At 39.7% G+C, this 144,179-nt stretch overlaps 2 protein-coding genes and 2 pseudogenes across 3 annotated transcripts; 2 read left to right on the plus strand and 2 right to left on the minus strand.

The window, feature by feature from the left end:
- Nucleotides 1–20,922: 20,922 nt before the first annotated feature.
- On the minus strand, nucleotides 20,923–80,279 carry ZNF81 (zinc finger protein 81). 2 transcript variants are annotated; one of them, XM_022563830.2, is made up of 4 exons: nucleotides 79,933–80,279; nucleotides 50,227–50,353; nucleotides 42,954–43,049; nucleotides 20,923–23,806 (listed from the first exon to the last, which is right to left on the minus strand). In XM_022563830.2, the coding sequence occupies exons 1-4, from the start codon at nucleotides 80,002–80,004 to the stop codon at nucleotides 22,098–22,100; spliced, it is 2,004 nt and encodes a 667-aa protein (XP_022419538.1). In that variant the 5' UTR covers nucleotides 80,005–80,279; the 3' UTR covers nucleotides 20,923–22,097. The 2 variants fall into 2 exon arrangements, with proteins under 2 accessions (XP_022419538.1, XP_089761110.1); XM_089904984.1 differs by lacking the exon at nucleotides 79,933–80,279 and adding an exon at nucleotides 46,567–46,630 and having other exon boundaries at nucleotides 50,227–50,317.
- A 2,306-nt stretch (nucleotides 80,280–82,585) lies between these two features.
- LOC111169532 (ribosomal biogenesis factor-like) lies at nucleotides 82,586–83,664 on the plus strand (annotated as a pseudogene).
- A 30,801-nt stretch (nucleotides 83,665–114,465) lies between these two features.
- Nucleotides 114,466–120,152, minus strand: LOC149744330 (CXXC-type zinc finger protein 1-like). Its single transcript, XM_089904992.1, has 8 exons — nucleotides 117,962–120,152; nucleotides 117,672–117,835; nucleotides 117,084–117,291; nucleotides 116,872–116,982; nucleotides 116,498–116,547; nucleotides 116,186–116,282; nucleotides 115,080–115,232; nucleotides 114,466–114,982 (listed from the first exon to the last, which is right to left on the minus strand). The coding sequence occupies exons 1-8, from the start codon at nucleotides 118,151–118,153 to the stop codon at nucleotides 114,836–114,838; spliced, it is 1,122 nt and encodes a 373-aa protein (XP_089761118.1). The 5' UTR covers nucleotides 118,154–120,152; the 3' UTR covers nucleotides 114,466–114,835.
- A 16,816-nt stretch (nucleotides 120,153–136,968) lies between these two features.
- Nucleotides 136,969–139,971, plus strand: LOC149744331 (U3 small nucleolar RNA-associated protein 25 homolog pseudogene; annotated as a pseudogene).
- Nucleotides 139,972–144,179: the final 4,208 nt, after the last annotated feature.

The raw sequence follows: 144,179 nt of genomic DNA on the forward strand, positions 1-144,179 counted from the left end.
CTGTATGGATGACCATATTTGTGGCCCTCACCCTATTGTGGTTTTTCACTGAGGCCATCTCTGTGGTGGAATCAAGCTTAGTAGATGCAAACTATTACATTGAGAATGGATAAACAGCAAGGTCTTACTGTATAGCACAGGGAACTATATTCAATATCCTGTGATACACCATAATGGAAAAGAATATGAAAAAGAATGTATATATGTATAACTGAATCACTTTGCTGTATAGCAGAAATTAACATGACATTGTACATCAACTATACTTCAATAAAATTAAAAAACAAAAGAAACATTTCATCCTCCTGCTGGTAGAGAATATTCCTGGGGTTTCAGGCCCATCAAAGTTCACCCTTAAGTGGGATGGGGATGGGCAGTCAGATCTGCCATTTCAGGTTGATCTTGGACTCCTGCTTCCTGGGGCCCAGATGGCAGTCTGATGTGATGGGCCATGTGTGTAAGCAGAGGTGAGTGAGGCAGGGACGCAGAGGGGAAGGGGTGGAAATCTCCAGCAATAGATGTGAATAGCAAAGTGGATCTGGGGGTCATCATTGATAAGAAAGTAGTAGTTAGAGAAGAAATGTGTCTTTGTGGCATTTTACAGCTGCTGTATGAATTTAGGAGAAATAGTATTTCCTGTTAACTTGCAATTGTCTTTATCTGTACCTGTTATGCAGTGCTGCCTTTTTCTTTCTCACTCTGAGCTGATTTTCACTCTTTCTGTCCCAGAGAAGTTTTTACTCTTCACTACCCCTTTTGGCCAAGGGCAGGTGACTTCAACTATAGAATATTATTCTGGAAAATTCACATCTTCACCATTGTCTGGGTTACATTGATCTAAAGATGGTTTGGAGAACGTAATCTGTAGTTGGACAAATGTCCATTCTTCACATTCCTTCAAAAGCACCTTAGTGTTGCATCATCAGAAAGGACAGTGGCTGCACAGTAGCATTTAGGACTCTGGAGGTCCCACATTTAAACAGTGTAACACGAACACTAGGGGAATGATTATACTAATATTGTGTAGTACACTCCTAAGTCAAGAGCCAAGTTTACCCAAGTAAAGGAAAAGAGCAGATCCCATTCCTAATCTGAAGAGTATGCAGAAGCAGATATTGGTGGACTAGCAAAAATATCAGATACATTGATTTGCTTGTTTGTTTCTCTGATATTTTTAGTAATGTTAAAGATCCCAGAGAACCTATTGGAATATAGGTACAACATTCTTCCACCTTGAGAGGCCAATATTATATCTAGAGTGGCTGTATGCTCAACCACTGCTTGTCTGATTTCATGAACCTCTCCTGCAAGGAGTTCTATAGCCTTAGTGACCTTGTCTAGTTTTCCTGCTGTTCTCTGAACAATAGTATATAGAATTTCAACCAATTTTCTGGCCTCTTACGAAGTGTGGAAAGAAGAGACTTGGTGACAGAAAAAGGCAGTCCAAAATTCCTCTTGAGTAAAGTCTTTGGACTCAAATCAAGGCCCAGTCTCTCTCCTGGAATCAAATTATCTAAAGACTTCTTTCTCTGAAAAGGAAACTTATTGAAGCAAAAGAAACTCTGGGTGATATTAGGGGCTCTTTTGAAGGTAGGCATTAATTTACCAAGATAACAGATGCTGTGCAATTTGCAGTCAATAGTCAGTAGGCATTTATGTCACAAATCCAATACAGTTCTGTCAGGGGCCACCAACTGATCTGTCTTTGGTCAAGATAACCCCTATGGGGTTGTCAAATGGTATTGTAATGTTTTGCAGCATTTGACAAGAGTGGTCCCATGCCAAGCGTTGACAATTTTAGTAATAGAGACTATTGAGTAGATCTAAGTCAAAAGAACTGGGGCTGCACCTATATTATATGCTTTTTGGTAAGTTGTGTATATGTAAGACAGCCTCATTGCTGTGGCTAGGACATATGGATCAATGGAACATAATAGAGAACCCAGAAATAAACCCACACACCTACAGTCAGTCTTCGACAAAGGAGACAAGAATATACAGTGGAGAAAAGACAGTCTCTTCAGCAAGTAGTGTTGGGAAAGCCGGGCAGCTGCACATAAATCAGTGAAGTCAGAATGCTCCCTCACGCCATATACAAAAATAAACTCAAAATGGCTTAAAGACTTAAATATAAGACATGACACCATAAAACTCCTAGAAGAGAAAATAGGCAAAACATTCTCTGACATAAATCGTAGCAATATTTTCTTAGGTCAGTCTCCCAAGGCAAAAGAAATCAACAAAAATAAACAAATGGGACCTAATCAAACTTATAAGATCTTGCACATCAAAGGAAACCATAAACAAAATGAAAAGACAACCTATGGACTGGGAGAAAATATTTTGCAAACAATGCTATCTTTAAAAAAATTTTAAATATAGTGATTCACATTTTTAAAGGTTATGCTCCATTTATAGTTATTATTAAATATTGGCTATATTCCCTGTGTTGTACAATACATCCTTGTAGCTTATTTTATACCTAATAGTTTGTACCTCTTCATCCCCTACCCCTATATTGCCCCTCCTCAGATCTGTACTATTTTTATTTTGCACTTATAACATCACGGTATGAGAGTGACTGTGTTCCCACTCATCAGCCTTTTTTTTTTTGCCATTGTCATAGGTAAAGGATAATAACTCGATGTGGTTTAAATATGTTTGAGTTATCTATAGCTGAGTAACAAATTATTCACAATTTAGTGGCTTAAAACAGCAAATAGTTATTATATCACAGTTTCTGTGGGCAATGAATCTGGGATTGGCACAGCTGGGTGCTTCTGACTCAAGATCTCTCAAGAGGGTGCAGTCAGGATGTCACCTTGGGATACAGTCATCTGAAGGATCCACTTTTAAGCTAATTCACATGGCTGCTGGACTGAGGGCCTCAGTTCCTTGTGGGCTGATGGACTATGGACCTCAGTCTGCCACACCACATGGGCCTCACAATAGGGCTGCTCAAAATATGGAATTTTTTTTTGCCAGTGTAAGTTATCCAAGATAGAGAGAGTGCCCAACATAGAAGCCACAGTCTTTTCATATTGGAAGTGATATCCCATCACTTTTGCTGTATTCTCGTTAGAAGTGAATCAATACATCTAGCCTCACTCAGGGGGAAGGGATTACACAAGGGAGTGAACAGAAAGTGGCTATCGTTGGGGCCATTTAGAAGCTGACTACCACAATACATATTGGTCTACCTAGTGCTGGTGAAGATGCGGAGCAACTGGAACTCCCATAAATTCCTGGTGGAAGTGTGAAATGGTATAACTACCTTGGAAAACAGTTCAACAGTTTCTTATAAAGCATATACTTACTATATGACAAACAGTTCTAAATTCTACATCTAAGATGTTTTTGATCATGATCATTCAACTTTTATTTAGCCATTTATGCTGAAATAAGTTTAGACACAGAAAAGTTGAAAAAATAGCACAAAGTTCTTATATTCCCTTTTTCCACTTTCTTCTCATGTTAACATAACCATGATATAATTATGAAAACTAAAAACTAACATTAGAACAATATGATTAACTGACCTACAGACTTTATTCATCAGATTTTACCAGTTTTTCCACTAATGTCCTTTTTTAGTTCCAGAATCCAATCCAAGATACCACATGGCATTTAGTTTTCATGTCTTTTTAGCCTCCTCCAATCTGTGGAAGTCCCTTAGTCTTTTCTTGTCTTTCATGACCTTGACACTTTTAAAGAGTACTAATCAGTTATTTTGTAGAATGTTCCTCAATCTGAGTTTGTCTTGTGTTTTCTTATTATTAGGTCGAAGTTACACATTTTTGACAAGAGTACTACAGAAGTGATATACCCTTCCCAGGGCTATATATCAGGGGGCACATAATGTCTATGTTATTTCCTGGTGATGTTAAACCTTTTTTTTCAAATTTCATAGCTTGTATATCTATTTAGCTCTTATGAAAACAGTGGAAACACTGCACAAAATGAACTCAACTGTTTTTATTTCCCTTCTTGATACATGCACATTCTCTACCTTAGGCTTACTGACGAGCAAGGAAGGACTGAAAGGAAGAGGAATTCTATGTTGCCTGATCTTTCTTTCCTTTTATATCATTCTCAGTGTAAAGAGCTGGCTCACACAAGGAAGTAATACAAGTGAAAAAGGACATGCCAGAGTTCTTTGGGGTTTTGAGTTTCTTAGAACGCTATTGCAAGCTTTGTTCATTCAGAGCAAGTTCTGGTTCAAATGGAAAGTGTGGCCTCTTGGGTAGGGTTTCCAGAGTTAGCAAATAAAAATAGACAAATCCGGATCTCAGATAAACAACAAATCATTTCTTAGTATAAGTTTGTCCCAAGTATTTCATAGGACATATCATATCTTGGGGCTGTCAGTGCCCCCTTCTTCCTCAGTCATAGATGTAAGATTACTTTTTTAAAAATTGTGGCAAAATACATGTAACATAAAATTTACCATGTTAATCCCCCACTTTTTTGGCCATGCTGTGCGCTTGAGGGATCTTAGTTCCTGGACTGGGGATTGAACCTGCACCCTCAGCAGTGAAAGCACAGAGTCCTAACCACTGGACTGCGAGGAAATTCCCAATATTAACCCAATTTTTTTTGCCAGTCTGCCTGCTTTTATTTTTTATTTTATTTTTTTATTGGAGTATAGTTGCTTTAAACTGCTGTGTCAGTTTCTGCTGTACAGCCAATATTAGCCCATTTTTAAGCATACAGTTCAGTGGCATTAACTACATTCATATTCTTGTGCCACCATGGTGATGTTAACCTTGATTGGTTAACCCAGTGGTGTCTGCCAGGTTTCTCCACTCTAATTTTACTATTTTCCCTTTGTAATTAACAAATATCTTGGGAAAAATATGTTGAGACTATGCAAATACATTGTTTCCTATCAAATTTTCACCTACTAATTTTAGCACCCGTGGATGGATCTTGTCTGCAACATTTTTTATGTGGTGTTCTAAAAAAATAGTGCTTTTATACTCCCCTCATTCCTTTTGCCTTTATTAATTAGAATTATTCTGTAAGTAAGAGTTGTCCCTTTCCCCCATCTATTTATTTATTTATATCAACTTGTACTCCTATTTATTTTATTCTATGGGTTATAATCTAATAATATGGTTATTTATCTTCTGTCTCAAATTGTTCCACCTTTGGCCATTGCAAGCAGACTCAGGTTGGCTATGGTGCCCTTTTGGTATGCCCGCATCTTTTTTTTTTTTTTTTTTTTGAGTACTTCCTTACTTGCTGGAACTACAAGTTGCTCCACCTCATTTTGTATTTTCCCTGCCCCAGTTCAACTATTTCAAGGAGCTCTGGTTCCTTTTATTAGAAAATGATATTTAGAAACCTAGATCTGGTTGCTGTGTATGCTCATTGGTACTCATTGGGTTATTATTTCTTCTAGGCCCTCTTAGCTAACTTGGAGGCTTGGAAATACAGTGAGCCCTCCATATCTGTGGGTTCTGCATTGGCAGATACAGAGGGCCAACTGTAAGGGACCTGAGCATCCTCAGATTTTGGTACCTGCAGGAGTCCTGTAAGCAATCCCCATGGTTACCCAGGGAGGACTGTATATGAATGTATATTAACTCAAGCTACACACATTTTCTTTTTCTTCTTCCCTCCCTCCCTCTCTCCCTCCCTTCCTCCTTTCCTCCTTCCCTCCCCCCATTTCCTTCCTTCCTTCCTTCCTTCCTTCCTCATTCCTCCTTTATCCTTCCTCCTTCCCTTCCTCTCTCTCTCTCAGAAATTTTTTGGCATTTAGTATATTCACAATGTTGAGCAACCATCACCACTATCTAGTTCCACGATATTTTTGTCACCTCAAAAAGAAACCTCCTGGGGCTTCTCCGGTGGGTCAGTGGTTAAGAATCCGCCTGCCAATGCAGGGGACATGGGTTTGAGCCTTGGTCTGGGAAGATCCCACATGCTGCGGAGTAACTAAGCCCGTGCGCCACAACTACTGAGCCTGTGCTCTAGAGCCGGCGAGCCACAACTACTGAAGCCCGCGCCTAGAGCCTATGCTCTGCAACAAGAGAAGCCACCACAATGGGAAGCCCGCCCACCACAATGAAGGGTAGCCCACACTCGCCACAACTAGAGAAAGCCTGCATGCAGCAACAAAGACCCAATGCAGCCAAAAATAAATTTAAAAAATTTTTTTTAATTTCTTAAAAAAAAAAAGGTCCTACTCATTAAGAATCACCCCTCATCCCACTCTCCCACAACCCCTGGCAACCACTACCACTTTCTGTTTCTACAGATATGCCTGTTATGGATAGTTCCTTTAAATGGAATCATACAATATGTGGCGTTTTGTGTCTGTCTTCTTTCGCTTAGCGTAATGTTTTCAAAGATTATCCATGTTGTGGCATGAATCTATGCTTCATTCCTTTTTATGGCTGAATAATATTCCATTTTATGGATATACCATGTTTTGTTTATCCATTCATCAGCTGATGGACACTTGGGTTGTTTCCACCTTTTGGCTATTGTGAATAGTGCTTCTGTGAATGTTCATGTACAAGTTTTTGTTTGAACACTTGTTTTCAACTATTTTGGGTATATACCTAGAAGTGGAATTGATGGGTCATTTGGTAATTCTACGTTTAACTTATTGAGGAACTGCCAAACTATTTTCCACAGAGGTGGTACCATATTATATTCCCAAAAGCAATTCATGAAAGTTCCAATTTCTCCATACCCTTGCCAACATTTCAGAAAACATAACTTCTTTCAGAAAAAAGAGGAGGGAACACTTCCCAACTCATTTTATTAGGCAGCATTACCCAAATACTAAAACCAGAAAATGATATGACAGAAAAAAACTGAAGACCAATATCCTTCATGAACATGACACAAAAATCTTCATTAAAATATTAGTTATATGTATAAATATATTTTATATATTTATATTTATAAAGATATAAAAATATACAATTTATAAAAGATTTATAAAAATATACAATTTATAAAAGAGATGCATATACACATATGTATATGTATACACGTACATACAAACACATATGTATTTCACATATCACAACAATGAGGGGTTCATGCCAGGAGTGCAAGGCTGTTTCAACATTTGAAAATCATTTTCATTCACCATATTAATGGACTAAATAAGACAAGCCATATAATCATCTCAGTAGATGCAGAGAAAGCATTTGATAAATACCCACTTATGATAAAAACTCAAAGCAAATTAAGAACAAAATGGAAATTCCTTAACCTAATAAATGGAATCTACAAAAACCCTACAATTTACATCATACTGAATGGTGAGAAATTGCATGCTGTCGTTCTAAGATTAGAAACAAGACAAGTATGTCTTCTCTGATCACTCCTATTCAATATTCTGCTGGAAGTCCTAGACAGTGCTATATTAGATAAGAAAAGGAAATAAAAGACATTCAGATTGGAGAGAAAGAAAGAAAACTCTATTTTCAGACAACATTATTGTCTATGTAGATAAAAATTTAAAGTCTAGAGAAAAGCTTCTAGAACTAGCAAGTTTGGCAAGATTTCAGGATACACTGTCAAATATACGAGTCAATTATATCCTACATACCAGCTATGAACAATTGGAATTTGAAATTTAAAAATATAACACGTTAAAAAAACACAAAAAACAAAAATATAACACACATAATATGACCACAAAGACAAACTAATTAGGTATATATCTAACAAAATATGTATAGGATCTGTATACTGAAAAAAACATCAATGAAAGAAATAAAATATCATGTAAATAAATGGAAAGATAGGCCATGCTCATGGATTGTAAGACCCAATAAAATTAAAATGCCAATTCTTCCCCAATTTGATCTATAGATGCAATGTAATTCCAATTAAATTCCCAACAAGCATTTTAAAGTTATTTTTTAGCTAATTCTGCAGTCAAATGCTCTACCCCTGAGCTATACCCCACCACCCTTGACAAGCTAATTCTAAAATTGTTATGGTAAAATAGAGGAGCAAGAATAGCTAAAACAATTATGAAAAAACAAAATTGGAGGATTTGCACTACCCAATTTCAAGACTCACTGTAGAGCTACAGTTATCAAGACAATGTGGTAATGACAAAAATCCAGAAACACAGATCAGTGGAACTGAATAGAGAATAGGGAACCCCAAAATTGGCCCACAGAAATGGAGTTAACTGTTTTTCTTTCCTGTCAAGATAAAGAAGTGCAAATAAGCAAGGGCTGGGAGAAGGCTAAAGGAACCCCGTAGTACTGGGTTCAAGTCAGGAATATCAGCATGAACTCATGTTTCTTTTAAAACATATACAGATAGATAGCTAAAGAAATAAAAATAAATATGTGTATAAATGGGTAGGATACATACATGTATTTCCTAGCTCTTTGACACTCCTAGCAGTGACACACCAGTAGCAATAAACATACATAATGCTGAGAGCTTGGTTTCTAAAGGCCACTTTCCAACAAAAGAAACCAGATCTCCTTGGAGAAATTAATAGCTGATTCTAGGTCTGGATCAGGGAAATTACAAGATGAGCCTGGACTTTCTTATAGTTCCAGTAAGTAAGGAAGTACCCTCCTCCACGATAAAATGATGGGGGCATGTTAAAGGGACTCAGGAGGCAAGCTGAAAGACCTAACAATGGCCAAACCTATAACAATTTGTGCCACATAATACATAATGTAGTACTGGATTATAATACAAAGAATAGAAAAGACAAATATTCCTTATAGAGGAATGCCAGTTAATAAATGTAGAAGCAATGAGGGAAAGAAAATCACTGTTAGAACAAAACAAGAGCCATTGATGAACACTAAAATCAATGGATGAAACTTTAAGGAGAAACAGATATTTGCACAACCTCAAAATATTTCCCTTGTGGTAGTTTTAACATATGACTACAAACTCTTTGATGCCCCTCCGTCCAGAAGGTAGAGCTTAATCGCCCTTTCCTTCAGTATGAGGACTTTTGAGTCAGTGAAGAGTATAGAAAGAGGAAAAACAGTAACTTTACAACAGAGAAACTTGGGAGACACCACCATAACAAAGTGACCAAGGTTAATGTCACTTAGTAATATCACTTAGTAATAAGTCACGTTCATATAATCTGTCCCCTGAAATAATGCAATAAGAAGGGCACATAATCTCTGTGATATCCATCCCCCAAATCCATAACCTCAATATGTTCATGATAAAACATCAGACAAATGCAAATTGAGGAACATTTCTACAAGACTACTTATCATGTCTACAAGACTAATCTTCAAAAGTGTCAAGATCATGAAAGATAAAGACCAAAGAAGCTGTCACAGGTTGGAGGAGACTGAGGAAACATGACAACTCAAAGCAATGTGATAAACTGCATTGGATCCTGGAACAGAAAAAAGGTTGGTGTTCAGTAAAGGATAAACCTTGCCCAAAGAAAGACTTGGCCCCTTGACCCAGCTCCTAGGAGGTAACCTCTAAGCCCTTGGAGTGTCCTGCCTGATAAGAGTGTCTGTTACCTGGGAGCCTGGAGCCATGCTGGGTAGTCTATGCCAAGGTAAGGGTTTTGAGCCATGTGGTATCAGTTCAGCCTCTGGAAGGGCTGGAGACTATAAGTGTGTGTGATGGGAAAATACATACTTGCTAAAACGGATCAAAAGAAAAAAAGAAGTGGCTATTAATATAAGAATTTTACCATGATAGAGTCATTTCATAATGAAAAAAGGGCGTACTCAACAAATGGACATAACAGTCCTAAATGCTGTATACCTAATAACAGAGCTTCAAAATAGATAAAGCATCAACTGTATAACTGAAAGGAGAAATAGAAGCACAATGTTAGTTGGAGATCTCAATACCTCTCCCTCAATAACTGATAGAATGGACATAAAATCAGTAAGGCTACAGAAGACTTGAATCATACTATCAAAGATCTTAATTCATATTTATAGATCATGCCACATAACGAGAAAAATACATTCTTTACAAGTGTGCATAAAACTTTTGCCAAGATAGACCATATTCTGTACCGTAACAGAAGTCTCAATTAATTTATAAGTATTCAAGTCATACAAAGTATATTCTCTGATCACAATGGAATCAAATTATAAATCATAACAGAAAGTGGAAAATTCTAAAATATCTGGATACTGTAACACACATCTAAATAACACACGGGACAAAGAAGACATCCCAAGGTAAGTTAGGAAGTATTTTGAACTGAATGAATATGTAAAGACAACATATCAGTATATATTAGATGCTACTAAATGAGTGCTTAAAGGGTTATTTATGTCACTAAAGCTTTATACTACAAAAGAAGAAACGTCTCAAATTAGTGACTCAGCTTCAACCATAAGAAACTAGAAAAAGAAGAGCAAATTTAACTCAAAGTAAGCAGAGGAAGGAAATAATAAGGGAACATAAATAAAATTGAAGACAGAAAAACAATAGAGAAAAATCAATCACACCAAAAGCTGGATATTTGAGAAAAATCAGTAAAATTGATAAATCTCTAGCCAAACTGCCCAGAAGAAAAATGAGACACAAATTACTAATATCAAGAATGGGAGAAGGGAACATCACTTCAGATCCTCCAGATTTTATTAAAAGGATAAAAAAGGAATATGATGAACAACATTTTGCTCCTAAATTAGACAACTTATGTGAAATAGACAAATTCTTTGAAAAATACAAACTACTAAAGCTCAGTGAAGAAAATGATAACCTGAATAGCCTTATAACTGTTAAATTGAATTTTTAGTTAAAAACTTTTTAAAAAAATGAGACATAATTGACATTTAACGTTGTGTAAGTTTAAGGTGTACAACCTGTTGATTTGATACACTTATATACTGGAGCATGATTACCACCATAGCATTAGCTAATACCCCTATGATGTCACATAATTATCATTTCTTTTTGTGGTGAGAACATTAAAGATCCAGTCTCTTAGCAACTTTCAAGTATATAATACAGTATTGTTCACTATAGTCACAATGCCATTCATTAGCTCCCCAGAACTTATTCATCTTCTAACTGCAAGTTTGTACCCTTTAACATCTCCCCATTGCCTCACCCCTCCCAGTTCCTTGTAAACACCATTTTGTTCTCTGTTTCTATGAGTTTGGTTTTCTAAGATTCCACATATAAGTGATATCGTACAGTACTTGTCTTTCTCTGTCTGACTTCCTCACTTAGCATAATGCTATTAAGGTCCATCCATGTTGTCACAAATGGCAGGATTTTCTTCTTTTTCATGAATAATATTCCATGAAATATACACCACATCTTTTATAAAAGAATACCAGTGCCAGATGGCTTCACTGGCAAATTCTACCAAACATTAAAGGAAGACATAACACCATTTCTACACCAAACCTTCCAGGGGAGGGACCACTTCCCAACTCATTCTATGAAGTCAGCATTATCCTGATACCAAAAGCAGACAAAGAAAATATAAGAAAACTAAAAACCAACATCCTAAATAAGAATACATGCAAAAATTCCTAACAAAAACTTTAGCAAATTGAGTCCAGTGATATATAAAAATGATAATACATCATGACTAAGAGGGGTTTAATTCCAGAAATGCTAGATTTATTTAACTATCAAAAATCAATATAATCAATGTAATTTGACAGATTAACAAATTAAAAAAGAAAAGCTATATGATTGTCTCAATAGCTGGAGAAAAAACATTTGACAAAATCCAACATCTCTTCTTGATAAAAACTATCAACAAATTAGTAATAGAGGTAACTTCCTCAACCTGATAAAGAGCATATATGAAAAACCCACAGCTAACATACTCAAAGGTGAAAGACTAAATATTTTCTTCCTAAGATCAAGAAAAAGGCAAAGATATCCACTCTGATCACTTCTATTCAACATTGTACTGTAGCCAGTACCATAAGACAAGAAAATAAATAAAAGGCACCTATAATGGAAAGGAAGAAGCAAAACTACCATTTCTCACAGATGACATGATTGTCTATGTAGAAAAGCTTAACAGGATCAACAATAGCTACTAGAACTAATAAGTGAGCTTAGCAAGGTTATGGGATACAAGATCAACATGTGAAAGTCAATTGTATTTCTCTATCCTAGCAAAAAACTATTGGAAATTTTAAAATAATTAATACCATTTAAAATAATATAGGCATATGAAATACTTAGGGATAAATTTGACAAAATGTATAAAACTTGCGTACTAAAAACAACAAAACACTTCTGAGAGAAATGAAAAAAGACCTAAATAAATGGAAATATATACCCTGTTCATGGATCTGAAAACTCAATATTATTAAAATGTCAATTATTTCCAAATAGATCTATAGATTCAATTCAATCCCAATCAAAACCCAAGCAGGCCTTTTATAGTAACCAACAAGCTGATTCTAAAATTCATATGGAAATTTAAAAGACCTAGAATAGCCAAAACAATTGTGGAAAAGAAAAGTAAAGTTGGAGGACTTTACACTATCTGACTTCGACTTATTATGAAACTACAGTAATCACTAATGCTAGAGTAATACAGAAGTTACAACAATGCCAACAGTGGTACTGGCAGTAAGATAGACAAATGGAAAAACAGAACTGAAGTACTTCCAGAAATACAACCAATCAACTGACTTTTTTACAGAAATGACACGGCAAGTCAATCGAGGGAGGATAATTTTTTTTAAACAAATGGTTCTTGAACAATTGGACAGCCATATGCAAAACAAAGTGAACCTAAACCGTTTCTTAGACCATATACAAAATTAAATCAAAATGGATAGCAGGACTAAATGTAAGAACCAATATTATAAAATGTCTAGAAGAAAGCTTAGGATAAAGTCTTAGTGACCCTGAGTTTTGCAAAAATTTCTTAACCATGACTCAAAAAGCATGAACTATAAGGAACGTATAAATGAACTGGACTTATTAAAATTAAAAACTTTTGCTCTTCTGTTATTCAAATGAAAAGGCAAACTTGGGAGAAAATGTTTGCAAAATATATATATCCAACAAAGGACTTATATCTAGGATATATAAAGAACTCTTACAACTGGGCAAAATATTTGAAAAGATATATCAACCAAGATGATATATAGATTGTAAATAAGCACAGATGATCTATAGCATTAGTTATTAGGAAAGTGTAAGTTAAAACCACAGTGAGACACCACATGACTCCCACAAAAATGGCTAAAATTAAAAGGAATAATAATTCCTAGTGAGGGCAAAGATGTGAAGCAAATGGAACACTTATATGCTGCTGGTGGAAATGTAAAATGGTACAGCACTTTGGAAAACAGTTTGCAAATTTCTTAAATAGCTAAATATACACTCAGTGTATGACCAAACTATTCAATCCTAGGTATTCACACAAGAGAAATGAAAGCTACATCCACACAAAGACTTGTATTCAAATGTTCATATCAGTTTTATTTGTAATAGCCAAAAACTAGAAACAACACAGATTTCTATCAACACGTGAATGGATAAACAAATTTGGTACATCTATACAATGAAATACCATTTAGCAGTAAAAAGTAATTACTATAGATACATGTAACAACTAAAACGAATCACAAAATAATTATGCTGAATGAAAGAAGCAAAACAAAACAAGAATGCCTACAGTACAATTCCATTTATATAAAATTGTAGAAAATTCAAACTAATTTATAGTGAGAAAAAACAGATCAGTGGTTGCCTGTGGATGGGGGGAAGGGTGTGGGGAGGGAGGGTTGGATGACAAACGGGCATAAGGAAACTTTTATGGGTAATGGATATGTTATTTTTATTGTAGTGATGGTTTTAAAGGTACATACATATGTCAAAACTCATCAAATTGTACACTTTAAACAAGTTCCATTTACTATATGTTATTATACCTCAATAAAGTTGTAAAATATATTTTGGAGACAATGAGAGAAATTTGAAAATGGACTGGATATATCGTATTAGATATCATATGAGAATTAGATTGATAATGATGATCTAGTTATGGGGGAGAATGTCCTTATTTTTAGGATATGGATGCTCAAATATTTGAGTGTAATGTTATAATGTCTATAACTTACCATCAATTATTCAGGAAAAAATTTACATATACATTGTTGAATCTAGATGAAAGTTGTATGTGTGTTCATTGTACTGTTCTTTCAGTACTTCTACATGATTGAAAATTGACATAATTAAAACGTGGGGAAAACACAATATTGTTATATTGATTTATTGCCCATCCTCGTCTTAGGAAGAGAGACATTACCTTTATTGTCCTAGAATGTAAGTAAATCTTCTCTGGGAATGTCTCCAGGGAGGGAGACATTCTCTATCTTTACTGTTCTGGAATGTAAATAAACCTGAGCACACTGGCTGTTAATGTCTAGACATTAAGAATTCATGGAGAATTATCTCTGAACAGGAGGCTAGAGCCAATCACAAACAACCAAAAAGAATAATGAAACGAATGTATGAAACGAATGTATGAAACGAATGTAGAGTGGTAAGAAATGGACGGAGAATATGACAAAGACACATTACATATGCATACTTGATGTCCCTGAAGAAGAGAAGAGATGGACCAGATAAAAAAGTTAAACAAAATAAAACTTCCCTGAAATAAAAGGCTTGAATCATGATTGGAACAGCTAACTATAACCCAGTTAAAATTAGCTCACAAAAATCAAGACTAAGGCATATGCTTCTAAAGATCCTTAACTTCCAGCATAAAAAAAGAATCACGTGGCAGAAACATACAAGAAAAATATCAGGTTAATCTAAGACTTCTCAATGGTACCACTCAATTTTAGAAGAGCAATGCTTACCAAGTTCTCAGGAAAAGAAAGTGTAACTTTAACAATCAGGGTTCAATCAGGGAAGTGGATTCATTATGAGTATTATGGAATAAGGAATTTTTATATGAATTAGATCATGCACAATTGTGGGAGTAGCTGGGGAAGTAAAGGTATGGAAGGGGAAGCTGGAAGATTAGAGAAGTCACTAAACCAGCCCTTTTGAAACACTGGCATGGGTGGATAAGTCAGTGCTTGCAAGAAAATCTGAGAAGCCAGGCACATCCAGCTGCTTAAGTGAGACTGTGAAAGGGGAGCTGATGGAGAAATATATGAAGAGCTGTTGCCTTTGTGGGTTGCAGCTAGGCATCTGGTGGCAGGCCTGGGGCCGCTGTAGGTAAGCAGGGCTGGGAGATAGAAAGGGCTGAATACAGAGTGGAAGAGAGTGAGGAAAAATTAAGACCTTCCGGGTATCTCTGCATCTGTCCTTCCCTGTATCTAATCTCAAACTTTTGGAGTAATGACTGTTCCTTCACTTTGACCTCCCGAATCTCATGCAATTTCTACTTTTGGCCGACTCTAACCTGGAGTCACACAGGATTCTTGAAAACACATTTCTCAGCATAACCCAGACAACAGTAGAACAATACAGCCCAATAACCTAATTTTGTTTTCTACTGGAAAAGTTTTGTGGTGAAGTAACACCACCTGAGTTCAGAAACTCCTTCAAATTTGCTCAATTGTTTTCCTTAGTTAAATTCACTTCTAAAATAACACTCACCAAAGTTAATAATGACCTCCCTGTCACAAAATCCAAGCACCGGTTTTCTTTCCTCATGTGAATTGACCTCTAGTGTGGACAGTTCCTCCACTGAAACACTCCTTGGAAACACTCTGTTCTCTGTGAACCCCTTGCTCACCTGGTATGTTTTCACCTCTCCAGCTGTTCCTTCCCATTATCCTCTGTAGATGAATCTTTCTTGGCCTGGTCCTCAAATGCTGATAGCACAAGCCTTGGTCCTCGGCCTGCTTTCCCTGTCACTCTAAACATTTTCTTTAGGTAGTTGGATGAGACTAAGATACCACACACAAGCTCTCAAATCCTGCCCAAGCATAGAGAATGGTAGGGGGGACTTGGCAGGCTCAGGAAGTGGCGTGTATCTAGTATTCATCAAGAACTTCTCCCCACACATAGTTCTAAGTGCTTTACACAGATAAGTGCATCAACTTCTTGTTATGAGTAATTGTGTACCCCCCAAAGATATGTTGAAGTCCTAACCTCCAGTACCTCAGAATGTGACCTTACTTGAAAACAGAGTCTTTACAGAAGTAATCAAGTTAAAATGAGGCCAGTAGGGTGGGCCTAATCCAATATGACTGGTATTCTTATTTAAAAAAAAGGGAAAATTAGACAGAGACAGACTAGCAGAAGGAACACGATGTGAAGACGCACGGGAAGAAAATGGCTGTATGACTGGAGTGATGTATCCACAAGCCAAGGAATGACTGAGACTACCAAAAACTACGTGAGAGGCACAAAACAATTCCTTCTCTAGTGCCTTCAGAGGGAGTGTGGCCCCGCTGACACCTTAATTTCAGACTTCCGCCCTCACAATACATTTCTGTTGTTTTAAGCCACTCAGTTTGTGGTACTTTATTACAGCAGCCCTAGGAAGTTTATACACATCTCATGTCAAATCTATGAGATAGGTACTACTGTGAACATCCATCCTTTACAGCTGAAGAAATCAGGACAGAGAGGTTAACTAACCTGTCCAAGGTCACATAGCTAGTAACTGGTAGAGCCAGGATTGAAACCCTAGCTGACTGGTTCCTGAGCCTATCTACCCAACCACTATGCAAATTGCCTCAATATTTTGAACAGCATTGCTCCTAAGTTGAAAAGGGGGTGTATAAATAAATCTTAATATGCAAATGGTTGAATAAATTATTGCATATCCACCCCATGAACTATCATGCAATCAGTCAAAAGCGTTATTGTTGAGTAATAAAGCAAGCAGAGATAGTTGTGTGACATGATCCCATATTTGAAAATCAAGGAAGAAAACAATCCTTATACAGCTTCTGTCTGATTATAAGCATGTAACATAAGTATATCTATATACAATTATGAGCACAGATTAAAACATGAAAATGTTCATAGTGGTTAATTAGTACTGGTTATCTGTTGGAGATAAATAGTGGAGGAGGAAATTCAGTAAATAATAAATGTATTAGCTTTTTCTCGGTAATAAGCCACCCAAAACTTAGTGGCTTAAAACAATCAACATTTTAATCCACGATTCTGTGAGTCGTCTGGGATGGGTGGGGTGGATGGCAGAGCTTTTCTAGTCTAGGCCAGTGTATTACTATTGTAATCTATTACTATCTAACAAATTACCCTAAAATTCAGCAGCTTAAAACAACATCTATTATTTCACGGTTTCTGTGGGTCAGGAATTCAGGTGAGGCTCAGAAGGGTGCCTTTGGCTGAAGGTCTCTCATAAGGTTGCAGTCAAGCTGTAAGCTGAGGCTATGGTCTTATGAGAAGGCTAGACTGGAAAAATATGCTCCAAAACTCACTCATGTGGGTCTTCCCACAGGGCTGCCTCATGCTTCCCCTAGAGTAAGCCCTCTGAGAGTGACAGCATCCAAGATGGAAGCCCCCATCTTTCTGTAACCTAATCTTGGACGTGACATCCCATTACCTCTGCCTCATTCTATTCACTAGAACCAAGTCACTAATCCAGCCCAAACTCAAGGGAACAGAATTACACAAGGGTGTACATACCAGGAGGTAGGGATAATTCAAGGTCATCTCAGAGGCTGCCGACCACAGTAGGCTTGACCATGGCTAGATGGATAGAATGGCTTCATTCACACATCTGGCAGATGAAGTATGGTTGGTCTAGGGCACCTCAACTGGGATGGCTCATCTCTGCTCCATCACTGCTCCGTAAGGTCTCTAATCCTCTGATAGCATAATCCAGGCTTTTTCACGCTTGGGCTCAGGATTTCAAAGAGCAGCAAGAGTGGGCAAACCTCAGTGTGCAAGTATTTCTCAAGCCTCTGCTTGTGTCATATTTGCTAATGTCCTACTGGCCAAAGAAGTGGCCAAATCCAGTTTCAAGGGCTGGAGAAATGGACTCTACCTCTTGGGTGAAGTGGCAAAGTCATATTGAAAGGTGGCATATATTCTGATGGTAGTGGCTAAAGGAGACCATCCAGACTTCTGGATTCTGGCTAGAATGTAGACACCTGAAAAGAGCTCCTATTCTTATAATTAGAAAAAATTCAGGTAATCTACAAAATCATAACTTTTCTTGAACTCATCATAGAGCAACCAACTAGCTTGATATATAAGACAAATGCCTCAAAGGAGACAGGAAGTTATCACTGGTCACCTATGGCAGAGCAGGAAGGAAGATGGGCCTACCACACCAGCAGTAAGAACTCAGCAAGAATTTTAAATAAATTTCTAAAGGCTGAGTGTGGGATAGTGTGAGAATATAGGACCTCTGAGAGCTGGAGACCTAGGGGTAGTTAGCCCCCATTTGCAGGTTCTTCTCCACAGACCTCCACTGGGTGCTCACAAGAAACACTGGGGATAGGGTGGGATTGGAGAAAGCCTCTCTCAGTGGTGTAGGCCTGCAAGGGGACAGCTGCTGATACAGAAATGGCACAAAGCCCCAATGGGGCCCTATTCCCCTACAAAATGAAAGCCTTAAGCCACTGGGGGAAGTGCAGCAAACCTTGTTGCCCACAGGACATAGGTGAAGATCCACTGTGGCTAGAGGAAAGGAAAAGGGAAAAAACCTTCCACTCACAGAGGAAGGGCAGGAAACCATCCTAGGCCCAGACCATTTAAGGCTTTATACTAATGGGGAGGGCAGGATCACCCTCCAAGACCTAGGGATACAGGGCCTGCCTAAGACTGAGGCTGGCCCAGGACAACTCCTGTCCCCCCACTCATCAGGTCACCAAGACCCAGGTAATAATAGAAGTCTACTACTAAGGGAGAAGCAAGAGCATAGAGAGGGAGTCTCTCTGAGATGCAGGCACATAGGAAACACCTAAAGGCAAGGGTGGTTCAGGAATATTGAGAAAAATTATCTGGAAAACCAGTGCCTACTCTAAGCACAAGGTAACACTAGAGAAATTTGAAGTCATTGACACACTGTAGGTAAAGAGAGCAACAAAACCTAAGCCCAGCCTAAATCCTGACTAGATGGACTCAATTCCCCTATGCTAATGACCTATAAGGAAAGCAGCCATTATCTACTCCCGGGAATAAATATTTACCTTAGTTTCTACTCTCCTACATACAACATTGGACATTCAGCCAAAAATTACATGCAAAACAGCAAGAGAAAACAATCCACTGTCAAGAGACAAAGCAATCAACAGATCCAGACTCAGTTGATCCAGTTGTTGGAACTGTCAAACAGGGAATTTAAAATAACAATGATTAATTAATATGTTAAAGAGGGTAGTGGAAAATGTAAACAACAGGTATGAACAGATGGGGAATTTCAGCAGAGAGAATGGAAATACTAGAAATGAAAAGAAAACATAACTGAGATGAAGAATGCCTTCAATGGGTTCATCAGTGGATCTAACAGAGCCAGGGTAGGGGTTAAAAATCAGTGAACTTGAAGATAGGTTAATAGAAATTATCCCAACTGAAACACAAAGCAAAATAATGACTGAAAACAGGCATACATATAAGGATAGAAATTTGTAGCATTTTCTGTCTAACAGTCTCTCTTCTGGTCATAAATTATTTACATTATCATACCATGCAAAATATGTTCACCTCCATTCCAAGACCTCTAAACGTTTATCCCAAATTATAGCATCAGGCTCAAATCTAAGACCTTAAGTCTTCTGCATCAGGTTCAGATATGGCTGAGGCTCCTTGGGTGCAGTTTCTCAGTTTCTTGATCCAGAGACCTGTGAGTTAAATGACAAGTTATATGACCACCCCCCCAACCCAACACACACACACACACACACACACATAAATATAAATACAATAATGAGATAGGGACAGGATAACTGCAACAGATACTCCCATTCAAAAAGGGGAGGAACAAGAGGCACATATGTCACTGTTCCATAATAATTCTGAAATCCCAGAGAGCAAATATTGTCAGGTATCCCTGCCCCAGGGGCAAATAATGTTTCTTGCTTAGGTCACAGTTCTACCTGGGAATGGCTTCCCAGTCCATTTTAGTACATCGTTCTTGGGTCTTCTGAGACAGCCTTCTTTTCCCACAAGAAATGGCCCATGTTTGCAGCTGAGTAACTTTCTCAGCTTGCTTCCTGTTCACAGAAGTTAGAGAGGGGAGTCCAGAGGCCACTTTTCATTTTGGACTGTTTCAGTCCCTTTAAGTCCAACCTGGAGGTAGTTTTGCTAGTAAAACTCTATTAAAAATGTTACAAGTTTCTATGAATCTGGTTTGTATTTACTCCATGTCCCAAATGCGACATCAACAATTCTTTTTACCCTCCCTACTTTGAGCAGTGTGTCAGGCTACTGGGAAAATGTTGTGAAGTTTTAAGAAGCTGTTTGACTTAGCTGAGAGAGTCTCCTAAACTCCAACTTAAATATTTCACACATTTTAACAAAGGGTCTTAGAGCCACATCTACGATTTGATCTCTACCCTTGGGCCATTTTTTCACCTTGAGAATATTTTGGTGGCTGGAGAGACTGGAGATGTGAAGCAGTTATTTTCAACCCAGCCAAGTCCTGGCTTTTCTGTTATTTCTTCTGAATTCTGCTCACAAATGGAACAGTTATTTGCTTAGTTCATACTTTTCTTTCTGTATCTTATCACATGCAGCTAAAAGAAGCAAACTGATAATTCCAACATTCTGTTGGAAATCCCTTTAGCCAGATCCACAAGTTCATTTGGTACATTCTCTATCTTTCCACAGAGGATGGTGACTGTTTTGCTATTTCTTTCCCTTACTAAACAACACAGACTCCCATCTTTTCCAGCCTTTCTTAACAGTTTTCCTCATTGTTTTTCCAGTCTCTGCCTGCTGCCCAGGCCCAAAGCTAATGTCACGTCTTATGTTTTGAAACAATATCCCCAGTAGGCGTACACTTTTAGGTATTACTTAGCATTTGCTGTGCAACAGACTACCCCAAACTTAGTAGCTTAAAACAATAATCATTTTATTTATCTCATAATTCTCCAGGTTGGCTGGGATAACTGGTGTGGCTCTTCTGGTGTGGGCTGGCGTGGCTGGGGCTGCAGGTTGATGAAAGCCTCACTCCCATGTCTGGCATTTGGTCTAAGGGGCTTCAGCTGGCCTGGTTCATCTCTGTTCCATGTGGCTTCTCATCCCTCAGTAATCTGAGTTTCTTCACATGAAGGTCTTGGAATTCCAAAGAGCAGCAAGAGAGGGTAAGACTCGAGGCAGGCTTTACACACTTCCCCAGCATCTTCTTGAATCTCTTTGTTAATGTACATTGGCCAAAACAAGTCACATGGCCAAGCTCAGAGTCAAGGAGTAGAGAGAGAGCTCCACCTCTTAATAAGAAAAACAACAGAGTAATATTACAAAGGGGGGTGCATAAAAGGATAGGAGAGATCTGTGGCTATTTTGCATTGTACCACAATGAAGGAAGATAAAAATACGATGTCATGGAAACCAGTATGAATGATAGGATTATATGTATGTATTCGTGTAAAATTATATCAGCAGATGTGTGTATATATAAAACCATAATGACTTTAAAACTGTGGATTCACATGAGCAAAATATTCAATAGGAAACATATTTGATAGACATAATTACATTAAATCCAAAAAAAAATTTCAATTCAATTATTCCTCCCATTGTGCAATGTGTTCTGCTGCAAATACTCTACAGAACTGAGAGCAGGTCTACACATTAAATATATCATTTTGTTGTCCTACCTTTTGTTTTGTTGCCACTTTAAATTGCTTAATATAACACAGTAAACAGTCATTTATATAATTTTGCATACTCCATCTATAAAGAATTTGATAATAACTTGCCTTATATAATACTTTGTACAGGAAGGCTTTTCCTAATGCCTCAAACTGACAGCATTTTCCCTGGTATGAATTCTATTATATTTTGTGAGGCTGTGAAAATATGGAAGTTCCCCTTCATTCAGTGCATTCTTAGAGGGTCTCTTCCGAATAATTTTTCTCCTCTCAGGTGAAACAGCCTGATGAATTCTTTTTATTATACAATGTATTCATATATGATCGGTCTTGGTTGAATTTTATAATACACACTTAGACCTGATTTCTGTGATAAGGTTTTCTCATTTTCAAGAAACAGGGTTACTTTCATGTATGAATATTGCGATGCATACTCAGAACTGATTTCTGAGTGAAGCCCTTTCCACAGTCACTACATTTATAGGGTTTCTCTCCAGTATGAATTGTCTGGTGTTTATTGAAATTTGACCTGTCAGTGAAGGCTTTCCCACATTCTGCACATATATATGGTTTCTCTCCTGTGTGAATTCGCTGATGTACTTTGAGATGTGGTTTCTTGGAGAAGGATTTCTCACAGTCAGAACATTTGTAAGGCTTCTCTGTAGTATGGATTCTCTGATGTGTAATTAACTCTGACTTCTGGATGAAGGCCCTCCCACAATCAGCACAGACATAGGGTTTCTCTCCAGTATGAATTGTCTGGTGTTTATTGAAATTTGACCTGTCTGTGAAGGCTTTTCCACATTCTGCACATATATAAGACTTCTCTCCAGTATGAGATTTCTGGTGAGTATTGAGATTTGACCTGTTGGTAAAGGCCTTCCCACAGTTAGTGCATATATAGGGTTTCTCTCCTGTGTGAATTCGCTTATGCATCTGGAGTTGTGACTTAGAAGGGAAAGATTTCCCACAGTCACTGCATTCATAAGGCTTCTCTCCAGTATGAATTCTTTGATGTGCAATCAAGTGTGCCTTTTGGATGAAGGCCTGCCCACATTCAGTACATATGTAGGATCTCTCTCCTGTATGAATTCTCTGATGCATTCTGAGCGTTGATTTTTGGGTAAAGGCTTTCCCACACTCACTGCACTTGTGGTGTCTCTCTCCAGTATGAATTTTCTGATGTACATTGAGGGCTGAGTTGAGGGAGAAGCCTTTCCCACATTCACTGCATTCATAAAGTTTTTCTCCAGTATGGGTTGTCTGATGCCTAAGTAGAGATGACACTTGGAAAAATGATTTTCCACATTCACTACATTTATAGGGTTTTTCTCTAGTATGAATTTTCTCATGCATAATTAATTCTGAATTTTGGATGAACGCCTTCCCACACTCAGAACATATATATAGTTTTTCATCTCTATGAACTCTCAAATATATACTGAGTAGTGGCTTCTGTGTAAAAACATTCACACATTTGCTAAGTTCATGAGGTTTTTCCATAGTATGAATTCTCTGAGGTGCAAAGAGGTGTGACCTCTGGGTGAAGATCTTCCCAAGTTCAGTACACATATTTGCTTTCTCCCCAACAGGAAATTTCAGATTGTGACTGAGTGCTTGTTTGAGGCTGAAGACTTTTCCACATGGATTGCTGTCACAGAATTTCACTCCTGTATGTGTATCTTCATGGTTAGTATAAGAAGAGCTCTGGGTGAAAACTTCACCGTGTCCAATAATTTTATCAAAGTTCTTTGTTGCATTGTTTTTATTATGAATAGGTACATCTAAATTATACTTTAAACTCTTTCCAAATGAGTCACGTTTATGGGATCTTTTCTGTGAAGGAATACGATTTGGGCCTGGATGAACAAATTTTCCACTGTCTTTATATCCATAATCCCATTCTGTATTCAATATTTTCTTATTGATGAAAGCAGCATGACTCAGAGGTTTGTTCTGTTTTTCCTGATAGCTTTTTATCTGTTCAGCACCGTGCCACAGTTCTTCTAAAATGGAATACAATGAATCATCTCTTGTATCTTCACCCTCCATTTCACTATGAAATGAAACTTTTCCAGAAATTCTTTTTTGTGAGGTCTTAATCCCAAACTTTTCATCTAAAAAGAGAATGAAAAAGTAAAATTGACACAAAGAATAGATGGCAGAAGATTAAAAGGTACACATAAATTAATCCAAATTGAACACAGGGAAACCAGTAAATTTGATGATGATGATGACAATGACAGAAAATACATATATAGCACTTATTATGTGCCAAGCTCTTATATGACATGATGTTCCAGGCATTGTTCTAAGAAATATATATATATGAACTCATTTAATCCTTTCAAAAGCCCTATGAGGTATTTTGTATTATTATTCACCATTGTAGATAAGGAAAGTGAAGTTCAGAATAATTTTATATATATATATATATATATATATATATATATTCAGTATTGGAGATTGGAGTTCAGCTAAGCAATCTAGCTCTATTTTGGTAGGGGATATCAAGTAGGGTGAAGTGAAGATTAAACAGACAAGGGTTTAAAGGGGAAATTTCTGTGGAGAGCCTAGGCTTGAAGGGGTGACTCAGAGTCTAAGTCCTCATTAGCTTGGCTTGAAGGGGTGACTCAGAGTCTAAGTCCTCATTAGCTTTCAATTCTAAATCCTCACTTATCTCACTGATTCTTGCTTATTAGCAACAATATCAAATTAAGCTGATAAAAAAACAGTTAAATTTGCTAAGAGAGTAGATCCTAAAAGTTCTCATCACAAGGAAAAATTTTTTCTTTCTCTTTTTTGTATCTATATGATATGGATGTTAACTAAATTTACTGTGGCAATCATTTCACAATATATATATGTCCAGTCATTATGCTGTACACTTTAAATTTATACAATGCTGTATGTCAATTATATCTCAATAAAACTGAAAAAATTAATTTATTCATGCCTATAGGAAAAATATTGTGATCACAGCCATCCTGACCTATACAAACAATAAATGTATGTCTATACTCCAACTCTCCATCCAGGTGTTATTGTTTTCTTGAAACAAAAATTATATATATTTAACAAGAAGTACAAAATCAGAGAGATGACAAACCAACTGTGGTAGACTGAAAGCTGCCCACTAGAATCTGTTTCATCATTCTTTTGCAATAACAGAGTAGTAGCCAGGCATATGGCTGCCTAGTCATATAACATTTCTCAACCTCCTTTGAAAATTGGTGTGGCCATGTGACAATGTTCTAAACAGAACGTGAGAGAAAAAAACGGGTGCTACCTTCAAACCAGAGCATTGAAACAGTAGGCATGTTTTCTCTATACCTTCTTCTACCCTCTTGCTTACTAAAACCTGGACTTGACAGCAACATGGATTCAAACATGCAGATGCCACAAAGAATCCAAGAGACAGTGGAGTTGAGTAGTGGAAGGAACCTGGATTCATAAATAAGCAGGAGCAACTAGGTTTTCCAATGGCCTGTGATATTAGAGACTTTATATAAGAGAGAAATAAAATTCTGTATTTAAGTCACTGTATCTAATGCTCTCTTTACTACTGTGAATTATCTTTAACACAATTATTATACTATTCTTGCCCAGAGTGGGAATCACAGATTGTTCCATTACCAGTACAGTTCATGAGACATATGCGAATCTCAATAATAATTGTAAAATGAAGAATTACACACTATCTTACCAGCAAGAGTTTTTAGATACTGAGAATGCTCTGAATCATCAAATCCAGTTTTCCCCTGTTAGTCATTTTGATACTGTACTCTGAACACATCTCCCATATAAAATCTCATCCTCTTATTCTTTTTTTTATTTTTAACATCGTTATTGGAGTATAATTGCTTTACAAGGGTGTGTTTGTTTCTGCTTTATAACAAAGTGAATGAGCTATACATATACATATATCCCCATATCTCCTCCCTCGTGCATCTCCCTCCCACCCTCCCTATCCCACCCCTCTAGGTGGTCACAAAGCATGGAGCTGACCTCCCTGTGCTATGGAGCTACTTCCCACCAGCTATTTATTTTACATTTGGTAGTATATATAAGTCCATGCCACTCTCTCACTTCATTCCAGCTTACCCTTCCCCCTCCCCGTATCCTCAACTCCATTCTCTCAAGTCCATTTTCTATGTCTGCGTCTTTATTCCTGTCCTGTCCCTAGGTTTGTCAGAACCACTTTTTTTTGATTCCATATATATGTGTTAGCACACGGTATTTGTTTTTCTCTTTCTGACTTGCTTCACTCTGTATGACACACTCTAGGTCCATCCACCTCACTACAAATAACTCAATTTCATTTCTTTTTACGGTGGAGTAGTATTCCATTGTATATATCTGCCACATCTTCTTTAACCATTCACCTGTCGATGGACACTCAGGTTGCTTCCATGTCCTGGCTATTGTAAATACAGCTGCAATGAACATTGTGGTACATGACTCTTTTTGAATTATGGTTTTCTCACATATATGCCCAGTAGTGGGACTGCTGGGTTGTATGGTAGTTCTATTTTTAGATTTTTAAGGAACTTCCATACTGTTCTCCATAGTGTCTGTATCAATTTACATTCCCACCAACAGTGCAAGAGGGTTCCCTTTTCTCCACACCCTCTCCAGCATTTATTGTTTGTAGATTTTTTGATGATGGCCATTCTGACCAGTGTGAGATGATATCTCATTGTAGTTTTGATTTGCATTTCTCTAATGATTAATGATGTTGAGCATTCTTTCATGTGTTTGTTGGCAATCTGTATATCTTCTTTGGAGAAATGTCTATTTAGGTATTCTGCCCATTTTTGGATTGGGTTGTTTGGTTTTTTGATATTGAGCTGCATGAGCTGATTGTAAATTTTGGAGATTAATCGTTTGTCAGTGGCTTCATTTGCAAATATTTTCTTCCATTCTGAGGGTTGTCTTTTCGTCTTGGTTATGGTTTCCTTTGCTATGCAAAAGCTTTTAAGTTTCATTAGGTCTCAGTTGTTTATTTTTATTTCCATTTCTCTAGGAGGTGGGTCAAAAAAGATCTTGCTGTGATTTATGTCATATAGTGTTCTGCCTATGTTTTCCTCTAAGAGTTTTATAGTGTCTGGCCTTACATTTAGGTCTTTAATCCATTTTGAGTTTATTTTTGTGTATGGCGTTAGGGAGTCTTCTAATTTCATACTTTTACATGTAGTTGTCCAGTTTTCCCAGCACCACTTATTGAAGAGGCTGTCTTTTCTCCATTGTATATTCTTGCCTACTTTATCAAAGATAAGGTGACCATATATCTGTGTGGGTTTATCTCTGGGCTTTCTATCCTGTTCCATTGATCTATCGTTCTGTTTTTGTGCCAGTACCATACTGTCTTGATTACTGTAGCTTTTTTAGTATAGTCTGAAGTCAGGGAGCCTGATTTCTCCAGCTCTGTTTTTCTTTCTCAAGACTGCTTTGGCTATTTGGGGTCTTTGGTGTTGCCATACACATTGTGAAATTTTTTGTTCTAGTTCTGTGAAAAATGCCATTGGTAGTTTGATACGGATTGCATTGCTTTGGGTAGTATAGTCATTTTCACAATGTTGACTCTTCCAATCTGAGAACATGGTATATCTCTCCATCTGTTTGTATCATCTTTAATTTCTTTCATCAGTGTCTTATAGTTTTCTGCATGCAGGTCTTTTGTCTCTTTAGGTAGATTTATTCCTAAGTATTTTATTCTTCTTGTTGCAATGGTAAATGGGAGTGTTTCCTTAATTTCTCTTTCAGATTTTTCATCATTAGTGTATAGGAATGCAAGAGGTTTTTGTGCATTAATTTTGTATCCTGCTACTTTACTGAATTCATTGATTAGCTGTAGTAGTTTTCTGGTAGAGTCTTTAGGATGCTCTATGTATAGTATCATATCATCTGCAAACAGTGACAGCTTTACTTCTTCTTTTCCAGTTTGGATTCCTTTTATTTCTTTTTCTTCTATGATTGCTGTGGCTAAAACTTCCAAAACTATGTTGAATAACAGTGGGGAGAGTGGGCAACCTTGTCTTGTTCCTGATCTTAGTGGAGATGGTTTCAGTTTTCACCATTGAGAACGATGTTGGCTGTGGATTTGTCATATATAGCCTTTATTATGTTGAGGTAAGTTCCCTCTATGTCTACTTTCTGGAGAGTTTTTATCATTAATGGGTGTTGAATTTTGTCGAAAGCTTTTACTGCATCTATTGAGATGGTCATATGGTTTTTCTCCTTCAATTTGTTCACATGTTTTATCATATTGATTGATTTGCATATATTGAAGAATCCTTGCATTCCTGGGACAAACCCCACTTGATCATGGTGTATGATCCTTTTAATGTGCTGTTGGATTCTGTTTGCTAGTATTTTGTTGAGGATATTTGCATGTATGTTCATCAGTGATATTGGCCTGTAGTTTTCTTTCTTCGTGACATCTTTGTCTGGTTTTGGTATCAGGGTGATGGTGGCCTCGCAGAATGAGTTTGGGAGTGTTCCTCCCTCTGCTATATTTTGGAAGAGTTTGAGAAGGTAAGGTGTTAGCTCTTCTCTACATGTTTGATAGAATTCGCCTGTGAAGCCATCTGGTCCTGGGCTTTTGTTTGTTGGAAGATTTTTAATCACAGTCTCAATTTCAGTGCTTGTGATTGGTCTGTTTACATTTTCTATTTCTTCCTGCTTCAGTCTCAGAAGGTTGTGCTTTTCTAATAATTTGTCCATTTTTCCAGCTTGTCCATTTTATTGGCATATAGTTGCTTGTAGTAATCTCTCATGATCCTTTGTATTTCTGCAGTGTCAGTTGTTACTTCTCCTTTTTCAAGACTATTGATTTGAGTCTTCTCCCTTTTTTACTTGATGAGCCTGGCTAACAGTTTATCAATTTTGTTTATCTTCTCAAAGAACCAGCTTTTAGTTTTATTGATCTTTGCTATCGTTTCCTTCTTTTCTTTTTCATTTATTTCTGATCTGATCTTTATGATTTCTTTTCTTCTGGTACCTTCAGGGTTTTTTTGTTCTTCTTTCTCTAATTGCTTTAGGTGAAAGGTTAGGTTGTTTATTTGAGATGTTTTTTGTTTCTTGAGGTAGGATTGCATTGCTATAAACTTCCCTCTTAGAACTGCTTTTGCTGCATCCCATAGGTTTTGGGTTGTTGTGTTTTCATTGTCATTTGTTTCTAGGTATTTTTTTGATTTCCTCTTTGACTTCTTCAGTGATCTCTTGGTTGTTTAGTAGTGTATTGTTTAGCCTCCATGTGTTTGTAATTTTTACAGAATTTTTTCCCTGTAATTGATATCTAATCTCATAGTGTTGTGGTCAGAAAAGATACTTGTTACGATATCAATTTTCTGAAATTTACCAAGGCTTGGTTTGTGACTCAAGAGACGATATATCCTGGAGAATGTTCCGTGAGCACTTGAGAAGAAAGTGTATTCTGTTGTTTTTTTGATGGAATGTCCTATAAATATCAATTAAGTCCATCTTGTTTAATGTATCATTTAAAGCTTGTGCTTCCTTATTTATTTTGATTTTGGATGATCTGTCCATTGGTGAAAGTGGGGTGTTAAAGTCCCCTACTGTGATTGTGTTACTGTCGATTTCTCCTTTTATGGCTGTTAGCATTTGCCTTCTGTACTGAGGTGCTCCTATGTTGGGTGCATAAATATTTACAATTGTTCTATCTTCTTCTTGGTTTGATCCCTTGATCATTATGTAGTGTTCTTCTTTCTCTCTTGTAACAGTCTTTATTTTAAAGTTTATTTTGTCTGATATGAGAATTGCTATTCCAGCTTTCTTTTGATTTCCATTTGCATGGAATATCTTTTTCCATCCCCTCACTTTCAGTCTGTATGTGTCCCTAGGTCTGAAGTGGGTCTCTTGTAGACAGCATATATATGGGTCTTGTTTTTGTATCCATTCAGTGTATATCTTTTGGTTGGAGCACTTAATCCATTTACATTTAAGGTAGCTATTGATAGGTATGTTCCTATTACCATTTTCTTAATTGTTTTGGGTTTGTTATTGTAGGTCTTTTCCTTCTCTTGTGTTTCCTGCCTAGAGAATTTCCTTTAGCATTTGTTGTAAAGCTGGTTTGGTGGTGCTGAATTCTCTGTAAAGGTTTTAATTTCTCCATCGAATCTGAATGAGATCCTTGCTGGGTAGAGTAATCTTGGTTGTAGGTTTTTCCCTGTCATCACTTTAAACATGGTCTGACACTCCCTTCTGGCTTGCAGAGTTTCTGCTGAAAGATCAGCTGTTAACCTTATGGGGATTCCTTTGTATGTTATTTGTTGTTTTTCCCTTGCTGCTTTTAATATTTTTTCTTTGTATTTAATTTTTGGTAGTTTGATTAATATGTGTCTTGGCGTGTTTCTCCTTGGATTTATCCTGTATGGGACTCTCTGTGCTTCCTGGAATTGACTATTTCCTTTCCTGTATTAGGGAATTTTTCAACTATAATCTCTTCAAATATTTTCTCCATCCCTTTCTTTTTCTCTTCTTCTGGGCCCCCTATAATTCGAATGTTGGTGTGTTTAATGTTGTCCCAGAGGTCTCTGAAACTGTCCTCAATTCTTTTCATTCTTTTTTCTTTATTCTGCTCTGTGGTAGTTATTTCAACTATTTTATCTTCCAGGTCACTTATCCGTTCTTCTGACTCAGTTATTCTGCTATTGATTCCTTCTAGAGAAATTTTAATTTCATTTATTGTGTTGTTCATCATTGTCTGTTTCCTCTTTAATTCTTCTAGGTCCTTGTTAAACGTTTTTTGTGTTTTCTCCATTCTATTTCCAAGATTTTGGAATCACTGTTACTATCATTACTCTGAATTCTTTTTCAGGTAGACTGCCTATTTCCTGTTCATTTGTTTGGTCTGGTGGGTTTTTACCTTGCTCCTTCGTCTGCTGTGTGTTTCTCTGTCTTTTCATTTGGCTTAACTTACTGTGTTTGGTGTCTCCTTTTCACAGGTTGCAGGTTCGTAGTTCCTGTTGTTTTTGGTGTGTGCCCCCAGTGGCTAAGGTTGGTTCAGTGGGTTGTGTAGGCTTCCTGGTAGAGGGGACTGGTGCTTATGTTCTGGTGGATGAGGCTGGATCTTGTCTTTCTGGTGGGCAGGACCCTGTCTGGTGGTTTGTTTTCGGGTGTCTGTGACCTTTTTATGATTTTAGGCAGCCTCTCTGCTAATGGGTGGGGTTGTGTTGCTAGTTGTTTGGCATAGGGTGTCCAGCACTGTAGCTTGCTGGTTGTTGAGTGGAGCTGGGTCTTGGCATTGAGATGGCGATCTCTGGGAGAGCTTACGCCATTTGATATTACATGGAGCTGGGAGGTCTCTGGTGGACCAATGTCCTGAACTCGGCTCTCCCACCTCAGAGGCACAGGACTGACACCCTGCCGGAGCACCGAGACCCTGTCAGCCAAATGGCTCAGAAGAAAAGGGAGGAAAAAAGAAAGAAAGAGAAAAATAAAATGAAATTAAAATAAAAAATTAAAAAAACTATTAAAAATTAAAAGAAATTAAAAATAAAAAAAAGAAAGAAAGAAGAGAGCAACCAAACCAAAAAACAAATCCACCAATCATAACAAGTGCTAAAAACTATAGTGTAAAAAAAAAAAAAAAACCAGACAGAACCCTAGGACAAATGGAAAAGCAAAGCTATACAGCCAAAATCACACAAAGAAGCATACACATACACACTTGCAAGGGAATTTTCGCAAGGGAAAAAGGAAAATAATATATATCTTTTGGGAAGTCTGAGGTCTTCTGGCAGCGTTCAGTAGGTGTTCTGTAGGAGTTGTTCCACATGTAGATGTACTTCTGATGTATTTGTGGGGAGGAAGGTGATCTCCACGTCTTACTCCTCCGCGATCTTGAAGGCCTCTTCCTACTCTTATTCTTTTTTTTTCTTTTTTTTTTGCGGTATGCGGGCCTCTCACTTTTGTGGCCTCTCCCTTTGCAGAGCACAGGTTCCAGACGCAGGCTCAGCAGCCATGGCTCACGGGCCCAGCCGCTCCACGGCATGTGGGATCTTCCCGGAGTGGGGCACAAGCCCATGTCCCCTGCATCGGCAGGCGGACTCTCAACCACTGCGCCACTAGGGAAGCCCCCTCCTCTTATTAAGTTGCATTTTATTCTCACACATTTGGCTTTACTTTATTTGTAAGTTATTAAGCCCTGGATTCCTAGGCTTGGTTTTAGCAGTGGCTTCACTTCTCACTTTACTTAACACTTAAATGTATATAAAATGTCTAACATAAATAGAACTTAACTTCTAACCCCCTGCTCTATTGGACAATATTTAGATCACCAGCACCAATATTCATTGTAAAAAATTTGCTCCTGCAATAAAAAGCTTCTCTACACCTTTCCTGAGCCCATATATTCAATGAACAGTACATAAATGGAGAGTCATCAGTCTAGAAAGAACTGTAAATGCAAGCTGGCATTCTCTTTGCCACTCAAAAAAATGCCTCACAAAAGTCCAGTTTATTCCCAAATAAAACATGTTCATATCCTCTTCCTCCATTCCTGCTTAGCATCTTCTTTTGTGCCATTTAAAAATGTATGTATGCTTCATCAAATAGTTTGAGTCTTTTATTTTGAAAATTAATCTGATCATATTGCTAGTGAGACTTTTTTCTGAACCTCAGAAGCAGACACCCTATGTGCTATTCATTTTGCTAATCATTTTAATAGACTAATAGCAGCCAAAATAAATAAATAAATGTTTTAAAAATAGAAACACAATGCATAGACAGTAAACTTTTAAATATTTGATTCCATTGTCTTTACTTTCCAATTGCAGTCTATGTTCCATTGAATTCCTCTCAGTAGAACTTTTAAAAACCCTTCTGAAATAGAGCAAAATACTCATATTCTTGTCCCCCACAAATTTGATTAGTTAATATTGGTATTTTCTTTGTGCTTAGTATTTGGATAATGAAAATAAGATACAGGCTCTTATTTTCAGGGACTTTCAAAATTACTAGGGGCAGAAGCATCTGAGTGTTGGGGGAACAGAAACGGAAAAGAGCAATTACTTTGGAGTGGGTAAGGGGAGTTTTATGTAATAGATGATAACCTGAGATGAAACAAAACGAAAGTGTCTATTGCCTAGATAGGCAAAGCACAAAATAATAAAGAGCCTAGATGCAGAGATGAACTTTATATTTGGTAGGCATTAAAGACAAGGTGAAAATCTGAGGAAAGCATGAATTAAGGAAACTGCACAGATACAACTTTTATTGGAAATAAATGGCCATGTTGTAGGTGGCACTGAGAGAAGAGCTATTGGTCATGTATTATATAACATGGAGTAATTGACACAGGGAACTATATTCAATATCCTGTGATAAACTATAATAGACAAGAATATGAAAAAGTATATATGTATAACTGAATCACTGTGTTATATAGCATAAATTAACACAATGTTGTAATCAACTATACTTCAATAAAATAAATTTAAAAAAATAAAATCATTTGGACTGCAAAAAAGTTAATATTTAATATTAATAGCTTTACTTCATAAAGCTAATGGCAAAGAGAAATGCAGTGTCTCAGGTAATGAAATCTATCAGTGGCATTTAAGATGAACTAGAAACAAGAATGGAATCTGCAAATCCCATTAGGAACAGAGTAATCCAAGCATAAGAAAATACAGACTTGCTCTAGGTGATGATACTAGGAGTTAAGATGAGAGGATATCTAAATAGTATTCTTTTGAAAAGAAAAAAAAGGAATTGCAGAGTAATGAGTAGGAGAAGATAGCTAAGAGGGAAGAAACAAGAAACAGCAGAATCTGACAAAGTTTGGAACGTTGAAGATTCCTGATTTGGGCAATGATAATGCCAATTCTTCACATACTAAGTAAGGATGAATAAAGTAGAATATTCTGTGGGAATTGTCTAATATGTAGGTAAGTGTGGTACTAAAGCCCAGTTATAATATAGCAACTAGTGGTGCCAATATGGAACTCCTAAGAATACAAATAAAAAGCTTAAGTGTTCAGAATCTTTTGAATTAATTACTACGGGAACAAATATCCAGAAGCCAGTAAACAACATCCATAGCCAGTGGCATCTCAGTGGGGGGAAAAGGCTCAATGGAAAAGGAAGTGAGCAAATTAGGTACAAGTCAAGAATAGAAAAAACTATATGGTTAGACAAGATGAAATAATAGGAACAAGAAATTCACAGGAGAGGAAACCCAAATGGATAACAGATATTAAAAAGGGGAAAAAATCCCACAATACCACTTTACATCCATTAGATTGGCCACAAAATAAGAAATCTGGGTAATGCCAAGTACTGGCATAGATGTGGTGAAATGGGCACACTTGTGTACAGCATGTATACTCCAATGATCAAGCAATACCATTCCTATATAAATATCTCCAAGGAGTAATCTCACAGGCTCATAAGATGATCTGCATAAGAAATTCTTCATTTATTGAGGTATAATTTCTATACAGTAAAATGCAGATGTTAAATGTAGAACTCATGAGTTTTTTCATATTATACCCCATGTAACCACCACCTAGATGAAAATATAAAATATTTTAATTATCCCAGGAAGTTTCCTTGTGGTCCTTCCCAGTCAATTACTGACCTCCAGAGGTGACCACCATTCTGACCATGATGATACCTTTGAAAGAAGAGTAATTTTTTATTCTAATATAGTTCAATTTACTATCAAATGAGGTGGAAAATATTATTTTTTGTTTTTGTTGTTCTCCAAAGGAACTTGTACGATACTGGTATTATTTCTTTAAACGACAGGAAGAATATACCAATGGAGAGAGGTTTTAAATTCTAGGTTAAACTTCTTTAATAGATAAAAAGACTACTAAAATTTTTCTCTTTCTGTTTGTGACATTTCTTAGCATAAAGTTCATCATAATATCTTCTTAATATCCAGTGATACAATCCCCCCTGGTCACCAGAACCAGGTGCTCCAGGGGTATCCTCTGTGTGGGCTGCATGTACTCACCTGTTGTGGTTGGGCCATGATTGCTGTGAGCATGCTGGAGGGTGGAATGGCCTCCTGGAGCAGGACCCACTTTGGGGGGGCACTGGGGCCAGCTGAGACTGCCCACTGGGTGGAGTGGGGTGGGTCCTTAGAGGAACACTGGGTGCATGGTGTTAGTGAGGCTAATGGAGAGTGGGAGAGTGACAGAAATGGTACCTGCCAGCACCAGGCCAGCTAGGTGGAAGGAGAGTAAAAAAAAATGCACTAGCACTTCTGTCCCTAGAGAAAGTTCCACTAGATCCCTGCCCCTCTGGCACATGCTCTAAAATTAGTCAGTGAATCTCATTCTCGTATAACCCAGGCACTTTCAAGCTGCTACCTCTGCAATGGGACTCAGAGAGAGTAAGTCTGTATGTGAGCCCTTCAAGAGTGGAGTCTTAGTTTCTGACAGCCCTCCAGCTTTCCCAGATGTAAGCCCCACTGGTTTTCAAAACCAGATGTTGGAGGACTTGTCTTCCTAGTGCAGGTATCCTGGGCTGGAGAGTGCAACGTGGGGCTTGGACCCCTCACTTTTCAAGGGGGACCTCTGCAGTTATGATACCTTCTTGCTTGTGGGTCTGTGGGTCATCATACTGGGTGTGTGGGTTCTGAATAGACTGTGTCTCTGCCCCTACTACATATCTCAATGTGGCCTTTTCTTTATATCCTTAGTTGTAGAAAATCTGTTCTGCTAGTCTTCATGTCATTCTCGGAGATAGTTAGTTGTTCTCTGTGTAGCTGTAATTTAAGTGTGTTTGTGGGAGGAGATGAGCTCAGGATTTTCCTACTCTACCATCTTGATAGAAAGCAATAAATTTCTATCTGGGTGGTACTTCAGCTTCATCCCACAAGTTCTGATGTGTCATATCTTTTTTTTTTTTTTTTTTTTTTTTTTTGCGGTACGCGGCGCCTCTCACTGTTGTGGCCTCTCCCATTGCGGAGCACAGGCTCCGGACGCACAGGCTCAGCGGCCATGGCTCACGGGCCCAGCTGCTCCGTGGCATGTGGGATCTTCCCGGATCGGGGCACGAACCCGTGTCCCCTGCATCAGCAGGCGGACTCTCAACCACTGCACCACCAGGGAAGCCCTGATGTGTCATATCTTCATTATCATTCTGCTCAAAATATTTTCTAATTCCACTGTGTTTTTTTCTTTGACTTACGAGCTATGTGTATATATGCTGCTTACTTTCTAAACATTTGGATATGTTCTAATTGTCTCTCTGTTCAGAGTTTTGATTTATTTCAACAGTAACTAGAGAACATATAATGTATGATTTCAATCCTTAGAAGTTTGTTGCAATTAGCTTTATGTCCCAAAATAGGGTCTATTTTGGTCAGTGTGCCACATGCACTCGAAAAGAACGTGTAATCTACAGTTGTGGGATGGAGTGACCTATGTATGTCAGTTAGGTCATACTGGTTTATTGTGTTCAAATCCTCTACATCTTTACAGATTCTTTTGTCTGTAAACAGATAAAAATCAATTACTGAGATAGGCATATCAAAATCTCCAACTATGATTGTGTATTTTATCTTTCCTTTTAGTATAATCCATATTTTCTGTATATATTTTGAGGCCATGTTATTAAATACATACAAATTTATATTTTTGTAATCCTGTTGAATTGAAATTTTATCAATTTCAGAGAAAGAGGGCACATTACTGAAGATACAACAGACATTAAAATGATAATACAGGAATATTATGAAACAACTGAATGTCAAATATTGACAACTTAGATAAAATGCACAAACTCCTTGAAAGAAAAATTATCAAAACAAGAAGAAATAGAAAATGTGAACATTCCTATATCTATTAAAGAAACTGAATTTGAAATTAAAAATAATCCCACAAAGAAAACTTCAGACCCAGATGAGTTCACTGGTAAATTTTATCATATATTTAAGGAAAAATTATAAAATTTAAAGCAATCTTATACAAAATCACCGAACAGAGGAGTGAACTTTGAAAAATCCTAGCAAATATAGCAATTTTACACAAACTCTTCCAGAAGACAGAGCAGGCATGGAATTTCAACTCATTTTATGAGGTTAGCATTAACATGATACTGAAATCAAAGATGAAAAAAATCCCCCCAAACTAAAGATTAATATCTCTCAGAAACATAAGAGATAAAAACCCTTACCAAATACTAGCAAATTGAATCAAGAAATACATGAAAGAAGATAATACATCATGATCAAGTAAGGTTTATCCTGGGAATGCAAGGTCAGTTTAACATCTGAAAATCAGTGAAATTCATCACATTACCAGAATAAAATGTTCATATCAATAAATGCAGAAAAAGCATTTTGAAAATCTCATATCCATTCATGTTAAAAACTCTTCAAACCAGGAATAAAAATAAATTGCCACAAATTAAGGAAAACCACAGCTAATATTCTTAATGCTGAAAGACTGAAAGACTTTGCCTTCAGATTGGGAACAAGATAAAATAAAGATAAAGGGCATGCAGACTAAAAAGGAAATGATAAAAAGACATGACAATGGATACAGAAAATTATAAGAAATTTACAAAAAGACTCACTAGAATTAATGAGTGAATTTATTAGCAAGGTCTCAGAATACAGGGTAAATGCACAAGGATCAACTGTAAGAGTTCCACTTCTAGTATGGAGAAGTAACCTCCTAAACAAAAATTCTTCTACAGACAGTAACTGTAAGCTCTAGAGAAACAAAACAAAACATGTATTGGTAGAGTGAATAAAAGCAAGCAGATTTTGGAGAGAAGTCAGAAGTTAGAGGAAGTCTGAACAGAGATCTGAGTTGCTATCCACCTTAGGTGAGACAGCATCTCCGATTTGAGTATAACCTGGTTAACTGCCTACTATGAAAAAACGCAGAGCAGTGTAACAGAATATAGTGTTACTACAACATAACACTGATAATGTTCAAGATACAATCCAAAATTACTCAATATATGATGACCTAGAAAAATGTTCTTTTGGTCACTCTCCAGTGTCTTCAGTAGTTTTTAAAATATATTTTCCAGAATTAACAGTTTGGGGTCTTCCCTGGTGGCACAGTGGTTGAGAGTCCGCCTGCCGATGCAGGGGACACGGGTTCGTGCCCCGGTCTGGGAAGATCCCACATGCCGCGGAGCGGCTAGGCCTGTGAGCCATGGCTGCTGAGCCTGTGCGTCTGGAGCCTGTGCTCCGCAATGGGAGAGGCCACAACAGTGAGAGGCCCGTGTACCGAAAAAAAAAAAAAAAAAGAGATGGATAGAATTAACAGTTTTGATCTGTTAGATGGGTTGGTCCAATGGAAACAATTCAGTCCTACTATGGCTCGTGTTAATTTTTGTATATAGTGTGAGGTTTCGGTCAAGGTTTTTTCCTTCCATTTGATACTAATATCCATTTGTTCAAGTGCAATTTGTTCAAAAGATGTTCCTTTCTCCCACTGAATTGTATTTGCACCTTTCTCAAAACTCAGTTGTCCATATACATGTGGGTCTATTTTTGGACTCTCTTTTGTTCCATTTATATATCTGTTTGTCCTTACACCAATACTACACTGTCTGAATTACTGTAGCTTTATAGTAAATCTGAACATTAGGTAGTGTAAATCTTTCATACTTTTTCTTCTTTCTCAAGACTGTGTTGGCTATTCTAGGTCCTTTGTATATCCATATAAACTTTAAAATCTCCTTGTCAGTTTTTATCCCCTATAATTACAAATAATTGATTGAACAAGTAGAATATAATTCCATAAAGCAACAGACCTCAACAACACACAACCAACTTTAAATCTATAAATTATATATATATACAATATTAGTACACAACACCCATCAACAGCTAAATATATTCTTTTCTCAGACCACAACAGAATTAAATTAGACAACATAAAGGAAATACACAAATTCCTTAAAAAATACAACTTACTATGTCTGACAAAAGATGAAACAGAAAATCTGAATAGCCTTATGTCTATTAAAGAAATTGAATTTGTTATTAAAACTTTCTCATCAAGAAAATTCCAAGCCCGATGGTTTCACTGGTGAATTCCATGAAACAGTAAAAAAAAGTAACAATCTTACACAAACTATTTCAGATAATAGAGAAGGGAAAACTTCACAACTCATTTTTTTGTGGCCAGCATAACCCTAATACCGAAACCTGACAAAGATATTGCAAAAGAAAACTACAAACCAATATCACTCATGAAAAATGCCAATATTTTTTAAAAAATCAGTAAATAGAATCCAACAATGCATTGATATAATAAGGGTAATAAATCAAAATCAACTAGTATTTATCTCAAAAATGCAAGGTCAATTTAACATTTGAAAATCAATAAATTCACATATTAACAAAATAAAAGTGATATGATCACTCTAATAAGATGAAGAAAAAGCACTTGACAAAATACAATATGTAACCATGATAAGAGAAAACCTCTTCAATAAGCTAGGATTAGGAAGAACTTACATAACCTGATAAAGGGCAGCTTCAAAAAACCTACAGCTAACATCATACTTCATGGTACGAACTTCCTGCCCCAAATATCAGAACAAGGCAAGCATGCCCATGCTCAACACTTCTATTCAACATCAAACTAAAGGTCTTAGACTGTGAAATAAGGAAAGGAAAAGAAATAAAAATCATGAGATCGGAAAGGAAGAAGTAAAAGTGCCCTTAAAGTGATGATGATTACTTACATGAAAAACCCCAAGGAACCTACAAGAAAACTAATAGGTGGATTTAGAAATGCCTCAGGATACAAAGTCAACATACAAAAATAAATCACTAGCAATTTACATTAGCAATGAACAACCTGAAAATAAAAAAAAACACAATGCCATTTATAATAGTATCAAAAAACATTAAATACTTAGGGATAAATTTAATGGAGGATACATAAAACTTCTAAACAGAAAGCTATAAAACATTGCTGAAAGAAATCAAAGGTCTAAATAGATGTAGGAAGTTGCCATATTCATGGATTCAAAGGCTCAATATTATTAAGATGTCAGTTCTCCTAAAATTGATCTACAGAATTAATACCAAAATCCCAGCAAGCTTTTTCAAAAAAATTACAAACTGATTATAAAATTTATATGGAAATGCAAATGACCTAGAAGAGCTAAAGTAATTTTTTAAAAAGCCAAGCTGGAGAACTTACCCTACCTGACTTCAAGACTCATTATAAAAGCTACAGTAATTAAGTATGGGTCTGGCAAAAGGACATTGTATTAACTATATTTTCTTATTCTCTGTATTCTTGATGCTCTGGCATCCGATGCCTTGCTGATCCTGGAGAGACTGCCCCTCCCAGGCCTAGTTATTTCCTAGAGGCAGTAAATGACTTCCCTTTAACGTACCTTTCATATGCAAAACAACCAATCCAGAGCCCATATCCACCAATTATCTCCTTCATCACGATCTCACAGGTTGAGCCACTAGCCCCATGCCCAAATCACCTCAGGGCTGGGTACCAGGCAACTCCCTACACCCCAGAGCCAGCTGAAATTACTCAAACTAGCTAATTCTAAACCTCCCCAGCCTGATTACTCTGGCTCACCCATTATTTCCATGAAAATCACAATAAAGTCTCTTGCCCATGCTTCCTCCTCACAAATTCTACCTCGTGATTGACCCTGGTGCTCCCTGGTGTGACCCTACGTGGTGTGGCATGCCTCCTCCTCTTGAGAACTGTGAGTTACAAACTATTTTCAATGGCAGTTGTCTCTGGATCTGTTGACCTCACCATACCTAAATAATAATAAAACCTTCATTTTAAAACAGAAAGACATATAGATCAATTGAACAGAATAGAGAATCCAGAAATAGGTTCACATATATGAAATCAATTGATCTTAATAAATGTGCCTAGGAAATTCAGTGGGAAATGGTTCTAGAACAACTGAATGTCGTATTGAAAAAAATGAACATCAATCCTTACATTAAACACACAAAATGGATCATAGACCTAAACTGAAAAAGCTAAAATAATAAAACTTATAGAAGAAAATATGAGAAAATTTTTGTGACCTTGTAGTAGGCAAAGATTTCTTAAACAGATCACAAAAAATACTAAAAGTTTGAAAAAGATGATAAATTAGACTCCATCAAAATTAAAATATTTGCCTTTTGATAGGCAACAGTAAGAAAATAAAATTGCAAGGCACAAACGGACTCAGACTTAGAGAATGAACTTATGGTTACCAGTGGGGGGAAGGGTGGAGGGAAGGGATAGTTAGGGAGTTTGGGATTGACATGTATACGCTGCTATATTTAAAAAGGATAACCAACAGGGACCTACTGTATAGCACAGGGAACTCTGCTCATTGTTATGTGGCAGCCTAGATGGGAGGGGAGGCTGGGGGAGAATGGATACATGTATATGTATGGCTGAGTCACTTTGCTGTGCACCTGAAACTATCACAGCATTGTTAATCGGCTATACTCCAATATAAAATAAAAGTTAAAAAATATTTTAAAAAATTGCAAGGCACAGATTGGAACAAAATATCAGTGATACATATATCTGGCTTAGGAGTTGTATAGGGCAAATATAAACAGCTCTTAAAACTCAATAAAAAGAAGACAAACAACCCAATAAAAAATGGGAAAGATATTTGAATCGACAACTCACAAAAATGTACAAATGGTCAATAAGCACATGAAAAGATACTTAACATCATTACTCATCAGAGGAATGCAACTTAAACTCATACATCCACTATAATAGCAAAGATTAAAGAGACTGACGATAGCAAGTGTTGGTGAGGATTTGGAACAACAGAAATTCTCATGTATTGCTGTTAGGAATGTATAATAATACAGCCACTTTGGAAGACAGTTTGGCAATTATAAGAAATTATAAGAAAGGTAAGCAAACACTGATTATATTATACCAGCAACTCCACTCCTAGGTGAGTTACACAAGAGAAATGTAAACATATGTTCACACAAAGACATAACAGAATGTTCACTGCAGCTTTATTCATAATAACCAAACAATGACCACCTGTCATCAACAGGTATAGAGATAAACAAATTACAGTATAGTCATACCACGGAATAGTATTCACTATTTAAAAGGAACAAATTAGTGATACACTCAATAACATGAATGAATTGCAAAATCATTATGCTGAACAAATAAAGTCAGACGCCAAAGGGTATATACAGTATGATTCCATTTATATGAAACCCTAATAAAGACAAATCTAATCTATAATAACAAAAAGCATGCCAATGGTTGCCTGGGGCCGAAGTGGTGTTGAGTATTAACTTCAAGGGGCATGAAGGTGCATTCTGTGTGATGGAATGTAATATGTCATGATTGGGGTGGTGGTTATATCAGTGTGTACCTTTGTCAAAACTCAGGAAACTGTACTCTTAAAATGGATACATTTTATGGTATGTAAATTATACCTTAATAAAGCTGATTTTAAAAGAAAAAATGCTAGGTGGCAGTGATCACAAAGCCAGAAGATGGGAGAGAGGCGTGAGATAGGGAAGGTGGAGAGAAGTGAGGAATCTAAAGGCAATACCTACAAAGAGAAAAGAAGGTGAGGCTGGTTGTAGATGACAGTTTATTGGTATCTTAGAGTGAGAAGATGAAAATGAGATGGAGAAGAAGGTGAAAGGGCACCAGGGAGAACAGGAGTGAGGCAACCAACTGATCTTCAAAGATGGTAAATCCATTAAAACCTGAATGTATATGATAAGGATCTAAGACCCTGGGAGTGGGGTTTCGGTACTAAAGCATAAAAATGTGATGGAAGGAGAGAATATCCAAGAAAACCAGATCCATACTGAGGAAGGCTGTCATATGATCGAGACTATACATATTGCAGCAATTCTCCTGGAGGAAAGCCAAGCCAAGAAGACAGTTGATAACAGTAAGGGAAATAGAGGGAGAGAGAAATTTGGTACCAGAGAGGCCAATGTTATCTATTTTCAAGAAGTCTCTAAAGTTTTGAACCTTCAGTGGGAAGCACCCGCATAGCACAGGGAGATCAGTTTGGTGCTTTGTGACCACCTAGAGGGGTGGGAAGGGAGGGTGGGAGGGAGGGAGATGCAAGAGGGAAGAGATATGGGGATACATGTATATGTATAGCTGATTCACTTTGTTGTAGAGCAGAAACTAACACACCATTGTAAAGCAATTATACTCCAATAAAGATGTTAAAAAAAAAAGGGTAGCAATCATAGCCTTTTACAAGTATCAGCCTCAAGTATTTCCATGTCTCCCTTCTGCCCGGATCACACTCGCTCACCTGAGCAGCTCTGATGTGGGGTTTCCTCCTCCAACGTCCAAGGCTCCTCTCCTTGCTCCAACTTGAAGATGACCTCTGGCTTGGGAATTTCACATCCTGTTAACAGGAAATGATAGAAAATGGGGTCCAGCTAATTGCTTTCCATTTGTTCTTTGGAAAAGTGACCACATTTCATTGGGAAAAGAGTAATAAGCGCAAAGGTGCAAAGGGACTGAAGAATCTCAGACCAATCAAGGATGACACCATCACACACTTCAGATGCCCCAGAGCACTCAGCAGCTGAGGATGGAAGCAGCCTCTCTGAGGTTCTGTGTTAGTTCCCCTAGGGCTGCTCTAACAAAGTACTGAAAACTGGGTGGCTTAAAACAATAGGAAGGTATTGTCTCATATTTCTGGAGGCTAGAAATCTCAAATCAAGGTGTTAGCAGGGTCATGTTCTCTCTGGCAGATATAGGGGAGAATCCTTCCTTGCATCTTCTAGCACTTGTGCTTGCCAAAAATCTTTAGCATTCCTTGGCTTGTAAACGCATTTTACTCCAGTCCCATGGATGTCTTCTCCCTGTGCGTCTCTTCTCATTGTCTTCCCTGTATGTGTGCCTATTTCAGTGCCCTAATTTCCCTTTTTTGTAAGGATACCACTCAATTAGGGCCCACACCAATGACCTCATCTTAACTTGATCCCCTCTGTAAAGATTACTACTTGCAAATAAGGGCACATTCTGAGGTACTGGGGGTTAAGATTTTAACATATTTTTTTTTGAGGGGACACAATTCAACCCGTAAGAGCCGGCCCTCTGATGCCCCAAAATTCATGTCCTTCCCATGTGCAAAATACACTAACCCCATCCCAGTATCCCCCAAAGTCTTAATCATCCCAGCATCAACTCCTACGTCTAAAATCTCATCTAAACATCAACTCAGAGTCTCAGATCACATCATCTAAATCATCCAAATCTTACAGGTGAGACTTGAGTATGAGTCATTCTGGGACAACATTCCTCTCCATGCAAACCTGTGGAAACAGATGAGTTATCTGCTTCCAAAATACAGTGGTGGGACAGGCAGAGGATAGATGATACTCCCATTCCAAAAGGGAGAAATTAGAATTTAAAAAGGGATGGGAGGTCTCAAGCAAGTCTGAAACCTAGCAGGGCAAATTCCATTAGATTTTAAGGCTTCACAATAATTCTCATTGGTACAACACTCTGTCCTCCAAGCCCACGAGGGTGGTAGCCCCACCCACTCAGCCCCGGGCCAGGAGTGGCACCACTTAGTATTACCACTAGTGACCCATTAGCAAAAATTTTGCTTCCTGTACCGGCAACCTTATGCTCTGCTGTTCTACACGTTTTAGTTCCAAAGGGAGGAATACTTCCACCGAGAGACACAACAATGATTCCCTTGAACTGGAAGTTAAGTCTGCCACCTGGACATCTTGGTCTTTTCATGCCTCTGAATCAACAGGCAAAGAAGGGAGTTACTGTGCTGGCTGTGGTGGTTGATCTTGACCACCAAGGGGAAATTGGACTGCTATATCATGATGGAGGTAAAGAAGAGTATGTCTAGAATACAGGAGACCCCATAAGGCATACTATCATGCCCTGTGATTAAAGTCAATGGAAAACTACAACAATTCAACTCAGGCAGCACTACTGATGGGCCAGACCCTTCAGGAATAAAGTTTTGGGTCATCCCACTTGGTAAAAAACCACAACCAGCTGAGGTGCTTGCTGAGAGCAAAGGGAACAAAAAACGGGGTAGTGGAAAAAGGAATTCTGCTTCAGGACTGCGACATAAGAAATCTGCCTAGTTTGCAGTCTGTGGCCTGCCCTGTGGATTTCAGACTCAAAAGTTCGACATCAACTCACCTGAATTTCCAGCCTGCTGGCCTGCCCTACAGACTTGCCAGTTCCCACAACTGGGTGAGCTGGTTCCTTAAAATAAATCTCTCCCCCCTACTCTGTATTTATGTACACACGTGCGCATGCACGTATGTGTATACTCTCTATATGTACATACCTGTATCCTATTGGTTCTATTTCTCTGCAGAACCATAATAGAGAGTGGCTCTAGAGGAACAGAATCTCAAGGATGAGTTTTATGAATTAGTTATGGGATTTCTAGAATTGACTCCTTATTCTGATTAGATTCAAAAGCACTAATGACTCTATTTCAGTAGTAAGGAGGGCACTAATAGTCCCTGGTGTAACATGGCAATAGAGATATGCAAAATATCAACACTGGATACTCCTAATCAAATGCTTGTAAGAAGTGAGCTTCTGGATAACCTTGTATTTGATACCTTGGAAATTTTTGTCAAACTTCCAAGTATAATAAGATTGCCTGGTTACTCCTAATCGCGCTGGATGAAGTGGGGAAAGAAAAGGATGAGCTCAGGGATTTGATTCTCCAGATCATGCATCGCATAAGTGACCTGAAAATTTCTCTGTCTGTCCTGAAAGTAACCCTTAGCTGCTATAGCTGCAGAGCTGAGATGGCTGAAAACCAAACCCAGACTCTCATCCTGTGAGTGGCTAAATTACAACACAAATTGAATTCCCAACTTCACAGAGTGTCTGCTGTTAAAGGAGAGCATTGATGAGGAAGGAACGGGATCCTGAAAACTGGAATGGAGACATATGAGGACACTGAACTGCTAAATTCAGATGAGTCTTTGTCAGTAGAAGCAGCCCTTTTGCCCTCAACTGAGAAGTTTAACCCTCCTCTGCCAGAGGGGCCTGCGGTGGGCTCCCCGAGGGACTTGCCTTGTAACGTACTGCTGGCTCCCCTCAGGACCTATGCCTACCACCCTTCTTTGCTTCCAGACCTATAACTAGACTTAAGTCTCATCAAGGCCCAAGGGTGAGGTACAGAGTGTGACCCACGAGGAGGTGTGACATACTCCAAAAGAACTGCATGATTTGTCCAATCTATACGGACAGAAATCTGGGGAATATGTGTGGAAATGGATATTAAGAGTGTGGGATAATGGAAAGAACATAAAGTTGGATCAGGCCAAAATTATTGATATGTGTACACTAAAGCAGATTCTGAATGTAATGTTGCCACTTGAGGGGTTAGGAAGGGCTGAAACAGTGTGTTTGGCTGGTTGGTTGAAACATGGACCAAAACATGGCCCACACTAAATGCAGCTGAAATGCCAGGACTACTTTGGTGTACTACAGAGGAAGGCATCCAAAGGCTTAGGGAGATTGGAATGTTAGAGTGGATTTATCGTGGAAGGTCTGCTCACTCACACTGGGAGGGTCCAGAGACACACCTGTCATGATGACTGTGACTAATAAATTTGTGAAGGGGCCCCGGGTAATCTGTGATTGCTCTTTGCTGCAAGCTCCTTGCTGTAGGTCAGAAATTTCAGTGGGAACTTCTGCCAGTGAACTGGGAAACCTAAATGCAATGGGAGTAATTGGATCCTGGGGTGGCAGGGGCCAAACAGAGGCATTGAGTTGTCAAATGCAAGGTGGATGCGGTTACCACAGGGTCAAAGCAGTAATCAGAAAAGTCCGATTCACACATAAGAGTAGACATTTTTATAATACTGTTTTAATTCATTCTCCTACTCATTAGACTTCAGACATCTTTCAAAACAAACCTTTATCTTAGTGTTCCATTATTTAAGAGATAACCTTCTTTCAAGGCAGCAGAGTTAGGACAGTCTAAGAAAAGCAGGACAAAAACAGTATATGAACATTTAGCAAAGAACAGTTTTCAGATATTTATGAAACTACGCTACATACTCATATATTTATGTATTATATGTCTATACCTCTCTATCCTTCTAACACTATATGAGAATAGAGGAATAGCATTAAATATAACACCTGTTACAGAGTGGCTCATCTGCTCACAGACAGACATATCAACAAATTAAGAGCAAGGAAAGGGGAAATAAAAGAATACTGAGTATTCATTATGTACCAGACACTGCCCTAGGCACTTTAGATAAATTCATTCATTTCATCTTGAAAATAACTCTCCTCTTAGTCCCTTTAGATAAGGAAACTGAGGCTCAGAGAGGTAAAATTCCAAAATCACATAGCTAGTAAGAGACTTAGTTAGTCACTCAACAAGTGGCCAGGTGAAGATTTAAACTTCTTTCTCATATACCATACTACTGTCAAATAGGAAAAAATGCATACATGTCTTTAATATACATTAGAAATAAAACAAACTTTCTGTGCTGCCAAAAAAATAAACAAACAAAAAGTCCAATTCACAGAGATCTATAGGGTTGGCTAGTTGATCCTGACATCCCTAGAAAAGAAATAGGTGGGCAATCTACTAAATTCTTACTTGATCTGTACAAGGAGAAGAATCCTAGGTCGAGTGAACAGAAGTCTAACTTGAAACATCAAAACACAGAGTCCTGGCTCCTCAATCAATTCTCAGACTTGAGCCAGTTTATATGCCCGGAATGAACACTTTTGAATGAAGGGGAGGCTGGGTCCCTGAAGGAAGGAACCCATGACACTGCCAAAAATTTATACTACTAACCTTTCTCCCAACCTTCCCTAAAGGGACCTATAGCCCTTTACAGGGTACCTGTGCGTTGGGGAAAAAAACAATGAGGCTTACCAGATATCACTGGACCTTGGCACTGAACTGACACTAATTCCAAAAGACCCAAAACATCACTGTGGCCCACCAGACAGCGTAGGGGCTTATAAAAGTGAAGTGATCAATGGAGTTTTCGCTCAGGTCCATCACACACAGTGGGCTCAGTGGATCCCCAAAGCCATCTTGCAGTTATTTCTCTGGTCCAGGAATGCATAACTGGAATACACATACTCAGCAACAGGCAGTATCCCCATATTGGTTTCCTGACCTATGGAGTGAGGCGTGGTGGGAAATGCCAAGTGGAAGCCACTAGAACTGCCTCTACCTCAGAAAATGGTAAACCAAAAGCAGTACCGCATTCTTGAAGGACTGCAGAGATTACTGCCACCATCAAGGACCTGAAGGATGCAGGGTGGTGGTTGCACTACATCCCTATTCACCATGCCTATTTGGCCTGTGCAGAAGACAGTGGATTATCATAAACTCAACCTGGTAGTGGCTCCAACAGCAGCTGCTGTACCAGATACGGTTTTGTTGCTTGAGCAAATGAACGCACTCCTTGATACCGGGTATGTAGCTATTTATCTGGCAAATGCTTTTTTGAAAAACAATACCTGTTAGTCAAGACCAGCAGAAGCAGTTTTCTCTCTGTTAGCAAGGCCAGCTATGCACCTTCACTGTCCTACCTCAGAGGCAGATCAACTCTCCAGTCCTATGTCATAATTTAGTCTGCAGGGATCTTGATCAACTTTCCCTTCCACAGGACATCACATCGGTCCATTACATGGATGATACTATGCTCATTAGGCCTAGTGAGCAAGGAGGAGCAACTACTCTAGACTTATGGATAAGACATTTGTGTGGCAGAAGGTGGGAAATAAATCTGACAAAAATTTAGGGGTCTTCTATCGCAGTGAAATTTCTAGGGGTCCAGTGGTGTGGGGCATGTTGAGATATCCCTTCTAAGGTCTTGAAGAGTAAGTTTTTGTGTCTGGCTCTTCCATAAACAAAAGGAGGGGCAACACCTGCCTCCCAGTGCTGCTCATAAGGGGCCCAAGTCCTTATGATGGAGGCCCAGCCTGTGGATGGTATGAGGCCAGGAGCCGCCCTTGGAGCACTGAGACTGGGTCCTCCCAGAGTCGTGTTCCTTGAGAATGTGCCTAAAGTGGGCGGTAAACTCCGTCTAAGGCTAAATACTGGCTCAAAATTGATAGTCAACAAGTACCATAAGGGACAGTTCAAGAGAGAGTTCAAGAGAGCATGTTAAGAGGTGTGACCTCAGATCAGATGTGGCGACCTCACACCTGGGTGGTGGCCCTGCCCTCTTAGCTCTGGAACTAATTAGGTGGCTCACCTTCTGGAAACAAAGAGGTGACAGCCAGTCACCCTGCATCTCCCCAGTCTGTGCTCTCTGGGCCTGTGATGGCAGTGACAGCCCTGCTGGCTTCTGAACCATTTTGGGGGTCATTCATCCCTTTTCTTGAAGGGTGTTCACAGCCAAATAGCTTTACTGGACTGTGTCCTGTCTGTAGAATCCCAGAACCCCAGCCTTCCTTCCTTTTTCCCTGCCTCTGTCCTCTTCAGCCCAAGCTGGCAGCGTTTCTCCTGAGATGGTTGAATGGATCCACAAATCATATACCTAATCTTTTTACCAACTGGTTGTCCAGCCACACCCTTGGTGCTCTTTCCAGAGTACACCTTCTTATATTTTGCAGTATGGATAGGCTGAGAATTTTCCAAATCTTCATATTCTAGTTCCTTTTTACTAACAATTCCTTCTTCAATTTCTCTTTCCTCTAGCATTTTACTGTAAGTATGAAGCAGAAACCAAGCCCTGCCTTTAACACTTTGCTTAGAAATCTCCTCAGCTAAATATCCAAATTCATCACTCACGACTTCTGTTTTCTACCCAAGAGAACACAATTCAGCCAAATTCTCTGCCACTTTATAATAAGAATCACCTTTCCACTAGTTTCCAATTATATGTTCCTCACTTCCATCTGAGACCTCACCAAAAACACCTTTAACACTCCTATTTCTACCAACAGTTTCTCTGAGGCAATCTAGACATTTTCTATCAAGCACCTGAAAATCTTTCCAGGCTCTACCCATTGCCCAATTCCAAAGCCACCTCCATGGTTTTTGTAGGTATTTGTTATGGCAGCACCCCGCTTCCCAGTACAGAAAGCTGTGCTAGTTTCCTAGGGCTGTTGTAACAAAGTACCACAAACTGGGTGGCTCAGAACAACAGAAATTTATTGTCTTGAAGTTCTGGAGGCCAGAAGTCTAAAATCAAGGTGTAAGCAGGGCCATGCTCTTTTTGAAGGTGCTAGGGAGGGAACTGTTCCATGCCTCACTCCTGGCTTCTCGTGGCCTCAGGCATTTCTTGTCCTATAGATGCATCACTCCAGTCACATGGTCATCTTTTCCTTGTATGTCTTCACATTGCTTTCCCTCTGTGTTTCTGTGTCTCTGTGTCTAGATGTCCCTTTTTTATAAGGATGCCAGTCATATTGGATTAGGGCCCATCTAATGACCCTGTTTTTGCTTGATTACTTCTGGATAGACCCTATTTCTAAATAAGGTCACATTCAGAAGTAGTGGGGGTTAGGGCTTCAACATATTTTCTTTGGGGGGGGGCCACAATTTTACCTATAACAAGGTCCTTGTAGGTTCACAGAGTGGCTCTGCTTACCCAGTGAGAGAAGGTGGCTATAGTTCTCCAGCATCACGTCCTGGTACAGGCGCCTTTGAGTAGAATCCAGCTGCTGCCACTCCTCTCTGCTGAAGTCCACAGTCACGTCCTCAAAGGACACTGACACCTGTAACAACACAATCCCGTTCAGGGTGACATGGTCAGCATGGCGGGATAGGGAAGAGATAGAAAATTGTTTTTAGTAACTTTTACCACAATATCCCATAGGGTATGCCTATTAAATACCTACTTATACATAATGTACAGAATACAAATATCTAATTGGAAATTTCTGCTATTCATTGTGTACAACACTCAGTCTTTCTTTCTTTTTTTTTTTTTTTTTGGCATGCGGGCCTCTCACTGCTGTGGCCTCTCCCGTTGCGGAGCACAGGCTCCGGACGCACAGGCTCAGCGGCCACGGCTCACGGGCCTAGCCACTCCGCGGCACGTGGGATCTTCCCGGACCAGGGCACGAACCCGTGTCCCTTGCATCAGCAGGTGGACTCTAACCACTGCTCCACCAGGGAAGCCCCTCAGTCTTTCATTTTTAAAAATAATATTTCTGTACAGGATTTGAACTTGATCCTATTTTGTTGCTCATTTTAATGGGAATTTGTGTTTTATAACTTTTAGAAGGAAGAATGTACATTTTTTTTCACTTTACATAGCTCCCTCTACTGCTGCTTTCATTTAGTCTTCAAAAATATAGCCATTTTCTCTTGATGCCTTTTTTTTTTTTTTGGCCAATTTTAATTTAATCCATAGTGGTCAGAAAACATACTCTGTATGATTTCAACATATGTTCTATCCAGAAGAACGTTTCATGTGTCCCTGGAAAGGACTGCATATTCAGTTATTGGTGGGTGCAGTTATAATATATAAATCAACTTGATTGAGTGCTGCTGAAATTTTATATCACTTTACTCATTTGTCTTCTACTTGTTCAGCCAATTATTTGTCAACTTTTTGGTAAAAATTGACAGGGAGATGTTAAAAGTTTATATGGCTATGCAAAGGAACTAGAATACACAAAGCAAGGATTAGCATGGAGGATTTATACTATGCAATGTTAAGACTTACTTTAAAGCTACAATAATCAGACAGTGTGGTATTGATCTAAGTACAGACACATATATCAATGGAACAGAATAGAGAATCCAGAAACAGATCTGCACACATATGGACAACTGGTTTTTGACAAAGGTGCCAAAGTGATTCAATGGGGGAAAGGAAAAGTCTTTTTTAAAAATTGTGCTGGAACAAATGGATATGAGTTTTGGAGGAAAAAAACAAACCTTGACCCACATCTCACACTATATACAAAAATTAACTTTAGTGTTCTCACCACACACACATACACACACACACACACACACACACACACACACACACTCAAACTAAGCAACTCTGTGAGGTGATGAATGTATTAAGTAACTCGATTGTGGTATAAAAACAAATATACAGATCAACAGAATAGAACAGAAAGCCCAGAAATCAACCCACACATATACAGTCAATTAACTTATGACAAAGGAGCCAAGAACATAAAATGGGGAAAGGACAGTCTCTTCAATATATGGTGTTGGGAAAACTGGACAGCCACATGCAAAGGAATGAAACTGGAGCACTATCTTATACTACATGCAAAAAATAACTCAAAATGGATTAAAGACTAGAACATAAGATCAGAAATCACACAACTCCTAGATGGAAACATAGGTGGTAAGCTCCTTGACATAAGTCTTGGAGATAAATTTTTGGATTTGACACCAAAGGCAAAGGCAAGAAAAAACAAAAATAAACAAGTGGGAATATACCAAAGTAAAAATCTTATGCAAGCAAATGAACCCAAATTTTTGGATTTGACACCAAAAGCAAAGGCAAGAAAAAACAAAAATAAACAAGTGGGAATATACCAAAGTAAAAATCTTATGCACAGCAAATGAAACCTTCAACAAAATGACACAGCAGCCTACTGAATGGGAAAAAATATTTGCAAATCATATATCTGATAAGGGGTTAATATGCAAAATATATAAAGAACGCATACAACTCAACAGCAAAAAACCCAAAAAAATCTGATTAAAAAATGGGCAGAGGATCTGAACAGACATTTCTCCAAAGAGATATACAGATGGCCAACATGTACATGAAAAGGTGCTCAATATCACTAATCATCAGGGAAATGCAAATCAAACCCACAATGTGCTATCACCTCATACCTGTTAGAGTGGCTATCATCAAAAAGACAAGAAATAACAAGTGTTAGTGAGAACACAGGAAAAAGGGAACCCTTGGGCACTGTTGGTGGAAATGTAAATTGGTGCAGCCACTATGGAAAACAAGATAGAGGTTCCTCGAAAAATTAAAAACAGAACTAGGTATGACCCAGCACTTCCACTTCTGGGTATCTATCTAAAGAAAATGAATATATTAAATCAAAAAGGTATCTGCACTCCCACGTTCACTGCAGCATTATTTACAATAGCCAAGATATAGAATCAACCTAAGCATCCATAAGTGGAAAAATGGATAAAGAAAATGTGGTGTGTGTGTATATACACACACACACATACATACACACACAATGGAATATTATTCAGCTATAAAAAAGAAGGAAATATTGCCATTGCAACAACATGGATGGATCTTGAGGGCATTATGCTAAGTGAAATAAATCAGACAGAGAAAGAAAATTCCATATGATCTCACTTATATGTGGAGTCTAAGAAAAACAAAAAACAGAAAACAGAGCTCACAGATACAGAGAACAGTTGGTGGTTGCCAGAGGCAGGAGTGGGTGGTGGGTGAAATGCGTGAAGGGGTCAAAAGGTACAAACTTCCAGTTATAAAATAAATAAGTCATGGGGATGTAATATACAGCATGATAACTATAGTTAATAATACTGTATTGCATATTTGAAAGTTGCTAAGAAAGTAAATCTTAAAAGTTCTCATCACAAGAAAAAAATTTGTAATTATGTATGGTAATGGATGTCAGCTAGACTTACTGTGGTGATCATTTCACAATATATACAATATTGAATGATCATGTTATATACCTGAAACTAATATAATGTTATATGTCAATTATACCTCAATTTAAAAAAATAACCAAGTGGGGCTTCCCTGGTGGCGCAGTGGTTGAGAGTCCGCCTGCCGATGCAGGGGACACGGGTTCGTGCCCCTGTCCGGGAAGATCCCACATGCCGCGGAGCAGCTGGGCCCGTGAGCCATGGCTGCTGAGCCTGCGCGTCTGGAGTCTGTGCTCCACAATGGGAGAGGCCACAACAGTGAGAGGCCCGCGTACCACAAAAAATAAAAAAAGATAAAATAAAAAAAGGCATGGACTTCCCTGGTGGCACAGTGGTTAAGAATCCGCCTGCCAATGCAGGGGACACGGGTTTGAGCCCTGATCCAGCAAGATCCCACATGCTGTGGAACAACTAAGCCCGTGCGCCACAACTACTGAGCCTGCGCTCTAGAGCCCGCGAGCCACAACTACTGAGCCCGCATGCCACAACTACTGAAGCCCGTGCACCTAGAGCCCGTGCTCTGCAACAAGAGAATCCACTGCAATGTGAAGCCCATGCACCACAACGAAGAGTAGCCCCTGCTCACCGCAACTAGAGAAAGCCCGCACACAGCAATGAAGACCCAATGCAGACAAAAATAAATAAATAAATTTATATAAAAAAATAAGAGGCAGAAACTTCCCAAATATGGTAAAAGACATAAATTTACAGATTCAAACAGGATAAATCCACAGAAAACCACACCTGTGCACAGTGTAGTCAAACTAATGAAAACCAAAGAAGAAAAGAAAGCAGCCAGAAAACAAACAAAAAAAGACATATTACATACAGGGAAACAGTGATTAAAATGACCACTCAGTGCTCAACAGAAGAAACAGAGGTCAGAATACAGAATACAAACTACAAACTTTTTAAATGATGAAGAAAATAAGTTTTATCTGGCTGGGCAAATTTAGGAGTGCCTTGATAAGTTCTTCATGGCTTTTGGTTCTACCCTCTGTGTTTCGGGTCCCACCCTCTGAGCCATCTTTCCTATTTCATGAAAGGTTGAAAGGTAGCATTTCAGGAAAGGTAGCAGAAGAGTTTTCTCAGTCTGCTTCCTACCGGTAGAATTTTGAAGGTCTGACATCTTTCCATTTTTGTATTGTCTCTATCCCTTTAAGTCTAAGGTGGTAGTGTTTCTGTTCATATAATTTGCTCTAAAATTTTATGAGTTGTCTGTGAATCTCACTGGGTTCACTCCCTTAGACGAAAAGTGCACCTACAGATCTGTTTGAGATAAGCCATTCTTTATCTTGGACTCCTGCTGAGAGGGCTGAGGGAAACACTCTTAAGCTTCCTAGAGGCCCTCTTGCTTGATTGAGATCTATAAGGCACTCTTAATCTCTTCAAGGGGAGTTTTGTGTGGCTGAATGCTCTGGTCCTCTGATCTGAGGTCTTAAGAAAAGGTTGTATAGTCACATCTTTTGCTTTATTTCTAGATCATATTTTCCTGATAGTGTTTCAGAGCTATTTCTTTTTTTTTTTTAACATCTTTATTGGGGGTATAATTGCTTTACAATGGTGTGTTAGTTTCTGCTTTATAACAAAGTGAATCAGTTATACATATACATATGTTCCCATATCTCTTCCCTCTTGCGTCTCCCTCCCTCCCACCCTCCCTATCCCACCCCTCCAAGCGGTCACAAAGCACCGAGGCGATATCCCTGTGCCATGCGGCTGCTTCCCACTAGCTATCTACCTTACGTTTGTTAGTGTGTATATGTCCATGACTCTCTCTCGCCCTGTCACAGCTCACCCTTCCCCCTCCCCATATCCTCAAGTCCGTTCTCCAGTAGGTCTGTGTCTTTATTCCTGTCTTACCCCTAGGTTCTTCATGACATTTTTTTCCTTAAATTCCATATATATGTGTTAGCATACGGTATTTGTCTTTTTCTTTCTGACTTACTTCACTCTGTATGACAGACTCTAGGTCTATCCACCTCATTACAAATAGCTCAGATTCGCAGAGCTATTTCTTAACTTTAGAATCTTGTGCTATCTGAAGAGGCTAATAATTTTCAAAACCATCAAGTCCTGGATCCTTTGTGTTTGACAGTCTTTCTCTCAATTTATCTCCTTTCATATTTTGCTAAAAGCAGCAAGAAACTTGATGCCTTCAACACTTTTCTTGGAAATATTAGATAGATCACCAAGTTCATGAAGCACAATTCTCTACTTTCCACATAACTGCAGATGACAGTGTTGCTAAGTTTCTATCACATAAGCTCCTCCAGTTTCCAAAACATGTTCTTCACTTCCTTTTGAGCCTTCATCGGCATCCTATAGTCCAAATTTCAACTAATAGTCTATTCAGGCAATTTAGTATTTCTCTAATATGCTCCTTAAAATCCTTCCAGCCTCCACCCACATCCAAGTTTGAAAGATATTCCCACATTTTTAGGTGTGTTATGACAACACCCTACTCCCAGTACCAAAATCTGTGTTAGCTTTCTATTTGATGCATAGCAAATTACCCTAAAACTTAGTGAGTTACAACAATATCCATTATTTCACAGTGGGTCAGGGGCCCAGGTGTGGCTTAAATAGGTCCTCTCACTTGGGGTCTCTCACAAGGCTGCAATCAAGATGTTGGCCAGGGCTACGTTCACCTTGAACACTGACTTGGAATGACCCACTTCCAAGCTCAGGCAAGTGGTTGTTGATTACAGTTTCTCGAGGTCTGTTGTACTGAGTGACTCAGTCCCTCATTGACTGTTGGCCAGTGGCTGCCCTCAGTCCTTTGCCACGTGGATCTCTCCATAGGGAAGTTCACAACATGGCAGCTTGTTTCATCAAAGCCAGCAAGCAAGAAGAACCAGAGAGAGTGTGTGCCAGCAAGATGGAAGTTACAGTCTTTTATAACCTAATCACATAAGTGACATCCCAACACTTTTACCTTATTCGGTTTCTTAGAAGCAAGTCACTAGGTCCAGCCCACATACAAAGGGGAGTGGATTACACAAGGGTATGAATACCGAGAAGTGGGGATCACTGACAGCCAACTTAGAAGGCTGCTTACTAAAAAAAATCAAAATTTGCATGAAGCAGATAAATTTCGAAGGAAATTTATAGCTTTAAATGCTTATATTAGAAAAGAGTCTAAAATCAATGACCTAAAATTTAACCTCAAGGAGCTAGAAAGTGAAAGACCAAATGAACCCAAAGAAGGTAAAAGAACTAGCAAAGATCAAAAAAATTAATGAAATAGAAAACAAATGACAGAAAAAGTCAACAAAAAATTAATTCAAGCTGTATTATCGACCTAAACATAAAAACTAAAACTAAAAATGCCCCAGAAGAAAACATAAGAGAACATCTTTGCAATGCTGGGACAAGCAAGGATTTCTTGACATAGTAAAAAAAGCAACAACCACAAAAGAAAATTTTGATAAATGGGACCTTATCAAGATTAAAACTTCTGCTCATCAAAAGATGTCATTAACTCATAGACATACAGAACAGACTTGTGGTTGCCAACGGGGAGGGGCAGTGGGGGAGGGATGGATTGGGAGTTTGGGGTTAGCAGATGCAAACTATTACATACAGAATGGATACACAAGGTCCTACTGTAGAGCACAGGGAACTATATTCAATATCCTGTGATAAGCCATAATGGAAAAGAATGTGAAAAAGAATATATATATGTATAACTGAATCACTTTGCTGTACAGCAGAAATGTTGAACACAACATTGTAAATCAACTATACTTCAATAAAATAAAAATTTAAAAAAGGTGTCATTAAGAAAACAAAAAGCCAAGACACAGACTGGGAGAAAATATTTGCAATATGTATACAAAACACCCATATTAAGAATGTATAAAGAACTCCTACAAAGCAAAAAGAAAAAGACATGTAACCCAATTTTTTTTTTTTTTTTGCGGTACGCAGGCCTCTCACTGCCGTGGCCTCTCCCGTTGCGGACCACAGGCTCCGGACGCGCAGGCTCAGCCGCAATGGCTCACGGGCCCAGCCGCTCTGTGGCATGTGGGATCCTCCCAGACCAGGGCACGAACCCGTGTCTCCTGCATTGGCAGGCGGACTCTCAACCACTGCACCACCAGGGAAGCCTGTAACCCAATTTTTTTAAATGGGCAAAATATTTGAACAGACACACATGAAAAAGACATACCAATAAAGCATATTAAAAGATGTTCAACATCATTAGTTACAAGGGAAATGCAATTTAAACTGCACTGAGATAGCACTATACACTCACTTTCAAAGCTAAAATTAAAAAAAGCTGAAAAATTGCTGGTAGAAATGTAAAACTGAACTATCACTTTGGAAACTTGTTTGGCAGTTTCTTTTCTTTTTTTTTTGGCTGTGTTGGGTCTTCGCTGCTGTGTGCGGGCCTTCTCTAGTTGTGTTGAGCAGGGGCTACTCTTCATTGTGGTGCCCGGGCTTCTCATTGTGGTGGCTTCTCTTGTTGCGGAGCATGGGCTCTAGGCACGCGGGCTCAGTGGTTGTGGCACGTAGGCCCTAAAGCGTGCGGGCTCAGTAGTTGCAGCACGTGGGCCCTAGGGCATGCAGGCTCAGTAGTTGTAGTGTGCGAGCTTAGTTGCTCCACGGCATGTGGGATCTTCCCGGATCAGAGATCGAACCTGTGTCCCCTGCATTGGCAGGCGGATTCTTAACCACTGCCCTACCAGGGAAGTCCCTGGTTTGGCAGTTTCTAATAAAGTTAAATATACACCAGCCTGTAATCTGGCAATTCCATTCCTTGGCAGATACTAAAAAGAAATGACAACAATATATCCTCAGAAAAATTCCACAAGAATATTTATAGCAGGATTTATCATGATAAAAAAACTAGAAACATTCCAAATGTTCATCAGCAGGTAAATGCATAAACAAATTATAGCATATTCATATAACTGAATATTCAGCAATAAAAAAGAAAGAGCTACTGGTAGAACAAACAACCTGGATGGCTCTCAAAAATTTACAAATAGAAGCCAAACACAGAGCCAAACACAAACCCTATGATTCTATTTATATGACAATCAAGGACCAGCAGGGCTAATCTATAGGGATTAAAAATATTAACAATGATTGCCTCAGGGGGAGGATATTGACTGATTAAGCGGGAACCTTCAAGGGTGATGGACATGGTCTATATTTTAATTTGAGTGATGGGTATACATATTTGTCAAAATTCATTAAACTATACCATTTAAGATATGGGTAATTCAATGTCGTTCAAATATAACTCATTTCAAAAAACACACAAAAAAGTGCATATTATAAATATATTCAGGGTACAATGTGGGCCCCAAAGAGAAAACAGTTGATTCTACTGGGGATGTAGGTTTAGGTTCCATAGAGCTGGTACAGTTTAAACTAAATCCTGGAAAAAATAAGTGTGATAGAGATAAGTGAGGGAAAATGTTTTCCAGAAAAGACGAAGAAATTGGTGTGGAGACAGGAAAATACACAGTAATTAAGGAAAGAGCGAACAGCTTTGTGAAAAGGAGAGATTATATAATATGTCAAGGAGGCAATTATGAGAAAAAAAATCCAAGGAAGTATGCTGGAGTCTGATCATGAAATAGTATGAATTCTTTTAGTAATAGATCACCACTGAAGTGTTTTAGTTTTATATTTTTAAGTTAAAATTTATATTTGGGAATAAAAATTCATAATAACAAATTTTTTATAAAACTGCCACACAGGAACACACCTTAAGATACCACTACATGCTTCACTTACTTAGAAAAAGTTACAGACATAGTCAAAACAAATAGCTCTCATTTATAAATGTGAGTTCCTTTCTTTTAGCAAAAGAAAGCTCACAGGATTCTAAATAATTCATGGAACAAAAAAAGAAATTTAAAAATATTTTTAGCTGAATGATAATTTAAAATGACATATTAAAAACTTTATTGCACAGCATGTGGTTTATTTCTGTAATCATTCCTTGTGCTCTTGAAAAAAATATGTACCCGGAAGTTGTTGGTTACAGTGCTCTATATATTTTTGTTGGCTCAAGTTCATTAATTATGTTGTTCAGGTCTTTTATATCTACTGAATTTTTGCCTGTTTTTTCTTTCAGTAACTGAAAGAGGTATGTTAAATTTTCCACTGAGTATGGATTTGATTATTTCTCTTTTTTTTCTCCGTTTATGTTTTATTATCTTGAGGCTATGTTATTAGCTGTGTACAGATATAAAATTTTTATATTGTTTTGTTAAATTGGCTCTTTTATATTATGAAATATCTCTAGTAATACATCTTGCTTTAAAGAAAAAAAAAAAAAAAGAAAGCTCACAGGAAATGTCAGACTGAAAACCAGCAGGATACAGCGATGCAGGGACAGCTCAACACCTCCTGAGCTAGAAGGCTCGGAGCCAGGCCTCCCTGGCTGGGGGCTGTGCTGCTTCTCCTCTCTGGCCTTCAGTTTCCCTGGCACCAAAGGAGGGAAGACTGGATGACTGATAAAGTCCTGGGTGCCATGGTCCATTCATTTCAGAGAACAGTATATGATCATAACAGTATCATTCTCCTTTGATTGTAAATGTCAACAGAATACAACTTAACATGCTGAGAAATTTTACTACAAAGAGTGCTATGATTTTTCCCATACTCTGCAAAGGATGGATGAGGGCCCATATTATCAGGCCACACTCACTGCTTATATTGGAAAATGAGGAAATGCTAATGAAATTGCTTTTATGGGCTGACATTCATGGATGGCAGAAAGGGGCGTTCCAGAAGGAGTCCAGGATTTGCTCTTCACGAGTATTTCAGCTCCCGGCCAAAGCTCGGTGGCCAAGTGCACACATGGGCACACCCATGCCCGCGTGCAGTCTGTAAAGGTCACTGAGCATGTGTTAACCTTGAAGGGGAGAGAGAAACCTCAGTATTTTCCAACAACACTCCAAGCCTCTTGTAAATCATATTCAAATTCATACACTTAGGCATTAATTTACATACTTAATTTCTGACAGGCTGACAACCGCAGCCCTTCTCCCCCTCAGTGTAAAGTGAGAAGTGAACTGTTATTCAGTGTATCCGTTACATTGGTAGTGGTGTTAAGTGTATTTTATATAATGTGCTATCTACAAAAAGGCAGATAAGAATTTGATCTAACATCCAGTTAAAAGCCATCATTGAAAAATTAAAAAAAAAAGAGTGCTATGATTTTTATTATGACTCTCGCCATCTTTGGAAAATTTCCATTTCAGAAGTTTGATTTGGTTCACTTTCTTGGAGCTTCTTGCCTTGGGAGCATCCTCCACGCACACCAGTACCTATGAAGATAATTAGCCAGCATTCCTTTTCCCGAAGCCGCAGTCTATGGCTCTGCCTTCATCACATAGGCTGCGCTGTGTCCCTGTTCAACCTCCAACTATTCTTCTAATTACAGAGTGCCCAGATGCTTGATTTACTGTTTCTTCCTTACACCTCACTGTGTATTCTGCAAGTTGTATTTTAGTATGTTCCTACAGAGTTTCTTCAATTCACGCTGCTATCAGTGTGATCAAAGTTTGAGGTTTTGACATAAGAGCCCTTCAGATATTCTGTGGGAATGCGAGGCCCAGCAGCTAGTGGGAAGAGTTGCATTTCAGCACCTTATAGTCCTAACTCTGTCTCCCTCTATTAATGTTGCATTTAACCTTGAGAGCGTCAACTTAGTTTTCTCACACATTTTCAATTAAAACATTTAGTTCCTTTTTCAATACTAAACATGATTTTTTCTTTTAACAACAAAGACATGCATCAAAAAACCATGTGCTCAGAGAAGTGATGTAAAAATACCATTGTCTTATCTCCAAATACTAATTCTAAGATCAAGGTCTTCAAGCCTTTGACCACGCACATGGATCACCAATTTCTAGGATACATTATTCCACATCATCATTTCTATAGCTTGACAAAAATCATAACACATTCTCTGATACAACAACATATCCATATCAATGAAATACATTACTGCAATGTTTAACTTCTTCCATAATTCCTTGAAAATCTGTAGCATAGCATAAGCACTAAAACTTACTAATTATGAGAGCTGTTAATTTACAATCCTCTCATAATGACTGTACCACTATCCATTTTTATTTATTCTTAAATTCAATTTCAACTACCTGATTGTGTCTGAAGTAGCTTCATAGTAGTTTTATTTCTATGAAAGTGACATGTTTCCAAGTATCACCTGGGGGATTAGATTAGATTTAAATGAGAGAGGAAAATATAGTATCAGTTACACCGTTTCCTCACTTGGCATACAAATTTTAAAAAATCATCCATTTCTTTAGTGATTAAAAATAACAGTTCTTTTGTGAGCATAGACACAATACAAGGAATCTGTTTCTTTGCGTGAAAAGCAGAATCAGTGGAAAAGGACTCGAATTCTATCGCTAGCTTTCGGTTAACCCAAATGAGAGTATGCATAAGCTCAAGCTTGTGAGCGTACTGATTCAGCATTGCACAAAGTGACTGGATGAACCAGGATCCGTCCTTTGAATTTCGCCAGGAATAGTAACCAGGTGCTGTAGAATATGCATACAAGAAGTCTGCCTCAACCGGTATTTTCTGACAGGCCGTGTCATCCTCAACACCACTGTCTGTCTCCAAGCAGCTAAAACATGGCTACAGCCACTTGGGATGCTCGCCACGCACCTGTGCCCTCGTGCGGGATTTGGGAGGCAGAAGCGGCCTGCAGTTTTAACTCAGAAATTGTGAAAACCAAACCCCAAACCAACCACGCTAGCTCTTGCAGGGTGGGAAGCGGCCAGCAAGCCCAGCTCCTTTGGTGTTTGGCCTGCTCCTTGTTTGGAAAATTACTTCTCTTTCTAGTGAGAACAGGAAGTCGGGTGGCCCAAGTAAAAGGCGAGTGAGTGAAGTGTTCAGAACGGTACCGTCACCCTCGTTTTGGGAACTGATACCCCGGGCTGGCACCCCCCTCCCTGAACTCTTTTTTTTTTTTAACATCTTTATTGGAGTATAATTGCTTTACAATGGTGTGTTAGTTTCCGCTTTATAACAAAGTGAATCAGTTATACATATACATATGTTCCCATATCTCTTCCCTCTTGCATCTCCCTCCTTCCCACCCTCCCTATCCCACCCCTCTAGGTGGTCACAAACCACCGAGCTGATCTGATCTCCCTGTGCTATGCGGCTGCTTCCCACTACCTATTTTACGTTTGGTAGTGTATATATGTCCATGCCACTCTCTCACTTTGTCACAGCTTACCCTTCCCCCACTCTTGCACTGTTGGTGGGAATGTGAATTGGTACAGCCACTATGGAGAACAGCATGGAGGTTCCTTAAAAAACTACAAATAGAACTACCATATGACCCAGCAATTCCACTACTGGACATATACAATGAGAAAACCATAATTCAAAAAGAGTCATGTACCAAAATGTTCATTGCAGCTCTATTTACAATAGCCAGGACATGGAAGCAACCTAAGTGTCCATCAACAGATGAATGGATAAAGAAGGTGTGGCACATATATACAATGGAATATTACTCAGCCATAAAAAGAAACGAAATTGAGTTATTTGTAGTGAGGTGGATGGACCTAGAGTCTGTCATACAGAGTGAAGTAAGTCAGAAAGAGAAAAACAAATGCCGTATGCTAACACATATATATGGAATCTAAGAAAAAAAAAAAGGTCATGAAGTACTTAGGGGTAAGACAGGCATAAAGACACAGACCTCCCTGAACTCTTCACACAATAAAGCTCACTCCTGCTGGCCGTGGCCATCTCGGGCACGAGAAAACCCTCGCTGCGTGAAATGAACATAGCAAGCCTGACAAACCAAAATCTTAAAAAGAAAAAAAGTATACAGCAGCAAAACCTCAGGACTCCTGCACCACACCTGTAACCTGCCCACTTAGTAAATAAACAGAACATCAAATCACAAAAGCTACGCAAGGGGTAGGCCACCCTGGCAGAGAGCCCGACCCACAGCAGGGCGGAGGGAGCAGGTGCGAATGAGCTGGAAGGGGCGAGTCTCCCACTTTGCCCCCTTGGGGCCCTCAGTCCTAACACTGCACTGGGAGCCTGGGTTGATCCGGCCACGTAACTCTCAGCTTCTTCTTGTGTTTCACTCTCAGCTTCTTCTTGTGTTTCTAGTAAGGGAGGAAGGCGATGGCTTCAATCCCTTTGCCTCCGGGTCAGAAGGCAAGATCCTCTGAAACCCAGGTGGACAGGACATGTGGGAGGTTGAGCGTCTTCTCCTGGTTGAGGATGGGCGCACGGGCTCTTAGAGAAAGTCCGCTGTCCGAGCGCGTGATCCTGAAGCTTCTAGCACCGACAGCTGGCTGACTCCTTTCCCCTCTCCCTGGGGAGGCAAGGAGGCCATGGAGGTGGGAGAGCCCTTCCCCCATTCCAGCCCCCAGAAGTGCTTTACCAAATTCACTGATTAGCTCTAGCAGTTTTCTGGTAGCATCTTTAGGATTCTCTATGTACAGTATCATGTCATCTGCAAACAGTGACAGCTTTACTTCTTCTTTTCCAATTTAGATTCCTTTTATTTCTTTTGTTTTCTCTGATTGCTGTGGCTAAAACGTCCAAAACTATGGTGAATAACAGTGGTGAGAGTGGGCAACCTTGTCTTGTTCCTGATCTTAGTGGAAATAGTTTCAGTTTTTCACCATTGATAAAGGCATTTTAAAGACTCTCACTACACCTACCAAAGAGATGAACTTATTCAAAACATATTAAAGAGATGTGCTATCTGTCAGCAGAATTCTTTACAGGCCACTCCCAAAGTAAGCACCAGAAGTTTTCCCCAACCAACTTCCCATCCAACAGGAACTGCTGGCACTTGGATTTCATAGAAGTAATGCTTGCAGAACATAGGAGGCTTTGTCTACTTATGGTGTGTATGATGTCAGAATGGCCTGAAGTTTTCCTCTCTTCAAAAAGCCAGTGCTCAGGCAATGGTATAGGTTCCCTTAATAAACGTAATTTCCACTTTGGGGACACCAGAGCACGTTGAATCAGACAGAAAAAGTCAATTTATTTCCACTGCTGTTCAAGAATTACAAAAATGTCTACAGATTTCTACAAGCTATCATATAGCCTATCATTCTTATTCCTGTGGACATGTACAGCAAATGAATCAAACTCTAAAGAAACTCATTGGCCAAGATTCAGCAACCAATTAGGGTTAAAAAGGCCTACAGCTTTACCACTAGCTTGTTAAAAATTAGAGCAACCCTTGCCAGCAAGCATGAAATCACTCTCTTTGAACTTATGTTTAGCAGGCCTATGAATTTTGGTCTGAGACCATGTCCTGTGCCTAATTTAACTGAATCTTCCCATAATCATATTCAATTCTTAAAAGGGATTCTCTCTTCCCCAGAAACCCTGAGACATAAAGTCATAAGAACCTGGAAAGACCCCCTGGAAAGTCTGCCACCTCTATCAAAAGGGAGATTTCATCTACATAAAAGAGTCCCAGGAAAAGACAGGCTGTCACCACACTGGGAGGGACCTTTCCAAGTAAAAGAAAAAATACAGTTGGATTCATGCTTTCCCTATGAAGCCAGTACCTCAGGAGGACTGGACTGTCGCTCCCACAGAGAACTTGAAACTTAAGTTTTCTAGAGTGACTGATACTGGTATTGAGCTCAACTGAAATGAGGTTGAAGAGTAGCAGAATATGTCACTTTGGCATAAGGATTATTTTGAGCTGAATGCAGTTGAGAAGCAGCAGGTACAAGAAAAGCTCCCTGTCCTCCCATTTGCCTAAAAGTAAGATATAAATTTTCATGGGAGATTGGGACTGACATATACACACTACTATATATAAAATAGATAACTAATAAGGATCAATGAATAGCACAGGGAACTCTACTCAATATTCTGTAATGACCTATATGAGAAAAGTATCTAAAAAAGAGTGGATATATGTATATGTATAACTGACTCACTTTGCTGTACAGCAGAAACTAACACAACATTGTAAACCAACTATACTCCAATAAAAAATTTTTTAAAAAGGTATAAATTTTCAAAGGTGTCTCTCCTCTCCTCTCTCCCAGGAAGGACAAAAGTTAATCACGGGAGGCAACTTTAGACCCTATCAGCCTGGGGATGGCACCTACATAACAAACTTTATTAACTAGCCTTTATCTACCATTAGCCTTCTCCCATATATTTATGTTCCCACAGTATGCTGCCCTTGGAAACCTAAAACTGCTTTCCTTTGTCCTGTCGTTTCCCCATAAATTTATTGTTCTTTGCTGAAGATGCTATATAAGCCGGAATTCTAAGCCACCGTTTTGAGTGACTCATTGTTCCCTGGGTATCTCCCATATATACATGAGGTATATAAGTTAATAAACTTGTTTTCTCTTATTAATTTATCTTTTATTAAAGGGGTCTCAGCTTTGACAGGGCGAGAGAGAGTCATGGACATATACACACTAACAAACGTAGTAAGGTAGATAGCTAGGGGGAAGCAGCCGCAAGGCACAGGGATATTAGCTCGGTGCTTTGTGACAGCCTGGAGGGGTGGGATAGGGAGAGTGGGAGGGGGGGAGACGCAAGAGGGAAGACATATGGGAACATATGTATATGTATAACTGATTCACTTTGTTATAAAGCAGAAACTAACACACAATTGTAAAGCAATTATACCCCAATAAAGATGTTTAAAAAAATAAAAAAATAAAAAAAGGGGTCTCAGCCAAGAACTTAGGGTAGAAAGAAAATTATTTTTTCCTCCCCTACAAGCAAACATTACCATTCTCATAGACTGCCTTGCTGTCCTAGTCACAGCAGAGTTATTTCAACTACCTAAGAATCAGATTTTACTAGAAAACACATATTACACTGCTTTTTTTTTCTATACTCCAAGTAATGGTCTCCACAATTACATATTTCTAATCAACTCCATATTGTATTCTCAGAATAGACATGATCTGGACTTTTAAGTCAAACAAGTCAATTATTGGCAGAGTAAAGGTGGAACCATATTCATTAGTAATTTTTTATAATACCAAAGTAAAGTAACTAATATGCATCAAGATACTCCAGCCCTAAATTTGACACAAAAATGTTTTAACTAGTTTGACTGGAAGGATTGTTATAGAAGAAAGAACTCTCTTAACTATACTACAATCAAGAGAACTGTAGGAGTAATCCTACTAGAGAACTGTTCTCTTGCCTTTACTATGGTAAGGGTTTGGTTCAATAAGACTACTGATATCTGTAAAGATAGTGATGGTAAATTACATCATACAAACTGGTGAGAATCCTATCAACAGACCCTGTAAGATATATATAAACAAGATCTCCCTACTACATTTGGAACATGGCAATGCCCTGAGTCTATTTTAATAGCCCCTAGGATTATAGGTGGATAGTTTCTCTTAATATATCTGAGGCTAAAATCAGTCTTCACAACTAGACTTGTATCCCTGAGCCCTCCCACTATGGAATCTGTTTAAGGGGCCTATTTGGGACCACACAAGGGCAAACGAAGGCTTATCGGAATACAATCCTGGAAGAAACAGGAACAGGCACAGGTATAGCTAACTCTTTTGGTAATGAGATTTTGAATAATAAACTTGGTGCTTTGGGATAACTACAAAAACACATAATACAATGGCAAACTGCATGGAATCACATCATGCAAGATGTTTAAAAGCCATGGAAACTCAAGTCAAATGGAAACTGAGAAAATTCTGGAATTGGACTGTTTGGAATAATTTAATGATGGGGCAAAAAAATCACCACATAGGTCTCAGAGCCACTCATCTGTACAGTCCAGGAGCAGTTAGCTATCAAATAACTCTAGGATAGCATCACTAGTTCAGAATTACAGCATATTCAAGGGAACAAAGAGGTATTGCACTATGACTATACCAGAAGGGACAGAGAATGGTTTAAAACAGCATCTAATTAATAGACAAACAGAAACCTGGCATTTATAGATAGCGACTGCAGAAGATAGGTCTTATGTCACTGTATTAATTTTCGGATGCAAGTTCTCTCCAGTCCCAGTATGGATAAACAAAAGTAGATGCCTATTATTCAGGGAGATTTGCATGCCTGTTATTGATTTGGACCAATGCAAGCAACGGCCCATAGGCTGGGTTGTTCCTCAAGACTTAAAGTAATTAAAACTACATTAAGCACTGGAAGTTCAATCTGTACCCTTCAAAGAGTGCCTCATAATAATATACTAGAAATGACCATGGCTGTCTCTGTGTTTTGCATCTGGGAAATACTATTTGGGGAGATGGAACCATTACTGCAGGGCTACATTATGTCCGTGTGATGTTAATTACTGAACAACAGGAACTCGGGAGAAATTCATTGGGCTTATAAGAAAAAAATCTTTTCTTTCTTTTTATTTTTTTAACGTCTTTATTGGAGTATAATTGCTTTACAATGGTGTGTTAGTTTCTGCTTTATAACAAAGTGAATCAGCTATACATATACATATATCCCCATATCTCTTCCCTCTTGTGTCTCCCTCCCTCCCACCCTCCCTATCCCACCCCTCTAGGTGGTCACAAAGCACCGAGCTGAAATTAGAACACTCCATAACACCATACACAAGAATAAACTCAAAATGGATTAAAGACCTAAATGTAAGGCCAGACACTATAAAACTCTTAGAGGAAAACATAGGCAGAGCCCTCTATGACATAAATCACAGCAAGATCCTTTCTGACCCACCTCCTAGAGAAACGGAAATAAAAACAAAAATAAACAAATGGGACCTAATGAAACTTCAAAGCTTTTACATAGCAAAGGAAACCATAACCAAGACGAAAAGACAACCCTCAGAATGGAAGAAAGTATTTGCAAATGAAGCCACTGACAAACGATTAATCTCCAAAATTTACAATCAGCTCATGCAGCTCAATATCAAAAAAACAAACAACCCAATCCAAAAATGGGCAGAAGACCTAAATAAACATTTCTCCAAAGAAGATATACAGATTGCCAACAAACACATGAAAGAATGCTCAACATCACTAATCATTAGAGAAATACAAATCAAAATTACAATGAGGTATCACCTCACACCAGTCAGAATGGCCATCATCAAAAAATCTACAAACAATAAATGCTGGAGAAAAGGGAACCCTCTTGCACTGTTGGTGGGAATGTAAATTGATACAGCCACTATGGAGAACAGCATGGAGGTTCCTTAGAAAACTAAAAATAGAACTACCATATGACCCAGCAACCCCACTACTGGGCGTATACCCTGAGAAAACCATAATTCAAAAGGACACATGTACCCCAATGTTCATTGCAGCACTATTTACAATAGCCAGGACATGGAAGCAACCTAAGCGTCCATAGACAGATGAATGGATAAAGAAGATGTGGCACATATATACAGTGGAGTATTACTCCGCCATAAAAGGAAACAAAATTGAGTTATTTGTAGTGAGGTGGATGGACCTAGAGTCTGTCATACAGAGTGAAGTAAGTCAGAAAGAAAAACAAATACCGTATGCTACACAGTATATATGGAATCTAAAAACAAATGGTTCTGGAGAACCTAGGGGCAGGACAGGAACAAAGACGCAGATGTAGAGAATGGACTTGAGGACACGGGGAGTGGGAAGGGTAAGCTGGGACGAAGTGAGAGAGTGTCATGGACATATATACACTACCAAATGTAAAACCGATAGCTAGTGGGAAGCAGCCACAAAAAAATCTTAATTAGGGACTTCCCTGGTGGTCCAGTGATTAATACTTCACCTTCCAATGCAGGGGGTGCAGGTTGGATACCTGGTCAGGGAGCTAAGATGCCACATGCCTCCCAGCCAAAAAACCAAAACATAAAACAGAAGCAATATTGTAACAAATTCAATAAAGACTTTAAAAATGGCCCACATCAAAAAACAAACAAAAATTAATTATCAGGCCCCCAGAGAGCTACTCCTTGGCCTTGGACTGGGTAAGATTTCATAAGGAACTACAAAATAATACTTAAATAATTAATCATTTGAAAGAGCAAGGAATAAAGATAATACAACAGTTTGTAAAAGTAACATATGAGGAACAGAGAGCTTTTGCACATTGCTAATCAAGAATGTGCTTTAACTACTGGTAAGACATATTTAAAGGCTTTTTTCCCCAACGCATATATTGCACTGACTTTTAAAATTCACCCTATGGTAATTTTCCTAATTGCTGTGCTTAGCTATTGTGTGGACTTACTAGATATTTAGGTGGCAGCAAACTGCCCACAGAAAGGTAGAAAATGCAGTGAGATAATTAGAAAAGTGTGGTGTTATTATAAAAGGAAAGTTGTAAGGATAAAAAAAAATGGAATTTTCCCTGTTGCCAAAAGAGGAGATTCCCCCCCCTCACCGCTTCCCTTTTCTTAGAGTATTTCCTTGAGAAACCTGGTATTTGTAAATCCTCCCTCTGCCCCTTTTATATGTATGTAAATCTTTTAAAAGGTTAAATAAGCCTTTTGTCAGCATTATAACCGAGGAATGTTTTTCTTAAGGGTCTGGGAGACACCTCATTGACATGTAGATAACAAGGAAGAAAGATAGCACCCTATCTCCCTGTCACCCTGGGAGCTTAGCCTAGGCACCTGGCTCTAAGCTGGAACTACCTGCTTGTCATAGAGACAGGAGCAGTTTGATTTTGCCTTTAGATAAAGGCAATTAACTAGCACAGATGGCCACTCCCATTACCAGGTGAACTTAGGATGAACTATGAAAGAATGTAGACTGAATTGTCCTGTCAAGTCCTCTTGCATGAGGACTTGATAAGTTATCGTTTATCTTGAAAACAAGCAGGTAATGGACTCTATCTGCTCTGTCCCAGAAAAGGGTGAGATTTCTTTCTGTCTTTGCAATCTCTTTAGCTAATTGCTTGTGATGCGCACTGTGGTCTGCTTTGATGCTTATTCAATAACAAAACAATTTTCTTTCTATTTTATATTTGTATATTTATATTTCCTGGGTTGCTATGAGATTTAATTTTTTTTCCCTAACATGCAACCACGCTGACTCTGGCTACTGATTTTTCTGTGGCAAATAAAGTCTCCCATCACTGACTCAGGAGTCTCATGGCCTCTGTCAACATACTTGAAACTGTGGCAAGCCAACTTCTTAGCTTACTAGTAGGGTAAAATCTCAGCCCCTACACAGTTCTTGACACCAAGGACCACGACCAATCTGCATTCACATGGCAAGGCCTTCCATATACGTTGGCAGTACTCTCCCAGAAGTAATGAGAGTACCTTGGCGTTTCACACCAGTGAGTGGGTCAGGCTTTGGCGAGACTGCCTCTACCCTCTGCTGTCCAAACTTTTCACTATATAGATGAAGTCTTCTTGGTTAGCCAGTCGGAAGCCTTAATTTCAATGGCTCCGCCCATAGTATTATTACGCCTTTGCCATCAGAGGTCGCTGGTAAACCCTGACAAAATTCGACTAAAGTGTCTGGGACCTCTGGGTGGATGGACGATGCTCTATCCCTCTTGCAATCAAAGAAAAACTTCTATCTCTTTGAACCCTATGCCAAAAAGGAAGCCCAACATCACACTGGGCTCTTTGGGAATGGGAGACAATATGTGCCTCACCTGGACATTCTATTTGATCCTTTATATTGGCTAAACCACAATGTCTTTTGAGTGAGGCCCAAACCAACGGTCAGTGTAGGATGCTGTCCGGCACGCTGTGGCACATTCTCTGCTCTCTGCCTTCAGGGTCCCCAAAGCCTAAATGACCCTGTTGAGCTACCAGTCCGTGTAACTGATGGTGTTGCCTACTGGGGCTGCTAGCAACGGGGGGCAGCCTCTGTTTGGAAAAGCCCCCTAGGTTACAGGCTTTGTCGTCTTCCTTACACACCTACTAGCTATACCCCTTATGAAAAGCAGCTATTAGCTTACTACTGGGCCCTTGTCGAAACTGAACACCTAACTCATGGAGGCCTTGCAAACCCTCCAGCTTGATACTCCCCTTTGGGGGTAGGTCAATTAAGACTCGATGACTAACAAGGTGGGAAGGGCCCAAAAGCCTCGTTTGTCAAAAGGAAAGAATATATTCAAGAGCACAGCTGGCCTGGCTTCACATGAAAATGGGACAGATTTTCCCTTTGGGAGAAAATCTGTTTCCCATTCTGCCAACCGTGGAGCAAGGCTGCTGGGCTTCATGGGGCACTCGATTCATAGAAGATCCCTCAAATGCCTAGACCTGATCCGCTAATGAGTGGTCTAAGCTGGAATCTAATGGTTTCTACCAGGCTCTGTGGCTGTTCAACCTTAGTAGAACTGAGAATGGATGTGAGCACTCCCCTCAGCAGGCAGAACTCAAGCCTATGCTTGTAACTCTGGCCAATATTCCCTTTGATATCTATTGACTCTTAAGCTATTGCCAATGTCCAGCTGTTCAGTCTCCCACTTGGAAGACTACAGGCTGGGAGACTGGGCAGCCTTCTTTGGTATCGTGGGCCATGGAAACAAAACAAGGCTACTAATTGAACGGTCTGGGTCACCCACGTAGGTGCCCATGGTAAGGGTTCAGTCTCCGATGATACTGACAGGAATCACACTGCTGATGGAGCCTTCAGGGCCTATATTACTGCTATTGCTTTTCTGCATCCATCATCACATGGACATGGCAACACAACCATCATCACAGACTGGACGCAAATTGCAAGACTATAGCTTTCTGACGCAGAAGCTACCATTGCCTGCCAAAACATGACTCCTTCTAAAAGATGACCCATTGGGATGAGGAAGGACACACTGCATGAATTGTGGGCCCGCCTGCTCCTGGCATACTGCATCACACCTCAAGAGCCTGCTCTCAGGGATGTCACCACTGTTGCACCATTGCTGACATTTTTTCAGGTTGAAGTGTTACACTCTGCTCAGCTGACTCCAGCCACACCGCTGTGGCCCTTAGAAGTCATCTGTGTCAAGTTTTCGGCATCCTGGACTATTTATCTGCAGCCTGAAAACGGTACACCTTTTACTGCAAAACCATGTAATGACAGGCAGGTATCTGATGGACTTCCACACTCCCCAACCATCCACCAGCATCTGGTATTGTTGAGTGTTGGAATGGCCTCCTCAGAAATGGACTCAAAAGGATTTCAGACTCTATCACCCTTGCCTCCTTCTGGTCCACAACCCTAGTAAAGCAGTTGGGTCAACGAATATGGCTCTTCCCAGAAAGTAATCAGTTCCTTTCAGCTGCTCCCTGGGTAATTAGTGATCAGGGGTTATATGGACATATCTTGACAATCTGGGATCCTCCATTGAACATTCCTGGGTATAATCTTTCTTTCACCTAGCGACCCCAGACCAGCCTGGCTGGTAACCCTCTGCGTGGCAGCCCAGCCAGCAGGGAGGGAGCCTGAGAGACTGAAATTTAATTCTGGTTCAGCTACCTGGATTCTCTGGTTGGATGGACACTGTCCTAGATCACAAGGTTAATTACTACTTGGTTCAGTACATCGCTTACTATGGGCCAAAGTGCACAACATAACAGAGATCTATAAAAATGCCCTTGTCCTTCTTGTACCTGACCCATTCAGATGAAAGGCCTGGGAACTAGTAGAAGATAATTGGGCAGGGGGAGGTGAATTTATAGCTACTAGAATGGGCCATAATGATTTTGTGTCAGTAGAGGATGAGGAACAACACAGAACCTGAAGAGGAAACACCTCAGACCTCAGGAGGTACAGGAAAGGGAAAGGCATTAATGATCTTTGCCTTTCAGAACCACCCCCTGGAGCCTTCCTCACAAAGGAAAATGCCCTGGCACATCTCTCCCAAACTGTTACAAGAGCCTTAAATTTAACTGTCAGGTCTTCCAGTACCTACGACCAGGATGCTATCACCATTCCCCTTAATCTTGCTAAGAAGTCTGTCAGAAACAGCAGGTAGGGTCCCAGCTCCTGCATCTCACACGCAAAACACCTGCCAACACCTCCAAATGTCTCCCTGAACCACTTCCCTTGGTCATCACTCAGCCATTCTGTGGGGCAGAAGAATGCCATGTGGCCGGGGGCATGGACATCTAGGACGCAAGTTTTCAAACAGAACTGAGAACCCCTGACAATGTCGAACTTCACCTGAGCCCTGAAAACAGTGACAGTTAAGAAATCCCTCCTACCTATTTGTATTCCTTTTTGAGAAATGACTTACCACAAACAACCATTCTTCCCACATTACTTAGATAAGTCTGGCTGTCCACTCTTTCCCATGACCCCCATACGACTTGCAAACGACTCCCTTTTTACCTGTGACAAGAACAAATGCAGACCTTTCTCCTTTTGCCTGTATCTGCAGACAAGGCCAGACACAGACCCTCCAACTCCCCATTCTGTCTCATGAATGACTGAGATTAGAAATCTGTCTCCCTTAAATATTTATAAATGATGTGACCGACAAGGGCTTAATTTCTAAAATATACAAACAGCTCATACAACTCAATAACAACAACAACAAAACCCAATCAAAAAAATGGGCAGAAGACCTAAACAGACATTTCTCCAAAGAAGACATACAGATGGCCAATAGGCACATGAAAAGATGCTCAACATTGCTAATTATTAGAGGAATGCAAATAAAAACTACAATGAGGTATCACCTCACACCAGTCAGAATGGCCATCATTAAAAAGATCACAAACAATAAATACTGGAGAGGATGTGGAGAAAAGGGAACCATAAGTATACGCTTGTTTCTCTAACAAGGTCCATCAATATCTATATCGTTCTCCTGAACAAGAATAAGAGAACCACAGGATTCTTTGTTTTTCCTTTCACTCACTCTCCAACTATCTGTGTGTATAATTGTCATTTTAGTTCCATTTTGTAATGATATACATTCACATACATTTGCATTGTATTTTTTCATTTAGATAACAGAAACAAGCACTGATGTCAAAAATATACTTGAAGAAAACTTTATCACACTAATGGAAAATGCAAAGATTACTTGAAAAAAATACAAACATACTCTGTACTTTAGTAGTAAATCTGAATTATCATAAAGAGACGAATGGTCGTATCTTAAAATACAAGTTTAATGCAAACTCACTGACAATGACAAGAGGATTATTTTTAAATTCGGTAAGCTGATTATAAATTGTGTACGGAAAATAAAACAGTCAAGAAAACAGTAAATTTCTCAAAAAGAAGAGTAATCAGAGACTTAGCCCTCCTATGTATTAGAATAAACTATAAATACAGAGGAATTAGAATCATAAAGACTACGACTATTAGATCAACAGAAGAGAATAAGGTACATAAATATACCCAGAGTTATGTATTAGAATATAAATATAAATATATATATATATATCCTAATGTAGTGCTGCATATTAGTGGGGAAAATATAGGTTATTCAATAACTGGTAATGGGACAAATGTGTAGGCATCTTGAAGAAAATGAAGATTGATCCCTAGCTAAGGCTTTACAACAACAACCAAAAATCCAGATAGTCACAGAAGTAAAAGCAAAACTAAAAACATGAAAGTACCAATACTAAAAAGAAAATGCAGGAATTTATTTTTAAATATAGCTGAGCAATGGGGAAGGCCTTCTACTTATGACACAAAGCTTGGAGGACATAAAAGATTGATAAGCACAATTATGTGAAATGCACGGAGAAAAAGTCAATATTTTCCTTTAAAAGACAACTGAGAAGTTGAGGGAAAATATTTGGGACCCAGAGACAGACCCAGACAAAGAGCTACTGTCATTAATACGTAAATAGCAAAAACCTAATAGAAAAATGGGCAAAGGAAATTTAAAATCAGCTCAGGAAAAATAATATAAATGGATCTTTAAACACAATTACATATATTCGACCTTAGTCATAACATGAGAAATGCAAATTAGATCTGTACTAATATACCATGTTTTAACTTATTATATGGGCCAAAAAGAAAAATATGACAAGACACTCTTCTGTCTTGGGTACGGTGAAAACAGGCATTCTTATACAACTGGTACAACTCACAAAGAAGGTCATTTTGCTATATCAATCAAAAATAAAAATGCATATATATCATTTGTCCTGAGAATTCCATTTGCAGAAATTTCTCTTTAAACATATTTCCTCTTGTGTCAACTGAAATATGTATAAGGATGAAATAAGGATTTTCATTGCAGCATTGTCTGTAATAGCAAAAGACTGGGAGCATCTTAAATGTCTATCAATGGGGGGCTGGTTATATTGTGATATATCCATATAATTGAATAAGATTCAGCCTTTAAAAAGAATGAGGCAACTCATTACATCTACTGACATTTAATGATCACCAAGATTTATTGTTAAATGAGAAAAGTGTTGGAAGTTTAAAAATGGCTATAGCAGAGTGTGTGTGTCTGTGTGTGTATGTATGTATGTTTTTGTAGCTGTCTTTGGAAAGGGTTTATGGGAGACTGCGGTCAAAATTGGAGGGTAGATATTCTTTTCCTTTTCAAAAGATTTTTATAAAATATAATACTCATTCAAAAAATACATGAAACATAAATATTTGGCTTAACTAATTATTCAAGGCAAATACCTACGTAATTCCCACTCTGGTCTGGAAACAGAACATTGCCACCTCTTTGCCCAGAAGCCTTCCTCATGCCTCTTTCCCTCCTTCCACCCAGCCTCCCCATCAATCATGGAAACCACTATCCTGCCTCTGATAGTAAGCACTTGCTTTTGAGTTTCACCACCTAACCATACATCCCTGTACAATATGGTTTTGTTCTGCTTTAATTTACATAAATTAAAACAATACAAATTATTTTGTGTCTGGATTCTTTCACTCAATATTATGTTCAATTTTTGTATCCATTCTACTATTGATGGACATTTAAGTTATTTCCAGTTTCTTGCTGTTACAAGTAATGCTACAGGGAGCATTTAAATGTGTGTCCCGGTACATTAGCCAAGGATTTCTCTTGGGTATTTTCCTAGAAGTGTTTCCTCATATGGTCTATGTATGCTTTGATAAAGAAGGCTAAAATGTTTTCCAAAGAGATTGTGCCAATTTACACTCCCACCAGCAGCATATGAATTGCTGATATGAGCTAACATAGCAGCAGCTATATGTGCTGAAATGAGTATATGAACTACTGATATGACCCCCTATCCTTGCTAACACTTGTCATTGTTAGACTTCTTAATTTTAGCCATTCTGGTGGGAGTGTAGTGGTATTACATTGTGGTTTAACTTCTGCATTTCCCTGATGACTAAAGAGATTGAGTACCATCTCAGGTGTTATTAGTCATCTGGATTTCTTCCTTTGTTATACACCTATTCAAATAAGGCCTCTGACTACTGGGTAGTCTGCTTTTTCTTATTGTTTTGTTGTTCTTTATACATCCTGGATATAAGTCCTCTGTTGTCTGTTTCTTTTTCCACTCTGTGTCTTGTGATTTTCTTCTCAATGGAAGTAATTATCATAAAAGTCAGGAGAGTAGCTATCTTTGGAAGTAGGGGGATTCTGGAATGCTGACTATGGGTATTTTCTAGACCTATACAGTGAAAAATCACTGAACTGTACATGTCTGTTTTGCACACTTCTCTGGATATATGTTATATTTCACAATAAAAACATTTTTAAAAGATAGGCTGAATCTATGACCCACTAACTCCACCCCTATGCATATAGTCAAGAGAAGGGTGGACACATGTACATGACAAGACATGAACAAAAATGTTCATGGCAGCATTGTTTATAATTCATATTCTATCTCACCAAAAGACCTAAAGTTACTAAAAATTGATAAAAATTTGTTTTGTGGGACACCTTTCGTGAACTTAAAAGGAGAAAATAAGAATATGTTCTCAGCTGCTTTTATCTGCATAAAGAAACTCATGCAGAGAAAACTAACTAACTTGGTTATATGTATTAAAGAGAGATGAACAGATAGGAGAAAGATGGGTAAGAGAATTTAGACTATATAGTTTTGTATATTTAAAATTTTTATATATTTTTTAATTTTTTATTTTTGAGCCATGTGTCTATTACTTTTTAAAAATTAGATTAAAAATTATTACTAATATCCTTAGAGTGATAAGATGCTACATCCATAAAACAAAAATAGTATGCTATTATAAGGGAATATCCTGAAAAGAAACAGAGCTATTTAAAATAAAAATTTATGTATGGTTGTCATCATAACAGATGCCATCTTGGGCCTCTGCAGTTCCTCCTGTCCTTCCAGTGACCCTGCCTAGAGCTGTACTGTGTAGTAAGCCTCTTCTCTGTCACCAAGGGCTTTGTAGTTAATAGATATTGTTTCACGATCGTTAGGTCTGGTGGCCTCTACGCTCTGGTAGTCTTTAAACAATAATGAAGGGCTTCCCTGGCGGCGCAGTGGTTGGGAATCTGCCTGCTATTGCAGGGGACAGGGGTTCAAGTCCTGGTCCAGGAAGATCCCACATGCCACAGAGCAACTAAGCCCGTGTGCCACAACTACTGAGCCGGTGCTCTAGAGCCCATGAGCCACAACTACTGAGCCCGCGTGCCACAACTACTGAAGCCTGCACGCCTAGAGCCCACGCTCCGCAACAAGAGAAGCCCATGCACTACAATGAAGAGTAGCCCCCGCTTGCCGCAACTAGAGAAAACCCACATGCAGCAACAAAGACCCAACACAGCCAAAAATAAATAAAAATAAAATAAATTTATAAACAATAATGAAGACCTTCACTGACATATTCCCAGTGCTCATAAGACCAGTTACCCATTCATAAATCTTGACTTAGGAATGCACTTCCTGTTTCCAAGCACATACCCCCATACCCTAGGTTAACTATGAAATTGTCCCAATCGTCCCTCAGCTGTGCGGAATGCAGCTGCAAATACTTCTGGATCATCGCCCCCTTGATCCCACCCTGTGAGTAAGTTACCCTATAACAATAAACTGATCCATTGATTATATGGAGCTGCCTGCCTCATTTTTCAGTCTCAAGATACCTTCCCAGTTTGGTGGGCACTTTTCATTGCCTCCATCCTCCAACAATATAGAACAGCATTAATGAGAGAGACAGAAGAAAACCTGGGAGGTGAAGTTTAAAAAAAAACTAGAAAGGAAAGCAAAAGAAATGGAAATCAGTAGGACAAAGAATTTAAAATATGGAGGATCAACAACTGAACAAGAATAGTTTTTTGAAAAGCAGAGAAAACGTGTGTATGGGTAGAAAATGACTAGACTGGAAACAGACTTGTAAAATTCTACACAAAAATGATTTCCAACCTAGAATTCTATACCCAGCCAAAAAGATAAATTTAGTGTCAGGGTCAAATAAATATATTTCCATGGTATTTATTACTTTTTTTTACTTCTATAAGTTTATTTATACAATTATGTATATTATATAAATACATTTTTGCATGACATTTTCAGACATGCAAAGCTTCATAAAGTTCACCTGTCATGCATCCATTCTCAGGGACATATTGGAGGATGTGCTCCAAAAAATTAGGGGGTAAACCAAGAAAGAGGAAGACACAGGATCCAGGAAACAGGAAGGAAGGACAGGATTCCCAGGAAAGGAAATCTGACACAAGACAGAGGTAAAAAGGATTTCCTGAGGGATGGCGAACAGAACACACCAAGGTCATAGCTGTGTGTGAAGCTGAGAGAGCAACCAAACCAGCCTTCAGTGAATCAGTAAGGTCCAGGAGAGATTTCTTCAAAGAGAAGACATGATACTCAGAGCTGAGATAGCCCCCCCTCCATTACTAGCTGTGTTAACTTGGGCCAGATAGTTTTTCTTTATGCCCCAGTTCCCCCTTCTATAAAGTGGGAATAACAATGGTACCTACTTCTCCAGGTTGTTAGGAAGATGAGTTAGTATATGTAGTGTGTGTGTAACACTGCTGGGCATATAGTAAACATTATATGAGTGTTTATAATTATTGTCACTATGATCATTACCTAATATGTTTGAATATACAGAGTGGAGATTTAAACAACTGGAAAGAATTTGGAGTTGAATTATTGATATGTATATAGTAAAGCAAAGAAATGACTAAACCAGAAAAAAAATAGTTAATTCCAGGCAAAAGGAAAAGTTGTGCAGAAATAGTAATCACAGCATGGACACTACATGACTTAACTATAAACAGTCACAATAATAAGCCCTGACAGTAGATCTAATAAAAACAGTGATAGCTAGAGGCAAATGTGTATATGAGTGGAGGTGCAAGGAAAAGCTGAATCTCTACCTTCCATAGTGGAAAGTCAATAGATAATGCCCAAAACGAAAAAAAAATAAATCCATTAAAAAGATTAAGAATGCTTGCTTCTAGGGAGTTGGAATCTGGGAGAAACAAAGCAGGGAAGAGCCACTGTTTTAAGAAGACTTCAAAAACTACTTGGCACCTTTTGCCACTTATAAATAAAACTAGAAACTAATTTCAAATTACAAAGTGGCAAAAAATATTCACAAAAATATATAAGCAAGATAAAGGGTTATTAACCTTAATATTCAAAAAGAACCTGTAAACATCCATAAGCTAAAATAAATAAATCAGCAATGGACAGGAAAAGGAAATTCACATAAGGGAAATAAATCCAATAAAAATCCCCTGATTATGTTGCCTGGTTAAAAAAAAAGTCATACAAATTCAAATAATGAGATATTATCTTTCATTCTGGATGAATTCCAGTCCCTGGGCACCTCTTCTTCTTCCTTACCTCACAGGAGTTGTCACACCCCCCTGTAGTCAGGGCCAGGGATGGCCCAGGAGCGCACCGGTTGGCTGGCATCTTCCCCCTGGGCCTAAGCACTTGGGCTCTCTTGCTGACAACTCCACTCTTCCCAGGAACCCGAGGCCAGGTGGGCACCTGTGGACTCAACCAGAGCTGCTGGGGCCTGAAGGAAGATCCTGCAGCCTTCACTATGGGGTCTGGCCCAGGGGCTCCACAGAGACTCCAAGAAACCTGGAAAGACAGTGTCCACTTGGTCAGGCATTCAACATTCACCCCACAAGCGCTTCCTGAGGGCACCGAAGTATAGCTCACGACACTGGATACTGTGGAGTAGACAAAGCCACATCAACACCGATTCAAGTTATTCATTACAATGGAATATGAGCAAGACCATGAGATTTAGACTAAAATTAATAAAAGCTTCATTTCTAGCTCTGCCAACCTTTAGCTATATGAATATGAAAATGTTTCTTCAGATTTTTTTCCCAAAACAAATCAAAACTATTTATTTCAAGGGGTTGTGAAAATTAAATGAGATGATGTTTTTAAGGCACTCAGCACCAGACTGGCCCAGGTAAACATTTAATTCATATTAGCAAGTACTGTTATTACAAGGACTCATGTAATATACAGAAGGAGGTACCTCATTTAATTTGCACAACAATCACGTCATCCATGTGTTGCTGTAGTTATTATTATCTCATTTTATGCATACAGAAACAGAGGTTTGTGATGTTAAATCAAACTCAGTCTACCAGGCTTTCAAGTTCACATTCTCAGTGGTACATCACATGGTACCTTTTATGTGGGAGGCTCAAAATAAACATGGTTCTATTTAACAAATGTTGAAAACATGACCGTAATTTGGAATAAAAATGTTAAGTAAAGTTTCTTAAAACAGAAGAGATATGCAATAAGGAAAATACTAGTAGCCTGGGACTAAAATTTTTAATTACCTCAAAAACATCCAGAGGTGAAAAATGTTTCTCCTGTTGAGGGAACTAGGGAGGGGAGGGTGTCTCTGTGTCCAAACTGAGGTACAATTTCATTACGATCAACTAATACAGGCACTACAGATTTAGTCATTCTTGTTGGGAAAGGGTAAATATCACATAAAATGAAGAGGAACTTAATTAGGACAACAAAAGTAAGAAATGAGATGAAGAGGAAACAACAGAGTAAAAGAAATAAGGAGTAAAATAAAATTAAAGGTATGAACAAATTAAATTTTAAACACATAAAGATGATGTTGTGCCAAAGAAAGAGAATATGCTTTCTTTTCTTACACCCATGGAACTTTTACAAAATTCTATCAAATAACCTGGCCACACAAAAAATCTTGTAGATGTCTGAATGTTGGGAATTGACAGACTACATTCTCTGATTATAGTATAAGATGTTCAACGTCATTAGTCCTTAGGGAAATGTAATCAAAACCAAAAATGTTCTGGGACTTCCCTGGTGGTCAAGTGGTTAAGAATCTGTCTTGCTATGCAGGGGACGCCAGTTTGATCCCTGGTCAGGGAACTAAGATCCCACATGCCACAGGGCAACTAAGCCCGTGCGACACAACTAGAGAACCTGACTGCTGCAACTACAGAGCCCACACACTCTGGAGCCCGCGCACTGCAACGAAGAGCCTGCACGCCACAACAAAAGGTCCTGCATGCCGCAACTAAGACCCGACGCAGCCAAAAAATAAATAAATATTTTTAAAAATCAAAAATGTTCTATTCATTAGGAGACTACTTCGTATACACAAAGATGGCAAAAAAAAAAAGATAGTAACAAGTGTTTGTGAGATGTGAATGAAATTGAGCTCATACATTACTGGTAGAATTGTAAAATGGTGCAGCCACTCTGAAAAACAGGTTGGCAGTTCCTCAAAATGCTACCCATAGAGTTGTCATATGACCCTGCAGTTCCACTCCTAGGTATCTACCAAGAGAAATGAAAACCCATGTCCACTCCAAAACTTGTATACAAATATTCACAGCAGTATTATTCATAGTAGCCCAAAAGCAGAAAGCACTTAAATGTCCATCAACTGATGAACAGATAAACAAAATTTGGTGTGTCCATACGATGGAATATTATTTGGCAATAAAAAAAGAACCAATACACGCTATAACATGAATGAACCTTGAAATCATGATCTTACGTGAAAGAAGCCAGTCACAAAGACCACATATTTTATGATTCCATTTATATGAAATGTCCAGAACAGGCAAATATATAGAGACAGAAAACTGATTAGAAGTTGCCTAGGGCTGGGGGTGGGGGGTGGCATGAATAGTGAATATCTGCTAATGTGTGCAAGGTTTCTTTCTGGGGTGTTGAAAATATTCTAAAATTAGATTGTGGTGATGACTGAACAACTCTGTGAATGTACTAAAAACCACTGAATTGTATACTTTAAATGGGTGAATTTTAAGGTATCGAATATATATAAATAAGTCTGTTTTATATATCTAAATAAATAAATCTGTTTTAAGAGAAAAGAAACAGGCTTCCCTGGTGGCGCAGTGGTTGAGAGTCCGCCTGCCGATGCAGGGGACACGGGTTCGTGCCCCGGTCCGGGAAGATCCCACATGCCGCAGAGCGGCTTGGGCCCGTGAGCCATGGCCGCTGAGCCTGTGCGTCCGGAGCCTGTGCTCCGCAACGGGAGAGGCCACAACAGTGAGAGGCCCGCGTACCGCAAAAAAAAAAAGAAACACTTTGCTAAAAAACCCAGGATCAAAGTCGGAAATCAATACAGAAGCTAAACAATTTTTACCAGAAGTCATGGAACACGCTAAAGTTGTATACAGAGTGAAATTTATAGATTTAAATGGCTTTATTTTTAATTAAAAATAAATATAACAGGTGCAGATGGTATCACCTGGAGCTTGAGCAGCTGCACGAGGGTATCAAAGACAATGGCCAAGAACAAACTAAGAGGGCAGAAGTCCAGGAATGTATTCCATAGAGCCAGCCAAAAAACTTTAAGGTTAAAAAATACAGCAAAACCGGGCTTCCCTGGTGGCGCAGTGGTTGAGAGTCCGCCTGCCGATGCATGGGACACGGGTTCGTGCCCCGGTCCGGGAAGATCCCACATGCCGCGGAGCGGCTGGGCCCGTGAGCCATGGCCGCTGAGCCTGTGCGTCCGGAGCCTGTGCTCCGCAACGGGAGAGGCCACAGCAGGGAGAGGCCCGCGTACCGCAAAAAAAAAAAAAAAAAAAAACAAAACAGCAAAAACCAGTTACCACTGATCTTAAGAAGATAAACACTGTGAATGATGAAAAAGTTAATAGAGTGGAAACAGCTTCTGGAGATATACAAAAGGAACCTGCACATTTCTTAAAAGGCCTTTCTCTTGAACCTCTGCAGAAACAGCGGACTCCTCAGCAGTGTCATAAAAATGAACCAGTTAATGGTGAGGAAGCAACAATATTAATGGCTCAGCTGTAATACACTGGTGATGTATCAAACTGCCCCCAAAGACCAACAAAGTAAATGTTTTATACAATAAATAAATAAATACAAAGAAGAGCTAAGTATTCAATCTAAAACGTCAGAAGTAGAAAAAAACCAAAATGAAGCAACCCCCCAAAAGGAAAATAGTAACTAATAAAAACCTTAAATAAGTCAAATAAATATAACAATGGGAGTTTAAAGAAAACAAAGAGCTGGTCCTTTAAAATGATGGATGTCACAGATAACCCCCTAGCAAATGAGATAAAGAAGAGTTTAAAAACATACACACACACACACACACACACACACACACACACAGAGAAAGAGAGAGCGAGAGCGAGAGAGAGCGAGAGAGCGAGAGAGCGAGAGAGCGAGAGCGAGAGCGAGAGCGAGAGCGAGAGCGAGAGTGAGAGAGAGCGAGAGCGAGAGAGAGAGAGAGAGAGAGAGAGAGAGGCAGAATGAGAATCTTTCCCAGATCAGGCAGCGTTTCAAAGTAGTTATTGCGGGATATTATGCATAACTGTATAGCAACATATTTTAATATTGATGTGAAGCAGATGCTTCCCTAGCAAAATGTAAATTAACAAAGTTAATACAGGAAAATACAGGTAGAAGAGAATAATGAATGTAGAAGAGACCAGGGAAAAAAATGACATAACAGCAAATGCAACCGGAAAGACTCTGAAAGGTAAAAAGGAAAGGCAGACAGTCCACAGACCTCAGGGCCTAAGGAACAACACAGCGGTGAGTTCCGTGGGTTTCATTTTCCCTCCCATATATCACAAACAGGGCACTAGAAAAGCTTATAACTCAGAACCATCAATAGCTACAGACAAAAAAAGCTCTAAGAAAAGCCTGCTCCCCTTAATCAAAGGACCAAGGAAAGGGTGTCCTAACTGAACATACCCATCCTACTGCAGCCAAACACTAATAGAATACACATTCTCTTCAAGCACCTGTGCTACATTCTCCAGGGTCATAAAGCAAACCTTAATAAATTGAAATCATACAGCATATGTTCCCTGATTATAATAGCATCAAACTAGAAATCAATAACAGAAAGGTAACAGGAAAGTCTCCAAACATTTGGAAATTAAACAACACATTTCTATATAATCCATGGATCAAAGAGGAAGTCTCAAGGGAAATTAAAAAGTAATGAATGAAAATCAAAATACAACATATCAAAATTTGCGGGACGCAGATAAAGCAGTGTGGAGAGGGAAATTTATAATGCTAAATGTTTATATTAGAAAAGAATTAAGGTATTAAATCAGTAAGGTAAGCTCCCACCATAAGATACCAGAAAAAGAAGAGCAAAGAAAACCCAAAGCAAATAGAAAGAAAGAAGTAATAGATATAAGAGCAGAAATCAATAAAATTGAAAACAAAAACAATAGAGAAAAATCAATGAAAACAAAAGCTGGTTCTTTGAAAAGACCGATAAAATTGGTAATCCCCTAGCAAGACTGACAAAGATAAAAAGAGATAAGACACAAATTACCAATATCAGAAATGAAACAGGAGATATAACTATAGATCCTGCAGCCATTAAAAGAAAAGTAAGGGAATACCACACACCACTTTATGCACATAAATTCAACAACTTGGATGAAATAGTCCAATTCTTCACAAAACAGAGACTCCCACAACTTACCCACTATTAAATATGAAGATACTCTGAAAAGATATTAAATAGATAACCCGAATAGTCATTTGACTACTACAGAAATTGAAGCCATAATCAAAAGCTTCCAAAAGGAAATTTCCAGGCCCAGATGGTTTCACTGGAGAATTCTATCAAACATTTAAAGAAAAATAACATAATTCTACACAATCTCTTCCAGAAAATAGAAGAGAACACTTTCTAACTCATTTATTGAGATCAGTATTACCCTAATACTAAAACCAGAAAAAGAAAGTACAAAAAAAGAAAACTATAGACCAACATCTCTCACGAACTTAGACACAAAAATCCTCAAAAAAAAAGCATTAACCAATCAATTCCTGCAATATAAAAAAAGAATTATACACCACAACCAAGTGAGGCTTATTCCAGGAATGTAAAGCTGATTCAATATTCAAAAATCAATAAGGGCATTCCCCCATGTTAACAAGCCAAAGAAGAAAAACCATATAAATTCACACAATATTGACAAAATTCAACACACATTCATGATAAAAGACACATAGATAGACACATAAATAAATGGAACATAATAGAGAACCTAGAAATAGCCACACAAAAGTATGGCAAATTTATTTTTGACACAGGTACAGAACGAGTCCGTGGAGGAACTACCGTCTTTTTAACAAACGGTGCTTGAGTAATTGGACAGCAAAATAAATGCACCTTGATCTAAGTCTCACACTTTATACAAAACTTAACTCAAAATGTATCATGGACAGCAGGAAGGAGAAATGAACAAATCATCATCACAGTGAAGACTTAATCTCTCCTTTCTCTGTAATAGAACTAGCAGGGAAAAAAAAGTACAAATTTTGTACAACACAATTGACGACTAAACAATTAAATATTATTTTCGAATTATACATGGAACATTTATAAAACAATTCACCAAGGACTAGGCCATGACTCCCCTCATATTTCAAGGAATGAGCTTCATGTGGACATTTTTCTAACCACAGAAAACTAAGGTTAGAAGTCTAGTAAAAAGATAAACTTCTGTAAAGTGAAAGCGCACTTTTAAATAATTCATGAGCAAAAAAAATAATGATCAACTCTTAGAAAACACTTATAATGCACCAAACCTTGTGGGTCTCAGAGTGAACTTTAAGACCTTAACGTTGATATGAGAAAAGAGGAAAGCCTGAAAAATAACAAGCGAATCATCCAACTACATTCAGACAACCGATTCCATCACTGACCACACAGAATTCCCCAACACTCACCCTCCCCGGGTCCCCATCACCTCCACATCCCTCCGGCAAAGAGCACTGGGATCCTCTTGACAACAACTATTAAACCGCGGCCGAAAACCGCAGCAGCTTCCGGTCACCACCCCTAGCACCGCCCCTTCTCGGGGTTTGGGGCTTTACACGAAGGGGCGTGGTTCTGCACATGCGCAAAATCACATTCGAAGCCGCAGTCAGCCAGAGCCAACATGGAGACGTTACGGAGTCTGTGTTTGGTTGCCTTCAGTGCCCCTAGGCAGCATTGTCAGGCGGGGAACATGGCCGCGCCCAGGTTGCGCTTCCTCATGGAGTACGCCATGTTGGAGGAGTGTCCATTCCGTACAGAGGATGAGGAAGCCTCTAAACTCACATTGCTGAGCACTGGCGCTGTCTCACAGGTGGTGGGGAGAGAGGGTGGGGACGTTTCTCTGGGCCGGCATCCTGGGATCTGTGTAATAATGTTCAGAGAAGCTGAGAGGCCTCTGGAAAGACGCAGAGGTGCCAGTGGCTGTTATCTCCTGGCAGATACCACAGGATGAGAAGGAGAAGTAGGACTGCTTGCGGGCCTCTCCTGGAACATACCACGAGGGGAGAAAGGGAAGAAATCAGGGACCTGCAAGCCCTCCTAGGATATAGCCCTGGGGAAAAGGGGGAGGAGTCAGTGTTAGATTACCCTCTGCTGGGCTTGTTGGGGTTGGCTGTGGGGTTTGGATGCTCCCATAGTCTACATTATCTCCCACTCCAGCTACCCGAGCTAAAGTAAAAGTTCTTACCAATAATGGTTTTTGATTTTTCCCTTAATCTAATGCAATATGTCAATAAAAGTATCTTTAGGAAAATTTATTTTTATTTTCTCATAAAATAAAATCTATATAGTAATAGTGCCCTTACTTTGCAAATGTAGCTTTAAGGCAAGATTGATTCTGCCCTTCAACCAATTTGTTGCCCCTTATCACCCCCAATATGGAAATTCTGGAGATGCCTGTGCCCTCTGGGAGATGTTACTGGGGCAGAAGGGGAAGAAGTCATGCTACCCTTCACCTGGGAATGCCTACTTATCTTTCAAAACCAAGTTCAGATATCTCCTCCAGGGAATCTTCCTGAAAGAGGTAGAAGGCTCTGTAACCCTCTGAAGGCCTTTTTGAATCCTCAAGTGAAGAAGGTGTTTTGAGGGGCTCAGGTGTGAACTTGCTGGATGCTCTCAGTCCGGTCACATCCCCTCTGGGCCTCAGTTTAACAATCTGGAATGTAAGGGTGTCCTATCCCAATTAGCCTAAGACCATCTGGGATTAATCTGTAGTCAGACAAATCTATCAGTCAGTGAGGGAGACCACACGCCAGAGGAACCATGGGGTGGCTCACTAAACAAAGGAAAAAATAGAGTTATTATGGAATTCTGAGGAATGGTGACGTTCAGGTGAAATGTGAATGAAGCAGTGTTCTGGTAAACTCAAAGCAAAGCAGGGCTGTATGTGGACTATGAAGTGAACCCAGAATCCTGTTTCCTTGGAAACCATAAAGTTAAGATAGATACAGAATTTTGTATCTAGATACCCCTTCTCTCTGCACTGGGGTTAGAAATCTTAGCTGCGGTGTCTAAGTGACTTATAATCTTCAGCAAGAGTGAGATGTTTTATCTGTACTGATATCACTTCAAACAGCAGTTTCTGATACCCTATGATTGTAGAGAACAGTTTCTCAGTGAGTAAAAAAGCAGTAGTCACTCAAAGTAGGAGTTATTTATGGCATTACAGCTGCAGGACATCCTTGGGAGAAATAATATTTTCTGTTAATTTCGCATCTGACTTAATCTGTGTCTGTTCTCCCAGCCTTATGAGTGGCAGAGCAGACTTTTATACCCTGAGCTAATTTTTACTTTCTTAGAGGGTTGGACTCTCTGATTATCCCAGATTCTCTTTCTGCCCCTATAGCCCTGGTCTGAGTGTTTGTTGAATGAATAAATGAAAGAAGAAATGGAATTAGTGGAAGCATGTTTGGCATGCATACATGTCTAATAGAGCTCCAGGAATCATTGTTAATGTGAGTGTCGTAATAGCACTATGGTTACGTTTTTAAAGAACTAAGTCTGTTAGACTATTTCAGAGAAGGAAAAAAAAAGAGCCAATAAACATATGAAACGTAAAAAATGTTTTGTCAAATTATTGTGGGTATAAAAAAGGTAAAAGTTTTGTCAAATGCTAACTGTAAGCTTGCAACAAAATAAATTCAGAAATAGACATTTGAGATATGAGTGTGAAAGGAATCAAACTTTGGATGGCTTCCTAATAGGAAAAAAGTAACTAGCCTCATTTAGGGGGACAAAGTAATTCCAGATGGACAATTGTTTCATGGAGACTACAGTCTTTGGAGATTATATTCTGAGATAAGTAAAGAAAATTTATGATAATATAGTTGATTTTGCAATATTAATGATGTATAAACAGTCAGTGTGCATTTATTGTGTTCCTGAGGTTGCATAATTGATTGAGTCAAGTGCAAATAAGAGTGCTATTACTTTCCTTTCAGCATGTAAAGTTTTCTTTTCTGCATTGTATCAACTTCATGGCTGTTTTCCTTTGAAGAATAAAAAATGACCAAAAGGAGCCAACATATTCAAGTAGTTAGAGTTGGGGACTGGAACTTTTGTTATGTAAGTTTAATAATATAGTCTTCATTTTATTGCTGGCTCAAAAAAAAACATATGAAGAGATGTTCAAAGTCATCAGCGATCAGGGAAATACAAATAATGACATGATGAGATGACATTTTACACCCATTCAATTTGCAAATATTTAAGTCTGACAGTACAGTGTTGCAGAGGATGTACAGCTACAGGATCTTTTTGCCCTGTTGAAGGAATATAGATCAGTGTAACTACTTTAGAAAATAGTTAGCATTTCCTCCTACAGCGAATATGTACATACCTCACAATCTATCCAGTCCAGTCTTAGGAATATATCCACAAGAAACACTTGCACATGAAACCTAGGATATGCATGGCATCCTGTTCACAATAGCAAGACCTGGAAACAAAAATGGATGGAGTCAAAATGAATGAACTAGAACAGTACCCAACAATAAGGATGAATTTAAGGGAAAAAACAAACCCTGTGATTCCCAAAATAGTATATAAAACATAACACACCTTTATACAATTAAAAGCTACTAATATAAAGAACATGAACTATTTAGGATTTTGTATAGTTGTGATAAAATTATATAAAAAGGAAATAAAAAATTGATGAACTTGGGATTTAGGATGATGCTTACCTCAGCTGAGGGCAGGCAGGGCCATCAATTGGGGGAACACATGGATAGATGGAGGTTATTAAGGCCATACCTTTTCTTTTGGGTGGTAGGTGCATAAGTGCTAATTATATTATTGAAACTAACTAATATTTAAGTTAATTGGGAAAATTAAACTGTTAGATAAACACTTAAATGTAAAAAGAGGAAGTCTGCATGGAGAAAAGTGATGTCCCTTTCTTGAATGGGGTAAGAAAATCTCTGGCTCCAGCCCAGAGATGCCACCCAGTTGTGGGATGAGCAGGGAGGCAGAAGCTCCATGGCATTGATACTTTCTGTGGCCCCTGCCAAAAGTGCTCTGGCTCCAGGGCTCACTCCATCACACCACTCGTGCACCTGCTCAAATGTCCTTTCTTCAGATGTTTTTCTTCCCCGATCTATATCACAACTCTCTAGCTCCTCGCCATGCTTTTGTTTTCTTCATAGCCTTCCTTTTTATCAGAAATTATCTTATTCATTTACTGTTTGCTCATTTCTTTGTTCGTGCTGATACTGCAGTGATTTCTGGTTCTCACATATGTGGAGTAATCAACTGCCTTATTTTTAGTATCTTACCATACATGTAGAGAGCAGCAAAACGCATGCACTGGATTCATTTTCTTAAAAGATTAATTATTCCCTCCTAAAGACTCTGCAGGCATCTCTGGATGACATGACTAATTATAAAATTGTTTTCTAGAGTAATGCAGAAAATACTAGAGATGGAGAACTTCTAAGTATGTAAGACCCTATTCGTTCATTCACCAAATAATTATTGATCACCAGTCACTGCTCTTGGTACTTGTTGTTTGGTAAAACAAAACAGCCCCCAAGTCCCTAGCTTCCTGGACCTGACATCCTAGTGGGGAAGAGAGGCAATAAACACTGTTGAAAGGTGATAACTGCTAAAGAGGGGTGGATAGGGCAGAGTGATGTGAATTGGAAATGCTGGAGGACTGCACTTTAAGTAGGAAGATCAGAGTCTCCTTTTAAACTCTACCACTCACTGCCCTGCATCCTGGAGCAGGCCAGTCTCGAATCCTCACATTTATATGGGCATGTAGTTGAAAACGAGGAAGAACGCAAGGTCAGAATATTTTCATATCTGCAGCTAAGGATGTAATGATGAGTACCTCTTTGCCCTACGGTAGATGCAAGGAGTAATATCCACAGTCTTCTGATCAGTCTTGTCTTGCATGCCTTCCTTTAGTAGGTAAAAAATAGTTTACAATATTTACTGAGCAGGGACCTCTGGACAAACAGCCACAACCATTTACATGTGTCAGCAGATAGAAGGCAATGATAGCTTATTTATTTTACACCCAGCTTTTTAATGGAAAAATTTCACACTATTATTGGGTAATCACAGAGTCCAGCCCTCTGCTGTCCAGAATGTTGAACTGGGGCCCAAAAAGGACGTGACCGGTCTGAGGGCACAAAGACATAGAGAACACCAGAGCTCAGGGCCAGGTCCTTTCAAATAAGACCTGCGCGTCAGAAGGAACTTCAGCTGGCATTGAGCCTCTACCACCGTCAGAGAGGGCTTCCCACAGGACACATGTGAGATGGGTTTTGAAGAATGTGTAGCAGTTCATCCATTGAGGGGATATCGTGGATTCTTCTCACCTCTGCCCCTACGACATCTCCCATAGGGGCAATGGCTTCTCCATAATTTCCATATTTGAGGCCCTAAGGGGCAACAAACTCCTTGTGGGACAGGATTGGAAATTTGTTGTAAGGCTGCACTTGCATAATTATTACTTAGATGTTATTTTACAAGGAAGTATGAATAATTCTAGAAGATGTTTTTATTGACACATTACATTAGACAGAGAAAACAACCATTAGCCATATTAATTTAAAACTAATTGGGGGGAGGCTGTGTCCCTGGTGGCCTGCTGGTTAAGATTCTGGGCTTTCACTGTGGTGACCCGGGTTCAATCCCTGGTTGGGGAACTGAGATCCTACCAGCCAGGAGGTGCGGCCCAAAAATAAATAAACTAATTTTTGTTGATACCAATTATTTCAGTTGGAGTGACTAGTGTGAGGGTTGATTGAGATTACCCCGACTTCTCTCCCCTCGTGGTATCTTGCGGGGGAGGGGTACAGTATCGCTCCTACTCTCCCATCTACAACACTCCATAGTATCGGCCAGGGGAGGGTACCATCCTGATATTTCTCCCCTCAACTCCAGTGGTATCTCCCAGACACACTCTGGGTTCTTATTCTTACTCTTTTCATTAGTAATGGCTCCCCTCTCACCCGTGCCATGTCCCTAGGAGCCCCTCAGAGGCTAAATGCAAAGACCCCCATGCACCAGGATGTCTACCCAGAGAAGGGTAGTCCACCTTCTCCCAAGGCAGCCCCGCTGTTCTGCTGCGTGAGGCAGGAGGCAACAGCTTCTTCCACTGTACGGCACGGACACCCTTCCATGATGGCGGCCCCCTGAAGCAGCAACATTTGGCTGTGGCCATATTCCGAGCCCAGCAAAGCCGCAGAGGGTAAGGGAACTCTCACGGACTCTGCGTGAAAGTGCCCTGTTGATTGGGGAACGGAGCTTCGCAAGTGCTTTTGAGCATGCTCATGAGACACCCCCCGCCCCTCCACTAAACACCCGGGTGTTAGAGGTCGGCACTTGGAAGGGAAGCGGTTCTCAGCTGTTTACGAGTTAGCGTCGCGCAGAGGTGATTTTGAAGGGGATTGGCTACTCTGAGCTGAGTGATGGTGGGGGGCGGAATCTGGGTGGGTGATGGGGCTACTGTGGATTCAGTGATGGGATCTTTTACATCGGATGCCCAGCTAATTGTTAGTCAGCCTTTCTTTTTCTAATTTAAGCCTTAAGGCTACACATTTCCATCTAAGACCCACAAGATTTGTTGTATCGTATTATCATTATTGTTCATTTCCAAGTATTTTAAAATTCAGTTATGATGTTTTTTCATTTCACACGTGTCACTTTGAAGCGCGTTTCTGTTTTGCAATAAACAGTTAATCCTTTTGTTATTGATTTCTAACCTAATTTCTCAGAGGGCAGATAATGTGATTTGTGTCATGAACGTTCCTAGAAACCTGTGGAGACTTGCCTTATGCCAAGTCCCGTAAATGTGCCATCTATTGCTTTCAAAGAATATGTGTTCTCCGATTGTTAATCGTGTTGTTCAAAACTGGTATACCCTCTCTGATTTTTTTTTCACCTACCTGCCCTGTAGAAGGCAGTGTAATGGTGATTTGTACGTTTCTCTTTGCTTGTGTCGGCTTTTGCTGTATTTGAACTTTATTATTAGGTACAAATGTGTGTATTTTAAAAATAGACATTGCCAAATGCCTCTCGAAAGTGTTATATATATATATTATAATACATTGTGTATATATTATATCGATATATACAATGTATAATACATATATCTATGTATACGGAAATGTGTATGAAATATTCCCATCAGCAATATATAAATACCCCCATTTCCCCAAATCCTCTCCAGCACTGGATGATGTTCTTTTTCATTTTTTATTGTTCTGAGGGCTGAATAATTATATCTAGTTCTGTTTTACCTTTTCCACCTATTAGTGGTTGAGATCTTTTCTGGTTATTTGGGCACTTTGATTCCTTCTCTGCATTTCCATAGCCTTTGTTCATTCCTCCTCTTTCCCCTGGCTTTTACATAGTGAACTTTTCTGTACTCCCTCAATTGAACATCTCTGGTGTCATATCTATTCCTGTACATATTAAGATCAAAGTATGGACATTTTCTTTTATTTTACTGGCCTATTTATCCCTGTTTTGATTGCATTAGTTTTATTGTAAATGTTAATATCTGCTAGTCCAAGCATCCCTTCAGTATTCCTTTACATAATTTTCTTGGCTATTTATACGTGCATACAGAGTTTGAAATTGTTTTACCAAGCTGGAAAAGAATTGGAATTCTGCTTGGCACTTGTCAATACGGTTAATATTGAACCAGTGATATTTTTATTTTACCATATTCCTGCCCAGGAATATGGTCTGCCTCTCCATGTGCTTAAGTTTTATATTATATTCTAGAATAATAACTATTAGCTTTTCTATTTTGAGTCCAGCACCGTTCTTGTTACATTCACTTTTAGGTATTTTGTGTTGTCATTATTGGAAATAGGATTTTTTTTCCTCTCCATCTGTTTCAATCTTGTACCCCATCACCTTGTCAAAATTCCCTGTGCTAGTTTTCTGAGTATACAATGATATAACCTGCAAATAAAAATGATTTTCTCTCCCTTCTTGATATTGAAGCAGTTTATTTCATCTTCATATTTAATTGCATCAGCTAGAGCTTTCAAACACTGTTGGCATAGGAACAACCCCATGTTACTGGTTTTAATGGAAATTGTCTTCAGCATTTTACCTTTTAGTTTTATACTTCCTGGTGGTTTTGAGACTATGATCTTTGCCGAATTTTTGTAGTTTCCTACAAAATTTTAAGAATTACTGCTGAATTGTGTCAAATGCCCTTTTTATATCCATTGATACGGTTGTATAGTTTTTCTTCTTAATTTGTTGATGTAATAGGTAAATTGATAAATGGACTAGCATTAACCATCTTTGTCTTATCGGAAAACCCAATTTGTTCATGGGGTAAATTTTTCTTTTCATCCTTACTGGACTCAAATTGCTAATATTTTATTAAAGATGTTTGCATCTATAAGATGAAATAATCTCCAGATAACTGTTTGTATTAGGACTATATTTTTTAGGTAAGGTAACAGTGCTTCATAAAATAAATTTGGAAGATTTCCAACTTTCTATTATTATTTGAAACAGGGATTAGCAAACTTTTTCTGTAAAGAGCCAAATAGTAAATATTTGAAGCTTTGCCAGTTCTGCAGTCTCTCTTGCAACTACTCAACTCTGCTGCTGTAGCAAATGCAGCCACAGACAATATGTAAACGAACGGACATGGTTGTTTTCCAATAAAATTTTATTTACAAAACCGTCCAAGGACTAGATTTGACCTGCAGCCTGTAGTTTGCCATCCCCTGGTCTAGAACTGTTTAAAAACTGTAGAAATACTGTTTTTTAAAAGTTAGATTGCACTCCATATTAAGTCAGTTTCATCCTGTTACCTTTTTTTTTGTACTTAACTTTCTTTTTTTAATTGACGTATAGTTGACATACTATATTATAATAGTTTCAGGTACACAGCATAGTGGTTCAACATTTATATTTCTTACAAATTTATCACCATGATACGTCTAGTAACCATCTGTCACCATACTGTATTTAACTTTTTATTTTGAGATAATTATAGATTCACAGGACATTGCAAAAAATAGTACAGAAAGCTGGGTTTTTGGTTTTTTTGTTTTTGTTTTTGTTTTGGCTGCGTTGGGTCTTTGTTGCTGTGCGCAGACTTTCTCTAGCTGCAGCGAGCAGGGGCTACTCTTCATTGCGGTGCGCGGGTTTCTCATTGCGGTGGCTTCTCTTGTTGTGGAGCATGGGCTCTAGGCTCACAGGCTTCAGTAGTTGTGCCACGCAGACTCAGTAGTTGTGGCTCGCGAGCTCTAGAACACAGGCTCAGTAGTTGTGGCCCACAGGCTTAGTTGCTCCACGGCATGTGGGATCTTCCCAGACCAGGGCTCGAACCCGTGCCCCCTGCATTGACAGTGTGTTCTTAACCACTGCGCCACCAGGGAAATCCCAAAGCTGGTGTTTTTTAAAAAATGACACACATTACAAACTTTCTGACTTCTATACACTGGTCACTTAGAGATTCTTTTGCTCTTTCTTTTTCTGCATTAATTTTTATTTTGCTGGAGAAGCACCTGTTTCACCTCCATATTTAAATGTTGCTATGGATTTGCACATAATATTCTTCTAGAAATAATGTTTAGTGGAATATCTCCTCTAGTAGTAATATCTCCTCCTTCCTAATATTGTATTTTTTTCTATTTCGTTTATCAGATTTGCTGGAAATTTATTCATGTAACTGGTCATTTCAAAGGATGAGCTCTTCACTTTATTTATACTCTCAATGTACATATAATATACACATATATATCGCACTTAGGTTTTATTAGGGGATTTATTAGCATATTTTGAGTTTTTTCTAATTTCTTTTTCTAATTACTCAGATTGAGTACTTAGCTTTTTTGAGGTTTTCTCTCATTTTAATAACGAATCATGTAGGACTGTACATTTTCTTATAAATATAGCTTTTGCTGTGTGAAATAACATCTGGTACAAAGTGTATAACTTCAGTGTTGTGGGTGCATTTTGAGTTTGATTTTTATTTCTTTATTTTTAATTACCTTTGTTGTGGCAAAAATAAACACGTACTATAAAATTTACCATCTTAACCATTTCTAAGTGTACAGTTCAATAGTGTTAAGTATATTCACATTGTTTTGCAAACAATCTCTAGAACTTTTTCACCTTACAAAATGGAAACTGTATACCCATTAAACGACATCTCCCCATTTCCCCCTCCTTCAGCCCCTGGCAACCACCATTCTACTTTCTGTTTCTATGAATTTGACTATTCTAGATACCTTATGTAAGTGGTATCATCCAGGACTTAACTTTTTGTGGCTGGCTTACCTCATTTAGCATAATGTCTTCAAGTTTCATCCATGTTGTAGCATGTGTCAGAATTTCCTCTTTAATGCTGAATAATATACTATTGCATGAATATACCACATTTTGTTTATCCATTCATCTCCTGATGGACACTTGTGTTGCTTTCACCTCTTGACTATTGTGAATAGTGCTGCTATGAACAGGAGTGTGCAAATTTGTCTTTGAGATCCTACTTTCAATTCTTTTGGATATATACCCAGAAGTGAGATTGCTATTTTTCTTTTTTTGAGGAAAGCTGTACTATTTTCCATAGTGGCTGCACCATTTTATATTCCCATCAGCAGTGCACAAGAGTTCCAATTTCTCCATGTCCTCACCAACACTTATTTTCTTTTTTTTTAATAGTAGACATCCTAGTGGGTATGAGGTGTTATCTCACTTTTTTTGACTTGTATTTTCCTAATGATTGATGTTGACCATCTTTTCATATGCTTGTTGACCATTCATGTATCATCTTTGGAGAAATGTCTGTTCAAATCCTTTGCCAAGTTTTTAATTGGGTTATCTGGGTTTGTTGTTGTTGAGTTATAGGAGTTCTTTATATATTCTGGATATTAGCCCCTTATCAGATATATGATTTGCACATATTTTCTTCCATTCCCTAGGTTGCCTTTTCACTCTATTGATTGTGTCCTTCAATGCACAGAAGTTTTTAATTTTGATGTAGTCCAATTTGCCTATTTTTGCTTTTGCTTCCTGTGTTTTGGTGTCATATCCAGGAACTCTTTGCCAAATACAAATGTCATGAAGCTTTTCCCCTGTGTTTTCTTCTAATAGTTTTGGGTCCTATATTTAGGTCTTTGATATATTTTGAATTAATTTTTGTATATGGTGTAAGGTAATACTTTTGCACATGGATATCCAGTTTTTTTCCCAGCACCATTTATTGAGGAGACTAACCTTTCCCACATTGAATGCTTTTGGCACCTTTGTCAAAAATCATTTGACCATATATGACCCATTTATTTCTGGGTTCCCTATTCCATTGGTCTATATATCTGTCTTTATGCCAGTACCACACTGTTTTGATTACTGTAGCTTTGTAATAAGTTTTGAAATCAGTAAGTGTAAGACCTCCAACTTTGTTCTTCTTTTTCAAGATTGTTTTGGGCAATTTGGGGTTGGGTTTAATTTTTTTAATTAGAGTTCCTAAGTTCACTCTTCCTAAGTTCCTTAGTCTACTAACTCTGCCTTTATATATAACCTGTTTATACCAATTGGATGCTTCTGACCTTGAAATTCCCTTTGATAATTATATCACCAAACTGGCTGTCCTTTTTCTGGACTTTGCTTGGCATATCTTTGCCCAACCCTTTATTTTGCAAATTGCTGCTGTGTTTTAGTTATGCTTCTTATAACTATGTCTCATTGTGCTTGCTTTTTTATTCCAATCTTATCTCTCTCTCTACAGAATGAATCAACTGATTCAATTTCACATAACCATAGTATACCTAATTCTATGCCTTGTTTCTTATTTTATGTTTACTATTTATATTATTTTCTGCTTTCTTTTTCCTGTTCTTACTTTTGATGACTTAATGCAGGTATGACCATTCACCCCCTCTCTCCCCAACCCACTCACCTTTTAAGTCAGGGAATTTTAACTTTTATAAAATCTTTAAAGGTATATCTTCCCATTTCTATCAAACATAATTAAGTTTATATTTTCCCCATTTATACCTATAGAGACATGCCCTCTCCTTTCAATTTTCTTCAGCAAGACAGTTATACTTCTGGACCTTTCAAAGATAATTAAAATTTTTTATTACAGGTCGTTTATATTTTCTTTAGGTTTCTGCTTTAAAAGGTACTTAGCATTTTAAATTTCAAATTCCCAGTCACATTTTCTTCCTCTGTTATGATTGTACACGCACTTACATACATACAAGTCCTGTTGTTTTCAAAGATCTCATGATGACCAGGTGAACGTGTGTGTTTGCATATGCATTGTTTTGTTCTTTTGAGATCTCACTTCTGATTCAATTTTCTTTTATTTAGAATACTTCCTTGAATGTTTTCCTTCACTATGGTAAATTGATGGAACACTCTTCAAATTATTTCATGTCTAAAACTGTCCTTCTTTTGTTCTGGCTGAGAAATAGGATCTTTAGGAGGGATATAATCTCCTTACACTGAAGTCCTCTTCTCTCCATGGTCCGTAGATGTTAAATGACTCTGGCTTCCATTGTTGTAAGTGAGAAGTCTGATGCTAGGAGGATGCATGTGGGGGAGGATCAGATTTAACACAGTGGTTCCCACTCCTCACAGTGCATCAGAATCGCTTATGCAGTTTTTACAAATACAGATGCCTGGGCCCACAGATATTAAGTTACCTTCATTCAGGAGTGGAACTTTGCATAAGCATTTTTAGAAGATTTTAGAAGATCCTAGTTTGATTCTGATGTGCAGGCAGAGTTAGGAACCACTGATTTCAGGCCTAATGGTATCAGTGATGGGAAGTCCTGCTGGAGTTACTAATTTGTCAGCAGTGAATGTGCATTTGAAGGAGCCCTTAGCAAATAATACTTGGGCATTTTGGGGGAAAGTGATTACATCTCTGTAGGAATCATTGATTGTAGAAGTCAGTGATTAAGATCTCTGCAAGATAATGATTGAAAGGCTGACATAGTCAGTGAGTTGACTGAGAGCCTTGGAGCTTCGGCAACTGGAGACTTTGGGGCAGTCTTATTTTGAAAATACTTGGGATCAGTGATTTGGTGTCCTATGGGTATCAGGAATTGTGGCCATGTGAAGTCAGTTAATTGGGGCCTGGAAGGTCAGCATCTTGCCTCTCCTTTAGTCCATTTCAGGTACTGTAAGGATCAGTTATTAGCTGTCTAGACAGATCAATGATTGGATTCCTGGTGGGGGTATGTTACTGGGATCCTCTGCTGGGGATTATTTGGGGGGCCTTTGAAAGCCAGGCTAATTACCCTCTTGGAAAAGTAATTTGCAATCTGTTTGAATTAATGTTAAGAGTTTGTGCCATGTCAATGTTTGGTTAGTTTTTCAGTAGCACCCTGCATTTGATGTGGTTCAGTGAGTCATTGATGGCTTCTACTACCAGCCAGAGATGACAGTGATGTGGTCTCAGGGATCTGGGACCTGTAGTGACCAATTATCAACAGGCTAGAGCAGGTCAGGGATTGGGCGTTTGATGCAATATTACTGAGTGGCTGAGAGTGTGAATTTTGGAACTAACAGATCTGGGTTGAATCCTGTCTTTCCACTTAGTTTTGTGATCTTAGTACACATGACTTAAAAAATCTCTACGCCTCTATTTTCTTATCTGTAAAATGGGTAGAATAATAATAGTCGGAACTGATTGTCAGAGTTGTGAAAATTAAATGAGGTACCTGATGTGTGCCTTTCAATAACAGTAATTGCTAATATTTATTCAATGCTTACCATTACAAGTATCATCTCATGTAGTTTTTACTATCTCTTAAGATAGGCATATCTGTCTTGTTTTGGAACCTGTATCTGAAAGTAACTTCTTCATATACTCCCAGCTAACATGTGGGAGACCTGGGATTCAAACCTTCAGTAATTTTAATCCAAATTTTATCATCTTTCCTATATTCCACCATGACTATAAACTAGAGTTAGTTTTTTTCTGAATTTTTCTCTTCCACAGTATTCAACACAGCTAGCCACTCCTTGGTGCCTGCAGGAAGTGTTCGTGGGATGAATGTTGAGTAACTGACCATATGGACACTGTCTTTCCAGTTTTCTTGAAGTCTCTGCGGAGCCCCTGGGTAAGACCCCATAGTGAAGGCTGCAGAATCTTCCTTCCGGCCTCAGCAGCTCTGGTTGAGTCCATGGGTGCCCACCTGGCCTCGGGCTCCCGGGAAGAGCAGAGCTGTCAGCAAGAGAGCCTGGGAGCTGAGACCCAGCAAGAAGATGCCAGCCAACTGGAGCTCTCCCCAGTGGTCCCCAGCCCTGGCTGCAGAGGGACATGGCAGCATGTGTGAGGTGAGGAGGGAGGGGTCTCCAGGGGCAGGAATTCAGTGAGGAGTTGGCCCTAATCTGTCACCAGGGCCTCAGGGCAGGGGCAGGTGGTTCACAGAAGCAGCAGATTCTGGACTCGCTGCCCCGAGACAGATCACCATCCTTCTGCTGCGTGAGCACCAAGTCACTTGTGTCCCACATTCAAAGCCCTGCGTGTTTCAGTGGAAACTGATGCAGCTGATGGAGGAAGGGTGGGATGGGAGGGTCACCCCTACAGCCTAGGTGAGGGGGAGGCAGCTCCCAGCTGATTCCAGACTCTGGAAGGTAACCTCTCACCTGTAACCCCTCATTTCCCCAGCTCTGACCATAGATCTCTTCTCCTTCCCAAAAAAGAACTAGAAAATACTCAGTCTCTGGTGCATTGTCGTTTGTTCCTTTATTTGTTCAGTTGCTACTTCCATTTACCATTGGATTTATGAGGTTTATAATCAGTATAGTAAAATGAACACATATGAATCTATAAAGTTAGGATCAGGGAAAATATAGACAGAGTGGACAAAGTCAACAACAGAGCACAATTAGACTGTAGCTATGCACACAATGCTGAATGAATTTTAGTAACATGGCTATTAAAATCCAACTGCAAATTTGTGTTCTTTGTGGCAGATACAGAATAAAAGAAACACAAGCAGTTAGGTGATTAAATTGTCCACAAGGACAGCATGACAGTTCCTCTGTGGTAGAAACTTCCTGGTATGGGGTTTTCAAAAGGTTTTTGATAGATATTCATATAAATTGATAGAGGGGACTCTGTTCATAATTATGCTGTGACAACTTGTACATATAGTCAGCCTAATAATAGAGAAACGATGTCACTTATAGCAACCCCATCTTTTTTTTTACTTTTTTAAAAAAATTTAAAGTTTATTTTTGGCTGCATTTGGTCTTCATTGCTGCGTGCGGGCTTTCTCGAGCAGGGGCTACTCTTTGTTGCGGTGCACTGGCTTCTCATTGCGGTGGCTTCTCTTGCTGAGGAGCATGGGCTCTAGGCACGCGGGCTTCAGTAGTTGCAGCACATGGGCTCAGTAGTTGCAGTGCACGGGCTCAGTAGCTGTGGCTCGTGGGCTCTAAAGCACAGGCTCAGTAGTTGTTGCGCACGGGCTTAGTTGCTCCACGGCATGTGGGATCTTTCTGGACCAGGGCTCAAACCCATGTCCCCTACATTGGCAGGCGGATTCTTAACCACTGTGCCACCAGGTAAGTCCTTTACTTTTTTATATTGAAGTATAGTTGATTTACAATGTTGTGTTAATTTCTGCTGTACAGAAAAGTGATTCAGTTATATATATATATGGTTTATCACAGGATATTGAATATAGTTCCCTGTTATAGCAACCCCATCTTGCATGTAGTACTGTGTGTTTTCTTTGGCTGTCTTCTAAAGCAGCCCTTGGCAAATATTTTCTGTAGGTCCCAGTAGTAAATATTTTAGGCTTTGTGGCTCATAGTCTCTGTTACAACTACTTAGCTCGGCTTTTGTAGCATGAAAACAGCCATAGTCCATATGTAAACAAATGAATGTAGCTGCCTACCCCTATTCTAGAGCATTTTTTTTCCAGAGGAAGCCAAAGCCCTACAGTCAAAGCAGATCTCAGCAAATGTATTATAACAAGAAACCAAAACTGTCTGAGGGCACACCTTTCTGATGGTCTGACATCATACAAACAGAAAAGACTAAATTATATGTATCAATGCGTGGGCTAAATGCACTTCAGTAATACTCTGTAATAATTTTTCTTGGTCAGCCTTTTGACACTGCTTGAGGAACAGACAGGTCAAAATTATAAGTGGCATTAGTCATATACAACATTTTCAGTCCAGTTTTTTCCTGTGGTCATTTCCTCCCTTTTTCTTAGAAATTATCTTTTAATTTTTGGCATTACAGAACTTATCCACGCGTACTGCATAATATTCAAGCTATTCAGAAATGCAAAAAATAGTATAATAAACCCCTTGTACCCATCGCCCATGTACAACAACTATCAACAGTTATGAACATATGACTAATCTTGTTTTATCTACTACTGAAGGATTATTTGAAAGCAAATCACTGAAATCATATATTTTGTCCTTACTTCCTTTAGTATGTATCTCTGTTTAACTGCAATACCATTAACATACTTAAAACATTAACAATATTTTCTTAATATCATTTATTACCTACTTATTATACAAATGTCCTTTAATTGTCCCATACATGCCTTTTTAAATTGGAATTTTAATTAAAGTAATTGTGAACTCACATGCAATTATGACAAATAATACTGAGAGGTCCTGTGTATCCTTTACCAAGTACCTTAGTCCATTCAGGCTGCTATAATAGAATACCATAGACTGGGTGGCTTAAACAACAGACATTTACTTCTCACAGTTCTGGAGGCTGGGAAGTCCAAGATCAAAGTGCCAGCAGATCTGATGTCTGGTGAGAACCCACTTCTTGGTTTGCAGGTGGCCATCCTCTCACTGTATCCTCACATGGTGAAGATCGGAGAGTGAGAGCTAGTTCTCATGTCTCTTCTTATAAGGGCACTAAACCCATTCATGAGGGCTCCACTCTCATGACATAATTACCTCCCAAAGGCCCCACATCGCACTACTGTCACCTTGGGGGTAAGGATTTCAACCTATGAAATCTGTGGGGGACACAGACATTTAGTTCATAGCACCCAGTTTCCCCCAGTGGTAAGATCTTGCAAAAATATGATCACAATCAGGATATTGACATTGATACAGTACACTGATCTTATTCTGATTTTCCCAGTTTTACTTGTATTCATTTGTGTGTGTGTGTTTAGTTTCATACAATTTTATCACAGTTAGAGGTTTGAATGAAGGTAGAGAACACTTCTATCACAGGGATCCTTGGTGTTGCAGTTTACAACCACACCTACCTCCCCCTCCTATACCTTTCCCTAACCCCTGGCAACTACTAACCTGGTCTCCATTTCCAAAATTTTGTCATTTCATAAATGTATTAGGAGGTGGGGCTTCCTGAAGAGAGGAGAGAGATGGGTGTCTGGAAAAAATATTGGCTGAAATATTTCCACATAAGATAAAAAAATATATACCCAAAGATACAACAATCAACAAATCCTAAGCACAACAACATGAGAAAACTGCTTAAGACACATCATAATCAAGTTGCTCAAAACCACTGGTGAAGAGAAAATTCTAGAGAAAAAAAGAAAATGCACAGGAACAAAGATAAGGACGAAAGCAGTTTTCTTGTCAGTAACAAGCCAGGAAACAGTGGAGCAAGGAAACAGTGGAGCAAGAACTTTACTGAAATTAACAACAACAAACCAGCAACCTAGAATTATCTACCTGCAAAATTATTTTTTTAATGAAGACAAAATAAAAACATTTTCAGACATACAAAAGTTTCAAGAATTCATCATCAGCTGACCTGCACTACAAAAAATGTTAAAGGAGGTCCTTCAAGCAGAAGGCAAATGATAGCAGATGGAAATCTACATCTACACAAAGGAATGAAGAGCACCAGAAATGGTAACTACATGGGTAAATATAAATACTTTTCTTATTATTTGAGTCTCTTTAAAAGATAATCAACTGTTTAAAATTAAAATAACAATGAATCATGCCATTTATAATATATGCAAATTGAAATATATAACAACAATAGCACAAAACTTAGGAGGGTACATTGAAGTATGTTGTAAAGGTTCTTGAATTATACATAAAGTGCTATAATATCACTTGAAGGTAGACTGTAATAAGTTAATGATATTAATACTATAAATTCTAAAGCAACAACTAAAATAAAATGAGAAAGTATTAAAGCTCTTAAACCCAACGAGGAATATAAAATGGAATAATAAAAAATACTTAATTCAAAATAAGACAGAAATAAAGGAAAAAGGGAAAAGAGAACAGATAGAACAAATAGAAAACAAATAGCCATATGGTACATTTAAACACAACCACATCTATAATCATATTATATGTAAATGGCAAATAGAGATTTTTCAATTGGATAAAAAAGCAAGACGCAACTATATGTTCTGTGCAAGAAATCCACTTTAAATATAAAGACAAAAATAGATTAAAAGTAAATGGATGGCAAAACATGTACCATGCTAACACTAATCCAAAGAATTCATACATGCACCCCAATATTCATCGCAGCACTATTTACAATAGCCAGGACATGGAAGCAAACTTAATGTCCATCAACAGAGGAATGAATAAAGATGTGGTACATATATACAATGGAATATTACTCAGCCATGAAAAAGAACAAAATAATGCCATTTGCAGCAACATGGATGAACCTAGAGATTGTCATAATGAGTGAAGTAAGTCAGACAGAGAAAGACAAATACCATATGATATCACTTATATGTGGAATCTAAAAAAATGGTACAAATGAACTTATTTACAAAACAGAAATAGAGTCATAGATGTAGAAAACAAACTTATGGTTATCGGGGGGAAGGGGAGAGGGATAAATTGGGAGATTGGGATTGACATAAACACGCTACTATATATAAAATAGATAACTGATAAGAGCCGACTGCACAGGGAACTCTACTCAATACTCTGTAATGACCTATATGGGAAAACAATCTAAAAAAAGAGTGGTATATGTATAACTGATTCACTTTGCTGTACACCTGAAACTAACATAACATTGTAAATCAGCTATACTCCAATAAAAAGGTTTTTTAAACATCTTTATTGGAGTATAATTGCTTTACAATGGTGTGTTAGTTGTTGCTTTATAACAAAGTGTATCAGTTATACATATACATATGTCCCCATATCTCTTCCCTCTTGAGTCTCCCTCCCTCCCTCCCACCCTCCCTATCCTACCCCTCTAGGTGGTCACAAAGCACCAAGCTGATCTCCCTGTGCTATACGGCTGCTTCCCACTAGCTATCTGTTTTACGTTTGGTAGTGTATATATGTCCATGCCACTCTCTCACTTTGTCCCAGCTTACCCTTCCCCCTCCCCATATCCTCAAGCCCATTCTCTAGTAGGTCTGCATCTTTATTCCCATCTTGCCCCTAGGTTCTTCATGACCATTTTTTTTCCATTAGATTCCATATATATGTGTGAGCATATAGTATTTGTTTTTCTCTTTCTGACTTACTTCACTCTGAATGACAGTCTCTAGGTCCATCCACCTCACTACAAATAACTCAGTTTCATTCCTTTTTATGGCTGAGTAATATTCCACTGTATATATGTGCCACATCTTCTTTATCCATTCATCTGTTGATAAATAAGTTCATTTGTACCATTTTTTTAGATTCCACATATAAGTGATATCATATGGTATTTGTCTTTCTCTGTCTGACTTACTTCACTCATTATGACAATCTCTAGGTTCATCCATGTTGCTGCAAATGGCATTATTTTGTTCTTTTTTATGGCTGAGTAATATTCCATTGTATATATGTACCACATCTTTATTCATTCCTCTGTTGATGGACATTAAGTTTGCTTCCATGTCCTGACTATTGTAAATAGTGCTGCAATGAACATTTTGGTACATGACTCTTTTTGAATTATAGTTTTCTCAGGGTATATGCCCAGTAGTGGGATTGCTGGGTCGTATGGTAGTTCTATTTTTAGTTTTTTAAGGAGCTCCATACTGTTCTCCATAGTGGCTGTATCAACTTACATTCCCACCAACAGTGCAAGAGGGTTCCCTTTTCTCCACACCCTCGCCAGCATTTATTGTTTGTAGATTTTATTTTATTTTGCGGTATGCAGGCCTCTCACTGTTGTGGCCTCTCCCATTGCGGAACACAGGCTCCGGACGCGCAGGCTCAGCAGCCATGGCTCATGGGCCCAGCCACTCCGCGGCATGTGGGATCTTCCCGGACCGGGGCATGAACCCGTGTCCCCTGCATCAGCAGGCGGACTCTCAACCACTGCGCCACCAGGGAAGCCCTGTTTGTAGATTTTTTGATGATGACCATTCTGACCAGTGTGAGATGATATCTCATTGTAGTTTTGATTTGCATTTCTCTAATGATTAATGATGTTGAGCATTCTTTCATGTGTTTGTTGCCAATCTGTATATCTTCTTTGGAGAAATGTCTATTTAGGTCTTCTGCCCATTTTTGGACTGGGTTGTTTGTTTTTTTGATATTGAGCTGCATGAGCTGCTTGTAAATTTTGGAGATTAATCCTTTGTCAGTTGCTTCATTTGCAAATATTTTCTCCCACTCTGAGGGTTGTCTTTTCATCTTGTTTATGGTTTCCTTTGCTGTGCAAAAGCTTTGAAGTTTCATTAGGTCCCACTTGTTTATCTTTATTTTTATTTCCATTTCTCTAGGAGGTGGGTCAAAGAGGATCTTGCTGTGATTTATGTCATAGAGGGTTCTGCCTATGTTTTCCTCTAAGAAATTTATAGTGTCTGGCCTTACATTTAGGTCTTTAATCCATTTTGAGTTTATTTTTGTGTATGGTGTTAGGGAGTATTCTAATTTCATTCTTTTACATGTAGCTGTCCAGTTTTCCCAGCACCACTTATTGAAGAGGCTTTCTTTTTTCCACTGTATATTCTTGCCTCCTTTATCAAAGATTAGGTGGCCCTATATGTGCGTGGGTTTATCTCTGGGCTTTCTATCCTGTTCCATTGAGCTATCTTTCTGTTTTTGTGCCAGTACCATACTGTCTTGATTACTGTAGCTTTGTAGTATAGTCTGAAATCAGGGAGCCTGATTCCTCCAGCTCCACTTTTCGTTCTCAAGATTGCTTTGACTATTCGGGGTCTTTTGTGTTTCCATACAAATTGTGAAATTTTTTGTTCTAGTTCTGTGAAAAATGCCAGTGGTAGTTTGATAGGGATTGCATTCAATCTGTAGATTGCTTTGGGTAGTAGAGTCATTTTCACAATGTTGATTCTTTTTTTTTAATTTAAAAATTCTTTATTACTAAAATATGCTAACCAAAATTTGACAATGCAGGTTTGCCACAAATCTTCAATTTGTTAAAAACAAACAAACAAAAAATGCAATATCTCCAAAGTATAGTAAAGTGCAATAAAATGAAGTATGCCTGTCACCCAATATCTGGAGAAAAATAGGTGCCTACAGGGAGAAAAAAGGCCATCATTTGCTTACCTGGTACAGATACTACCATATGCCATTTAAGCTAGTAAGAAGATTCAGCTAGAAATACTTAACAAATTTTTAAAGTTTATGTGTGGGTCACTGTTCTAGTGTGAAGTCCCTGATGCCTATAGGCATGCGGTGTTCCAAGCTTTCATAGGCTTTTCCTCCAGGAAACTCACCTGTTAACTGGGAAAATCCTAAAAGAATTTTTACCATGGTGCTGGCTGGAGGAGAACAGCATTCTGCTTTCAAAATTCTATCCAGACATATCACCACACAATGTTGATTCTTCCAATTCAAGTGTGATGTGGCTGCTTCCCACTAGCTATCTATTTTACATTTTGTAGTGTATATATGTCCATGCCACTCTCTCACTTTGTCCCAGCTTACCCTTCCCCCTCCCCATATCCTCAAGTCCATTCTCTAGTAGGTCTCCGTCTTTATTCCCGTCTTGCCTCTAGGTTCCTCACGACCATTTTTTTGTTTGTTTTTTAGATTCCATATATATGTGTTAGCATATGGCATTTGTTTTTCTCTTTCTGACTTACTTCACTCTGTATGACAGACTCTAGGTCCACCCACCTCACTACAAATAACTCAATTTCATTTCTTTTTATGGCTGAGTAATATTCCATTGTATATATGTGCCACATCTTCTTTATCCATTCATCTGTCGATGGACACTTAGGTTGCTTCCATGTCCTAGCTATTGTAAACAGAGCTGCAATGAACATTGTGGTACATGACCCTGTTTGAATTATGGTTTTCTCAGGGTATATGCCCAGTAGTGGGATTGCTGGGTCGTATGGTAGTTCTATTTGTAGTTTTTTAAGGACCCTCCATACTGTTCTCCATAGTGGCTGTCTCAATTTACATTCCCACCAACAGTGCAAGAGGGTTCCCTTTTCTCCACACCCTCTCCAGCATTTATTGTTTGTAGATTTTTTGATGGTGGCCATTCTGACTGGTGTGAGACAAAATTCAACACCCATTTATGATAAAAACCCTCCAGAAAGTAGGCATAGAGGGAACTTACCTCAACATAATAAAGGTCGTATATGACAAACCCACAGCCAACATCGTTCTCAATGGTGAAAAACTGAAACCATTTCCACTAAGATCAGGAACAAGACAAGGTTGCCCACTCTCACCACTATTATTCAACATAGTTTTGGAAGTTTTAGCCACAGCAATCAGAGAAGAAAAAGAAATAAAAGGAATCCAAATCGGAAAAGAAGTAAAGCTGTCACTGTTTGCAGATGACATGATACTATACATAGAGAATCCTAAAGATGCTACCAGAAAACTACTACAGCTAATCAATGAATTTGGTAAAGTAGCAGGATACAAAATTAATGCACAGAAATCTCTTGCATTCCTATACACTAATGATGAAAAATCTGAAAGTGAAATTAACAGAACACTCCCATTTACCATTGCAACAAAAAGAATAAAATATCTAGGAATAAATCTACCTAAGGAGACAAAAGACCTGTATGCAGGGAGATCAGCTCGGTGCTTTGTGACCACCTAGAGGGGTGGTTTTATAGTTTTGTCTGGGTATATGCCCACGAGTGGGATTATAGTTTTGTCTGGGTATATGCCCACGAGTGGGATCGCTGGATCATATGGCAACTCTATTTTTAGTTTTTTGAACAACCTCCATATTGTTCTCCATAGTGGCTGTACCAAGTTACATTCCCACCAACAGGGTAGGAGGGTTCCCTTTTCTCCACACCCTCTTCAGCATTTGTTATTTGTAGACTTTTTAATGATGGCCATTCTGACCAGTGTGAGATGGTACCTCACTGTAGTTTTAATTTGCATTTATCTAATAATTTATTACTATATTTAATTTGAATTTTAAAATATTCTCAGATTTGGCCAGTGGGAGTCACTTGCAGCTGGAATGTTATGTCCTTTTGACATGTCCCATGATTCCTTGAGCACATCCTGACCTTCTGGTACAACAAAATGTTCAGGTTCATCCAGTACTTTTCTCACCCCAGCCCAGAATAACCCACATCTCCTAGTTAATAATTTTTTAATGAGTTTTAATCCTGGTATATAACATAGTATGGCTACTACTAAATACCTAATATTATATAATATTTTATAGGAGAAAGAAATATAATTGAAATTTCTGCAATTCACTGTGTTCATGCAGTAAAAGTTATTCTTTACTAAAAATGAGAACTACATTGACAGATGAATGGATAAAGAAGATGTGGTACAAATATGCAATGGAACACTACTCAGCCATGAAAAAGAATGAAATAATGTCATTTGCAGCAAAATGGATGCAACTAGAGATTATCATACTAAGTGAAGTGAGTCTGAAAGAAAAAGACAAATACCATATGGTGTCACTTATATGTGGAATCTAAAATATGACACAAATGAACCTATCTGTGAAACAAACAGAATCATGGACACAGAGAACAGACTGGTAGTTGCCAAGGGGGAGGGGGCTGGGGAGGGATGGAGTGGGAGGTTGGGGTTAGCAGATGTAAGCTTTTATATATAGAATGGATAAACAACAAGGTCCTACTGTATAGCACAGAGACCTATATTCAATATCCTATGATAAACCATAATGGAAAAGAATACTTTTTAAAGAATGTATATATATGTATAACTGAATCACTTTGCTGTACAGCAGAAAGTAACACAACATTGTAAATCAACTATACTTCAATTTTAAAAATATTGATAAAAATGAGGACTAAACAACCCTCTTAAGTCCTCCCGCTATTTTGAGAACTGCCAGAAACACCTTTCCTGGGCCGTTGAGTACCGAGTAGCAAATGTTATGTGAGGAACTGGGAAGGGAGAAATATATTATACACACACCCCTTGTCCTGTAGCAACCCTGAAATGTGAAAAACAAATACAGGTAGGTAGGAAAGGTAAGTTCTCCATGAGGGAATAAGTTTACCCGCCAGTGTTGGAGAAGCTTAAATTGGATGATAAGGCATGTGATACAAAGTGCAAAGGTATGGAAGTGAAAAAGAAAAACTATTTGATGTCAAATAGCTCTATGTAGAAGAAGAAGGGTCTATGTGACATTCAGGGAAGCAAAATGAATTTAAAATCTGAGGACAAATGCTGGACTCCATCATAGAAAAAGTAAGAATTTTTTCCTTGATCTAATGGATCACCATGGAGGGATTATATATGCAGGGAAGATATATTAACTAACTTTTGTATCTTGAAAGAATTATAGTCCCTATTGCAATTGTATTTTATATTTCAGGATAACATATTTTAAGTAGAGATTTTTAAAAACAACATTAAAAGAGGAACTGACCACAGAGTCTTTGCACAGAACTTTAAGCCCAGACTGAAAATGGCATATTCTATTACCAATGTTTTTAAATATTTAAAAATTTTTCCAGTTTCATTGAGGAATGGTTGACAAATTAAAAATTATATATACTTAAGGTATACAATATGGTAAGGTTGGTTTTTTTTTTTTTTTTTTTTTTTTTTTTGCGGTACGCGGGCCTCTCACTGCTGCGGCCTCTCCCGCTGCGGAGCACAGGCTCCAGACGCACAGGCCTAGTGGCCATGGCTCACAGGCCCAGCCGCTCCACGGCACGTGGGATCTTCCCGGACCGAGGCACGAGCCCGTGTCCCCTGCATCGGCAGGCAGACTCTCAACCACTGTGCCACCAGGGAAGCCCCCAATATGGTGTTTTGATATAAATATATTCTTTTAACTTTGACCTACCTAAGGCCCAAGTAGTGTCAAAAGCCCCAGAGGAAAGTTAAAAATGTAGGATGGTTTGCACCTGTATGAAATGAAATCATCAGTGAGGTGTGCACATGAAGAACCCTATCCACTGTGTTCTGCTTGGGCCCTACGCCCTCGGCTTCTTTTAGATGGTTCTCAACCAGCAGTTCTCAAACTTGAGCATGCATCAGAATCACCCAGAGGGCTTGTCAACACACAGACTACTAAACCTCATAACCAAAAGTCTGGTGTAGGACCCGAGAATTTGCATTTCTGCCAATCTATCAAATGATCCTGCTGGTGGTGGTCCAAGAAACATACTGTGAGAACCATTGTTCTAGAAGATGGCTGTGGCAAACCCTATCATCATACACTTATGACAAGATTACTGCTGACGACACTCGTCTTTTTCATTAGGCTGACCCTCTGTCCAGTTTACACCTGTTGTTCCAGCATAATTACTAATGATGCCCCTTCCCATTCTAAAGTGTCCTGATTTGGATGATAAAGTATAAGGTTACCTCACCCATACTCCATAATGAGATCAAATTTGTTTTTGAAATTCAATTATCAGGAAACCTTTACCCTGGAAGAATTGTCACATTTTCTCCCTGTGGCCAATGTAAATCTTACAAACGACTGCATTTCCTTTCCAGCTATGTCTGATAGGAAGATAAGAAACAAACTTCTAGCTCAAATTTAATTACTCTGCAGGACCATCAGGCCCAAATGCCTATAGTCCAGATAGATTCTAGTGCTGACTTTTTTCGTTCTGTCTATATCTTCTCTGACCTAAATTTATAGAGTCATACCTGGACATTTTACTACAGGGATTCTTTAATGCCCCCTAAAAACACTGGAAAAGCAATGGGTGCAACAAACAAATACATGAATTAATCTATTAAATTAAAAACTTGGTTATTAAAAACTTGGTTATTTCCTGCTGTTCCTGGGAAGGGGCTTGGGTCTGTGAAGTCAAAGTTGCAGAGGGGATGATGTGCAGGTACATTGCAGAGATCAGATTCACCAGCCCGGAAACACCCACACTTCAGCTGGGGGCCGCACCCTGTGGGAGACCCAGGGGGCACCACATTTCTGTGGCCACAAGCTGTGTATCTGTGACTGATATGATTGTGTGACACTTGGAAAAGGCAGGTTTCTCATTGGGACCAAGTGTACAACTATCGCCTCCTAAGTCGTTTAATATCTGTCCTTGCACCCTGATCCAAGATTTCAATTTCTAGAAAACAATCATGTATGTGCATGAAGATTTAAATGCAGGAATTTCACTACTGTGATGTTAATAGTCAAAACCAAAACTATCCTTCATAAATGTTAACTAACAGTATATTGGTTATAAAAATTATGATATATTCAAAGACTCAATATTATGCAGCTATTAAAATTGTATGCAAAAATATTTCCTGACGTGGAAAAATACTTAAGTTAGAATACAGAGCAAAGAGAGAAGGTAACCAAACAATTCTAGTTTTCATTTAAATTAAATGTGCATGTATGAATATACTAAACACTCATGAACATAAACACCAAAGCTCAGAGCCAGAAAAAATATCTGAAAGCAAAAAAATCAAAATGTGGGGCTTCCCTGGTGGCGCAGTGGTTGAGAGTCCGCCTGCCGATGCAGGGGACACGGGTTCGTGCCCCGGTCCCGGAAGATCCCTTATGCCGCGGAGCAGCTGGGCCCGTGAGCCATGGCCGCTGAGCCTGCGCGTCCGGAGCCTGTGCTCTGCAACGGGAGAGGCCACAACAGTGAGAGGCCCGCGTACCGCAAAAAAAATCAAAGTGTTAATAGAATTTAGTTAGGAGATAACAGAGGTCATTTAAATTTTATTCTTTCTACTTATTTGTAGTGTATAACTTGCTTTATAGTTACAAATATAACTGTATAATAAACAAAACTAAAATAATAGAGTTTTGTCATATATACTCTCTTACTGACCACATGACCCTGAGCCCCTGTGAAAATGAGCCTGTCCCCAGAGGTGACAACATCCACAGGAAGGAGGGAACTGTGGGCCAAGGTCTGGTTCCCTCATCGTCTGCCTCTGTTTACGGACTCTCAAGGGGAACATTTTTTTTTAAGTCTTACCGCTTGGCATGCAGGATCTTAGTTTCCTGACAAGGGATTGAACCTGTGCCCCCTGCAATGGAAGCTCAGAGTGTTAACCACTGGACCACCAGGGAAATCCCTTGAGGGGAACTTTTAGTGGGAAACTTGGTCTTGGCTATTGTGTGGTGAGGGTGGAAGGCACAGTCAGGAGACCAGGTTCCAGTCCACTGCTGTCACTCACAATCCCAGAGGCCTGGGCAAGTCATGTACCTTCTCAGGCCACTTTACTCATCTTTGAGAGGAGGAGGAAGCAGAGGGGCCCTAGAGACTGTGGTCACCCTACTACCCTGCCATTCTCTAAGTTCCAAAGAAAAGGGATTTTTCTGCCCTAGATCAGGATAGAGGAGAAATCACCAAGTCCCCAAGGATCAGGGGAAAGCAGGCTCTGGTAGGGATCAGCTGAGTGTATGCACAGAGCCAGTGAGTACTGAAGAGCCTGTGCTGGGCGTCAGGGGGGAGCTTCTCCCTGGCTGGAGCCGGTGGTCACCCCCACCCACACCTCGCTCGCAGACACCCTGCAGGGAGCTGCCTCCCCCTCCTCTAGGCTGTGGGGTTGACCCTCTCATCCCACCTTTCCTCCATCGGCTGCATCACATTTTCCACTGAAACAGGAAGGGCTCTGGATGTGGGACACCAGCCCCATGGTGCTCACACAGCAGGAGGATGGTGACCTGTCTCAGGGACACCAAGTCTGGAATTTGCTCCTCCTGTGACACACCTGCCCCTGTCCTGAGGCCCTGGTGATCAATATCAGGTACCTCATTTAATTTTCACTGCAACCTTGCGAGCTACCTGACAGTGATTATCCTTAGGACCACTTGACAATAGAAGCAGCTGAAGCACAATGAGGCTAAGTTGGTTATCCCAAGGTCACACTGCTAGCAAATAGAATGACCAGGAAATACTTAAGCCGAGGTCAGATGACTCCAAAGTGCCCATACTTAGCCACTCTGTGATTCTAAACCCCATACGGGGTTGACTCCCAATAAACAATATTCCTATTTCCCATTGCCTTCAAAGTGCTCAGGCTGAGGGGAGGCAACATCTTGTGTGCATAAACTGATTGCATATTTCAGTGCACATCCAGGGCAACCTACCTGTCCCTCCCTCTTCTGACAGAGATGAAAACTAAAACTCACCCTCCCCACCCACTTCTTAGACACTGGAAACCAGGTGTGCACCAGGTCCTGCACCAAGCACAGTAGGCATCACAAGCACCCCCAAATGTGCACTGTAGCCCACCCCCCAAGTAAAGCTGCACTGTCACCCATCACCACTGGAGGTTCGGAATTGGGTTTGTGGCCAGAGAGAACGGCTTAGGGGCCACCAGAGGATATTAAAATCTCTTGTTCTAAAGTTTTTAAACAAAACTCTGGATGGTGGGAGATGAGGGCAGGGCAGATCTCCTGGCCCCGCCCAGATTCAGGAAAGAAAGAGACGGGGGGTACAGGAACAGACAGAAAGAGGGGGATTTTGAGGACCACCCCACCTCAAGGAGGCGTAGACCGAGACAGGAGACTAAATGGGGAACAGAGAAGCACAGAGAAACTCTGAGATGCCCTGAGAAAGATGTTAGAGGAACAGGTGTGTGAGGAATTCGTAGAGTGTCTCCCTTGCACAGGGTGTTGAGTACAGGACCTCAGCTGAGCAGAGCTCAGCTGTCTACTCTGGAGCGTAGGTCAGTGGTGAGCGGGTCATGCTGGATTGTCTGATGAAGCATCAGGGCCAGCAGCCCTGCCCGATTCTTCATGGCTGTGCGCACCTTGTGCTCCTGCTCAACCAGCTCTTCCAGCTTGAGCAACTGTGGGGGGCAAGCATGAGAAGGGGCTTCTAGGATTCCATCCCGCCTCTCAGCCCCTAAGGGGCATACCATGTAACGTACCATGTAACGTACGTACCATGCGCACGCGCTCTAGGTCCACCTCGGCGCGTCTCAGCTTCTCCCAGCAGTAGTGGTGATTGCACAAGCGTTTGGGGAGGCAACAGAAATTATCGGTGGGCTCAAAGACGTTTTTCACTAGTGGGCAACCACACACTTCTTCATCCGGTACCTGTGGGGAAGAATGAAAGATGATGAGGTACGTGAAGGGTGGCAAATGGAGGGTGATCAGGCAGGCAGGATGCAAGGAAGAGGGGAAGAGAGGGCAGGCAGGCAGGAAGGAGAGGAATGCGGAGTGGTGACCTAGCAGGGGGGAAGAGAGGAATTCGGTGATTAGGTAAAGACGAGGGGGCCAAAGGGGGATGATCAATCATGGAGAATGGAGGAAGAAGTTAAGCAGGGATGTAGGAATGGAGGTGATCAGGCAGGAAGGACGGAAGAACAGAAAGAGGTCAAACAGGAAGGAGAGGAAGGATGGAGGGGAGGTCTGGCAGGGAGAAGTAGATGAATGAGGGTTGGTAAAGCATGGGGGAGGTGAGGAATAAGGCTGGGAGGGTGAAAGGGATGGGGGCTGATCAAACAGGGAAGAAGAAGGGATTTAGGAGATGACAAGCAGTGAGAAGGCGATTGGGGAAGTGAGGCAGGGAGAATAAGAATGGAAGGAAGTCAGCAAGTGAGAAGAGAGGAATTGAGGGTAACCATGCAGGGAGAGAGGGGGGATTGTGGGGTGGTCAGGCAGGGGCTAGGAAAAGAAGGGAGATGAGCAAGCAAGGAGAAGGGAAGAATGGGGAATGGTTATGCAGTGAGGAGCAGAGGAACGGAGGCTGGTCAGGCAGAGGGAGAGAGAAATGTTGGGCTGCGGGGTCAGGCAAGGAGATTATGAATAAATGAACAGGCAGAGAGAAAAGTAAAACTAGAAAGTGATTGGGCAGTGAGGAGGGGGATGTAGGGGAGGTCAGGAAAGGAGGAGGGGATACATAGGGATTGGTCAGGAGGTATGAAGGCAGTCAGGCAGAAGGAAGAAGGAATAGGAGGCAATCAAGCACTGGAGGACGAGAGGAAGGTGGTCAGGTAGGGAGAAGGGGAGGAATGGAGGGCGATGAGGTAGAGAAAGAAAAGTCTCACCTTGGGGTCCTTCGAGTGCTCAGGGCATAACACCTGGAGTCGCTTACAGTAGCTCTTACTCCGTGGGTCGTAAACATCACAGAAGAGCCTTGTGGCTCTGGGGACAGGTGAAAGTGAGGTGCTAAGGGTCAGGAGGCGGGTGGTCCCACCCTGAACCCTGCCCACACTTTGTCCCCAACCCCACCTACACCCTGCCGCTAATCTGCCCACCTCTGTCTCTGAGCCTACCCACATCCTGCCCTTGATCTTGCCCACCCTGCTCCTGACCTCGTCCACATCGTGCCTTTGACCCTGAGTAGCACTCACACTCACCCCTCAATGCGAGTGGGGTACATGGACGTGAAGGGCGATTTGCGCTCATACTGGGGAAAAAAGAGTACAAATGGGAGGAACTATAGACACACACTGCATACCCTCCCATGAAAAAGCCCCAAACAACACATTTGCTCCCTGTGGACCCTACACTCCTGTCTGCTCAGCCAATGTCCCCCCGTCACCAGTGGCTGATGCCCAAATCTTGGCCCCTTTACTGGGGATGGAAGAAAAGCACAAATGGGTAGAGCCATGGATGTGTGTTGTATTCTCTTCTACAACAAATACCCGGGCACCAAACCTGGCCCCCTCCTCATGGACCCCAACCAGTCAAAAACACCCTTGCCCCATCTTCCCCCAGCCAATGCTCCAACCTTGGCGAAGCAGTGCTCCATGTGGCGCAGGGCAACCTGCATTTTGATGGGTTGCCCGCAGGAGACACAGAAGATCTGCAGGTTGACGCTGTTCCTGCCACGTTTGTCACTCTGCATAGGACAGTAGAAGGGCCAGTAAAGCAGTGCAGGGTGGGGACGGCAGGGCAAGATATCAGGCACCTTTCTGCTCCACCCCACGCATTCCCACTCACCTCTTCATCTTTGCACACAGGCTGCTGCTTGCCACGCTGAATGATGGCCTCAAGTTCATGGAAATGGCACTCTATGTCCTTCAGGCGGGTGTGGGTGTCCTGCTGTTCACGGTGGATGCGCTCGAGCATTTTCTTGCCATGCTCCTCAGCAATGCAAGGGCTCTTCTGCCACTGCTGGATGCGCTTGGGCAGGATCGCATAGATGCGGCTGGACGGGGAGACAGCAAGAATGGAATGCGTATGTGGAGGCATCAAAATAAGAAGAAATGGATGAGTGACCGAATGGTGGATGTTTAGGATAATGAATGGTAGATGAGTGAATGTTGGTGAATGCGTGCTTGGATGGTGGATGGTTGGGTGGATGGCTAGACAGCTGGGTGGGTAAGTGACTGTTGAGGGTGAATGAGTGGGTTGGTGGATGGAACGTGGATGGGTGGTTCAGCGGGTCGGTGGATGTAAGGGTGGATGGATAGGTGGGTGAGTGGACGAATGGTGGAGGATACATAGGTAGCGGGGTAGATGGACTTACAGCTGGCATAGATCATGCCCTACTTTATTCCCTGTTGCTTAACCTCCAGGTGCACTCACTCAGCTGCCAGCTTCATGCCACAGTCGTCCGAGCAGTACTTGGAGCCTGGCCGGGTGGGGTGCACACAGTCAGGTCCCAGGCACTGCCGCAGTGAGGTTGGGTGCTCGGCATCTGACTGCTCTGGGTCTTCTGACTTTTCCATGAGCTTCTGCTGCTTCTCCTTCTGTGAGACAAGAGTGGTCAAAGCAGGGGCAGGGGAATCAGTGTCAGCCCCCTAACCCTGTACTACTACCTTGCATTCTGCCCCCAACCTCTGCCTCCATGCCCCCCATTCCACCATTTCTGTCACCTTCCACTCCACTTTTTTCTTCAAATTCTTCCTTTTCTTCGTATCCATTGCCTGCTTCTGCAGTGCAGAATCTAGGAATGGGAAGTCCTCAGTGTCATTCATCCAGGGCTGTAGGCTAGAAAAATGCTGACAGGTCTCCCCAATTTGTTTCTTAAATGATCTCTGGACACTCCGTGCCTCCTCTCTCTTCATTGCTGAGCCTCCCTGCCTTCAATGTCCTTATCCTTCCACGCAGGGGCCCTGCCATACACTCATCAGGCTTTGATTGTCAAGAATCTCGTATATAAAAGTCCTGGTATAAGCTTCAGTACTGAGGCAGGTCCTTTTCAGACAACAGCTGGTGTATGGCCTCCTTTACTGCCGATGGCATTGCCCCCACCTGGTACTTCTGGGACAGCTCAGACTTCTGTAGTTGAGGCAGGTGTGATCGAGTGAGCAGTTGTCAGGGGGACTATGGCAAAGTCTCTGAGAGTATCACAGTTAAGAACTGACGGGCAGACCCTCGCACCAGCTCCATTCCCCCAACCACCCTGTGTCCTAGATTCACCAGAGACCAGGGATTATAAGTAGCGCTCCTGTGCTGACGGAAGGAGGGCTCTGGGTCAGCACTAAGTGGGTGGGGATGGGCTCACCCTGCCCCAACACTCCTGGCCTCACCCTCTGGCCACTGTGGCTGGGGCCCACAGCACCTGCCTGGATACACTAGGTCTTGCCTGCCTGGGAATGACTGGCACCACCTGGCCCTGCTTGCCCACCTTATCCAGACACACTTGGCTAGTCCATCTGGCGGCATCTTGCCCAGTCGAATTCGTAAGGCCCTGCATATCCACCCAGAAAAGCTAGACTCCACCTCCTTACACTTAGAGGGCTCAGCCTGCCTTGTCCACCCTCCAGGACACACCTGCTACCCTGCTTGCCCTACACCATGGTCCCAGACAAGCCTCCTCTGCCCAGACGGCCCAGCCCCTCAGACATGCTCCGCCCACCTTTCTGTCCCGCCCACTCTGCCTAGTCTCTCCAGGCTCCACATGCCTGACTCTGCCTTCTTGGACACACTCTGTCTTGCCTTAAGGCTCCCAGCCCTGTGGGTCCCATGCGCTGCCAGGCCCTGCCCGCCTCCCAGACTCTCAGCCTCATAGACCCCTCCCCACTTCCTGTACATACTCTGTTCTGCCTTACCTCTCACATGCTGAGCCATGCCAAGCCCTGCCCCCTCCCCCACTTGCACGTGCCACGCTGTGCGCTGTCTGCCCTGACTCACTCACCTAGAATAATTTCACAATCTTTATTCTGAAAACTACTCCTACCTGAACCCAGTAACGCCTACTAAAATATATAAATATACAAATGTTTTTAAATGTTTGCGTGCATATGCACACACACGCAAATCATTACTCTCAAAGATTAAAAGAGCAAGCACACACACAAAGAATACACACGTTTTGGTTAAGACAGTTATCAACCAGAGAACACATACTAGTTTCGAGCTACAGATGCAATATTAATAAAAACTCACCCTGGCCTTAGTCTTAAAGGAAGTCTGAACACTTTCCAATGAATAAGCATCACACAGGGCACAGATAAGTTGCGTTATAAATAGAAGCCTTAACTTAGTGGCCTCTCCCATTGCGGAGCACAGGCTCCGGATGTGCAGGCCCAGCGGCCATGGCTCACGGGCCCAGCCGCTCCGTGGCATCTGGGACCCCCGTGGACCGGGGCCCGAACCCGTGTCCCCTGCATCGGCAGGCGGACTCTCAACCACTGCGCCACCAGGGAAGACCAAGCCTTAACTTTTGAAAATTGAAAAGGCATTTCTAAACTCTGGGGAAAAAAAATAATAACAACGGAAATTAGAAAATACTTAGAACTTAACGAAAACGAAAACAATACGTACCCAACTGTGGTCTCAGCTGACAATATAAGAAGACAGAAAATAATGATCTGAGCGCTCAACTCAAATTCGAACAAGTCCCCATACTGACTCCAAAGACACCCATTATTAACCCCCAAATCCCCTTCGACGACCCCTCACCCACCCCTCCAAATCCGTCTTCAAAGCCCTCACAAGATACCTCAGCGCCCGGAAGGGGCTACACGGAGGAGAGCTTCAAGGCAGCTGAGGTAAAAACGGCAGCAAAGCAACTTCCGCTCCAGTATCGACCTTAGCGCCACCCCTTCCCGAAAGTACTGTGTTTTGCACTTGCCCCAGACCCTTAATAACGGAGCTGCTGTACAGCCCAAAGTTTGAAGCAAATGGTTACAGAGAAACCATAGTTACGTGCACGCTGTTCTGTGCGCCATGAAGGATACACTTGTTTCTTATGACGTCAGCGCCTCACTGTTTCACACATCAGAGTGATCTTTACCGCATTATTGTATGTGGCAGGAAAATTGATCCCTTTATCATTTCCAATTATTTTGAATAATTTCATATTAGTACCATTTTACTATCTGCTATTTAAATCATGAGGTAGGCAATGAGAAAAACAAAGAAAAACAAGTAAATCAGATTTTAGAAGTCGAGAAAGTAGAAAAAGATTTATGGAAAGGCAGGAAAAATAGAAAGAAAAATGTAAGAAGGTAGTAATAAGTTCATATTTGAAATTTATACTTTATTACATAATCAGCAATAAAAAATTGTTAATGGGGTAAACTCTCCAGTTAAAGTCAGAGATTGAAATTTTGGATGAAAATTAACAAGTCTAGCCATATGCTTTTTATGCCAAACCTGGCAAATCATAAGGATACAGAAACGTTTGAAATAAAAGGATGGAAGAAAATTTGCCAGGTACACGCTAATCAAAATAAAGCAAGGTCAATTATATTAATATCAGACTAAAAATACTAAGACAAAAAGCATTAATTGGGGTTCAAATGGTCATTCTATAATGATTTGATTCACCATGAACATGTAAAAATTCCAATCTTATATAATACATGATTAAATCCAATCTTATATAATTAAATCCAATCTTACATAATACATGATTAAAATGATGTAAAATGAAAATAAAGAAAAATATATTAGTAAAAGCAAAACAAAAGTAAAATAGAAAAAAACATTATCATTGTGAAAGATTACAATCACACTGCTCACCTTTCAGGACTCAGCTTTGGCATCACCGTCTGGGAAGCTCTCTCTGCTTCCTTTCCATCTGGATGACCAGCCTCTCTTCTGAATGAATTTATGGACATAATTATATAGCAAGAATGTTTCTTTTATTTTAATCTTGAAATTAAGAAGTAAATGGAGGCATTGTCTGAACCCCTCACACCTGTTTTGTCACACCCATCTTCCTCAACTAGAAATGAAGGCAGGGACAATGTTGGTCTTGCTCACTACTGGTTGCGCAGTGCCCAGCTTACACATGACACACAAGAGTGTCCAGTAGCCACTGATGATCAGGTGCCTTGCCTGGTGTTGTTGCAAAGTGGCAAATTACTGCAATTTATCTGGCTGCATATTATTCCTTGAAGATAAGAGCAAATAAATGCTGTAATTTACACTAGAGTTGCATCTAACTAATCATCATGTAGAAAAGCAAAGTTCAAAAATGTTAAGATGTTGCTGTTAAGAAGCTATTGTCCTGGTTCGAGCCTAGCCTCTAAAGACAGTATCCCCTGCTAACTCTTTACAGTTTTTATCAAATCCAGTTTAGGGATTGGGGCAAGAGGTGAGAAATTCGAGCTGAACTAAGAAGCAGTCTGTGAGCTCGAAAGAAAGCATTACTACCTCTCTATGGCTGTGAATGTTTATAAGCACTACTTGTTTTGTCCCAGCTAATGTTTTAACCTCCCTTTGAGTTATTTTTCATCACTGTGGCTCATTCAAAGAATCTCGGACAGCATTTTGCTCTTCACCTCTGACTTCAGACCTACTTCTCCAATATCTCCTGTCTCTTTACTGCTGATTTCTTTCATTCCCAGTTCCAAAGCCCTAGTTCAGGTTTCCTGTATTTTACATTATAATGAACTCCCACCTCTGAGATGTGGCTGGCTAATCCACTTTGCCTCCAGGGTTGTCTTCCCAAAGGGCCACAGATGAAAAAATTATGTCACCATTCTCCTTGGGAATCTTCCCTGGATTCCCAGGGTATTCAGAATCAGTTCTCCACTCTATGGTGTGCCCATCAAAGTTCTCTATGACAGGGCCCCACTTTCCTGTGATAGACAAATCCTCTTCCCAGGCCCTCCAGGTGTCAAACACTCAGGACATCCTGGATAGTCACTCTCTTGTCAATCCAGCATGGGCTTCCACATTCCAGGCCTTTGCTCAGGCTTGTCCTTCTCTTTTGCTTAGTCCTGCTCACCCTTCAAGACTCAGCTTTGGCATCACCATCTGGGAAGTTCCCTCTACTTCCTTTCCAACCAAGTGACCTGCTTCTCTTCTGAATGCACTTGTGGAAATAGTTATAATAGTGAGTGGTGTTCCTCTTATTTTAACCTTGGAATTATAAAGGATGGGGGAGAGTTGCCTGTACTTGTCTGTTTTGTATTTGTCTGCTTTTGCCTGTCAACTTTCTGCTTATCTTTCAAGGTTAAGCTCAGGTGCCTGCCCCACTGGGAAGCCTTCACCAAACCCCTTGCTCCTCCTTTTTCAGTTTTCTCACAACACCTCTGTCATTCTGCTTTGGGTCACTGCGTGGGATGCAGGTTTCTCTCCTCTACTAGACAGTTAAGGCAATGCTGGAGTGTGAATGACTCCCAGCACAGTGTTCCTACAACAGTTGTTGGTGATTCATATATTGGATGTTATAAAAACCAAAGTTTTAAGGTTTATTTTAAGAAATAGTCTTCACAAAGTGAGAGAGTGGCATGGACATATATACACTACCAAACGTAAAATAGATAGCTAGGGGGAAGCAGCCGCATAGCACAGGGAGATCAGCTCGGTGCTTTGTGACCACCTAAAGGGGTGGGATAGGGAGGGTGGGAGGGAGGGAGACGCAAGAGGGAAGAGATATGGGAACATATGTATATGTATAACTGATTCACTTTCTTATAAAGCAGAAACTAACACACCATTGTAAAGCAATTATACTCCAATAAAGATGTTTAAAAAAAGAGAAATGATAAAGGGAGTCCTGAAGGTTGAAATGAAAGGGCAATAGAGAGTAACCTGAAGCCATATGAAAAAATAAAGATCTCAGTAAAGGTAAATACATGGGCAATTATAAAAGGCAGAATTATTGTAACAACGGTGCATAACCACACTGTTTGTTTTCTACATGATTTAAGAGACTACTACATTAAAAAAAGCAATTATTAATCTAGAAGCTAGTATTATTATAACTTTGGTTTGTAACTCCACATTTTGTTATCTACATAATTTGACAGGCTAATGCATTCTTTAAAAATTATTAGCTTAAGTTTTTGAACACACAATGTATAAAGAAGTAATTTTGTGAAATCAACAACTGAAAGAGGTGGGGATGGGGCTATTAAAGGAGAAATTTGTATATGTTACTGAAATTAAGCTGGTGTAAATTCAAATTAGAGTGTAATAACGTTAGGATGTTAAATGAAACCCCCATGGTAACCACAAAGAAAATTGCTATAAAATATACACCAAAGGAAATAAGAAAGGAATTTTAAATTTTCATTACCAAAAAAAAAAAAAAACCCAACAACTAATCACAAAGGAAGACAGTGTTGCAGGGAAGGAGGAACAGAAAGCTAAAAGACATACAGAAAACAAATGCCAAAATGGAAGTAAGTCCCTCCTTATTAGTAATTATTTTAATGTAAATGGATTAAACTCTCCAATCAAAAGATAGAGATTGGCAGAAAGGATTTTTTTCAAAAAAGTGATCCAAAAAAAAAAAAAAAAAAAAAAAAAAAAAAAGTGATCCAACTGTATGGGGTCTACAAGAAATTCATTTTGGATCCCTGAACACGAATAGGTTGAAAGCGAAAGTATGTAAAAGGTTATTCCATGCATAATAACCAAAAGAGAGCAGGGATGGCTATACGAATATCAGACTAATAAATTTTCAGTCAAAAACTCTTGACTAGAGACAAGGAAGGACATTATATATTAATAAAAAGTTCAAAACAGTGAGAATATATAACAATTATAAATATTTACACTCCTAATAACAGACCATCAAAATATATGAAGCAAAAATTGACAGAATTGAATGGAGAAATAGATAGTTCTACAATAATAGTTGGAGACTTCAATACTCTACTCGCAATAATGAATACAACAACCAGACAAGAGATAACTAAGGAAACAGAGGAGATGAACAACACAGTAAACAAACTCGATCTAACAGACATATACAGAACACTCTACCCACTACAGCAGAATACACATCCTTCACAAGTGTACATGGGACATATTCCAGGATAGACCACAAGTTAGGCCACAGATTAAATCTCAATATTTTCTAAAAGTTAGATATCATACAGAGTATCTTTTCTAAAAACAATGGGAATGGGCATCATCAGAAAATCTATAAGCAACAAATGCTGGAGAGGGTGTGGAGAAAACGGAACCCTCGCACACTGTTGGTGGGAATGTAAATTGATACAGCCGCTGTGGAGAACAGTATGGAGGTTCCTTAAAAAACTAAACATAGAATTACCATGTGGCCCAGCAATCCCACTACTGAGCATATACCCAGAGAAAACCATAATTCAAAAAGACACATGCACCCCAATGTTCATTGCAGCACCATTTACAATAGCCAGGGCATGGAAGCAACCTAAATGCCCATCGACAGACGAATGGGTAAAGAAGATGTGGTACATATATACAATGGAATATTACTCAGCCATAAAAAGGAACGAAATTGGGTAATTTGTAGAGACGTGGATGGACCTAGAGACTGTCATACAGAGTGAAGTAAGGCAGAAAGAGAAAAACAAATATCGTATATTAATGTATATATGTGGAATCTGGAAAAATGGTACAGATGAACTGGTTTGCAAGGCAGAAATAGAGACACAGATATAGAGAACAAACGTATGGACACCAAGGGAGGAAAGTGGGGTGGGGGGTAGTGGTGGTGGGATGAATTGGGAGATTGGGATTGACATATATACACTAATATGTATAAAATAGATGACTAATAAGAACCTGCTGTATAAAAAATAAGAATAAAATAAAATATTAAAACAATAAAAACAATGGGATGAAATTAGAGATCAATAACAGAAAGAAAACAGGAAATTTCAGAAATCTGTGGAAGCTAAACAACACACATTTAAGCATCCAATGGATCAATAACGAAATCACAAGGGAAATTAGGAAATACTGAGAGACAAATGAAAAAGGAAACATAACACATAAAAGCTTACGGGGGACTTCCCTAGTGGTGCAGTGGTTAACAATCTGCCTGCCAATGCAGGGGACACGGGTTCAATCCCTGGTCCAGGACGATCCCAAATGCCATGGAGCAACTAAGCCCGTGCACCACAACTACTGAGTCTGTGCTCTAGAGCCCATTAGCCACAAATACTGAGCCCACGTACCACAACTACTGAAGCCCATGCACCCTAGAGCCCGCATACCACAACTACTGAGCCCGTGTGCTGCAACTACTAAAGCCTGGTGCCTGGAACCCCTGCCCTGTAACAAGAGAAGCCACCACAATGAGAAGCCTGAGCACTGCAACAAAGAGTAGCCCCTGCTTGCCACAACTAGAGAAAGCCTGTGCACAGCAACAAAGACCCAACACAGCCGAAAAATAAGTAAAATTAAGAAAAAGAAAAGCTTATGTGACACTGTGAAAGCAATGCTAAGGGACAATTTATAGCTATAAACACATTAAAAAACAAGAAAGATCTCAAGTCAACATCTAACTTTACAACGTAAGGAACCTGTAAAAGAGGAAAAAATTAAATCCAAAGCTAGCAGAAGGAAGGAAATAATAAAGATTAGAGATAAAATGAAATAGAGAATAGAAAAGTGATAGAAAAGCAACAAAACTCAAAGCTGATTCTTGAAAAGGTCAACAAAATGGATAAACATTTAGCTAGATGGACTAAGAAACAGAGGATTCAAATTATTAAAATCAAAAATGAAAGTGAGTACATTACTACTAATTCTACAGAAATAAAAAGAATTAAAAGAGAGTACTCTAAGCAATTGTATGCCAACAAATTGGATAACCTAAATGAAATGGACAAATTCCTAGAAAAACAAAGCCTACCAAGACTAAACCATGAAGAAACAGAAAATCTGAAGAGACCAATAATTAGTAAAAAGATTGAATTGGTAATCAAAAATCTCCCAAGAAAGGAAATCCCTAGGCCTAATAGGTTTCCCAATGAATTCTACCAAACATTTAAAGAAAAACTAACATCATTCCTACTCAAGCTTTTCAAAAAAAATTGAAGAGTAGGGAATGTTCCCTAATTCATTCTATGAGGCCAGCCTTATGCTGATCCCAAAGCCAAACAGACACTACAAGAAAAAAAAAAATCAATCACAGACCAAAATCCCTTATGAACATTGATGCAAAAATAGTCAACAAACCAAATTAACAGCATATTAGGATTATACAACATGATCAAGTGGGATTTATTTCTAGGATGCATGGTTGGCTCAACATGAAAACTGAACAATGTAATGCACCAACTTAACAAAATGAAAGGTCGAAAAGCCAAATGGTCAGTTCAATTGATAGAGAAAAAGCATTTGACAAAATTCAACACTCTTTCATGTTAAAAAAAAAATCAACAAACTAGGAATTGAAAGAAACTACCTCAACATAGTAAGATTCATATATGAAAAACCCACAGAAAATACCATACTCAGTGGTAAAAGACTGAAAACTTCCTCTAAGATCAGACACAAGGCAAGGATGCCCACCTTTGCTACTTCTATTCAACATAATAGTGGAAGTCCTGACAAGAGCAATTAGGCAAGAAAAAGAAATAAAAGGCATATAAATTGGAAAAGAAGAAGTAAAATGATCTCTGTTCACAGACAATATGCTCTTATATGTAGAAAACCCTACATTCCATAGAGACACCACAAAAAAAAAACCCTGTTAGAACTAATATACAAATTCAGCAAAGTAGCAAGACATAAGGTCAGCACACAAAAATCAGTTGCATTTGTATGCACTAACAATGAACAATCCAAAAAGGAAATTTAAAAACCAATTGCATTTATAATATCAAAAGGAATAAAAATATTTAGGAATTAACTTAACCAAGGGAGTTAAAAGACTTGTACAATGAAAACTACAAAACATTTCTGAAAGAAAATAAAGACATAAATAAATGGAAAAATAACCCATGTTCATACATTAGAAAACATAGTTAAGATGTCAATACTGATCTAGATTCAATGCAATCCTTATCAAAATCCCAATTTTTTTCACACAAAAAAATCCTAAAATTCATATAGAATCTCAAGGGACCTTAAATAGCCAAAACAATCTTGAAAAAGAAGAACAAAACTGGACGACTCACATTTCCTGATTTCAGTCTTACTACAAAGGTACAGTAATCAAAACAATATGGTACTGGCATAAAGACAAACATATAAGCCAATGGAATAGAACAGAGAATCCAGAAATAAACCCTTGTATATATGATCAAATGATTTTTGAGAAGGCTATCAAGACCATTCAGTGGGGGAAAAACAGCCATTTCAACAAATGGTGCTGGGAAAACTGAATATCCACATGGGAAAGAATGAAGTTGGATCCTTACCTAACACCATATTAAAAAAATAACTCAAAATGGATCCATGAACTAAATGTAAGATCTAAAACTCTAAGAACATAGGGCAAACACTTCACAACATTAGATTCAGCAATGGTTTCTTGGGTATGACACCAAAAGCATAGGCAACAACAACAACCAAAAAAGTTCATGAAAATTAAAAATTTTGTGCATCAAAAGACACTATCAGGTCTTCCTTGGTGGTGCAGTGGTTAAGCATCCACCTGCCAATGCAGGGGACATGGGTTCAAGCCCTGGTCCAGGAAGATCCCACATGCCATGGAGCAATAAAGCCCGTGTGCCACAACTACTGAGCCTGCGCTCTAGAGCCTGCAAGCCACAACTACTAAGCCCACATGCCACAATTACTGAATCCCGCACCTAGAGCCCAGGCTCCGCAACAAGAGAAGCCACCACAATGAGAAGCCTGTGCACCGCAACAAAGAGTAGCCCCAGCTTGCCACAACTAGAGAAAGCCCACGCACAGCAACGAAGACCCAATGCAGCCAAAAATAAATAAATTAATTTTTAAAAAAACACTATCAATAGAGTGAAAAAGGCAACACACAAAATGGGTGAAAATAATTGCAAATTCTATATTTGATAAGGGATTAATATCCAGAATATATAGAGAACTCCTAAAACTCAACAACAAAACAACCCAATTAAAAAGTGGGCATGGGACTTCCCTGGCAGTCCAGTGGTTAAGACTTTGTGCTTCCAATGCAGGGGTCACGGGTTCGATCCCTGGTCAGGGAACTAAGATTCCGTAAGCTGCACAGTGCGGCCAAAAAAAACAAAAGTGGGCAGAGGACCTGAATAGACATTTTCCAAGGAAGACACACAGATGGACAACAGGCACATGAAAATACACTCAACATCACTAATTGTTAGAGAAATGCAAATCCAAACTACATGTAATACCGCTTCACACTCATTAGCAGAGCTACTATCAAAAAACAGAAAGTAACTAGTGTTGGCAAGGATGTGGAAAAATTGGAACCCTTGTGCACTGTAAGTGGGAATGTAAAATGTACAGCCACTATGGAAAAAAGTGTAACAGTTTCTCAAAAAATTAGCAGTAGAACTACCATATGATCCAGCAATTCCACTTCTGGATATATATTCAAAAGAATTGAAAGCAGGGTCTTAAAGAGATATTTGTACTCCCATGTTTATAGCAGCTCTTAGAAAGAGTAATAACTCTGTTCTGCTCCTACCAGTACCGGGAATGTGGTCTTTTCAAGTCTGCCACTGAACTGGGGAGTTGGGGGTGGGAGTAGGGTAAGGTAAAATGCCACAGAACTTGCTGTTCGTACTGAGAGTCAGTATATGTTCTTGACTAAATGCTTCCCAGGTAACTGAAAAACTTTGGTTAATTTCCAGAGTTGTGAAAAAGTTGATTTTGACAATATTTTGCCAGTTTTTTCATTGCTTTTATGGAAGGGTGAAATTCCAGGGGTCCTTACTCCTCCATCTTTGCTAATAGTGCTCCCTTTTATCCTTTTTTACATCTTTAGGACCTGCAGTGATTTCACCTCTGTCATTCTTAATCTTAGTGACTAGTGTCTTCTCTCTTTTTTTCCTGATCATTCTGGTTAGAGGTTTCACAATTTTATTGATCTTCTCAAAGAACTAGCTTCTGGTTTCATTGATTTCCTCTATAGATTTTCTGGTTTCTATTTCATTGATTTCTGCTCTGATCTTTATTATTTCCCTTCTTCTAATTACTTTAGATTTAATTTGCTCGTACGGCTTTTTTTCTTAAGAAGGAAGCTGAGATTACTGCTTTAAGAGCATTCTTAATTTCTAATATAAATGTTTAGTGCTCTAAATGTACCTCTAAATATTTCTTTAGCTGAATCCCCCAATTTTTATATGCTGTGCTTTCATTTTCATTTAGGTCAAAATATCTTATAATTTCAAGTTTTATTTCTTCTTTAACCTACAGATTATTTAGAAGTATGTAATTTAGTTTCAAAACATTTGGGGATTTTCCAGGGATCTTTCTGGTTTTGATGTCTAATTTAATTCAGTTCTGGTCCCAGGCCATACTTTGTATGATATGAATACTTTTAAATGTATTTGATTGGTTTCATGACCCTGAATATGGTCTATCTTGGTAAATGGGTTACATGTGCTCTTGTAAAGGAAGTGTAGTCTGCTGATATGCTCTATAAATGTCAATGAGGGCAAGTTGGTTGATAGTGTTATCCAAGTCTTCTATATCCTTACTTCTTCTCTTCTGTTTACTTATTCTAGTGATTATTGAGAGAAGGGTGTTGAAATATTGGACTGTAATTGTGGATTGATTTATTTCTCCTTCCAGTTCTATCAGGTTTCTCTTGACATTTTTTGAAGCTCCGTTATTAGGTCCCTAAACATTCAGGATTGTTATGTCCTTTTGATGAATTAACCCCTTTATTATTACAGAATAAACCTGTCAAGAGAAAACTGTGACTCTAAGAGTACTTAAAGATTTTACTCAACGGATGTGCATCAGTTAGAAACTTAAGAACAATAAACTTCCCAAGCTGAGGCAGGATTAATTTATATAGGGAAAGAAGGGCATATGACTGTGGTCTGTCCCAGGCTGCAATTTTTCTTATCTGTGACTGCTGAAAATTTGTGGTTGGAACTGTTGAGAGACTGTTCCAGTTTTCCATGCCTTCTTCTCAGGATCATAGGTGCAATCTCATGCCTGCAGCTTTCAGAACAGTTTTTTGGAAAACTGTTTCTATAATTCTTAAAGTTTTTCAAAGTTCAGGAGAACAGGAGATTGAAAAAAGGGGGAGGGAAGAGAGAAGGGGAGATCAAGATGGCAGAGGAAGTTAAGCAAAATGAGAAGGCAGAGGAATTTTTTCAGATGAAAGAACAAGAGAAAACCCCTGAAAAAACAACTAATGAAACAGAAATTATTTATTATTATTAAAGAGTTCAAAGCATTAGCAATAAAATGCTAACCGAATTAAGGAAACAAATATATGAACACAGTGAGAATTTTAACAAGGAACAAGAAAATATTAAAAAGAAACAGGTAGAACTGAAGAATAAAATAACTAAAATGACAAATACACTAGGAGGAATTAACAGCGGACTAGGTGATACAGAAGAACACATAACTGATGTGGAAGATAGAAAAATGGAAATCACCCAATTAGAACAGCAGAGAGAAAGAGAAATGAAAAAGAAAACGAAAGCAACATACAAGATCTATGGGATAATATAAAACATGCCAACATCCGCATTATAGGGCTTCCAGAAGGAGAAAAGAGAGGAAAGGGAATTGAAATGTATTTGAAGAAATTATGGTTGAAAACTTCTGAAACCTAAAGAAAGAAACAGATATCCAGGTACAGGAAGCACAGAGGGTCCCAAACAAGATGAACCCATACAGACTCACACCAAGATATATCATAATCAAAATGGAAAAAGTTAAAGATAAAGAGAGGACTCTAAAGGCGGCAAAGAAAAATGGAGTCAGTTACAAGGGAACCCCCGTAAGGCTCTCAGCTGATTTCTCTTCAGAAACTTTGCAGGCCAGAGGGAGTGGCATGATATATTCAAAGTCCTGAAAGGGAAAAACCTGCAACTTAGGATACCCTACCCAGCAAGATTACCGTTTAGAATAGAAAGAAAGATAAAGAATTTCTCAGACAAGCAAAAGCTAAAGGAATTCAGCAATATTAACCTCCCTAAAAGAATTATTGAAGAGTTTTCTCTAAAAAGAAAAGAAGCAAGAATCTATTGGAAAGGAAAAATCACAATAGGAAAGGCAAATATATAAAAGGATTGATGATCACTTAAATAAGCCAGTACATAGATTAAAAAACAATCCAAAAATATTTGTAAAAGCAATTGTAACTACAATTAACAGCAAAAGGATAAGCATGAACATGTAAAATAGAACATCAAAATCACAAATTGTGGGGGAGGGAAGTAAAAAATGTACATCTTTTAGAATGTGTGTGAACTTAAATGATTATCAGTTTATAGCAAGTAGATACAATTATGGGTCAACATATATGAATCCCACGGTAACCACAAATCAAAAATCAACAATAGATACACAAAAAAACAAAAAGAAAGGAACTCAGGCATACTACAAAAGAAAATCATCAAACCACAAAAAGAAAAAGAAATGAACAAAGAACTACAAAAAAATGAGAAAACAAGGAATTAAATGGTAATAAATACATACCTATCAATAATTACTTTAAATCTCAATGGACTAAATACTCCAAACAAAACAGGGTGGCTGACTGGATAAAAAAACAAGACCCTTCAATATGCTGCCTACAAGAGACTTCAGGGTGAGAAAACACACACAGAATGAAAGTGAGGGGATGGAAAAAGTTATTTTGTGCAAATGGAAATGACAAGAAAGCAGGGCTAGCAATACTCGTATCAAAATACACTTTAAAACAAAGGCTATAATGAAAGACAAAGAAGGGCATTATATAATGACAAAGGGATCAATAGAAGAAGAGGATACTACACTCGTTAACATATATGTGCCCAATACAGGAGCACCTAAATATGTAAAGCAAATACTGACAGACATAAAGGAAGAAATTGACAATAGTACAATAAGAGTAGGAGACTTTAACACCCCACTGACATCAACGGGCAGATCACTGAGACAGAAAATCAATAAAGCAATAGAGGTCCTAAATGACACAATAGACCAGTTGGACTTAATTGATATCTACAGGGCACTACGTTCAAAGAAAGCAGAATACACATTCTTTTCAGGTGCAAATGGAACGCTCTCCAGGATAGATCACATACTAAGTCACAAAACAAGCCTCAACAAATTTACGAGGATAGAAATTACTTCAAGTATCTTTTCTGACCACAAAGGCACAAAGCTAGAAAATAACTACAGAAAGAAAAAGGGGGAAAGAACAAACACGTGGAGACTAAACAACATGCTATTAAAAAAAAAGTCAACAATGAAATCAAAGAGGAAATCAGAAAATACCTCAAGACAAATGAAAATGAAAACACAATTTTCCAAAATCTGTGGGATGCAGCAAAATCAGTTCATAGCAGTACAGACCATTCACAAGAAATAAGAAAAATCTCAACTAAACAACCTAGCCTACCACATAAAAGAATTAGAAAAAGAAGAACACACAAAGCCCAAAGTCAGAAGTAGGAAGGAAATAATAAAGATCAGAGAGGAAGTAAATAAAATAGAGATAAAAAAACCAAAAAGGTAAATGAAACCAAGAGCTGGGTGTTAAAAAGGATAATGAAACTGATAAACTTTTAGCCAGGCTCACAAAGAAGAAAAGAGAGAGGACCCAAATAAACAAAATAAGAAATGAAAGAAGAGAGATAATAATGATATCACAGAGATTTAAAAAATCATAAGAGAGGGCTTCCCTGGTGGCACAGGGGTTGAGAGTCCGCCTGCCGATGCAGGGGACACAGGTTCGTGCCCCGGTCCGGGAAGATCCCACATGCCACGGAGCGGCTGGGCCCGTGAGCCATGGCCACTGAGCCTGCCCGTCCGGAGCGTGTGCTCCACAACGGGAGAGGCCACAACAGTGAGAGACCCGCGTACCGCAAAAAAAAAAAAAAAAAAAAAAAAAAAAATCATAAGAGAATACTGTGAACAGTTATATGCCAACAAATTGGACAACCTAGAAGAAATGGACAAATTTCTAGAAACATACAGCCTGCCAAGACAGAGTCAAGCAGAAACACAGTTTGAACAGACTGATCACTAGAAGTGAAATTGAATCTGTAATTAAAAAATATAAAACTTCCAGGAGGACCTTCAAGATGGCAGGGGAGTAAGACATGGAGATCACCTTCCTCCCCACAAATACATCTAAAATACATCTACACATGGAACAACTCCTACAGAACACCTACTGAACGCTGGCAGAAGACCTCAGACTTACAAAAAGGCAAGAAAATCTCCACGTAGCTGGGTAGGGCAAAAGAAAAAAGAAAAAAACAGAGACAAAAGAATAGGGACAGGACTTGCCCCTCTGGGAGGGAGCCGTGAAGGAGGAAAAGTTTCCACACACTAGGAAGCCCATTCACTGGCGGAGATGGGGGGTGGCCGGGCGGAAGCTTCGGAGCCATGCAAGAGAGCACAGCAACGGGGTGCGGAGGGCAAAGCAGAGAGAACCCCGCACAGAGGATTGGTGCCAACCAGCACTCCCCAGCCTGAGATGCTTTGTCTGTTCAGGGCAGGTGGCGGCTGGGCACTGAGGCTCAGGCTTCGGAGGTAAGACCCCAGGGAGAGGACTGGGGTTGGCTGCGTGAACACAGCCTGAAGGGGGCTAGTGCACCACAACTGAGGGAGTCTGGGAAAAAGCCTAGGCCTTCCTGAGAGGCAAGAGACCATTGTTGCAGGGTGCTCAAGGAGAGGGGCAATCCCACCATAGGAGCTTCTACCTACATGCACTCACAGACAGCAGGGCATCACCCATGCGAGCCGCAGCTGCTACCTAGGATCCCAGAGGCGGGTGCGACGGCTGCCGCCGAGGGTCCTGAGAGCAAGTGCAGGTCACTGCCCACACCCTCCTGGGAGCCTGTGCTGCCCACCACTGCCAAGGGTCCCATTATCTGGGGCCAACTTCCCTGGGAGAATGCATGACATGCCTCAGGCTGTAGCAACTTCCTGCTGGCCTCTGCCACTGCAGGCACTCCCCACACACCCCAACTGTGACAGCTGTATCCCTCCCTCTCCCCGGCCTGAGTGAGCAAGTGAGCCCTAATCAGCCTCTGCTTTCACTCCTCTTGGCTGGGCAGGAACAGATGCCTGAGGGTGGCTGACAGGCAGAGGAAGGGCCAAAACCAAAGGTGAACTCCAGGGGCTGTGCGACCAAAGAAGAGAAAGGGAAATCTCTCCGTGCAGCCACAGGAGCAGCGGATTAAACCCCTGCAATTGGCTTGGTAAAACCTGAATCTGTGAAATATCCGAAGAGAAAACGAGTGTTCCCACAATCGAGACTGTGGACTTTGGGGGCAACTGTGGACTTTGGAGACAAGTACATGCAGGAGTAAGGCCAGATCAGAGTCTGAGCTGGCCCCACAGTGCCACAGCAGGTCCAGAGACCTACCTAGAAGTATTGGAGGACCATTGTTTGGGGGTGCGCAAGGAGAGGGGATTCAGAGCACCGCCTAAACGAGCTCCAGAGACGAGCGTGAGCCGCAGCTATCAGTGTGGACGTGAGAGACGGGCATGAGACGCTAAGGCTGCTGCTGCAGCCACCAAGAAGCCTGTGTGCAAGCACAGGTCACTATCCACACCTCCTCTCCCGGGAGCCTGTGCAGCCCGCCACTGCCAGGGTCCCGGGATCCAGGGACAACTTCCCCGGGAGAACACACAGCGCGCCTCAGGCTGTTGCAATGTCACGCCGGCCTCTGCCACCACAGGTTTGCCCCGCATTCTGTACCCCTCCCTCCCCCTGGCTCGAGTGAGCCAGAGCCCCCGAATCAGCTGCTACTTTAACCCTAAACTGTCTGAGCGAAGAACAGACACCCTCAGGCGACCTACACGCAGACGTGGGGCCAAATCGAAAGCCGAACCCCAGGAGCCATGTAAAAAATAAGAGAAAGGGAAATTTCTCCCAGCAGCCTCAGGAACAGTGGATTAAATCTTCACAATCAACTTGCATCTCTGGAATACCTGAATAGACAACGAATCATGCCAAAATTGAGGTAGTGGACCTTGGGAACAACTGTAGACTTGGAGTTTGCTTTCTGCATCTAATTTGTTTCTGGTTTTATGTTTATCTTAGTTTAGTATTTAGAGTTTATTATCATTGGTAGATATCTTTATTGATTTCGTTACTCTCTTCCTTTTTATATATATGTATTTTTTTTCCTTTTTCTCCTTTTGTGAGTGTGTATGTGTATCCTTTGTGTGATTTTGTTTGTATAGCTTTGCTTTTACCATTTGTCCTAGGGTTCTGTCTGTCCGTTATTTTTTGCTTTTGGTTTTTTTTTAGTATAGCTTTTAGGGCTTGATATCATTGGTGGATTTGTTTTCTTGGTTTGGCTGCTCTTTCTTTCTTTCTTTCTTTTTTTAAAAATTTTAAATATTTCTTTATTTTAATAACTTTATTTTATTTTTTCTTTCTTTTCTCCTTCCTTCCTTTCTCTCTTTCTTTCTTTCTTTCCTTCTTTCTCTCTCTCTCTCTCTTTCTTCCTCCCTCCCCCCTCCTTCCCTGCCTCCCTCGCTCTCTCCCCCCCCCCTCTTTCTTTCTTTCTTTCTTTCTTTCTCCCTTTAATTCTGAGCCGTGAGGCTGACAGGATCTTGGTGCTCCAGCCAAGTGTCAGGCCTGTGCCTCTGAGGTGGGAAAGCCAAGATCAGGACATTGGACCACCAGAGACCTCCCAGCTCCACGTAATATCAAACAGTGAAAGCTCTCCGGAAGATCTCCATCTCAAACCTAAGAGCCAGCTCCATTAAACAACCAGCAAGCTACAGTGCTGGACACCCTACAACTAGCAAGGCAGGAACACAACCCCACCCATTAGCAGAGAGGCTGCTTAAAATCATAATAAGGTCACAGACACCCCAAAACACCACCGGACACGGTCCTGCCCACCAGAAAGACAAGATCCAGCGTCATCCACAAGAACACAGGCACCAGTACCCCCCACCAGGAAGCCCGCACAACCCACTGAACCAACCTTAGCCACTGGGGGCGGACACCAAAAACAACGGGAACTACGAACCTGCAGCCTGCAAACACAGTAAGTTAAGCAAAATGAGAAGACAGAGATATACACAGCAGATGAAGGAGCAAGGTAAAAACCCACCAGACCTAACAAATGAAGAGGAAATAGGCAGTCTACCTGAAAAAGAATTCAGAGTAATGATAGTAAAGATGATCCAAAATCTTGGAAATAGAATGGAGAAAATACAAGAAACGTTTAACAAGGACCTAGAAGAATTAAAGCGCAAAGAAACAATGATGAACAACACAATAAATGAAATACAAAATTCTCTAGAAGGAATCAATAGCAGAATAACTGAGGCAGAAGAACAGATAAGTGACCTGGAAGATAAAATAGTGGAAATAACTACCACAGAGCAGAATAAAGAAACAAGAATGAAAAGAATTGAGCTCCCAGCCCCGCCCACCCCGGCGGGTGAGCAGACAAGCCTCACGGGCTGATGTTGAACTATCCTTGCGTCTCTGGAATAAACCCCACTTGATCACGACTTCTTTAGAACTACAAGCTCCTGAACTGCTTTCGTCCACTGATCTTCTTTCTAAGTTACAAGAGAAGACAGCTTTACCAAATCTTTTATTTCAAAACATTGAACTTCTGTTTTCCACCTTCCAAGGGTTTCCAGAAAGGAAGCAAAACCACAGACTTGTCAACTGTCAGAGAGTTTAGATACTTCAAGTTCTGAAAGTGAAGCAGAGGGTGAACCAGAACAAGTTTCTGGTTACAACAGACTACTTGCCACATTAAAGGATGTTTCCGAGGAAGATGAGGAGGAGGAAGAGGAAGAAGACCGTGTTATAGATGAGACAGAAATGAATCTTGAAGATGGCGATAGTGACATCAGTGTGGAGGAAGAGACGGCAGCAGCGTCTACTGACATGCAGAAGAATGCGGCCTTACCTGCTGACCCTAAGGGAAAAGATGGGCACGGGCCACCTGGCACATCAGAGGAATCCCCAGAGGAGTTTACAGATGCAAAACATGAGTCACTCTTCAGCCTAGAAACCAACTTTCTCGAAGAGGAAAGAGAAGGCAACTGTTCTCTGAAAGCATTACAAGATCCATTTGCACAACATGTAAACAAAGAACTGAAAGAAAAAGAAATCCAGGCTGTTGCCACAAATCCCAAAACTACCCACCAGCTAAAATGGCCCATCCTGGGCCAGCTTGTCTTTTCATCCAGGTTTCGACAGTTGGAAACCGGAAACCTTTAAACCCCCAAAGGACATTGACTTAAAGTCACTTCATCTCCAGAAGCCTCTGGAATCCACCTGGATCAAGACCAACAGCCAGTTCCTCTCTGGTCCCCCAAATTCAAGTAGCCCCTTCACACCCCTCCAGAAAGAGCTCTTCTTAATTATGAATTCTTACCGGGACCTGTTCTACCCAGAAAGGACTGCCCTGAAGAATGGGGAAGAGATCCGCCACGTGTACTGCCTGCATGTGATAAATCACGTCCTCAAAGCCAATGCCCAGGTGCTTACCAACAACAGCAGATGCCAAAGCCAGAGACCTGGGGTGGGTGATGATGGTGACTTCAGGGACCAAGGGCTAACGAGGCCCAAGGTGCTGATAGTGGTGCCATTCCGGGAAGCTGCTTTGCGGGTGGTACAGCTCTTCATCAGTCTTCTTGAGGGCGACAGCAAGAAGAAAATAATTGTAAGCAACAAAAAGAGGTTTAATGGAGAGTATGGCTCAGATCCCGAGGAGAGACCACCCAACCTGAAGAGGCCTGAGGATTATGAAGCTGTATTTGTCGGCAACATCGATGACCACTTCACGACTGGAGTGGCAATACTGCAGAGAAGCATCCGACTTTATGCCCCCTTCTATTCGTCAGACATCCTCATTGCCTCCCCTCTGGGCTTGAGGACCATCATTGGTGGTGGAGGAGAGAAGAAGAGAGATTTTGACTTTCTGTCTTCTATTGAGCTTCTCATCATTGATCAAGCTGACATTTACCTGATGCAGAACTGGGAGCATGTCTTGCATTTGATGAACCACATGGACCTACTGCCCTTGGACTCACATGGGGTGGACTTTTCTTGAGTGCGCATGTGGAGCCTCAATAATTGGTCCAAGTACTATCGTCAGACGCTGCTGTCTGGGGCCCTGCAGGATGCCCAGATCAACTCTGTGTTCATCAAATACTGTGTCAATGTGCAAGGCCAGGTGGCTGTGAGGAACGTCCCGATGACAGGCTGCATCAGTCATGTCCTGGTGCAGCTCCCACATGTCTTCCAGAGGATGCAAGCTGAAAACCTAGCTTCAGTGATTGATGCCAGGTTTAACTTTTTCGTCAACAAGATTTTGCCTCAGTATCGTGATGCAGTCATGTCTCACACGCTTATCTATGTCCCCTCCTACTTTGACTTTGTGCATCTCCGAAATTACTTCAAGAAGGAGGAACTGAACTTCACTCATATCTGCGAGTACGTCCACAAGTCTGGTGTCTCCAGGGCCAGAGACTTCTTCCTTCAAGGAGAGAAGCAGTTCCTGCTCCTCACACAGCGCTTCCATTTCTACAAAAGATACACAATAAAAGGCATCAGGAACCTGATTTTCTATGAACTGCCAACATATCCCCACTTCTACAGTGAAGTCTGTAACATGCTGCAAGCCACCACCAGAGGAGAGGAAGCTGCCTGGACCTGCACTGTCCTCTACTCCAAGTACGATGCCCAGAGGTTGGCTGCTGTGGTCGGGGTGGAGCGGGCTGCACAGATGCTGCAGTCCAAGAAGAACGTCCACCTCTTCATTACTGGAGAGAGATGAGAATTGGTTGGACAGGAAATGGTGTTTGGTGTGATATGTCATGCTTGGTTCTGTGTCACTTGGACCTGATTCTGATCACTTACACAAAGAAGGGCTGCAACAAGGAAGGAGCACCAGGCAGGTTCTTATCAGATACTTCTTTCTTTTCAGATCATATATACCTGAAAAGTTCAGTGTAAACCAGATTTTGGTAAAACCCATCTTTCAGAGGCCAGGGGAGAGCTCATGGGACTCTGAGAAGTTGATAGAAGGAATCTTCTACTTGTGAATTTTTTTGGACGCCATAAATTCTTTTGTTGTGACTTCACCTCTAATTTATTACACTTGGTAAATTCTTTTAAAAAAAGAATGAAAAGAATTGACTCAATCTACACTACCAACTCTGCAGGGGTAGTGTGAAAGCAGCATAGACAATATGTAAACAAATGAGTGTGGCTGTGTTTCAATAAAACTTTATTTATAAAAACTGGTGGTGGGCCAGATTTGGCCTATGGGTTCTAGTTTGCTGATCCCTGATATAAAGAGCTCTTAAAAATTGAGAAACATGGGCCTAAAAACCTCATTTTAAAAATGTGGGAGCAACCTAAATGTCCATTGACAGATGAATGGATAAAGAAGATGTGGTACATATATACAATAGAATACTACTCAGCCATCAAAAAGAATGAGATAATGCCATTTTCAGCAACAGGGATGCAACTAGAGATTATCATACTGAGTGCAGTAAGTCAGAAAGAGAAAGACAAACACCACATGATATCACTTATATATGAAATCTAAAACATGACACGAATGCATCTACGAAACAGAAACAGACTCACAGACGTAGAAAACAGACTTGTGGTTTCCAAGGGGGATGGAGGGTGGGGGAGGGATGGAGTAGGGTGTTGGGGTTAGCATATGCAAGCTATTATATATGGAATGGATAAACAATGGAAAAAAATATTTAAAAAAGAATGCATGTATATGTATAACTGAATCACTGCTGTACAGCAGAAATTAACACAACATTGTGAATCAACTATACTTTAATAAAAAACAAATTTAAAAAATGGGAAGACATGAACAGGTAATTCACAAAAAGAGAAAGAGATGTACGATGGCCACCAAATATATTTTTAAAGTTCTAGCTTACTTACAATCAGCAAAATGCACATTAAAATAACACCGAGATGCCATGTCTCATCTATCAGACTGGTAAAAATTAAAAGTGTGACAATATATTATGTTGGTGAGGCTGTGGGGAGAAAAGCACTGTAGTATATTTCTGTTGGGAACACAAACTGGTTCGATCCTTCTGGCGAGGAATTGGGTAATATCTAACTAAACTACATTTGTTCTTACCTCTTGAGTCAGCAATCCTACATCTAGAAATCCACCTTAAAGATCTCCAACAAAAGGAAGACTATGAATGGATATGGAATGATTTCATATTGTTAAATGAAGAAAGTGAAGCTTTAAAGAGTGTCTAGAAAGAAGGGGATATAAGAAGACATACATGTCCTTGCAAAAGAAATACAGGAGGATACACTTGAAACTAAAGAGCTCACTTACCCACAGGGGATGGGTGGGAAAGGGACAGGATAGTAGGGACAAGGAGATAAGTGACGCTTCTCTGAATATACCTTTTTGTGTAGCTTTGACTCATGAAACCATACTGTTTCACATCCTCCAAAAAAATTAAAATTAACTACACTGTGGGGTGAACCCTAAATGACATATAAGCTAACAAATGAACATACCTATATTAAAAATGAATAGTATAACGGCACTGAAGAGGATGGGAAAGGAAAGAAATTAGCCTAAGTATTTCAGTTATCAGTAGAGGGCATAGAAAGACACTGGAGGAGGAAGAGACTTCTCTTCCTAGTTCTGGTGTGCTGCTCTCACCAAGTTCCTGCAGCACCCATGGCTTCTGCAGTGCATCCCTAGGTGGACAGCAGCACCCAGCGGCCATAGCATGTGGCACATCCCATAAACGTCTTCCTCCGTCATCCCAGAGGGCAGACTTCCATCAAGCCCTGCCAACGAGCTCAGCAAACTTCTCTGCCATCCAATGGGTCTTGGTCGTGCCCTTTCCAATTAGATCAAATTCTAAGTCGGGGTGGAGAGATGGGGAGTGGCCTCTTTCTCAGGTGCTTTATCTCAGCACTAGGGATAAAGGCTACTCCCTATATTTGCTATTCTTTGGAGTGCTCTTTACCTCTTAGTAGCCAATCTCCCATTACTCCAATTCCCTGTTATAGTTAATTACTTATATTAAACATGCTCTCTTCAAACTCCTGTGTGATTTCTGTCTCTTGATTGGGCTCTAAGAATATACTAGGTAACACTGGAGTGTTCTGACTAGTCAGTGAGCACATTTAGTGCCCAGATCCTGTTTCTCAATACCATTCTCCAATAAAAGGAGTTAGGGCTTCTTGGAGAAGTGGCTGAGTCCAGGGCTGGAGCAGGGAAACTACAAGATGAACCTGAAACATCTTGTGGTGCCAAAAAGTAAGAACGTACTCAAAAAAGGCAGGGCGTGTCAAAAAGATACAGAAGCCAACCCAGAGGAGCTCCTAATGGCCAAAGCTAGAAATCTGAGCAACAAAACATAAACAATAGTATTGGATTATAACCCATGAAATAAAAATGAATATCCATAAGTCCATACTGATATAAATACATGATTGAATAAATTAATAAATGGGAGAGATGAGACAGATAACTTGGAGAATTTCAAATAATGTGTGTAGATATTTCCCCGTCCAGGAGGTAGTGGTTAACATCCTCTCCCCATCCCTGGGTGTGCTTAGTGACTTGCTTCCTAAGAGTGGAGTATAGAAAGGGGGTGGGGCGTAACTTTATAGTAGAGAAAGCTGGCAAACCTCTGCCAAGGCAGTGATCAAGGTTAACATTATTGGGGATAAGTCAGGTTGATAGCATGTACCCCTGATATGAAGTGATGAGAATGGCACTTCACTTCTGTGGTATTCTTCCCAAAATCTCAAACCCTAGTCTGGTAATGAGACAAATGTCAGATAAAACCAACTGAAGAATGTTCTATCAATCACTTGACCAGTACTCCTAAAAACTGTCAAGGTCATCACAAACAAGGAAAGTTTGAGAAACTCACAGTCTAGGGGAAGCCAAAGAGACATGATGAATAAATGTAATGTGGTGTCCTGGATGAGATCCTGCAACAGAAAAAAAAAAACCCATTAGTTTAAAACCAAAGAAATACAAATAAAGTGTGTAGTTTAGTTAACAGTAATGTACCAATGTTGGTTCCTTAGTTGTGACAAACATACCATAGCAATGTAGGATGTTAACGATAGGGAAAACTATCTTTGAGACTTTTCTATAAATCGAAAGCTATTGTAGATTTTTTAAAGTTTATTTAAACAATAAAAAAAAGGACACAGGAGCCAACCTGAAGGAGCTCCCAATGGCCACAGCTGGGACAATGTGAGCAACACAATAAATAATGCTAGTTCAGTAGCTCACCCCTTATCCATGGGGGATATGTTCCAAGATCCCCAATGGATGCCTGAAACCCCATATTGTACCGAACCTTATGCATACTATTTTTCCCTATACACATACATACCTATGATAAAGTTTAATTTATAAATTAGGCACAGTAGAGAATAGCCAAACTGCCAGCATCACTACTCCTGCACTTTGGGGCCATTATTAAGTAAAATAATGGTTACTTGAACACAATCACTGCTATATTGCAACAAACGGGTGGGATACACTGGATGAAGGGATGATTCACAGCCCCAGGCAGGAAGAAGCGGGATGGCGGGAGATTTTATCACACCACTCAGAATGGCACACAATTTTAAAACTTATAAATTGTTGGTTTCTGGAATTTTCCATTTAATATTTTTGGACCACATTTGACCATGGGTAACTGAAACTGTGGAAAACTAAACTGCGGATAAGGAGGGGCTACTGTATTGGAGGATAACCCAGAGAATAAAATAAATATCCATGAGTCCATACTGATATAAATTAAAAAGTGAATAAAAAAACAATAAATAAGTGAGAGGGGAGGGACAGCTCTTTCTTAGAGAACAATCCCAATTAATAAATGTAGAAGGAATGAAGGAAATACAAAACCACTATTGGGCAAACACCACGGTAATAATTGTTGTAGGCAAGATCCACTGATAAATGCTAAAATTAGTGGGCAAAAGATTGAATAGAAACAGAATATTCACATAGTCTCAAAGTATCTTCCCCAAGGTATTTATTAAGTACAATGCGAAAAATAGAAACTTTACAATGGAGAAACCAGCAGATATTACCTTAACCAAATGATCGAGGTTAACATCGACATCACGTACCTCAAGAAGTGCACTGAGGACATTTCTGTGGCATTCTTGCTAAAATGCAAAACCACAATCTAATCATGAGAAAATAACAGACAAACCTAAGTTGAGAGACATTCTACAAAATACCTGAACTGTACCTTTCAAAAGTGTCAAGGTTATTAAAGACAAGAATAGACAGAGGAAGAGGCAAAGGTTGGAGAAGATCTTGAAACAAAAAGAACACTAGTGGGAAAAATGGTGAAATTTGAATTAGGTCTATAGCTTATTTAACAGTATTGTGCTGGGGGAAAGCAGCTCTGGTGGGGATCAACTGAGCACGTGCAAAGAGCCAGTGAGGAGTGAAGGGCCTGTGCGGGGCATCAGGGGGTAGCGTCTCCCTGACTGGGGCCGATGGTCACCCCGACCCAGACCTCACTCGCAGACACCCTGCAGGGAGCTGCCTCCCCCTCCTCTAGGCTGTGGGGCTGACCCTCCCATCTCACCTTTCCTCCATCGGCTGCATCACATTTTTCACTGAAACAGGAAGGGCTCTGGATGTGGGACACCAGCCACGTGGTGCTCATGCAGCAGGAAGATGGTGACCTGTCTCAGGGACATCAAGTCTGGAATTTGCCTCTGCCCTGAGGCCCTGGTGATCAATATCAGGTACCTGATTTAATTTTCAGTGCAACCGTGTCAGCTACCTGACGATGATCATCATTAGGACCATTTGACAGTAGAAGCAG

This window comes from Delphinapterus leucas, chromosome X, assembly GCF_059928025.1.
Source record: "Delphinapterus leucas isolate spDelLeu-1000000601 "Yukka" chromosome X, BTC_Dleu_Yukka2, whole genome shotgun sequence".
NCBI classification, from domain to species: Eukaryota; Metazoa; Chordata; class Mammalia; order Artiodactyla; family Monodontidae; genus Delphinapterus; species Delphinapterus leucas.

Bases quoted from the DNA above. Each gene is read 5' to 3' on its own strand.
- ZNF81 (XM_022563830.2), bottom strand. From the start codon at position 80,004: ATGCCAGCCAACCGGTGCGCTCCTGGGCCATCCCTGGCCCTGACTACA. The intron at 43,050-50,226 runs GTAAGCAGAGCC...TCCTGTTAACAG, and splicing joins TAGCCACCTTCTCTCACTGG to GATGTGAAATTCCCAAGCCA. The intron at 23,807-42,953 runs GTGAGCGAGTGT...TTCTCTTTTTAG, and splicing joins CCCACATCAGAGCTGCTCAG to ATGAAAAGTTTGGGATTAAG.
- LOC149744330 (XM_089904992.1), bottom strand. From the start codon at position 118,153: ATGAAGAGAGAGGAGGCACGGAGTGTCCAGAGATCATTTAAGAAACAA. The intron at 117,292-117,671 runs GTGAGTGCACCT...CTCCCCGTCCAG, and splicing joins GGCATGAAGCTGGCAGCTGA to CCGCATCTATGCGATCCTGC. The intron at 115,233-116,185 runs GTGAGACTTTTC...TCTTCCCCACAG, and splicing joins AGCACTCGAAGGACCCCAAG to GTACCGGATGAAGAAGTGTG.